The sequence below is a fragment of the Micropterus salmoides genome, unplaced genomic scaffold, assembly GCF_014851395.1.
Source record: "Micropterus salmoides isolate LMB-PRFRI ecotype aquatic unplaced genomic scaffold, ASM1485139v1 Ms_hic_scaffold_9, whole genome shotgun sequence".
NCBI classification, from domain to species: Eukaryota; Metazoa; Chordata; class Actinopteri; order Centrarchiformes; family Centrarchidae; genus Micropterus; species Micropterus salmoides.
The window spans coordinates 19588268-19727991 of NW_024044681.1; the positions used below are offsets into that span (position 1 = coordinate 19588268).

Consider the following 139724-nt stretch of genomic DNA (forward strand, 5'->3'; position numbering starts at 1 on the left):
TCTACTTTTTGAAACATGCAGTTAAAAGGGTCAGTTCACCCATATCACAACCACAATGCAATGGCATTTGGCACTGAGAACTAACATTTGACAAATCAACAGCCATGTTTTTACATTGGGACTATTCCATAACTGGTGTTGGGCAGTACTGTAATATTATTACTTTTCCCAGTAACTAGTAGTGTAAGGGATTACTTTTTCCAAGACAGCAATAATATTGCAGGTAACAATCCAAGTAACGCTGCGTTACTGCGTTACCAGAACACCACTTGTTTTGTTGTCACTGACATGACTGCGTGGCAGTTCAGGAGCAATTCAAGTAGAGAAGCCAGACCATGTGTAGTTCAAGTTGGCTGCTAGCCAAAAAGCTAAAGGAAGAATAAAGAACGAGGGAGATACTGTAGGTGTAAGTACTGTCATTATTGTGTCAAAGTCTAAGATGCAAAAAACATTGTCGTCTATTGTAAACTTGCAACTTGTGCAAAAACCTTTCAACCGCAAACAATTCTACATCTAATTTATCAAAGCATCTGCTAAGGCAGCACAGCGATGTGAAACCTGTAGAAAGAAACTCTGGTGCTGAGCAGGAGGCCGCTAATTCCAGTGATGCATGCACTCGTCGGGAGAGAGTGGTAAGCAACGTTTTATGTTTTGTAAAAAATATTTACATTTACATTTCCTCATTTGGCAGACACTTTTATCCAAAGCGACTTACATTTGAGGAACAACATAAAAGCATCAACAGAGCATCAAATACAGATCTACAACTGACAATACATACTAGTAAGAGCAGCAATAAATACAGTACTGGTAAGAGCTCATAGTTCATATCACATCAATGGGGTAAATACCTAGGGAAGGAAGTAAGAGTTAGCACAAAAAAGGAGGAGCGTAGTGGCCGAGAAGGAACATAAGTTTGTATTATGGAGTTTAGGTAGATGGGTGCAGACCCAGTAGTCACTCTGTATCCAAGCATTAGTGACTTGAATCTGATTCTGGAGGCCACGGGGAGCCAGTGGAGGTCACTGAGTAATGAAGTGATACGAGTCCTTTTGGGCTGATCCAAATTCTGAACCATTTGTAAGGGTGTCACCACACAAACTGGAAACTGGGTGGCATCTTGAGTGAGGTAGGGCCTGATTTTCCTTATGTTGTGTAGAGCAAAGCAGCATGACCGTGAGACAGCGGCAACATGGTCTGAAAAGGACAGCTGGTCATCAATCATGACACTCAAGTTTCTCACCACCCTGGTTGGAGTGATGGTAGAGGAGTCAATTTGTAGTTTGATGTTGTGGTGGATAGATTGCTTGGCTGGAATGACCAACAGTTCAGTCTTAGAGAGGTTTAGTTGAAGGTGGCAAGCCTTCATCCATGCAGATGTGTCCGAGAAACAGTCCGTGATCCTCGCCGAGACGGTGTGGTCGTCTGGCTGGAAGGATAGGTAGAGTTGCATGTCATCTGCGTAGCAGTGGTAAGAGAAGCCGTGAGAGCGAATGATCGGCCCCAGTGAAGTGGTATAAATTGAGCAAGGGTGTGACACGAGCCCTTTTAAAGGTTGTCGGGAAGGTTCCTGAAGCCAGAGAAGTATTTATCACAGGAGTGATTGCGGGGACCACGGTAGGAGATATGGCTTGGAGGAGATTCGTAGGAATCGGGTCCAGTGGGCATGTAGTGGGACGGCTATGGGTCAGGAAGTCTGATACTTTGCTCTCTGTGAGAGGAGTAAACGAGGAGAGTGAAGAACCATTGACCTGGGAGGAGAGGAAAAGATGTAGTAGGACTGCTACAATGGTTGAGTTTGAGTGTTTTAGAGAATTGGCTAGTTATAGCCGCCACTTTGACTGTGAAGAAGGCAGCAAAGGTATCAGCAGACAAGTTTGTGGGTGGTGGAGGTGGAGGAGGATTAAGTAGCGTTTTAAAAGTGGAAAATAATTTCCTCGAGTCAGTGGCACTGCTAATTCTGTTATTATAGAATGCCATTTTGGCAGCACTGATGCTTGTTGAGAAGGAGGATAGGAGCAATTGGTAGCCCTTAAGGTCAGCGGGGTCTTACACTTGCATTTTATATTTTGTACACTAACATGTGCCAAAGCATGTATACAAACAGAACGATACTGAAATATGCTGATGACACAGTTATTGTGAGTCTGTTAAATGATGGTGAATTTGGTCATGGTCCTATTATTGAAGAGTTTGTCTCCTGGTGTGACAAATCCTATTTGGAGTTAAATATAGAAAAAACAAAAGACATGATCATAGATTTTAGAAACAGTGCTTCTAATTATTACTCTACGGTCATCAAAGACCAGGCGGTGGATTGTGTAGAAAGCTACAAATATCTTGGGACTGTCATAGACTCTAAATTGACTTTCGAAAAAAATTGTGAGTCTGTATGTAAAAAGGGTCACCAGCGTCTGTTTTGCCTCAGAAAGTTGGTTAGGGGGTGGTGGTGTAGAGGCACACTGCCATGTTCCTTTTAGAAGTTTTAGGCCTTGGATATTTTATAATGTTCTATGCTTATTGTTTGTTTTGATGTTTTTATGTATGGATTGCCGAAAGTCTCCTGTCTGCACAAAAATTTTACCCTCGGGTACTAATAAAGACACCTTGACCTTGACACCTTGTACAGATAAACAGTAGGTTAAAAGTCGGGATTTACTTGCTTTATTTTTTATTTCAGCCAGTAACCTTAAGAAACGTTAAATTTTTTTTAAGAAACACTCTTGCTGTTGAATATGCTATTAGCTAAAAAGTCGGAAGGGACTTGCTTTGTTTTTTTAATTTTGTTAAATACTATATAGCCTATGCTGAATAGCATCATCTGGTTTGAGAGGCTGGAGTGTTTTCAATTTGGCTGATTGATGACTCCTAATGTTAATTATTGTTCCAGTAAAGTGGATTGAAATGAGCTCCTGAACAGGTTGTCTGTCACTTTTTAGGATAAGACGGGGTGGGGGGCAGTGTAAGTAATATACTAAGTAAGGCAACGAGTAACATAACTAGTTACTTTTTGATACCCAGTAATAAGTGAAGTAATATTATTACATTTCTAAGGAATAATAATTAAAGAGTAACTTATTACAATATCTGATTAACTTACCCAACACTGTCGATAACAAAGAAGCTGATAAAAACAGTTGACTGCAAGATCTGAGGAGTACTTTTATGGTTTGACACAAGTTGGAGATTTAAATTTGTTCTCATGTGTACATTAAAAATTAATAAGGAGTAAATCCTACTTCCACAGCGCCGGAAATCTTACAAACGTTTACGTCCTGTCAGTAAAAGACCTTAGGAGTTTCATCCGGTTCCCTTCCTGTGTATGTAACATAAAGCTATACTTCACATTTAGATTATATCTATGAATCTAGACTTGGTATCTGATAACAAACCTCTTTGTTACAATACAGCAACTGTGTGCAAAGTAAATATACTTTGCCAGTGCCAAATCTGTTTAGTTTCAGAAAAATCAAGTTAAATGTCAAATTGTTTGATGTCCTTCGCATTGGACGTCACGTCATGGTAATAATTCTGATATAGAGTTAATCCATATGATTACAATAATGATTACAATGATCAAAAAATATTATCAATACAATGCTCAGCTCTACTGTATGTTATATGTTTTTCTTCTGGTTAGAGTTTTGCACTCTGCACACATTCAGAGCAGTTGTTGTGGGAGTTGCTTGGACAAAAAGTCAATTGACAGACACAGTTTAATTGCAATTTGCTGACACAGCCATTTTCAAAATGAATCAGCTTCATTTGCAAAACTCTCAACATAAGCAAGCCAAAACCTAATGATCCATCTCTACATCTAACACACTGACTGATAGTTAGCTTTTTATACTATTTACTGTACTGCTCACCAGTCACACTTCATTTACAGTCACTTTTATGAAGTGATATGATGTACATGATGTGTGATAAATGAATTGAGACCGGCCAACTACAAACACCAAGTGTATTTCCCGTTTTTTAGTATTCAAATATCTTAAAATGTATCTTGTTTGCTCTTAGATGTACTATCTCATCAACGTCATGCTCAGCTCTGAGCACCTCCACTGATTTTATAAAAAAAATATATTATATAGCCGGTGAAAGTTTTAAAATCTTTTTCTAAAGTCTGAGAAAATAACCCTGGTGATGTCAGGTTACCTCCGTTTTGGATCGAGACTTTTATAACAGAAAGCTGTGGGAGTTTCTCAGACAGGTAGGTAGTAGCTATCATGTTGCATTTTGGAAAGGGTTATGGTTGGGTTGTGACCTTTACTAGGCACTAAAACTCAGGATAGCTGCTTCTCTATTGTCACATGCGGTCTAGTCTTGTTGAATTAAATAACAATAACATGATGTAAATATTGTAGTAGATCAACTGGCATTTAACCAAGGTATCCAGCCCAGGGTAACATACTGGGTTGGGATGAAATTGAAAGTAGGCTAAAACAGGATTTTTATTTGGTGTGTAGAGGTAATGAAATAGTAGAGGATTTAAACATTAAGGCCATTCAAACACAGTTCTTCAACAATGCATATGTAACTATATACTTTGACATATACCTGGCCCTATCAAAAACAAACTAAATCTACTGAAAAAATGTATGTGTAAACCTACTTGGCAATAATGATTCTGATTCTGCTTCTGTGTTAAGATTTTCCAGTAGTTTAGGTGTGATCTGATAAGTAAGAAGTTGTGAACAATGTTGCAAAGTCATGATGAGAATTTCACATGTTATGAATGAAAGATCCCTGAGGACACAACAATGGTGTTAAAAATTTTAAATATTTTAATTGCACTACTCCTACTACTATCAATTGCACCTGAAAACATATTTTATTGTAAAACTTTTACAATATATCTAAAAAAAATAATATATATTATCACTGAATTAACAGAAAAAGGGATGAGGCATGAAATCAGGTGAGTACAACTGTGGCAGTAGGCCATAAGCAACTATACGCACTAACCCTTCATTACCTGCAGATGCTGCAGACGAAGCAGTGCGGGTGGTACGTCCTCCCCAGGGCAGATACCACCTCTCCAGTGATGTACTGATCACAGCTGTCACACTGGGTCCCGTAGAGCCGCTGGTAGTCCTCTGTACAGATATACTCGCCAGAGTGGTGGAAGAAACCCGAGTGCACCAGATCACAGCCACACACTACACAGACAGAGAGAAAGAAGTGAATCAGCTCAGAAACATGAGGCAGACTGACCTAACTGAGAGGAAATGCTACTGTAAGTCATCACTGCGTGGAAGGAGTGATAGAAACTATTTCCTCACTACAACAAAGAAATGTTCTTCAAGATAAACTGTCAGGATTACCGTACACAGTTTTCATGCAAAAGTCATGTATTGATGATTATAGGCCCTCTCAGGCCTGTAATTAAACCAACACATATGATCAGGATGTACAATATTCCACAATCTGATGCTGTAACTACTATTTTAGTTGTCAGCCTGATTTGACACAAAAGGTAGTGTTAATCCTCTTATATAGAGGTTTCACCCTCTGGTTTGAAGGTTGTTAACAGTACACAGGGTCAGTATTTTGCGCACGTGTGTGTTGGTTGAGGGGGTGGGGTTGTTGAGAGTGCAATCTGTTGTCGTTTCTGACCTTTAAAGGGTTAATTCTCTAATCTGGTTTGGGGGATTAGACCAGTAACTATCTAATCTGTTAAATTATATATTATGTTATGGTTGTCTGTGAATATAAGAATCTATATGGTGTGTGTTCCTGCCTGTAACTTGATACACACACATATACTTTTATATGTATTTATGGAGGCAGTGTTGTGTGATAGATGCATGTCCAGGCAAAGAGACACGTGAGTGCACACAGATACACACATTGTGTTTACTAGAGACGCTGACAGCATGATATATGGCGTTTATTGAGCAAATGCAAAGTCCCTTCAGCCGAATGATTACTTCTGGTCCAGCTGTGCTGAGGGTGAGGAGGCATTGCTGAGCTGGTTGGTTAGACAGTTTAAAAGGAGCTGAACGATAATTTGCTCCAGTAATCAGGGAGGCATGGAGCTCACTCTTACTGTACCTTCAATCAGTTGTGTTGTGTTGTGTTGTATTGTGTTGTGTTGGTGGCTACAGCTAAGCCATATCCTCTTATAATGCCACCAGCACAAGGGTTTTTATGTGTCCTCAAAATTGATGCCGTCAGTGCCATGCTTTACCTACTCCCACACTCACTCTACACAAATCACTGTGCTTTAACCCTCTGTACAGCCGTACAGCAGTATACAGTATAGAGTAGCATCATGATACAATCTGGAAATAAATTAGACATCTGGCAGCCAACGGATCAAGATATCTGACAGTGAACTGAATGTCTAGTCTCTAATTAAGCTAATGGCTCTAAATCCAGTGGAGTGAATGGATATGATCTGATCCGAGCCAGCGTGTTAAGTGGCTCAGACACAGAGAGAGGTAGAGCCAAAGAGAGAGAGATACTGTGGAGCAAGACAAACAGTCTAGCTACCTAATTTATGTGTCTATTGGAGCCAACCTGAAGACATAAAGACAGTAAAGCAATATTCAAAAGTGAACTGTACTCCTTTTCAAAGTTTTCTTCATGTAAGTCTGGAGACAAACATATTTCGCTTTGAAAGGCTTTCAAGAAACCCAAAGAAGAAAACCATGTCATGGTAACTTTCTATTCCCTTTAAAATGCATAATATTGTAACATTATGTAGATATTAACATAGTATCACCGTTCACTGCACATTGTATGACTGCATTGCCTGCAATTGCATTATATCTGCTGACCATAAAAGCCCTTATTGGCAAGACACATACTTTTAAACAGACCAGGCAGACTGTTGCATCGCATCATGGCAAGGCATGTTTATTTGTACTGCACCTTCCAAGAACAAGTGCTTTACATAATGGCATTAAGACAGGATATAAAATGAACACATGGTATTATAAAAAGACATATAAACAGGATTTGAAAGAGTATAACAGACTACAATAGCTCAAATAAAGCCAGATTACAGTAGAATAAGGTGTAGTAGTGTAGTGGAGCAGCACAGCAGCAGATCAGTAATATATTAATAATAGTATTTTGGCCCTATGTCATTCAGTTCTTTTGGCCTATGTCGGCTGAGGCTTGGAGGTAGAGCGGATTGCCGGTTCGATAACCTGCATGTTTAAGTGTACTTGGGCAAGATACTGAACCCCAAATTGCTCCAGACGGCTGCACCGTCGGTGTGTGTGTGAATAATTAGTTCCTTACTGATAAGCAGTTGGTACCATAGCCTCTGCCATCAGTGTATGAACGTGTGTGAACTGGACTCATGTTGTCTCTTCCGGTCTTAGTGAGTACTCTAGCAGCAGCATTCTGAATCAGTTGTCTGATAGACTTTTCAGAGAACTGTAGCGTTACAGTGGTCAAGCCCACTGAAGATCAGCAAGTTTTTCTTAATCCTGTTGAGACACAAGTCCTTTAATCTTTGATATATTTTGCAGGTGACAGTTGAATGATTTTGCAATTGTCTTAATTGGCTGTTAAGATTTCAAACAAAATACTGCATAATATTTTTCTCCTCTGTCTCTGACATTGTATTCTTCTCATGGCAAAGCTGCTTTCGCACAACTTCAAAATGCCAGCCTGACCTTTATCAGTCTGCCTGAGACTAAAGCTGTTCACAGTGGAAGACTTACAGCTTCTGTATGTGCTGTACACACACACTGTATATCAATACACATGTGTATGCACTACAGTGAACCATTCTTTTGTGAACCACCAGTGGGATTGAAAAGCCAGTGTAAGTTGATGCGTATAAAGAGTAAGGATTCACCAAAGATGAAGTTATGTGATTTTCAGCCAGCTGTGACAACATGATGCATGCAAATCTACATAAATTGAACCCTTTCCCACACTTGAGGATGATTGACTTTTAAATTTTTCTCATCCTGCTGATAGCATTCACACATTCATCAGTATTTAAATCCTATCCTCCACATCTTAAAAGCTATTAAGATGTGGAGGAAAACAGGAAAGAGAGAGAGCTGTTGAGGCATGGCTTCTCTTGAGGGACATCTGTTATATTTGGACATTTGCAGCAGCTGCGTTTATTGATACCACTTCTAAAGTTAGCATTTTGCACAAAGCATGGCTTCACAGAGCTGCTAGCATGGCTGTAGACTATGCATGCTGTAAGTGCATTTTTATTAGACAATAATAATCTCACCTTCCTGTCAAAAATATTGGAATGTGTTGTTGCCTCCCAATTCAAAGCCCACCTCAATGACCTGTACAATCCATTTTAATCTGGTTTTTGCTCAAAGCACAGAAACAGCCCTCCTCAAAGTCACCAATGACCTTCTCTCTGCAGACTCTAGTCATCTCAACATTCTCATTCTCCTGGACCTTACTGCAGCTTTTGACACTATCAACCACAGCATTATTCACTTCTCCTGGCTAAGGTCATATCACACAGCCAGACAACCATGCATCAGTATCAACAACTGCACCTCTGTGTCCTAAGGCATACCCTAGGGTTCAGTGCTTGGTAATCTCCTGTTAATCCTGTAAATGCTCCCCGTTGGTAACCTCATTCAGCATCATGATCTCCACTTCCAATTCTATGCCGATGACGTCCAGCTCTACATTTCTTACATCACAACTACAACTCATTCCATTCTGACAAACTGCCTCACTGAAATCAAATCACGGATGCATGCCAACTTTCTTACACTCAACTTTGACACATCAGACTTGATCATTGTCGGTTCCAAATCATGCCCCCAAAATAACCCAAAACTACTGCCTGACTATTTACAACACCACTCTGTCCCCCTCCCCACACATCCACAGCCTCAAAGTCATTTTCTACAGCAACATCTCCTTTGAACACCACGTCAACCTGATCTACAGAACTGCCTTTTTCCACCTGAAGACATTGCTCATCTCCTTCTATCACTGTCTATCTCTGCTGCCTAAAAGCCCATCCGTGCCTTCATCACATCCAGAATTGACTACTGAAATTGCATTTTATATGGTAGTGACCACATGACCACTGTCCCCCAGAACCTCCACTGGCTCCCTGTTCCACACAGATCCAATTCAAGTCCGTCCTTCTGCTCACTCACAAAGCCCTCCACAATCAGTCCCCCTCCTACTTCATTGACCTGCTCCACCACAACACTCCTTCCTGAAGCCTCTGCTCTTCTGATGCCAACCTCCTATCTCCATCACTCAGAACCAAGCATCGGACCTAGGGTGATCCGTCCATGTTCAAATCACTAATCAAAACCCATCTATTCATCTTTTCAGAATGGCTTTAAAATACAAGCTACAATATATATATATTTTCTTTTTAGACAGAAAGTAAATGCAATTTGTCACAACTGCAAATCATGTAGTACATCAAGCAGTATGCAGACGGATATACAGAATATCTGTATGATGAGTACAAGGTCATAATTTAGATAAAATTTCCTCTCAAAACCAGTACATCAAAAGTGCATAAACTTAAATGAACTTAAACTATGTCATTAAGCTAAAGACGTTATTTTGCAGATTTACAATGTAATTAACGTATAATAGAAGCAGGAAATGCCACAGCAGAGAATTCCCAATATTTAAATGAGTATGTGACTGCCTGCTATCATCCATTATTCCATCTCTGTCACATGACATTTTAGTCTTTCAGGGACAGTCAGGACAAATCTTCTCACTGCCACTTGAACTTGCTGACTGAAGCTTAATTTTCAAGCAGGTCAGAGACTTGTCAGTTGTCAGACCTGTCAAGAAAGACCCCACGTAACCTCACCCTGACCTTTCCTGTTCCCTCACCTGTTGCCCTAAATTATGAAGGTTTTCTACAGTCTCTGTTCTGTGTGCTGAATTGGCACTAACCAGGCACTTCCTTTGGCAGCTAAACCGTCTTAGCCTTTCTGCTGGATCTGGAGGCAGAGAGAGTAACAGCATTTTGTTTATCTACAACCATCTAGAGAGTCATCCAGCATCATTTCTGTCTCATTGTGTAGTGCTGCCATGCTCCAACTGTCACAATAACCCCAGGAATCGCAGGGACCTGCAAAACATATTCTCACCAGACAAAAATAATGATCAAAATATATTTAACAGGAGATAATTCAGGCCACATCACATTCACACAATATAATGAAATTAAAGGTGCAATATGTAGTTTTCAGAGGCCACTAGCAGTGCGGTTTTTAAATTGAACTCATGAGCGAGCATAATCTGAAACACAACCGCTGTCCTTACAAAGATCCCACAATCAACACGGAAATAGCTCCATGACGGCTGCGGCTTTTCACACTGACATCTTCAGGCTGTTACTTCAACGTTCCCGGCTCATAAAACGCAGCAAGCCTGCATATTGGCACCATACTCCCGGGGGAAAAAAAGGCAGTGTGACAGCGGCTATAGTCAGACAGGGAGACATCTTCACACAACATAAATCAACACGTTGACACATTACCAGTGGCACACAGAACAGTAATGCGGGCTGCGTTAGCTGGTGAAGTAGTGTGAAAAGCTATACGGTTGCATATTGCATCAGCTAATGTTAGCAACTACTCGGCGTTAGCCGGCAAGCTAACGTGACTCTCTCCATGTTTCTTTCAGCCGTTTTCACCAACATCATCTGATTCACTCTTTAAATATGTGTCTATTAAGTCACTATCTATTGCTGAATGAGGTAACAAAATAGTGATTGATCCTATGGCCCACTGATGAAATTATTGCAATATTCATTTGCAGTTTTATGAACTGGGTGTCAGTGGGGACATTCCCAGAAAAAATGCTGTATTGAGTAACTGCTAATGAAAACCGAACATTTCCTACTGCTGCAGCTTCACATTAAAAGCTTTTAACTGGTGAAACATGAGTCAATTTTTATTATGAAGTAGTCACAGGGAATGCAATGTGCAATGTGAGCTTGACACTGACCACTGACCGATGTTCATCAAAAATGCATCTACAAAATAAGACAATGGATCAGTTTAAAATATTGTAGGAAGTAAGCCAATGAAACAAGAAGGACCTATTCGATGAAGAGCTGCAGACTACAGACTGAACACCTCTAACTTCTCAGCGAGGAAACCAACCTTTCAATTTGCTGTTCGCAGACTCATGCTATGAGCAGCAGAATATCTGATCACAGAATAATGGAAAAAGGCCAGGTACTGCATTTATTAAAACTTCTGTTTTGCTGTCCTCATAATTCTTTGACCTTAGTATTAAACTGCATTTGCTGTTACCACGAATATCACAGGAAGGTGATGCCTCTGTAATTAAATGTATTTATAAACCTGAGGTTAGGTTAGGATAGTGGTTCCCAAAGTTGGGGGCGCAGAGCTGGTGCATAGTGCTTTTTCACTGTCAAACACAGGTGTGACTAATAACATTAATAATTACTGCTTTGTATTGCAAAAATTGCTACAACTGAGACACTGTAGATGTTATTAGTTCCACCTGTGCTTCCCCTGCACAGGTGGAACTACAGTGTATGCTGTGAAAAAGATCTATGAATCTGATGAATTCAGCAACAATAAAGAAGTGTGCTGTGATGCTGGAAAGGCTTTAGTCAGAAAGCAAAATGACAAGTAAAGTCATTCAAATTCAAAATACAAAGAAGCCTTTCTTGCTCTTGAGTTTACTGTCAATATACCCAGGCAGTTAAGGAAATGTTTAACTTGTGACTAACAGAAAGTCTGATCCTTCCCTCAGGTCATCCTCTGTTCAAAACACTGAAGCACCACAGAACAAAACATCAGCTGAACGCAGCTACGCAGATCAGCTCCTGATAGCAGCTCCTGATAGCTCAGATTACATGACTTAATAATAATAATAAAAGTAGCCCTCATCTCCTCTTTGGAGACCAGACTTGATAACCCTTCCATTTTTCATTGCCCTCTCCAGGCTCACAGCAGTTGTTTAATGTTACGGTAGTTGGGTGCTGGAGGCTATACTGCTGACAGACGTGATTTATTTCTGAAACATTGTGGCAGTTCTAGCGAACGGTCCTGTCATTTCTCTCTAATTCACTACTTCTAAATATTCTCTAACATCACTTAAAGCAGCTAACACTGCTCGTTGCTAAATTAGCCACAAAGCTAATGCCATGTTTATCGGTGGAAGAGTGCTGAAATTAATGAGCGATTAAGCTATAGTGTTTAAAGTGTTCTAAATATATCTTGGCATGTCAGAAATGATTAAACCAGAGTGGACATGTAAATAAACATGAGCTGAACAAGTACCTAACATCGCTTCCTGCCTAACAAAGTTATCTACATTAGCTCTTCTTTCAAATGTGAACGTTAGTGTGAAATCTCAAACTTGCAGGTCCTCGTTGTTGACAGCCATGTAGTATTAGATTAATTCAAGGGCTGTGTTTCCTCTGTATCATAGATGGCATTTTTTAGATGGTGGTTAGCAAATGGGTTATCATAGCTTTGGATAGAATTAACAGAGTACAGGCGATAAACTAGGTAGTAAAATGTTTTCTGTAGTTTTAGACATTTGACCCTTATTTATCAAAACTTTAATATATTAATAATATATTAATATACAGAAACGCACAAAACACCAGCACACTGACCCACTGGCTCTTGCAAGGACATGCACGAAAGAGTGCTCCACAGCTGAGCTCATACAGCGGGTAATGCTTCACAGTTTGTCCTTGAAGTATCTTCTGAAGAAAGAGCCAGGCCATCCGTGACTGTCTGAGAGTACACTAATACTGATAAAATGCACTGAATCTAGCTGCTGGTATGCTTCACTTCTGAAACAAACTTGTTTCAAACCAAAGTGGGTCAGGCTTGCAGCAAGCTTTACTATGTAAGAAGAATCATTAGTCTGTTTAATATTCTGTTGAGAAGGTGAAGAACCTGCAGTTGTATAGTCCATCCAAATAAATTCACCTTTGAAGAAAAACTGAATACATTGGATTATATATTTTGTATCTATAATGAACCTTTTACCTCAAAAAGCTTTGTGAATTGTTTCCATAAGAATTTAGACTATTTGAGGTATTTGTCCTTTGTTCCAGAAAAGACTGAATTTGTTCTTTACAAAAAAAAAGAGATGCTGTAAGGTCATAGATAATATACATGGTTAAATTTGTCTGGTCAAAAAAAGGAGAGGATTATTTTAGACACATAGCTAAAACAAGATGTGGAGAAAAGAGAAGATGGGTAAAATGGGAGTCAAGGGAGAGATTAGAGGGAAAGGAAAAGAGAAAAGCATCATGTGTGAGGAGAAAAGGAAGCAGACAGCAAAGTGAGGGGATAAGGATGTGGAGGAAGAGACAGGGGAGGGACCCAGGGGAGGTATCAATGAGGCTATTGATCTGTCCATCTAGCGCACGTCCTGTCACTGTCTTCACATCTATTCGCATCATCAACATGGGATGGATTTCCTCGCTGTAGCTCCTTTGTGTGTGCATGAGTTTGATCAGGATGGATAGATGGATCAAAGGGTGAAAGAAGAAAAGGAAAAAACAGTCTGCAGTCTAACTAAGGGAGTGATCGGTATCAACAGTACATTGGTAGAAATATGTGCCATAATATGGATTTTGTTTGCACTGGTAGAGACTGGGTTTCCAGTAGTTAAGTATTCATATTTGTCAGTCTAATTGAGGAGTTATGACTGCATATTTGCATTCCAAGCAGGACACAGAGATAATATTCCAAAAACTGGCATCATTTGCTTTAAAATTAGGGTAAATTTATTAATGTATTCCATATTTTATGACAGCAGAAAGAGTTTGCAGCGCTGCATTTTCCTTTGTCTTATGAGTGATCGGCCTTTTTAAAATCTTCATTGATATGTATTCAGTTCTTTGCTCTTATTCCTCTGACAGAAACCTCAGTTTTAGTGGGAAAATCAAAGGTTTAAATTCTAAACGTGATATATCTACTTGTAGGTCCGGCTTATGGTGTTACAGTTATTTTTATGAAAAAAGACTTCCAGCTTTACATGCTTGTAGATGTAAAGCTGCTGCAGATGTCAAGGCAGTTGGGAAAAATTAACACAAAGTGAGAGGATTCTGCCATATTGTTTATATTGTGGTATCTTTTTATACCTTTCATATCCAGCTGCTGGATAAACAAAGCACATGTTCATGTCTAGTCGTCACAACAGGAGGGTTTAAACATTCTGCTGTAATTTAATGTGAAGCTTGTCCTAATATCCAAAACACTAATACTAAAATGTTAAAAAAAACAAAAATGTAGCTGCCCAGTACTTGATTAATAAGGCTAAGACACTACAGCCATGCTTGAGGTTATATTTACAACCTTAGAACACACAATGGTGCTTTGATCTAAATGCTAACATTAGCATACTAACATGTTAACAATGACAGTGCTAACATGCTAATGTTTAGTAGATAATATTTTACCATTTCAGTGAGTTAGCAGGCAAACATTAGTGGTGGTATTATGCTCATTTTCAGGTTCAAAATCCTATTTAGGGGTTGTACCAGAACAGGTTTACATGGTTTAATTTTCAGAAAAACACCATATGCACCACTGCAACACCACTGCAGCGCCTCTTTTCACCCTGTGTTGAAGGCTTCATTTAGCTATTGAGTGATACATCATGTCTCTAAATGATGCGCAGTTCCTAGTTAAGGACTACTAGCCAATCAGAAGCAGAGAAGGGCGGGTCAGTGAGAAGCAAACACGGCTTCGGTTTAGCTGTACTAGTTGCGACCAGCTTGGCAACAGAGACTGGAGCAAGAGTTCTATCTCACACAGGATCTGCCCTCTACTGGACACTATGGGTCCTACCTCCTCCAATCACATGCACGCACTTGCCCACTGAAATTTTATCGTGCACGTAGCTGACCAATAAGGCGTCATTTTCACCACCTCCACGGATGGAGTCCCCACTTCTAGAAAATTATCTTTGCACCCGGGCGAGGTGGCCCATGTCCTGCCCGGACGAGTACAGGCCCCAATGCCTGCTGCCACAATCCCCCTGTCTGGTGTTCAAGACGCCATTGTTTTACATGTGCTGCTTGTGTAAAACTATGGTAAGGCTTTTGATAATACGGAAACCATTTGAGTAAAACATGTTAATTACATTCCTCAAAGAGCTAAGTTAACTTCTCTCCTCAAAGAGCTAATGTTAACTCCTGGGGTGAGACTAAGGGTTCGCCCTGCGGCCTTGTGTTCATGAAGCCACTGTTCTAACGTGCTGCTTGTGTGTACACTGTGGTGATGCTTGTGAATGTTACACTGTTTATTAGAAACACATTACATTCTTAAAAGTGCTAATTCCCCACCACCAATCCCATCCTATTGAGCTAGCTGTGTTGAACGCGCCGCTGCGCTCACTGACGCTAAGCTAACGGTTCGCCCCGCGGCCCATGCCGCCCTCCCGGCAGAACATGGGTCTTTCGCCGTGCGGTCACAGCGCAGCTATGCTAATCCGCTATAGCCGGAGAGACAGCCAAAGTCAGGTCTCTCTTGGTATAGCGGGACGAAGGAAATCGCTCGTTGCTTCGGTTGGTTTCGTTTCCTCCACGAGGGGCTCGTAGCGCCTGTTGCAGCAGGCGAGGCTGTCTACCCTGCCGCTACTTCACATGGAAGCTGTGAGCTTGAGGCTGATGTCAACACCGGGTGACATGACAACCTATTCAAACCACTGGGACAGAAGCCCATGTCCCACGTTGCTCTCCTGGTGGCATCCGAGCGAGATGGTAGTAGGACCTGGGCTTCCTCCTTGCTAGCCGGCTGTCCGGCCCACGCAACGGGTTGCCTTCATCGCCTGGCAGCCGAATGAAGGGCAACTGCCATGACGGTGACACAATGCAGCAATGCGAGCTAACTCTGCGTTCCTCATGAACTCAAAACAGTGTCCACAAGAACACTGCTAGCTCACTGACAGTGAGTGACAGTGAGTATATTAGTATTATTAGTATCACCTGTTTGTGCTCCCGCCCTCCTCATTAGCCAGTGCTTAAATGTTTGTTGCTTCTGTTTAGCTGTTGCTGGTTCGTTGTATGTATTTTTGCTCGCTGTGTGTCTGCCTGTTTCCTGCCCGTCCCTGATCCCACTTTGCTTTCTGTTCCATGGACTTAGTATTTCTGTTGCCCGTTTGGATTGCCTGTGTTTGTGGACTACCTTTGTTGGGCTGATTAAATTCTCAGAAACGGTACCTGTTCTGCCTCTGTGTCATGCGTTTGGGTCCTAAAACCTGTTCCTGCCTGAAAACACAGCCAAGTGTGACAATGTCTCTTCCAGCGGTGTGGCCTGTGGCACTTTATCACAGTGAACAGCGGCTCATTCTCCCAGCAGCAGCTCGCTGCAGTGGAGAGGAGGATGCCCTGTCCTAAACCGGCTTCACTCGGCAGCTGTGTTGATATTGACTGCTCCACTGACGACGCGCTCACGGTGACATTGTTGCACGTTGAGCCATCATTTGCTGCGGTGCATTCAAGGACACCACGGATCAACAGACGGTGGAGTATTCAAGGACACCACAGAGCAAGCTGTGGTGCGTTCAAAGACACCTGGGAGCAACTGGTCCTGGTGCGTTCAGGGACACTATAGCCCGTTCGACGTCACCCTACCCTTGGGCTAAACTTCCTTTTATGGAAAATTTGGCGGTGGAGAGTGCCGAAGATGCGTTGTTCACGTGTACACATTTTCATGCAGAATGGCGACGCCGCTGCATGCTGACAAGCTGGGTGGACAGCATTCTGAGACGAGGCTACTCTCTTCAGTTCTGCTGCATAGCTCCAGTTTTCCTGGACATAATGGAAGCCAGTCTATCCTCTCAAAAGGAAGTGAACTTCCTGGCCGCTGAGATCCAGCAACTTCTGCTGAAGCAGGCTGTCTTAGGGCATCTCTACGCATGACATGCACAGAGGTCTTGCACCATGTGGGTCCGCAAAAAGACAAGAGGCTTCTGAGCCATTCTGGATCTCCGCCACCTGAAACAGCATAATGGACAAGAGGGCGTTTCCACATGCTGCTGATCAAGAAAATGCTGGAGCCAGTGCAGCCCGGCAACTGGTTCACCGCCATCGACCTGAAAGACGCCTATTTCATGTCGAGGTGACACAGTAACAGGGAATTTGTAGGCTTCTCCTCTCAGGGGGTAGCCTACAAATACATTAGGCCCCCCGTCAACTACTCGCTAGCCCCCCCACACACAGCAGATGTGCAACCGTTGCGCAAGAAGGGCATGAGGGTTCCTTTCTACTCACGACCTCATGGTCATGGAGAGATTGAAGCCTTGAGTGATCTCCACACAGCCCAGTTGATTTTGCACCTGGGGTTGCGATCAATTGGGAAGAGAACTCCCCCCAGCCGCTGCAGTGAGCAGAGTATCTGGGGACTGTGCTCAATTGTAACACTCCAAGAGCATATCTGTGCGCGTCGCTTGGTGGTCCACAGGCTGCAGCAGCGCTGTCAGTGATGCTGCTGTTGGGCCTCAGGGCAGTATTCCATCAGGTGGTCCCTCTGGGCTTGCTGCACATGCTACAATGTTGGTTTGCCAGCCTGCATCTGGACCTCAAGAGGCAATGGTGATGCATGGTGACCCCCCTTTCAACTCTAGTGCAGGAGGACCTGCGATTCTGGGTGTCTCTCACTGTCGAGGGCTGGCCCCCAACCGAGCGGGTGGAGACTGCACAACAATGTGGTTCAGCAGATCTGAGCTCGCTTCGGGAAAGTGGAGGTGGATCTATTTGCCAACACCCACTGCCCGCTGTGGTTCTCAATTCAACCACAGGACAGCCCATCCTTTGGGATGTACGTGATACACACACATTGCCAGGCTGCTGTTTGCGTTCCCCCCCACCCCATCTCATCCCTCCAGTTTGGTGAGGCGGGAACGGTCGTTCGTCATTCTGGTAGAAGTGATGCAGCCTACAGTGACAGAGCCCTGGCCTGTACCTATGGTCTGGGGTGCTCTGTCACAAGGGTGAGGCTTCATATGCACAATGCTGGTGTTGGACCAGCCTCTTCAGGTTTTTCCTCCTAAAATTGTGGAGAGGCAGACTCAGGCTGGTCTATCCGCTGAGGTCGCACAGACCATCCAAGCGACGGGCAGTCTCCACCACGTCTTGCTGTAAAGCTAAGTGGTTGGGCTTTCAGCGTTGATGCATTGAGAGGGAGACGGATCTGCCTACCTGTTCAGTGGGATCCATTTTCTCTTTCCTGCAAGGTCTGCTGGAGAAGGGTCTATCGCGCTACAGCTATCTCTCCTGTCACAGTCTTCACCCACTCCCTCGTGATACGCTTTCTGCAGGGTGTGAGAAGACAGCGACCGGTGTCGTGTCTCTTTGCGCCTCAGTCGGACTTGCTGCTTGTCTTGGTGGCTCTAATATCTGCACCTTATGAGCCCCTGGAGCAGTCCTCATTGAAAATGCTATCTGTTGAACAGCCCTGCACCTTGCTCTCACCTCTGTTAAGAAGGTGAGTGAGCTGTGTGCCTGTCGGTTCACCCCAGCTGCATGCTGGTTCTTGGTGTCCACAGTGCAGCCAGATTGAGACAACATACCTCCTTTGTTCTTAAGAACATAAGGAGCATGTTCAGGTCCAGGACAATAAATCTGGATGCTTTCTACCCCCCACCCCACTTAGGGTGCAGGGAGGTGAGAGTGCATCTGTTGTGTCCATGTGTGCTAGGCTAACATCCTATGTAGAGCACACAGTCCCCATTCGATGCACTGGTCAGCTGTTCATCTGTTTCAGTGATAGTGCAGTCAGTAAAACCCTGTCCAAGAAGAGTGAGTGAATCTCCCAAGCCTGGGTTAGTGTCTACGACCCTTTTTCAGCGGGGTGTGTGTTGAAGAGATCTGCACAATGGCATCTTGGCCCTTACTGTGCCCGTTTGTGCATTTCTATCTCTTGGATATGTCGGGCTCCTTCTCGGGATCCAGCTCGCAAGTGCAACCTAGGATTTGAAAAGTGAGGATCTGGTGACTACTGGGTGTAGAGGGGGAACATACACTGGCAGTGCCTGACGTTTCAGGGCAGTGCAGGTGTTAATGGTCAGTCCAAGCCCCTATCAGTCCAGCGACCTTCTCAGGGGTGTCCCACCATTCTGTCACTAGGTGATGTGGTGGTCGGGACTTTAGCTTGTCGCGGCTAGGGTGGACAGTCATCGTACTCCACCCACTGTATCCATAGAGTCCAGTAGAGGGAGATAGAACGAAGGTTACGATATGGTAACCCTAGTTTTATAAGCACAGGCAGAGCCCTCTACCGAAGATCCCTGCTGCTCTGACGCCATCTGCTGAAGAGGCGGTCGGATGCTGAGGCAGTAGGGACACTGCTATTTATACGTCACGCACGTATCGGTAGCGACATCCTATTGGTCGGCTACGTGCACGATAAAATTTCAGTGGGCAATTGCGTGCGTGTGATTGGAGGAGGTAGTACCCATAGAGTCCAGTAGAGGGCTCCGCCTGTGCTTATAGAACTAGGGTTACCATATCGTAACCTTCGTTTCAGAGAGGTGAGTCACATCTTTCATCCATAAAGTTTTAACTGAGCTCTGTCTCTATATCACAGTAACAACTTTGTCCATTGACTGCCTGGAGGGTAGCTAGTGTTTGAAAGGGAGAGGAGAGGTGTGTGCTGCAGCTCAGTGTTTTTCTACCATTATTTTTGAGGGCGTGTCGGAGTAGCTGCTTGGCGAGCGTTATATGAGGCGCATTTAGCTTGAAGAGTGAAGAGTTTTCTTTGGGACATGGGACTGCCTTTGGTGTGGACTTTGGGCATTTTTCACTTTGCAAACCTATTATATGCACAAAAAAGGAATATAACTATATAAAGGAGAGGGAAATAATAATAATAATAATAATAATACTTATTTGTAGAGCACTTTTCAAAAACAAGTTACAAAGTGCTTTAACAAGTGTAAAGAATAATACAAAAAAAACAAGATAAGAGCATGAAAAATTAATATAAAATTAGTAAAATACAATAAAATAAAAGGGATAAAATAAAGTCAAATAAGATCGGGAAAGGCTCTCCTATAAAAGTATGTTTTAAGAAGGGACTTAAAAGAGTTCACTGACTCAGCCGACCTGATTTCCTCGGGCAGGCTGGTCCAGAGCCACGGGGCCCTGACTGCAAACGCTCTGTCCCCTTAAGTTTTCAGTCGAGACTCTGGAACAGACAACAGACCTCTGCCCGAGGATCTCAAGGTACGTGCTGGTGTGTATGGGACTAAAAGTTCAGAAATATAACAAGGCGAGAGGCCATGAAGAGCTTTAAAAGTGATCAATAGAATTTTAAAGTCAATTCTAAAACATACTGGGAGCCAGTGTAATGACGCTAAAATAGGAGTAATGTGGTCATATTTCTTTGTTCTGGTTAAAAGCCTGGCAGTTCTGGACAGTCTGGAGTCGATCAATAGATTTTTGGGTTATACAGGTGAAAAGGCTGTTGCAATAATCCAGGCGTGATGAGATGAAGGCGTGTAAAATGGTCTCGGTGTCCTTAAAAGTTAACATAGATCGAATTTTTGCTATATTTCTAAGTTGATAAAAACATGATTGAACAAGCTTTGTGGTGTGCTGCTCGAAATTTAAATTACTATCAAACCAAACACCAAGGTTATTTGCCACAGGCTTAATGTGATTTACTAGGGAACCAGCAGATGGCAGTATTTGATTTGCCATCTGCTGAGACCCGATGACCAGGATTTCTGTTTTGTCTGAGTTCAGCTGGAGGAAATTATTTGACATCCATTTTTTAACTTCACAAAGGCAGTTGTTAAGTGAACTCAGCATTCCAGGGTCTGTGGATCTGACGGGCAAGTATATTTGTGTGTCATCAGCATAAATATGAAAAGAAATGCCATGTTTATGGATAATATGTCCAAGGGGAAGCTGATACAAGGAAATCAAAATGGGTCCTAAGACCGACCCCTGAGGCACACCATATTTAACTGGACAGAATGAGGAGACATAGTTGTTTACAGACACACAAAACTTCCTATTTGACAGGTAGGATGAAAACCATTCTAGGGCAGTACCAGAGATCCCCACCCAGTGCCTCAGTCTGTCTAACACGATGTTGTGATCAATGGTGTCAAAAGCAGCGCTAAGGTCCAGGAGTACAAGGACTGAGCACATACCTTCATCAGCAGACATTAAAAGGTCATTGGTGACTTTAAGCAAGGCAGTCTCAGTGCTGTGGTACTTCCTAAAACCAGACTGAAACTTTTCAAATAATTTGTTATTTTCCAGTACAGTGAGCAGCTGTTTGGACACAATTCTTTCTAGAATCTTTGCAATAAAAGGCAGTTTTGAAATTGGTCTAAAATTATGTGGGAGGGAGGGATCTAAACCAGGTTTCTTTAAAAGTGGGTTCACGCAAGCCGTTTTAAAATAATCAGGGACACAACCAGTAGATAGGGAGCTGTTGAAAACAGAGATCAAATGGGGCCCAACAGAATCTATTACTTTCAGTAAAAATTTTGTAGGTATTACATCAAGTGGGCTGGAGGACACTCTCATTTGTGATACTGTTTTTAAAAGCTCAGACAAGTCGATGGGATAAAACTGGTTAAAACTCTCTTGTTGCTGGTGAGGAACCTCTGAGTAAGAGGCAGTGGGGGTAATAGAGGCTCTGATTGACACCACCTTATTGGTAAAATAAGATAAAAACAATTCACAGTCATCATTACTTCCAGCTGAGGCACAAGGAGGGGTTGGGTTTACCAGCTGATCCACAGTCTTAAACAGAAACCTGGGATTGTGTTTATGTGTAGTAATGAGTTCAGAAAAATTGTGTGTTCTCGCATCCTTAACCATGTTATTGTAGTTAATTAATAAATCCTTCAGACTGAGGTAATGGACTTGGAGACTGGATTTTTTCCATCTGCGCTCTGCTTTCCTGCATTCCCTTTTGAGGCTGCGAATGCTGTCATTGGCCAATGCTGTCCAGGGTTGCTTACTAGCTTTAGACGTAGGCCAAACCTTTAGAGGAGCAGTAATATTTAGTGACGACAAGCAGATATGATTGAAGTGATCGACCATATTGTTGGTGTTGGAATCAGACAGGTGTTGGCTTTGGCTCTGAAAGAATGCGCAACACTTTGAAACACTTTGTTCATTAAAGATGCGAGAACACACGGAGCTTGGTGAGGCGGCATGAGTAACAGGCGAATCACAGCTAAAAACAATACATCTGTGGTCAGATATGGTCATGTCCACTAATTCCACAGAGGAAATGCTGACACCCAGGGTAAAAACCAAGTCCAGTGTATGACCACGGTTATGTGTTTGCCCTTTGACATGTTGTTTGAAGTTAAAAGAAGTGGCCATATTTAAAAAGTTAGTTGCATTAACATTGTTGGGGTCATCAACATGAATATTAAAATCGCCACAAAGAACAATTCTGTCATAATTTAAAACCAGAGTAGATAAAAATTCAGGAAGTTCTGATAAAAATCCTCCAGGTGGTTTTGGGGGGCGATAAATTATAACAAATATGATAGGTTGCAGCCCTCCAACTTTAAGAGTGAGAACTTCAAAGGAGTTAAATTCATCACAGCATACTTGATGACATTTAAAATTTTTCCTATACACGCTCACTAGCCCACCACCACGACCACTGACCCTCGGTTGACTAAAACAATCATATTGAGGCGGACACAGTTCAGCTAGCTGGCTATAGTCATTCATCTGCAACCAGGATTCAGTTAAAAACATAAAATCTAGATTTGCACACAAGATAAAATCATTTAAGATAAAAGTCTTACTTGAAAGTGATCTCACATTGAAGAGAGCCATTTTAAATTAGTTTGTTCTGGGTGCTGGAGTTGGTGCAGTTGTCCTAATCCTTAAGAGTTTACTATTATTTCTGTGTGGGATGTGCACATTTTGGTTTACTGGTCTATGCGTGATGATGACAGGAATAGAAGTCTTTGGAACAGCGCTGGGAGCAGATGGCTTTACATGCCAGCAGGTGGAGACAGTTGTTTGTGGCAGTGAGCCAGAGATCTGTTCAGTGAGCGGTGGTGCGTCCAGGTGTGCTGCATGAATGATTAGTCATTCACGTAAATCATCTGTGAACGCTAACATTTCTGAGCCCCGTTTGTTTGGGTGAAGTCCGTCTGTCTTAAAAAGAGACATTCTTTGCCAGAAAATATTAAAATTATCCACATAACACACACGATGAGCCCTGCAGGCGGACTGGAGCCAGTCGTGGAGGCCAAGGAGTCTACTGAAGCGGCCAGCACCGCGACCAACTGTGGGAATGGGACCAGAGATAAAAACAGACTTTCCAGACTGCTTTAAAAAGTTAAAAAAGACGGTTAAAATCTGATTTTGTCAGCTCAGACTGCCGAAGAGCTGTGTCATTTGTTCCGACATGGACTATCACTCTTGTGATGGAGGACGGGAGCGACAGCATCAGGTCCTGGAGTTTTTTTAAAATGTCAGCTGTAGTGGCACCGGGGAAGCAGTGAGTGGTAGCGTTAAAGAAACGGATGTTTCTGGTTATGGAGTCACCAATTATTAGTGTGGTTGGGGAGAAAAGGGGACGAGGAGATGCCGGTTGTGTGGTTCCAGAGCAGGACTGAGCAGAATCTGCTTCAACACTGCGTGCGGACTGAGGATGGAGTGTGTGAGCTGCCGAGTGTTGTGTTGGAGTAGCAGTAATAGACCTGAGAGAAGGGCTACCCGACGGTGCAGGGTAGAGACGGCCTCCGGAGCGTCTGAGCACAGCCTCCTTCAGGATCCTACGTCGGGAAGCAGAGGTTTTTGACCGGGATGACGGCCGCCGATCAGGCCCGGCGGCAGACCTGTGGCCCAGCGCGGGAGATGTAGCCGGTGAAGGAGATGCAACAGTGTCGGCAGGCACTGTGCGCCGAAAGAGATCCGTATCAGGGAGACTCGAAGCCACAGGTGCATCAGCTGGATGGACCGGAGTGTCGTTAGACAAGGCTGCATAGCGATTGGAGAGGCCGATGTGCGGAGGAGAGGCAGCCCCATCCGAGCCTCTCTTGCAGCCACGGACCACCACTTCAGCCCAGGTTGACTGATGCTTTGGAGTCGAGCAGGATGAAAGCCTGGGAAGGCTAGAGGGGTCCCAAAACACGGTGTCCTGGATGTTAGCGGTTGCGCTAAGAGAAACAATCTGTTTGGCTTGTACTGAAGCCACATCCATAAAGCCAGTAAGCAGGGAATCTTTCTCTTTGAGTTCCTCTGAAAGTCGTCAGATGTCTTCCATAAGGTCAGCAGTCTTCTTGTTCGCTTTCTTAAGGAGTGTGCAGTCCTCATGGGGCAGAGTTATTTCGGCTAGCATAGTCACCGGAGCTTTGTTGCGATCAGTAGCGTTGATCGCGTTTTTACGGTCATCTAGCTTAAAATCCATGTCGGATGGCTAAAATCCTTAACCCACGTAAAACTTAAGTTAAAAACTTAAGTTAAATAAAAAGGATATAAAAAATGTAACGAAAAAGAGTGGATTAAAACTGGATAAGAGTTAGGTTTAAGACGGAGCTTCCGACAGGTGGCTACAGACGCCAACGCATGCGCAGAGTGCAGATTACGTCAGCAAAAAGCCAAAAAGCATAATACCACCTCTTTAAGACAAAGTAAAGTTGAGGTAGATGGGGATGTCATTAGTTTTGCAGGTGGTCAAAAACAAAGTTGAAAGAAAAAGATTAGACCTGATGATGGTGTTAGATGAAAAGTTAAATAGTGATCACCAATGTTATTTTAAACAATTCACCCCAACGGAGACCTGAACATTCAAACCCACAAATGTGAACCTCAAGGTGGCATCAGAGGAAAAGTAAGGGATCATCAAAGTCAGTATGATTCATCCTCTGGGGATTAGGAATGTTTGTAAAAAATTTCATGGCAATCCATTCAATAATTCTTGACATATTTCAGTCTTGACCAAAGTGGTGGACCAACCGACTGACCGCTAACGTGGCTTAAAATAACCTTATAGTTCATTGTCATTGAATAGTACCCATAACATGGTCTTCAATACATTTAAAACATGTTTCAATAAAATAATTACGAGAAGAAAGTTTATGCATCAAGTATAGCTCTGAACATTTTAGGCATTACCACCTAGATCTCAAATAGACACAGCCACAATAACAGAAGATTACCAAACAAAGATGCATTGTAACTCACAGCTACAAACAAAGAATGTGAGACAAGAGATTGACAGAGAAGAGGAAAAAAAATAATATGCAGAAGATTTTAAAAAAGGGTCGCCAGTGTACTGAAAGCTGACCATTTGATTCTTGTCCACTTCATCAGCTGATGTCTACTCAGCCTACGTTCCTTTAGCTACAAGTCATTAAGCTTACTCCGCAAGATCAGTTGTATATAATAATAAATGCTTTAATATCAAAGAGGAGAACATGCCTGTCAATAAATCTAGCTTGTGTCCTGTAGAGGGAATGAGTGCTTTGAGTGAGCAAACAATCAGTCAGTTAGACAATGTTCAACCAAACAAACAATCAAAGCAGTTATTTCAGCACAGGTTATTTATAAGATCTGCATGATGCGTTTTGTGGCTGAGTGCATTCAGGCGATGTTACTGGGATCAAACGAGAAAGCAGGGTTGTGTTGCAGCACACTTTGGGACTGTGTGGGTCTCTGCCTGTTAAAGCAGGTTAGCTGGTTGGACTACAGGCTGAAAACATGCTGACTGCACTGCTAAGCTAGCTGCTGACTCCAGACCTCTATTTGTGCCTTCTGTCCCACCTGCTCACTGGTGGAGCTCAAACATCCAAAGACACACACACAGCAGAGACACACATACTGACATACTGTATGTATGGTAAAATGCAATTATGAGTTGTGTTTTCCTAGTGTTAAGATCTCCTGTTTATTTTTATATGGAACATTAACAGTTGCACGTTTGACACACACACACACACTTTTGTCACATAAAAATATACTAAATCATAAAAATAACTGCGGAAATGCCGGAACTTTTCAAATATCGAAATGTTTTAACGCTTTGTTATGTGCTACATTTGGATAGAAACCTAACTGCTGAGATGCATCACTATGAAAACTAAAAACTACAAAAGAAACACAGTTGAAACAAGTGAAAAGTGTCTGCGATGCTTTATAAAATGTTTTATAAAAACCCTCTCACTCTTTTAACTTCATATTTGAATAGTACATTTGAAGTTGGTGTTTCGCCTCTGCTTTTGTTGCCAGAATAGACACTGTGGGACAAAATTCTACTACTGCACTCATTGCTGACTTGTATGATTTATTGTACAGCAGCTTAAGACTCCCTCACCTGTCAAGCCATGTGTGCGTTCTTGTTCATGTGTCTGTGTTCCCACCCTCATAAATAGGCATATCACTGTAGGAAAAGCACGGGTGGAAATAATAAAATGAATGGCAGCTGAATTAATTTGACTTTCTCTGTTTCAGGGTACTGGTATTATTCATGCTGACTTGCTGTCGCACTGTCTTTTCTTACTCGGACAGAACAGGTAATGTTTTTAGCAACACTTGCGCTTTTGCTGTGTTGCTGTGTTGATCTATAAGTCAGAATGTCTGCTGTGAAAAAGGCCCAGAGTGCTGAAGGTTGGACACCACAAGACTTTACTTGTCATTTGGGTTTCAAACTGAATCAATACATTAAGTTACACTAGATGCGAATGAAAACTGCAATGATTCTGGACATGTCAATGGGATGCCCCTAAATGGACTCCTCTGTCTATTTCCTTACAGGTACAATGCCAGCAGACAACTTGTGGTCAGAAATAAAGTACAGTGCACCATCATTTTAACAAAACACTGCAGCAAACTGATTTGTAGCTGTGTATGTGTTAGCCTCTCGTGTCATAACTGTGCTCATGTTTGAGAATTTTACCTATAATAACATTTGAGTCAAAATTACAAGCCACAGAAATCTAGTAAAACAATAAGACATGGAAGATCATTTTACCAGATAAAGTATTATTGATGTTTTATGTCATTATTTTATGTTACTATGATGAATTTCTAACAAAATCTTTTGGTTAAAATTCATTTTAGTCTCCTTGCACATTCATCAATATTTAGAACATTTCATTGTGTTTTTTATTTATCTTTAATAATATAGTTTGATTGGGAACATAGCTCTACTAAACTAAACTAAGCTCTATGGTGAAGTAGATTTTTGAGCAGTTTCACAAGCTGTGAAATTCTAAATTGCATAACTGTACACCAAAAGAAACATTTACCGTAGTAGCTAGGCCTTGAAGGAATAGTTCAACATTTTGGGAAATATGCCAGTTTGCTTTCTTGCAACAGTAAGGTGAGAAAACGCTTATGTATATACACTAAATATGAAGCTATAGAGCAAGCAGCCGATTAACTTAGCAAACAAGATTTAACATGTTAATTAGTCAAATTTAGAGACAGATTTTGTTTATTTTGGGCAGAGCCAGTGGACTTCCATAATTGTGGCAGCTGGGATATTCAGACAAAACTACAATGCCTCTAATGTCAGAAAGATCAAGGATCTCTCCACCTTCTGTTCACTGTGAAGATGTCCTTTTGTTTCTGGTGACAATTACTGATGTGTCTGTGTCACAGAATGTTTTTCTTATATTTAGTTTGTGATTGACTTCGATCTTGGTGGAGTCATAGTTCAGTTTCCATGTCACTGATTCTATTGTGCTGGTTCCTTCTTGTCTGATTACTGGTAATTATTTAATATTTAATTATGCACAATGATGTGGGTGGAATCCACATCATTGAGGAAACACATGCAATCGTCCAAGATTGAAAAAATAAATGAATACGAAACATTGTGTGTGAATGGAGAATGGAAGCGGAGATGAGTGTGTGTACACACAGTGTGTGTACACACAGTATGTGTGCATGTGAGGAGGTGTTAAAGTGCACTGAATATATGGATGCATGTTTGTGTGCGTAGGTGCGTGGTTTTTCTTCTCTTCTTTTTTTTTTTTACCTTGGCAGGTGAAGCAGTGAACATGGAAGTGTGTGTTTTTGACGCGCACCACCTCCCCGCGACAAACCTCCCCACAGCGCTCACACGCGATAGCCGGGTTTCCACGGCTGGAGAGAGGACTGCTGCTGTTGTTGTTGTTTCCTCCATAAAGACCTGACTGGTACTGAACTGCTGGGAGGAGAAGAGAGAAGAGGAGAGGATCAAAAACATGTCACTTATTGTCATTTTGAGGCCCTTGCTTTTGTCTTCCTTTCAACTGAATTCAAATATCTGATCAAAGTGTGATAAAAATGTGGAACAACTGTCACACTGATCCATTTTCATCTTATTCATCATTGCAGGAAAATGTGATTGTTAAACACAAGCTTTATTGTATAATGAATTTGAAAACAGTTGCTCAGGTTTGTCACATCAGATTTCGACTTCATGGTATGGATAGTATAGAGTATGGATGTTGATTTGTTCTCCTGCTCAAACAACACATTTGGCCTTTATTCGACACTCTTCTTTAATGTCACAAAAATACTGCAGCAACCAATCCTAGTGGACGTATAAAACAAAAACAACACACAAAGAGATTGTACAAAGTTAAACAAAAACTGAGGCAGATACACACTAACATAATCACATACACACTCGACTGAAGGTTTAGAGGAGATGAAGAAGGCTTAGTGACTGACTTAGTAACTAGTAGTGGCTCCTGGAAAGTCTGTTACTTTGCAGGGAGATCAGCTTGACTTAAAACCATTCATCACAAGCTATTGACTTAAGAAAGAGAGAAAGAGACACAGACAGGTGTAGATACAGACATACACTAAATGACTGGGACATTTCAAACTGCTGGTGGTTAAGTATCTAATACACAGGTGCTTATATACAGGATTACACATCTAAAAGTGCTCTACAAGTGTGTTATATTGTAGCAATGGTACAGATTCACACAAATGTGCATTAATGTAGCACACTGTACATTTTTACACTTATTTATTACTATACTTTACTTCCTTCTTCAGTTTTGCTCTGCAGTTCTTTCTCTATTGGTCATCAGAGAGGATAGCACACTAAGAACCACATTGCACATTGCAACTTGTGAATATGACAATAAACATGCACAACATGACACACACACACACACACACACACACACACTGTGAGAGACAAAAAAGGGCACTGTGCCTTTTGGGATTATACCCCTTTCATCCTCGCTTATGAAACTGGTCAAATCCCTCTTAGGGAAACAAGTTCTTGCTTCACACACACACACACACACACACACACACACACACACACACACACACACACACACAGCTCTGTCTGTCTCTGAATAGATTCCATTGACTGGCATCATATCTGTATATGGTCAATATCACTCAACTGCACTCTGCCAATTGTGCAACAATTCTACTGTATTCTACTCAATTCAGTTACATTACAGTTAATACTGCTGCATCCCAGAGTATTATGCAATCACAGAACACACACACACACACAACATGCCGGCAGGTTAAGCTGATGACAGCAGTAGAGAGAAGGAGAGAGTTGTGGATCTATAAATGCTTTCAGGAAGGGGAAAAAGGTAAAACTGGGACAAAAATGTTTCCTAACAAAGTGTAGTGTATCAGTATATGTGTGTGTGAGAGTCTGTAAGTGTGTGTGTGTACCACAGAAGCTGGCACTGGATCTGTAGCCAGATGGCAACACAAGGACTGGAACCACAAACATAGAAAGATCTAAGCCACCTGTGTGTGTGTGTGTGTGTGTGTGTGTGTGTGTGTGTGTGTGTGTGTGTGTGTGTGTGTGTGTGTGTGTGTGTGTTTGGTAGGGGGGGGGGTTCTATGTACATGTACCTTATGTGCTGTATGAGCTTTAGTTATGGACTTCAAGATGTAAAATTAACAGTAATTAGAAAATGATTCTGAGAAAAAGTTGGGGCAGCAGGACTATATTTTTTCTGCTTTGCAAAGCTGGTAAATCTTGTTTTGACTTCATCTGTGCATCCATTGTCATTCTTTTTGGATGCTATTTTGTGCCGTTTTGACTAAACTTTGGTGAATGCTGCTACATGTCATTATGTTGCCCATCAGCTAAAAGATAATCCTCTTCTTTTCTGTGGGAGATTTTTGGGGGTTACAGTAACTCAGCCAGGGCCCCTCTGCCATGCTGACATGGTCATAATTGTAATAATTCAGTGTTAGTTAAAGGTTAGGGTTAAATATCTCCCTGAGGTGAGAGGTATACAGCTGTGGCTGCTACAGTAGCAGCTACAGTAGCAGCTGCTTGATGTTTTGAAAGCATGATGCTGTGTCATGTCTGTAGAGCCGCTTTGTTTTTCAAAATAGATTTTGGGATTTAGTGGTTTCACATTAATAAAAACCTGCTTTATGCTGTTCTATGTTTAGATACTGGGACATTTTAATACGTGCCTACGACACTGTAGACCAAAGATGTGCTCTGTTGTCTTCTGGCTGTCAAAGAGCAGCAGGGCGTCCTTTCTTCTCTCCATAATATCTGAGTAGCTGTCACAGGCTTTTCTGACTCTCTTATGTGACTATTGTTGATTGTAATAAGTCCTGAACATTTTCTGCCACAAAAAAGCACAAAAGGCTAGATGAACAAGTATACATTTGTTAAATAAAATGAAATGATGGATAAATTGATTGGGTCCTGTGACTGTGAGAATTTCTTCTGTGGAGGAATCACTGGTTGTTACACAGAAATCTATATTAATCACCGCTTACAAAATGACAATGATGAAAATACTGATGAAGGCTGTCAGCTATCAATACACAATATCAGCCTCTGTTTTTAACCTTCACTGACAGAGAGCTGGCCAATGACATGATGAAATACAGTGTCAATAAGTGAGTCACTGATCAATAACCTCAATGAAGGGCTGTTTATGACTACTTCAGGTTAAACCCTCTCAGGACTCTATCCTGTATTGATTAGGCAGAAGCAAACACACACATGAATATCCTCACACACATAGACTACACATGTGCACCTTAAACTCACCTAACACACTTATACATATGACACACACACACACACACACACACACACACACACACACACACACTTACCATTTGTCGGTCCACTCATGATGTGAAATGGTCCAACAGCTTGAATGATAGTCTTTCTCAGAGTATGTATCAGTCAGTTCAATTAAGAATCCAGCAGCAGGACAAAAAGCTCCAGATATGACCAAGCACTCATGTCAACTGTCTCTATCCCTGTCCGAATAAACTCTCCCTCCCTCTCTTTGTCTCAGCCTGGAGAGGGCTTTCCCCGCTCCTCCCGGCAAGCGGATTACTGACTACTGTAACCCTCCACCATGCGTAAAGGAAGCCGGTTGAGGAATTAAATCGAAACTGACTGGTACCATCCTTCTCCTCACGCCTCCAGAGTTTGCCTCTCCCACCCAGCAAGCCGCAGCGATCCTCAGGTCCGGTGCAGAGGCGTCCATCCCTCCCCGTACAGTCAGTGCGCTCCGGCGGACGCCTGCGTGCCTGTGCGCTCCGGTGGTGAAGGCTGAAATGCTGGATGGTGAGATTCTGAGGGCTTTTCACCGACTCACAGGGCATGACGAGCTCCTTTCACGGAGGGAGAGCGCCGAATAGCGCCGAGCCACGAAACAACACCAGACTAATGGCAGTCATCATGGCTCTCTTCCAATCCAACTTGCTTGAGGGAGATGTGAGTAACATAAAATAGATGAAGAACATAAGAATTTTTTCCCCCCAGTAGAATGTTTCAATATTTTATTGCCAGCTTAAACGTAGCTTCAGGGAGAGCAATCGCCAAAATAACAAACCAAAAGAGACCTCAGTAAAAATAAAACCACAATACTAAATGAACCTAAAATCATTATTTAACTCTCCATCAATCAAAGATCCAAAAAAGGGAATAGAGTAAGTGAGAGTGACATTTAACCTCTCCTCAACATCTTTATACCCCCCAGATGGACTGTGATTGGCTGCAGGTCCCAGATTAACCATGCAATAGAGCGGATTAGGACCTACGGCGTGAGGAGCAACATATTACACATTAACACATCCATTACACATACCCCTACAAGGGACTTTTACAGGCTCCAGATGGGGGGTTAATTGCCAGTGGCTCTCTTTGGGGATTTTACATGACACATGCTTTATTTTAAATTTGGTATTTTGTCAGGCCTATGTGGCATCAGTGTAATAGTCACGTACTGTTCCAATCAGGGAAGTGTGTCAATGACTCTCAATAGTCAGGCATGGTGGCCTGATTGTGGGCCACTTTCTTCTTATATGGTATTTTTATCTCATTGCGTGTCACTTTAATAATGATATAATAATCCTAGAGAGAGTTCATAAAGGAAAAGGAGTATTGAGACTTGAATTGATGAACTTGAATTCTGGTTCATTGTTCTCCCAACATGAGTCATGGTGACTATTTACCATATAGATAATATACAGTATGTAGGCCTGCAGCTAAAATTATTCTTTTAATAGGGTTTTTTCACTGCAGACAGTTTTAGTTTTCATAGAAGGAAAAATGTTCACAATTTTCATATGATATGATTTATGGATAGATGGCTAGGTGGGTAAATAGATGATTGAACAGATCAGAGTTAAACAAAGTCAGCCACAGTGGTTATAGAGTACATTATGTGTAGCTACAAAAAAACACCAAAAGGTGGCAGTACAAGTTAAGACATTATCCATGGAAACTAAGTGGAGGTATGCTATTGTGTCCCATTAGTGAAACATCAAAAATAGCACAGTAATGAGATAAGGAAACATTTATGCAGTGTTTACTGGCCATCCATCATTTGCTGTATGAGATGCATTCTGTGTAATGTAGTGGTGTCACTAGCATTAGAAGTCTTTACCAGAACTGTAATCCACTGGAATATTTAAATTTAATATTTCATAAAATATATATTTTTCTATACGTCCTAACAGTACACCCTTTTTTAAAGAACAAATTGAAATCATCTTGATTTCTTTATCTTTTATTTTTCTTTTAAAAAAGTATTCCAGTTTGAACACTGATGTGAGATTCGTTCTTTCTTGGATACAGCAGCCCTCCAACACAAAAACATGTTTATGCAAGTACTTTCAGTCTGTCCTGGCTTACTTCCTAGTGATTTAAAACAATGTGCAAGATACTTCCTGCAAACACTGGTAAACCAGTGGTCTTAAACCAGTGACGATTCCTAACGCCTCCTGATGAGGTTTCTGCACAAGAAGGGAAGAGGGTTTGCTGGAAATTGAAATACGCAATTACTAATAAAGTTGTGGAACAGAATCTGTCAAAATGCAGCTAACTGAACACAGGTCTGTGGTGTGTTTCATGGCTGGCATCCTTTTCTTGTAAACATCCGCTAGTTTTAATTTCTTCAGGGAGAAAGTTTTGCCAGCAGTATTTCCATGGCCTTTCTGCCTCTCACATGTTCTTTCAATCGGAAGTTGACTGGGGTCAGAAAAACAATATGTCACCTGTAGTATCACACCCAGTTTCTGTCTATCGAGACATTCAGGTGTGATTAATGACCTATTGTCAAGTCAGTCTGCTTATTTAAAAGCATTTGGAACACAATGGCGAGTTCCTTCAAAGGAACACTGTCTGGCGACTGCACTGTGTAGGCTGTGTGTGTGTGTGTGTGTGTGTGTGTGGTGGTGGTGGGGGGGGGTCATATGTGTGTTTGTTTGCTTCTGCCTAATCAATAAGATAGAGTCCTGGTATTTAATTTTTTTTAGTGCAAAACCCCAGGACAGAAACAGATTGTTTTAAATCACATAGGATGTCATTGAAATTTGACATACTCCCTAAAATTGCAGCCAGCTGACTAGTGATATTGATTTTCTACCATTTAAAAGCCTTTGTGTTACAGTATTACAGTCTTATTCTGTTCTAAAAGAGGAAATAGAGGCATTGCTGTTGGTCAGACCAGATGCAGCTAATGGGGAAGTTGAAAAAGATAGCACTAAAGATAGAATGCTTTAGCAAACTGTTGAATGACAATAGTTTATATACAAACATTATGCTAAATAATGTTTCAAGAATGATAAAATAACAGCAGCAACCACATACTGTACTTCATCTGATGAAGTGTGGGTAAATAAAGAAAGAGAAATGCTGCTGAGAATTTAGTAAAACTATCAGTAAACAATTTGCACAATACATTTGAGATGTTTATATAGTGGATTATCAGACTGGGAACCTCCATGTGTCTCTGTGCCATTGTGTGCTACCAGGTAAGATGTCCCAGTTAACCAGCTGGGTTGCTTTGCAACACTAATACACTATGGCACTACCATAAAGAGGGTGCTGCTGTTCCAGTGCAAACAGGTAAATCTTTGTGTTTACAGTATAAAAGAACTCATGGGGGTGGAAGGGCGGACAGGGAAATTAAAACAGATAAAACAAACACACTTGGTGAGGTGCCTGAGACAGGAACAAGTAGCCACATCCCCTTGGACAGGAAGACACAGGTTTCATAGGAAATGTGGCATAATGTGGCCAGCCTTAAATAGCACTGCAGTGAGATGGAGCCTACAGTCGCCTTGACCAGGGTTTTATTTGCTTATTGTGATGATAAAAATAATAAACCTCCATTAGAAAATTAATCCATTGATTTGCCAAATGGGGGCAGGAAAGAAACTGTAAACACAGCGGTGACATATTATTACATTAAATTTATTTTTTAAACCTCCAGCAATTACGAAGCAACATTAGCATCATTTGAAGTCGGGTTTCTGACTACCTGGTGAACACTGTAAGTCCAATAATTACTCTCACATAGCTCTGTTTTTGGTCTCCACCAACTCCTGAGGGAAATCCATCCATCCATCGTCAACCGCTTATCCTGCGTACCGAGTCGCGGGGGGGCTGGGGCCTATCCCAGCTGACACTGGGCGAATGGAAGGCCTGGACAGGTCGCCAGTCCATCGCAGGGCCTCCTGAGGGAAATATCTGTCTCTTTATCTGCTAAATGCTCCATTATGTTCACCAGCTAGTCGCTTAGTTGGACTGTGTGTTGTTTGTGCTGAAAAGGTAAGTGTACAGTGGGTGTTTTTAGCTTTTTTGCTAAAAATAGCTGCATGCTGCTGGAAACAACACAGATAAAAGCAATGGGCCAGAAAACCAAAACATTGAGTTAATAAACACTAAAAGTCCCTGTAGAGCTGAGGGGAATTGCAAATTCAGGTAGTAATTCTGTATGAGTTTGTCACTCTGAGAAACTCCTTTCACATTGCATGTGGTAATTTGATCCATTGTTGATGAGAAATGATCTATTACAGCAACTATTGATGGCTAAATGCATGCTTCACCTTTTACCGTGTAGAAATCTACATTTACTGAAAAGGACACATTAATTCATTCATCACTGCTCGGGGTAAGGTTGCAATAATCATTCATTCCCTCAATTTCAAGTGTCTGTCTTATTGAAGACATGTCAGAAAAAAATACAGCACTCTTATATTTGCAGTTTGCACCCATCAATCAACTTTCAACACAATCAGTCATATAGCATGTGTAACGGACAGTATTGGACAGATGGACAACGATCAATCCACCGACCTCCATGACATCATGGGGTGAGTAGTGTGTGTGTCCTGGGTTATGTGTGTTTGTGGGTTTGTCAGTCAGGAAATTGGACAAGGCGATGGAGAGGCCATTGTGTGCTTGTGTGTGTGTGTATCTGAGTATGATCACTGATCCACCTCCACCTCTGCAATGATTAAGTCATAAGTATGTCTTAATATGTCAGGGTCCTGCTCTTTACAATGAGATTTATTGTAGATAAATCAGTAAATAGAGGTCAAAGGTCCCTGTACACACCCCAAAAACGTTAGATTTATAGCTGTAGGAGGTGAAACTACAGCTGATAAATCAAAACAGAGCCATGTTCTATCTTTAAATAAAAGATAAACCATACCTCATGTCCATATATGAAAAGACATTCCTATGGTGGTGCTTTGTAGTTTAATGTCTCCCACAAAACGTCATGGTAAAATATCAGGGCTTTCTCTTAGTGTGCGTTTTTTGATCAGATGGTGATTATCTTAACTATCTGTCAGCCTCTCTCAGACACATTGTTGTGTGTTATTCCACTGTACCGTCGGTGTCATCTTTCACATGGAGGACATAAAATAATCTCTGTCAGCAATTTTGGACTGTGATAACAATGTAAGGATTACATACAAACATTTATCTGCAAAAGGAACAGGGGACACTTCAACTCAGGATAGCTGAGAGACGTGTGTCTCTTACAACTCAGAATACTATGCTGAAACACATCAGCGTTATGGCGCTGAAGTTTGCTGTTAGACTCGTAGTCCTCAACATCTTGGCTGGCTGCTGCTTCTCTCTCTTTCACATCCTTCAAACCTGAACCTGGTGTGGAGCCAGTTTTTTCACAGCTCTGGATCTAATCCAAAGTCGTTGGAGCAGCTGTATTTGGACAGACAGGAATTCTCTAAGCCTTCAGGGTCCAGTAAAATAGCAGAACAGTACTGTGAATGACGTATTTCTGTCCAAAATTACAATTTGTCTGAGCTGAAACAATGGGTCGTTTCATTGATTTGTTGACCGACTAAAAAGAAATCAACAACTATTTTGATCAATTAAGTGTCATAAAAACCATTTATCAAACAGCAAACAGACCAAACCTTCGCTGGTTCCAGTGTCACGAATGAGAGGATTTGCTCATTTTCTCTGTTTGTATAATTGTAAATGTAATATGTTTTGGACTGTTGGTCTGACAAGGCCAGATGTCCACCACTTTTAGGGAACTACCATAATCACCACTTTAATATTAAAACAACATACAGTTTTGAGTTACCAGTCAAATGAACATGATGATTGATGAGAGTGTGTATGATGTACAAATGTGAATCTTCCCTGAAATCCTGTCATTCATAAACATCAGCTACATCAATCATAATTTAAGGATTGTTGGGGTTTTTTAAAATCTATGCAGGCTATTGTGAATAAAATTTATACATATATATATGTATATATATATATATATATATATATATATATATATATATATATATATATATATATATACACACACACATATATATATATATACATATATATATTCACAGAATGAATTTATCTCAGGGTAATACAGCCCCTTCCAATGCTGTTGAAATGCTTAATGGTGTAATTGAAGAACACTTGATGCATCTGCTGATCCTGCAGAGGCAACAACTGCTGAGGATTGTTTGCAAACGGTACTTCAAAGGGGATGACAAATGAAACAAGTGGGAAAAAGGGACGTGGGTGAAAACGCAGGCCAAGGAAGGAAAATGAGGAAAGATGAAAGATGAGCTGCAGAGTACAAGAGTTACACAAGGGGCAGACAGCAAAAGAAAGAATACAGAGAGAGTGATGAGAGAGGAGGCAGAGGGCGAGTTATGAACGAGAAGGGAGAGGAGATGAAACAGAAAAGAGCGATGAAGGAAAACAGAAAGAGCGACAGAGAAAATGAGAGACTGAGTGAGTGATGGAAAGAGTAGGGGAGATGATGAGAGAGAGTTTAAAAAAAGGAGAGAGAAGGGAAGGAGAGGTGCTGAGTGGCAGAAAAAGTGTTTATCTTTCTGCTCACATGCCTCATTCCTGATCAGTAAGAAGCAGACCTTTCATTTCACCTCTCCTCACCTGTCAACACACACAAAAACACCCATGTACAAGAACTCACGCACAGATAGAATATCATATCAAAAGTCATTTGTGTGACAACTGAAAAATGATCGAAATAAGGTCAACTTGTTTGACCCGTCCACTCATCACATCTGTCAAAACAGCTGCCTCAGCCAGGCAGAGGTGACATTGGGGCTGTAAAAGTATAGAAACATGGTGTAAGAGGAGCGAGTAGAAGCACAGTAGAAATCTGTGACTGAGCAATGGATTCTGCATCATCACAGTTTCCCTTCCCTATTTCATCTACATGTATGCATTTTACAGCTACACATTCCAACAGATTCGTTGGTAGAACATGCCACAGGTATTAAATCGACTTTGATCTTATTTGTGTCAAGATAATCACCAAATGTTGCACTTTTTTAAATTAAGATTAATCCTGCTCATATCAGAACACTGAAGTTCATGTAGCCATTGTCTGATGTTGGTACAGGAAAGGTCTCAGTCTAGTTAGTAGCAGGAAACAGTATGGTCTCAGTGGTCCAGATGCACATTATGTACAGGATATACTGTGCAGGGAGAGGGCCTCTCTTGGAACAAATAAGCTGCTTCAAATATCTGGCAATGAGTTTTTTTTCTTATGGACATGCGTCAAATGCTTTCAACCAACGCAGACAAATTGTGTAAGGTAAAACAAACATGGCTTTACAGATCATTTGTTCTGCTCTGCAGCATGTTCTAGTGATAACATCTCGTGTAAAAAAAATTTTATGCTGTAAAATTGCTGCTACAAAATACATCTTATCATGCTGAATATCAGTGCATTTCAGCCACTCGCTTCTTGTGGGAATCTCTCACATTATAGATAGGTCCCACCACTTCAGGAAGCCACTCGATACAGAACTTTTTAGTTTTACCAGATATTGGATTCAGTGGGAAATAACAGAGATGATGAGAGGAGGAAATCCACACAAAAAAGACCTTGAGACAGACTCAAACTGGCAAGCTAAGAGGATGTGTCATGCACATTAGCCTACCAAACCTTAGTGTGCTCTCACAGTACCCGTGACTGATAATCAAACACTTTGATGTGAAACATATTGTAGCTTTGCTTGTGTAATAGGATCCATTCAAGTGGAACTCATGACGTTTTATATTTTAAGTGGTTTAAGTCATGTTTAAGTGCAATATAGAAACACTGTTGCTAGGTGACTGACAACAAAAGACAATAAAGTCTTGTTCTCTTTTCAAGGATTTCATGTTTTTCATTTTTAGTAACATGACAAATAGACAAAAAAGAAACTGCTAATTAAAAAAAAGTGTAACCCATTTCCTCAAGAAATTACTTTCTATTCTGCTGATTTGTTGTTTGCCAGTAATGTTTTGACAGAAACATGATGGCTGCCAGGATTATGGACAGTGGGATTTAACACTACTATTTGATCAAGACCACGTTCTTTTATAACCACGCTGTAGTATCTAGAAGCAGATATTGTATTGCAATAACTGATACTGTGGAGAAAACAAATGAAAGACATTGTCAGAGCATGTTTTGCAGATCTATTCAGTATGAATATTTTGCGACTTGGATGAACAAGTTTTTTTTTATGATTAAAAATATTTCTTAATTATGTTGCTCGAAATTTAACTCAGAAATCATTATAATTTTTCTCAAATTTCTCATTTGGTGTTGCAAATAAGTAGAATATTACTGATGTATGCCACAACTCTGTGGGTATTCAAAACTGTCAACATATAAAGTCATGAATACATCAAATAGACAAACAGGTGAGAGCAGAAAATAACAGTTGAGAAGGAGCGGCTTTGAGACAGAAGAGTAGAGGAAAAAATATAGACTTTGAAGAATCAGCTCTTTCATAGGGAGCAGAACTGTGATATCAAGGGATACTTAGTAGTTAAAAGGTGTGACAGGGAGAGGAGGATGTGGAGAGAGAGTGAGAGGAAGGGATAGGACAAGGACAGGAAGAGGTGCGGAGAGGAATGTGTTGGGGCTAGACAGACAGGAGGATATGGCCATACTAACTGTCTCTTTTCCCAGAGGAAGACCTGTTATAGTGAGAACATATAAAGTAGAAAGAGATTGGATCAAGATACATGACACTTTTTGCTTATGTTATTTCACAAGTCATGCCACCACTTGGTTTTTGCTTTTTATGGTATTAGCAGTGGTTTCATCTGCAAAGCGGAAAACCCTTCCAGAGAACTGTTTGCTGGCTCCTCTGGATCATGGCAGCTTGCACTTGCCCTGGCTGACTGTTCCACCGCTAGAATAATCACTTCATATCAGCTGGGTGGTCGAAACATAATTGACTTAGGCAGTGAAGATGAATCACACTGTTCAAATGGTCACACAGAGTGTATCACTAATCAATCCCTTTGGCCACATGGATGCTGTTCTGGGCCTCTTGACAAACATGCACTAAAAGATCTCATGAAAAAAAAAGATTATTTAAGAGAGATAAATAAAGACATTGAAAGAAAGTGAAGACAATGTGAAACTGTGGTGTTTCCTGTTTCCCGTTTCCCATACCAGGACACGAAGTGGGCTGACATCAACAGAAACAAACAAAAAAACTAAACCAATTGCCTTGAAAACATGAAAAAACATTCTTAACACGGATACTCACTAAAACAAGTCAGTTGGACAGTCACATTTGGAAAAGAGGATAAACTTACTGGCAGGTTGTATTCTGTGGAAATATACCATTATTAACTCAGAACTCAGAGTTAAGCTAAGTTTTGCTTGTTCTTGTTTGTGAATTTATGTTGAACTCAACACATTTGACATCATTAATACAGAAGCATATTGATCAGGCAGCATGAATGACTTAGTTGTTGTGGGTTGTTCAGATGCTGTTAAAACTGCTGACAAGCTGCTCACATCTCATTTGAAAGTGTTTCAACTGTGCCGCATGTGGTGTGTGTGTGGGCGGATTTTGTTGGGTGTGTGTGGGTTATCATCTGCATAAAGCAGACAGAACACTGTGTTCAATGACGCATGGAACATACTCAGATGGTTTAACCTGAACATTTAGCCTGGTACATTCTATGGTTTAACAAGTTGTCTTGTGTTACAAATTGTTGTAATGCAAGTTAAAGACTTAAAGCCAATATGTTTTGAATTAGACACTTTGCACAATGGCTTACTATAAGTTCATTCAGCTTCAGTGGGGAGTTCAGTTCAGTGATATGGTGGCCAGCTGTCCAGAGGCAGTGCAGCACAGTGGTCAAGCCGGAGTGTAAGGTTTGGCCACGGCTCTGACGTAGAATGGTGCTTCACTGCCCTGTAAGCTAGCACCAGGGACAAGAATAGCTGGGTTTCAACATGGGGCCTAGAACTGATCCTTGTGGAATCCCTATTGGTCACCAAGTTTAAACACAGCAGACAGGTCCAGCTTAATGAGAAGAGAGAGAGTTCATTCTAGCTTTGTGGAATTCCTCATTGAAAGGACAGCGTTTACTAAGGATTCATTAGAGTGGCCTGCCTTAAACTGACGATGGTGTGGGTCTAGGGGGTTTGTCCTATAATTATAACATCTTCTAAATTATGCAGGCTTCCTCCTTCCTGTAGAAAAATGGCCTAAAGTCCCAATGCACATTGGTGCATTGTTGCCATTCAACTCTGTGTCCTAACAGTTGTCTACTGCAGTGTTTAAAAAAATAAAATAAATACACATAGTCTACACATAGTGGCATGGCAGTGATAACCCTTAAATACCTCCTTAAAGATTCCTGAAATTGCACATCCCCCCTCCCCCTTGATAAAGCTGAAATGCATGCACTGTTCATTTCATTTTATGCATTTTATGGGGTGACGAAGTCCCATCAAAATGTCACTATGAAAAGACATGTTTTCTTGCTTGTATTGTTGTCTTTTTGGTATTGTATTGTTTTCTTTGCACTTGTTGAAGCACTTTGTAACTTGTTTTTGTGATTGTTTGTCTTGAGCATTAAGTGGCTACAAATAAAGATTATTATTATTATTATTATTATTATTATTATTATTATTATTATTCAGTGTTGGCAGTTAAACTAAGCTAATGTAAAACTGTAGGTAGTAGGCAAGTAGCTATTTAATGGTGACTTTGTGCCGGAACTTCTTCTTATATTAACTACCAACCTGATCCAAAAGCAATTCTTATTGCACTTATTAATCACATAAGCAAGAGGCAGAACTCATATTACTGAACTCACTGTGTCTTGCACTCTGAATATGTGCCCTCAGCCCCTTTAACCTGTATTCAACATACAATGTGAAGTATTTGTTGTTACTTGTATTAGCTGTGGTGTTTGTAGTGGTGGTGATAAGATGTTTTCTTATCTGACTCATACCACAACCTCAATCCATCCTTAGCTTTGTTGTTTTAGTTAAGATAGTCTAAGTGATATAAGGCATGTAATAATACAGTATAGTAGGGCATTTAGGTTAAAGATTGTTGTTGTCATGTTTTAAACTGCTCAAATGCAGCTGTACAGCTACCTAGCAGCCAAAATATGTGGTTTTGAAGAGTGGCTTCCATGTGTGAATGTGAAGTAGGGTGGTGCTGACAAAGAGCTCAGAACCTGCCTTGAATAAATAGAGGTTAAAAAACTAATGTTTCCCAGAGGGCACTGGGTGCTGTCGAGCTGTCAGTACACTGCAGACATTCGATATACACTAAAAGCCATTCCTTGTCTTCTGATAGGCTGCTGCCCTGCTGTGATGTCATGGGGGCTTGCTTATAAAACGGGTGACGGACTCAGCTGCTTCAAAAGGGCAAGTGTGGTTGAGGGCTGAAAGAGTGTGTTTATACATGAGTGTGTACTGGAAAGAGAGAGAGCGGGGCAGAGTGTGTGTATGCGTTTCACACACAAAACCAGATATACATAACTCAGCAGAAGAGGAACAGAGACCAAAAGCTGCTGACAAACACATTATAATGATACTTTGTATTTTGTATTTAAAAGCGTCTGGATTATCAAATCACTGGATTGTAAAGCAGAGGACGGAGCCTGGAGGTAAGAAAAATTAACTGCACCAAGTCTAGTTTACATACATATGCATGTCGCATGCACAGTGCTCTATGCTATGAGTGCAGGCATATAGTCATATATTACAGAAACATCTACTTGTGATGGCACCGTGGCTATATAAGTGTCTTCTGGTTCACATATCAGAATTAATAAAACCTTGAAAGGATTTTAGTGTTAAATTAAATGGTTAGGTTCTAGCTCAGTGCCACATGGGGAGTTACTTAACCATTTCATGTAGTTTTTTACACAGTAAAAGGCTCTGCTTTTCATTAATTTTAACAGTCTTATGGTAGATAAAAGTCCATGTTGATTTAAGTTATATGTGAGCTCTAAGGACAAATTTAAAGCTTTTCTATCATATGATCAGAGTCAATTTTGCAAATACATCCACTGCTTAATTTTAAAACTCTTAAGTCTGAAATATTTTAAAAGCATCCATTTCCTTCTCATTTCGTTATTCTAACAGCTGCCACATGAGTAATACCTCTCATCAAACCTAATGTATCAGAAAGAAGTATTTTTTCTGGTGTGAGGGTACTTTTTAGATTCAGTGAATCCAAACTAGCTTTCCTTTAACATATATGGTTTATTTTATCTGAACAGCAAAATGCTTTATGACACAGTTGTTATTCCAGAATTTGTGCTCTAATAACAACAAAGTTTGGTCTACTATCATCAGTGCATTCGACTGAGCACTGCAAAAGCTGTTACGTGTGCATGTGTATTTTTGTGTTTGCACGTGCACTTGCACCCGTGTGTTTGTGTGTGTACTATGGTGCACATTTTTGTGTTCAAGAACTCAGCATGATTACCGCTAAGCTATTTCTGCCTAAATATTAGGAAAATTATGTCTCAGTAAATCTTGTGTTTGACTATTGGCCTGAGAAAGCTGGTCAAGTATCTTGGTGTGTGTGTATGCATGGTTATGTGTGTGTGTGCAGCTCAGGGACGTCCACAGAACTTTTGAGGGGCTGTTGCTCTAACCTGAAGAAAGCCCCCCTCCTCCAACTTGATTTTAGGTGTCACCAAACAGTATGTACATGAATGGTGTAAAACATGGTCATTTAACTAAGCACATATCAATTTTCAAACGGCACACTGTGTCCATAGCTAATTTCCCCGTCCCCTAACAAATTTAGGACATGCCCTCTTGGAGTGATAGGTGGGTGCCCTCTAAGGTGGCTAGCCATGAAGTAGTTTTAGCAAGCAGGCTTCATACAGCCTGCTTCAGCTTCACCTTCACCTCTTTGCCCAGTTTTGGATCAGCCTGAGTCAAGGACTACCAAGATAGCAACGGCCAGAGCCGCCCATGGTGACCTTCACAATGTCTCTTTAGAGACCTTTGGGAGATGTCACAGAGAATACGTCAGTCTTTTATACAGTCTATGGTTTCAACATGGTACAATGGTCCTTCATTTAATTACTTGTTATTGACAGCAGAATTTATGTAGAGCAATGAAACAAGTGAAACCAAAAAAGTGAAAACCACATAATTGAAACTTCAAACGTAAACTCTTCGATCTCAGATGATTATGAGTTGATATTTTATACACCATGTAAAGTAAAAATTTTAAAGTAGATTATGCAAATTTGACCACTGGAAATTTAACAAACCTCACGGTATTATCCAAGACCAAGTTTTGATTGTACTCATACCTCCATGAATGAGCCACCAAGGGATGTCTGGATTTCCATAATAAACATTCCTGTCTATGAAATTTCCAGAGACACGACAGTGCCAAGCAAAATGCTATCATTACTTTCAATCCAATTTCATCCATGGAGCGTTTTAACAAAGCTTTTTAACAAAGACACTTTTAAGACATACATACAGTTTAGAATCGTAAAGAATACCATTGTCCACACCATCTTTCTAAGCCCACTCTTACTGGTATGGCCCTACAGTAACTCTCTCCCACTCAGCCATTACCATGCTCATTACCTCATTGTCTGGTCTGGAGCCTGGTTGCGCCTCATGTTAAAGTGAATTATAAGAATCATTATTAAGAATACCATTGTCCACAGCATTTCCATTTCTTGGGTACGGTATAAACACTATTTAAAGGACTTTATGAACACTTTGCTGAATTAATGTACAACCAAATCATCAACTTCATCACTCACTCAAAAAATGCACTAAGACAACTTAACATTTTGGTGTAGCCAGTTGAATTTTCATAGACCTGATGTTGACAGCGGATTGACTCAATGCTTCCTGGTTAAGCCCAGGAATTAGACTATATCTAGTTTTGTGTGTAAGAAAATGTATTAGAATACAAAATAATTACAAAATGTCATATATGATTTCATTTTCTGGCCTTACCATCCCATATTTCACTATTGCTGTAAGAAATATTATATATTATATATATATTTACTTGATCACCGTGCTCTTCACTGTTCTCAGAACTAGAGCTTGTGCACGTCCTTGGTGTAGCTGTTTAAATAGCTCAGGCAGGGAGAAGAGCAGATTGAGCAGAATGTCTTACACAAACTTGACTATGTGTTAGTGCAGGTAACCGCCTACATTATTGATCTTCCCAATAGGTGCATTAAACAGTCACAAGGATTCTAGGATCAGACCTTTAGGAGGGCTCAGCCCCTAATAACAATGTGACCTGCTTGCAGTGCCTTGCAAAGGTCATTAACCCCCCTGCACACACAGTATTTATGATGTATATGCAATCAATGTGGGCAAAACAGTAGCTGACTTGGCATTTTAACCATGCGATCTTGACCACCTGTCCTCTTTCTCAACTGGTTCTTGGTGTCTCTCTCTCTTCCTCTGTGCCTACTCCACCCTACTCTCTCTCCTTCTCTCCTTCTAAGTCATCCTTTCGACATCGGTGTGCTGTCAACCAAAAGGCAAACATAACAACCAAACAGAATATTTTTAATGCAATAAGAAGAAAGAAGGGGGAGAATCTATAGTGCTACAGTGCTCCCACTATAATCCTCCCTCCTTCAAAACAGTTATTGGCTCCAACTGCCGGTTTAAGAATAGGTAGACCTCAGAATGAGGTGCAAGCAAACAATATTTATTAAATAAGTAGTTTCTATAGAATCTTAAGATAAGTGAATATTAACATTAACACAAATAGGACATTGTAGAAAATGTAACAAGTAGAAAAGCTTTATGTCTCAAAATAGTAAAACTAAGCTAAACACACTAATGCTGTGTGAATAGCTTTTGCCCCATAACGCTTACTTCTCATATCATGAAATGTTTTGAAAGGGTTATCCTAGGTCACTTGTCTAAACATGTTTCGACTTTTCAAGATCCTTTACAATTTGCATATAGGAAGGGTGTAGGAGTTGACGATTTTATGAATTTTTATGCTGCATAAAATTTATAGTCACCTTGAATCAATGGCCAGTTCAGTCAGAATTAAGTTTTTTGATTTTTCTAGTGCTTTTAACACTATTCAAACACACATTTTAGCCCCAAAATGTATTAATTTTAAACTACACAACACCACTATTGTTTGGATTTTAGATTACCTCTTGTTACGTCCCCAGTTTGTCAGATTTGATAAAAAAAATATCTGACACTATTTTAACTAAAACAGGAGCACCACAGGGCACAGTTTTTCCCCCTTTTTTATTCACACTCTACACTGCTGACTGCAGGCATGGTCAGGCATCTTGCCACATTCAGAAATTTTCGGATGACACTGCCCTTGTTGGTCTTCTTAATCGTGGTGATGACCAGGCCTATAAAAATGAAATTGCCTCCATTGTGAATTTGTGTGAGTCAACCTTTTTACACCTGAATGTTGGGAAAACTAAAGAGCTGATTATTGACTTTAGGAGGAAGAAGGAGGAGGTTCTTCCTGTGATCATCAAAAATCAGCAAATCAAATTTGTCTCGTCATATAAATATCTCGGTGTTTGCCTGGACAGCAAATTAAACTGGGGGAAAAAAACACAGACATTGTTTTTAAGAAGGCCCAGTCAAGGCTATTTTTCCTAAGGAAATTAAGATCCTTTGATGTGAGCAGAAATCTGCTTTATACCTTTTATCAAGGAACTATTGCCAGTGTTCTTTTTTATTCTGTGCTTTGCTGGGGAGTCAGCATTATTGTAGAGGATAAAAATAGGATCAATAAGTTGATTAAAAAGGCTGGCTCTGTGATCGGCCTTCTCCCTAAGTCACTCGAGGTCATTTTAGAAAAGAGAAGAAGTGCCAAACTGAAGAATATCATGGATCTTGTGGACCATCAACTCCACAGTGTCCTTAAGACACTTTAGTGGCCAACTTAAGATGCCTCGGTGTTCTACTAAACGGCTTAGAAGGTATTTTATCCCAACAGCAATTAGATTTTTTAATGAATACGTCTGATTTTTGTTTTCAAGCCCTTCAGCTGGTCACATTTTTAAAAACCTGTCAGCTCTAATCAGGGTTCTAAAAGCTTTAAATAGGTGCATTATTTTTTTTGGTTTTGTTTGTACATGCTGATTGTCCTTTCTGTTTATACTATATGTTGTGTGATGTAAGCTAGTGGGAATTGAGTTTCCCCATTGGGGATTAATAAAGTTTTTCTATTCTATTCTATTCTATTCTATTCTAATGGCCATACAATGTACACATAAGGCTATAGGATTTCATGGTTCCAGAAGTAGATTGGACGCTACAGGCAGGTTTCAGGAATTTATTCACAAAACAGAAACGTAGAGCAGGTTGAGGCTGACGGGGCTGAGGCTATAGGCTATATATATAACTGCCAAACTGGCAGATGGGCAGGAAAATCCGATCCAGCAGTTCTCCTCAAGAATGAGTTCCAATCCCGTGTTGGTCTGGTTGGAGTACCTGGACACAGAGAACACAGGTCAGAAACAGGCAGACAAAACGGGCAGACAAACCCAGATTCTTTGGGTAGGTTCCAGTGAGCTGGCTGTAAAGACATAGGAAACAAGTACAACTTAATGATCTGGCGGGGACAGGATGTGTGACTTAAATAAACTAAAAAAAAAAATAAAAATAAGGCTGGAACCCAAGGGAGCGTGGATCAGGTGAGGCAAATTGGATGAGATGCAGTCAGTGTGCGCAGTCAGCTCCCACGGCAACAGTCACGCCCCCCCAAGTTCCCTGCAGTCCAGGAGATGGGGAAAGAGAAACCAAAACACAACAGCCACACCACATACATACAAAAGCGAAAATCAGCAATAAAAAGCACTTTCACAAATGCATCCTGTGTCACAACTAAGTTGCAGGGGAACATCTTACAAACATGAGTAAAAGATTAAATCATTCCATTTGTTATATACAGTCTAGTACTGAATTGTGCATATCATCTGTCAGTGGCAAACCGTGCTGTGCTTCATAATTCATGAAACACCCTTCTAAGCATCAGTAATGAAAGATTGATTTTTAAAATAAGTCTGCAGTTAACTTTCCAGCCTATCCATAATTTGTCCCACACTCTGGCACGTCTTTATTCTCTAAAAGTGTTGCGGTGGAGACATTTTAGCAACACTTGCCGTACGCTTGCAGGTCAGATCATAGAAGCCAAATGTAAACTCTATCATCAACATCATTGCAAGACTCAGGACACAATACTGATATCACATGTATGTCAATGGGGGAGAAAGACTCAAAGGCATGCAGACCAACCGATACAGAGGAGACATCTAACTTGCTCTGTGAAAGAGCACACGTTTTCACCTTGCTTTATTCATCTAAATAATGCTCCAGTTCCAGTAGATGCAGTTCAACATGTTCGGCATTAAGACACCCCTACTACTAGAAAGGTATTCTGTCTGACCACATCTAAAAGTTGTAGCTCATCCTGACACTGAGGGAGTAAAGAAAGACTAAAGAAGCCTGAACTGGACCTTACACTTGAGCTATCTAGATCTCTTCATCCATTATGAATGAATCTGTGTTGTTCTGCTTGTTGTGATTATAGATCATGGAACCTGTGAGTCTGGTCTCAGCACTGGCTAACCAGACAGGGCACAGCAACTCTACCCTGGAGTCTGATTGGTCAACAAGATCTTCGGAGTACAGTGATGCAGAGCTTGTGCTGCTAGGTGTTGCAATGGCTATTCTGGTTCTGGCCATAGTTTTTGGTAAGTTACGCATCATTTCACCATTTAAATTAGTTGATGGTTTGTTGTATTTATTGATTGGATGCCTCTTATTTTAATGTATCTTTTCTACTATCTAGGTAACGTGCTGGTGATTACAGCCATCCTGCGGTTCCCGCGGCTCCAGACAGTCACCAACCTCTTCATTGCCTCACTGGCTATTGCTGACCTTATCATGGGTTTGGTTGTGGTCCCCTTTGGTTCCAGCTACATCATGCTGGGAGCCTGGCAGTTTGGAAACTTCATGTGTGAATTCTGGACAGCAACTGACGTGCTGTGTGTGACGGCTAGTATCGAAACCCTGTGTGTGATTGCTCTGGACCGCTACCTCGCCATCACCTCTCCGCTCCGCTACCCAACACTACTCACCAGGTATTGCCAAGACATATCAGTCTGGCTTTGTGGGGGTTGAAGTAGAATAATTATTAAAGTTAAGAAAAATTCAATCAGAATAGATTTTTACTAAATATGAAGTAGCACAAAATCAAATAAGCTTTCACAGTTTTTGTCCTGGGTTGCTAAATGAATTCAACCTTTAATGACTCTTGTAGGAATACCGCTGCTGGACCATGTTGCATGTTGTACATCTAGCCACACCTCAACCAGTCATGTCACACAGGTGTTTTCCATCAATTGTCAAAGGCAAAACCTTTTGTGACATCACTTTTTGGGATGTGGCCATAATCCATACAGCAGTGCAACAGTTACTTTCCGCCCTATTTATCAGCCTGATAATATCTTTCCTCCTTCAGATTTGGTCCCCTAAAATATTGGTCCCAAATTAGGATCAACTTATTTTTATCTGCATTTTGGAAAGGACCTGTTCCAGTAGACTCTATTAAATCTATCAAAATCTGTCTTGGGGAGTACTACTGCAAAAGCTGTATAAAAAGGATTTTGTATCTCAGTGGGAGAATTGCAAAATCTGATAAATTGCCTTGAATGATGTCACTTGAGTCAGCATTTGTCGGAGCTGAGGACTACATATTTGAAAAGAAAAAAATCTGAGGGTGGAGATAGAAAGATGTGAGCTTACCAGACCTCTGTAGCACATTCCTCATCTCTGCACGAGGCTAGTAGCTTGAGGCTAAATTATTCACTACTAACATAGCACCTGAACTTCCAACTGAACCATTATTGAATGCATATCTCTCACCTGTCTGTGTTTTATATATATATATATATATATATATATATTGTTTACAATATTCTTCACCTGTCTGCGCTCTCCTGTCTCCCTCTGCTGACCAGAGGCCGGGCCTTTGCGGTGGTCCTTGGGGTTTGGGCAGTGGCCTCCCTCATCTCCTTCCTGCCCATCCATCTGAAATTGTGGGTGTCAGATAATGCGGAGGCTCTTCAGTGCTTGGCCGACGAATACTGCTGTGATTTCAACACCAATGCAGCGTACGCTGTGTCTTCCTCAATTGTCTCATTCTACTTGCCACTGGTGGTGATGATTTTCCTGTACACCCGCGTCTTCCAGGAGGCTCAGAAACAGCTGGAGAAGATCAGAGGGAGGGAGAGACACTTCTATAACTTGCATTACATTGCACAGCTGACTGATCCCGATGATAGTCTTGCAATGAACAAACACAGGGCAGGAACTGAGGCAGGGGAGGACAGACTAAACATGCAGAAAACAGGAAGAATAGACACTGGTAAGGAGGAAAGGTTAGGAGAGAGCAAAGCAAGGACAGAAAAAGGAGAAGGAAAATACTCTGCCACAAAGCGTCTTAAGTTCTGTCTTAAGGAGCACAAGGCTGTGAAAACTCTGGGGATTATCATGGGAACCTTCACATTGTGTTGGCTTCCCTTCTTCATCCTCAACATCCTCATGACCTTCCTCAACTTGGGCAACATTAAGCTGCTCTTCAGACTCCTCAACTGGCTAGGGTACTCCAACTCAGCCTTCAACCCACTCATCTACTGCCGCAGCCCCGACTTCAGGCATGCCTTTCAGGAGATACTCTGTTTGAGGGGCAAAGGGGGGAGCTGCAGAGGTAGGAGAGGATTGGGATGGTGCAGGGAGAGAGATTGTTACTCCAAGCCTCCAGGTAGGATGAATGGGAACTCAGACCTGCATGGTGTTAGGGGGCTGGACGTTCAGCAGAGGTCAGGGTGGAAGGGCAGTTTGGCAATTCGAGACAACTCACTAACTCCTTCAAAGTCTTGCTGTGAGCAGGTTTTAGAAGTAGCTCCTGGTTCCCCAACAAACTGGCAGGCTAACAGTTCTGCTAATGAGAGCTGCAAGGACAGTCTGGCTTCTATTGCTTGACCAATTAGGATATTAGACTTTACATTCTGTGTGCATAGCTGTGCAGTAAACAGCAGTTTGATGAAGCTCAAAACATTTGTTTTTTGTGGAGATTGACTCCAGGCTGTAGCTTATAGTGTCGTTAACTAATATTCCATTAGTTGTGTTTTGGTCAATGTTACTGAGGTTTTACTTGTGATCACCTCTTTGCTGCTGCAGCTTTCCTAATAACAATGTAAATCACAAAGGCAGCTACATAAGTAAACCATGTTCAGCAGTGAGCTTTGAAAGAGGGCCGACTTAAACCTCTAATTGAAATTTTAAGGCATCATAATGTCACTTTTTGAGAAATGAGGAATGAGGCGGATTTACAACAACACAATGCAAAAGTCGCTGCCTCAAAAATAATGATAATCAAACAACAGACACAGAAAAACCGCTTTAATAAAATGAAACCAAACATTATGATCTTCACCAAACTGGTCCTTACAACAGAGCTCAGATCATTGGAAGATGTTTCTGTTATTCTGTCCACCCCGCTGATTATACCAACTGGATAACAGAAAGGTGATGTTATAATGTACTGTATATGATGCTACTGAGATACATGACAAAAAGAAGTTAATCATTAAAGGACATTACTGCTATTACATGTGTCACAGTAAGTAAGTGGAACGGTTTTAATGACTGCTTGATAATAAAATATTGTACATGGTCATGCATACCAAAATGATCCTTTTATTAAAAGCAGTCAAAAAGTTGCTGTTGTTTAGAAGTGTAGAAAAATGAGCCATTGGCCAGAAGGTTGCTGGTTCAAATTCCTGAAAATTATGCACCTCGTCTCCTCACAACTACAGTTAAAGTGCCATTACTCAAAGATGTCACAGCGCAAAGTGCTTCACATCTACTGGACTGGAGGTGCTGTGAATGTGTAGCTGTTCAAAAATACTATTTTACAATTAGAAAAGTATGGATTATAACTCCTTGTGTATTCAGATCAGTTTTCATGACTGAAATTCACATGAGAAAATCTCCTGCATTTTCTTAAAGCCTCTGAAAACTAGTTTTTCAAGTATTTCTCTACAATATAAAGTATTCATGACCTAATAAGCAACAGTCAAAGGACTGTGTGGGTGTGCTTTGATCATATTTGATTGACAGTGATGGTAAAAGCCCGTCAAATGTCATCAGATTCATAATCAAATGTTGATACATTCTCAATGGTGCATGAAAGTATGTGGCATCACCTTTTTCTAACTAAGCCCCGCCCACTTCAAAACCAATAAGAAGAGCAGAGAAAATATTCACAAATTCAGAGACTGTCCTCCCCCAAAATACAGCTGTATAAGGTGTCTATGCAAGCAGCTAATTACGACCCATATTTACGGTTTACCAGCCGTTTCACAACGTTAACCACATGTTTATTATTGTTACAAAGACGCAGTACACCTGTGACTGGTTTTCTCCACATACGTCATTTTTAGAGTGACTGGCAAACAACCTGTTCCGTCGTTTAGGTATGAGGACGTGTTGGAAATCTATCTTGTGAAATAACCAATGAACTGTTCTATCTTTGGCAGAAGTGTTCTTGCAGGATCCCATCCTTCATAGTAAGAAGTTTTCAGATCCTTTAAGATGAATTTTAAAGAACAACTAGATATAATCTTGCAATACTTCATCAATACAACAACTTCCTATGGCCAAGCTACCACATTATTGAATATTTTTATATCAGGTATTTTCTACTTAAACCCTCAAGGCAGGAAGCATAAGTAGCCAACCTTGTCTGCCAATGCAAGCATCCAGAACCTCCATGAAGCAGCAGAGATTAAACTTTTTGTTTGCCCTATGGCTAAAAGTCTTATTTGAAACAAAGGGTCTCATTTGAGGCTTACTTGCAAAAACCTCCTCAGATTATCAACAGCCCACTTGTTTTTCATTCCTTCCTGATAAACCTCATAGCTGGTCCAAAATCATTTACTGACATATATTTGTGCATCAGATAAACATCTAAGACCCAAACTTGTGACTATCATTACTCCTTGCTTTCTTTCATCACATATGCACTGGAACTATTTTCCCTCACTCTCTCTCCTCCACATCAACATCTAGCCACTCTTTCCTTCCATCCTGTCGGCTTTAGCTCTGTTATACAAAGAACATTGTCAGACAGAGCTGGGGAGATAATTTTCATGCAGTGGGACTGTTTCCATAACAGTGTCTGTTACACTCACTGTAAAAACACAGCAGTCATATTAGACATATTTCATGTACTTTTTACATCACTCAGAAACTTGATTGAAGCGAAACTGTGTTTGGATTAGTTTTATTATTTATTATTTATCATTATTTTCCAAATTCAAAGTGATGATGATAAAGTAGCCCACACTCAGTATATCTATAAATACTCCAAGTGGACAAATTAAAATCTGAAAATGATCTCCCCAGCCCTGCAATTTATATGTTGTGTTAAAATTACAACTGAACAAGGTATTGAGGGTCAATAATTGGCAATGGTATTGTAAATGTGTGTGTGTGTGTGTGTGTGTGTGTGTGTGTGTGTGTGTATGTATGTATCGATCTGTATGTTTGTTCTGTGTACTTGTGATGTGATTAGTGCTGTTTGTGTATTTTAAAGCTTGAAACATGCCATTTGATATTTTTACTGTAATGTGTAATATGTATGGATGAGACTTGTATGAGCTAACAGTTGAAAAATACTGTACTAAAATACTTTTGTGTATTTTTTTTTTTTCAAATTCAGTAATTTATCTGGTCAGAAAAGAACAATGCTAGGAGTTGTTTTGTATCATGTCAGTTAATATATGTGGACATTTGATCACAGAGTTTAAGCAGCACTGAGACATGAGTCTACACTCAAAAAAAGTGATTTGTTATTTTACAAGATAAATCTGAAACTGAAACAAAATGTTAGTTTTCAGAAGTTCAGCTTTTCACCAGAGGAATGCATTCTATTTTCTACCTCCATCAGAGTCACATGAATGTCATCTCATCTCTGTACATGTTTTTGCCTTGTTTTTGTGAGTGAAAGAATTACATTTGACTTGGTGATGTGCTTATCAATAGAATTACACTACTTCTTAAGTTACTAGTAAATCCAAGTGTTCATTGTCGCTTGGCACGTTAGTGCTACTTGTTGTTGTAATGAGCCAAAGTCTGTCGACTGTTGTTGGTCAACTGTTGTTGGCATTTTCACAAGGCCAAATGTGAGCACTTGTTTCTCTGAGAAACTATCTCTCAACAGAGGAGGAGGTCTGCGACAACAGTTATTCCCAACCCTGTCCCTGTCCTTTCATTCCTTCCTAGGAGATTGAACTAACTCACATTTTGGGCTCATGTGTCAGTGACAATGCCAAATACAGACTTGGCTTTTGGTGACTCCAGCGAGCATAACAACTGTCGTTACAACAGCTAAGAGCAGTAACGAACCAAGTTGTATGTGTAGGTACCAAACCTGGGCTGCCTGCCGGATCTCTACCTGCACATGTGCAAAAGTGGTGGTCTGTCAAAGAAGGTTACCACAAATGTGCTGGTTCATAATTACTCGTGGGTTGTTGTCTGTTCTAATCTCAGGGCGTCAAATACTGACGCTTTCAGAAAGGCATTATTTGATGCAAAAGGTACCCTTCAGCGTCCGTATGAGATGCCCCTTGGCGTGTCTGTATCAGACGCCCTGTTTAGACTGGAAGCGCTAGTAGCTAGCTAGGTAGCTAGCTATGTTAGTATAAAAGGTGTTGACAGCTTTCCAAAACCCCTTACTCTTACCCTAACCATCACAGGGGTGTGTGCCTAAACGGATCCGGCAGGCAGTACGGATTTGGCACTGACAGTATCCACCACCTTGTGGGGTCGTTCCCCACAGATGTTAAAAACCTGGGATTCCCTGCCAGTCAGCCAGAAATGAAGAAGCCTCTTGGATATTTGCCACAAAATGCTCTTAGTCAACAAATAACATGAGATGGGGAAATGTGAATCTCCACACACTGCAACTTTAACCTTTTTAACTAAACCCGTGGGACTGAGGCTGTTTGTGTTTATTTAGTTATCCAAGTTATTCATGAAGACTCAACTTGTCTGTTTGTATTAAAGTTAAAGTGTGCGTGTGAGTGCGAGGCATGACATACAGCGACAGGTGCAGGCTGTCACAGCAGCTACGGTATCAGCTGCCACAGAGGAAATACAATCAGCTATACTGCCTCAATACACACATACAGCTTTACAGTTTGACATGAAAACTCACTGTGTGTGTGTGTGTGTGTGTGTGTGTGTGTGTGTGTGTGTGTGTGTGCGTGTGTGTGTATGTGTGTTTGTGTGTGTGCGTGCGTACGTGCATGTGTGTGAATGTGACCTGTTTCCATGGAACACTTTAGTTATGTTAAGGTAAATGCACACTATGATGCAAGCCTTTTTGTTGTGTGTCCTGTATGTTAGCTGTATCTGTTACTGTCGTGGTTACTGTCTGTTTTTTCATGTGTGTTTGTTTTTAGTATTAAAACATGCAATCTGATGGTACTGGAAGGTTTACAAGTGCTGTTGATTTGGACTTTTGTTAACTTTGCTAAAACCTAGCAGTTTTACTGACCTCTATTGGTGAAAATACTGTTGCACATGTAACCACACCTAATAGCGTACCTAATACATGCCGAAGAAACTTCTACATCACTGCAACAAGATCAACCACTGGATGTCCATGAAAACAACATTTTCATAAAATAGTCTTACTCTTTAAATTTGTTTTAAATGTTTTATTTAACACCTAAAAATGCCCAGCTCAAGTCACATTGCTCTAACCTCGACTTTAGAGAGGTTTATGTGAGAAAAAAATAGTTTACATGAAATGATTACATGAAATAGTTCATTCCTATTACTTCAGTAATCGTTTAATTTGAGGAAATGTTTCCTCTGAAAACAGATTAAATACAATAATGAGAACCTTTTACTGAATCTCATTGGTAATGTTCTAATGTTTGTTTGACTTACAGGCTTGATGAAGTCAGATCTTAACACACGGATATTAATAGCAGTTAACACCTTTTCTACTGTTTCTCTTCACACATCTCTTCTCTGTGTGTATCTCTGTATCCCTGAACCTTTAGCTTAATTTAACCTGCATAACCTGTGTTATGCACATTTTTGCATTATGAAACCAAATGGATAGAGGCATGCTTTACAAGTTTCACATCCTCTCACCTTCCTTTTCCACACGTGAGTGTCTGCCCTCACTTCCCTGTCAAACATTTGTCAGGGTGTGTCTGTGTTTTATCCTGTTACAAGGTGTTAAATAGCATTATAGAGCTGACAACAGACAATCACGTATATGCTGTGTAATCCCTCACCCACAAAGACTCAAGCATTTACATGGACGATTACAGACACGCTCACACCCCTGTTGACAAGCAGATGAAGTTTAATCCATGTAGATCAAAACAGACACCCTCTGAGCTGTAACCCAGGCCTGTTTGTAGTACACAGGGCTGGAGGTATGCCCTCTAGATAAACACACACACATACACACACACACATACTTTCTTTGTCTCTCTATCTCTTGAATATATATTGTATATGTACCTGTAACAAGGCATAGCCTTGCAGTTATACAGTATATCCGCAAATGCACGCATATGCAAAAGTGCATGCATGCACAAATGCTCACTCATGTAACATGTGTATACACACATGGAATCATACATTGCCATACCCACACACATGTACAAACTGGCTTTGCAGAATATGCAGGATATACATACACAGATACACAATGTCCTGAATGTGTGTGTCTTACAGAGAGAGAGATCTGCCAAGTGTATCTTATGATCACAGAGAGTTTATAGACGGTGAGTGTGTGTGACTGCCTGAACTGAAGTCGACCCAACATCTCCTGCCAAAAAGGGAGAAAGACAGAGAGAACAAACAGACATTCTTTCTGTGTGTTTGTCCGTCTGTCACGTACAAACACGCCACATTTCTCAGAAAGTAGTGTGAAACTCAAAGGCTGTAATGTGCAGGGTATGATGTGGGGCTGCGCAACGCCTAACCACACAGATCCTTCCTTTCAAATGTCGACAATCTGCGCAGGATCTCCAGTGGCAATACATGCATAAATATTAATTCTTCTTCAGTTGGACAGTCAGTTTAACCTTTACACACTGGAGTTGCATATATATATATTTATATACGGGAGCAGACAAGCCAAAGCAAATGTGAAGTTTGAGCTCATGTGATGATCAAACACAGCACTTGAGCTTTGGTTTGACACTAAATATAGAAAGGTATGAACATTTCTAAGGCGGCTTTCCTCCTATTTCCTCCTTTTAAAACATGTATGCATGGGTGTGTATGGTATGCATCTGTTTGTGTGTGTGTGTGTGTGTTTGTGTGTGTGTGTGTGTGTGTGTGTGTGTGTGTATGTACGCATTGCCCGGGTGGCTGCTCTTCTACAGTGGACTGCTGTTTGCACAGAGACATTACATAATGTTTGTCTGTCCTTGGGTACTCGGGTGGAGGCATCTGAGAGTCACTCGACACAAGTGTCCTCCGTGAACTGAGGCAAAAAATGACAGCGACTGAGGTAAGAAGAGTTAAAGGGAGACACAAGGTTTTGACCTCAGAATAAATTAAGGGAAATATAATGCATAAACTATTTCTACAGAGCAAAGAATTGAAACAGGACACACAGACTAGGTCTCAGTTGTGAAGCAGAGTTCCTGTGGCTCAGGTCCTACAGTATCTGTTTGGCAAGACCTGAAGTTGCTTAAGGTCCTCTCAGATCCTTTCTCCAAATATGTTTACAATAGGCTATATTTAATTTTGTCATCCTAACTGTCTATACTGTCATTTTAAGCACTGCCGTCAGTCAGTGCTGAAAGGAAAAACTAGTTTCCACAAACTTATACCGCTGTTGCACGCGTTGTGTTTTGACTGACAACTCAAAGTTTTCACATCTAGCAACAGCCTCACATTATAACTTGCATTATTCCTCCTTTTGCCAGTAAAAAACAGGCATTACAACCAAATCACAACACACATTAGTTATGGGAACAAACACAACTCTGTGTCCAACCCCAACATGACTCAACACTACACTGATCAGTTCTGGTAGCTTTGGTCTATAAATAAGGACTCTATCTTACTCACACGTCATTCTGCAGTGACACTGGCCAAGCTACTGACTGTAAATGAGACCCTTGATCTGGGTTTGGATCACAGCCCTGATAACTCGTTGGAGGGGGTTTTGTGTAAGTTTCCCCCTAAAAAGATTTTATATACATTGGTGATACTAATAATTACTAATAATAAGATTTTGTGAAAACTTAAGAAAAAAAAACATACATTTGCAGCCTAAAATGGTGGGTACTTTTATTTTACACTTTAGGTTTTGTACAGATTTAACAAGATATAACATGTTGATAAATGGTCTTTAGAGGTGCTGGTAGGTAGATTTTTTACCTTTTAAGTGACCCAGACAAGCTGTCTCCACCTGCAGTCTCCTTTAACTTCTCATCTAACCCTTAGCTAGAAAGTGAGTTTAAGTGCAGAACCATTCTAAGACAGTCATGATAGATGGTAAACATGGAGAACATTGGAGGTGAAGCATGTTAAGTGACACTTATGCTGGGCTGCGCAATATATTACTCAGTATATGTTGTCTCAGCAGCAGCTTTGGTGCTCATGCAGGTTGTGCGAGAGCGAGATGTGGCGCACTCCAGCTGTCATACACTGACCAAACACAGACAAAGCCAGCAAATGCTCAAAGCTGTTCCAAAGTTGAGATGAAACTCCAAGAAGTCCTCATACTCCACAAAACTCTAACATCAACCATCAAACTAAGAGGAGCCGACTCAACCTGTGGATGGTATTTGAGGCATTGGTGGTATTCTGGGAGTTGAAAATCAAACAGGCCTTGGCTCAGGGTGCAGAGCTTCCTTTACCTTCTGTACCGTCTGTATAGATTTACTTGACAGATCCATATGTTACTGAGGTGAACAGGCGACCACAGTGAGATTTACCAGGTTAGTGAGGAGAATTTTTATGTGACATTATTTTAATTATGTAACTTTACATTTTATATTTCTTGCATAGGTGTTTGTAAATATATTTATGGAGGGCCCAAAGTACCAAAAGATATTTTTTTAGAGTCATATGTATTTTTTTAATACATGTTCAAGGGAGCAGCACAAGTAGCTTAGCTGGTAGCTACATTAATCGACAGATAGAAGCTGTTGGATATATTAATAGTAATCAATTTGTTCCAGTGTCTAACTGTCATACTGTAACAAAAAAAGCCCCAAAAACATTTTCCCCATAGACCCCATTATAAAAGACATGTCTGTAAACTTTTGACAGGGCATCTGACAGTGGGAGAAAAGTGAGCAATTTTCATTACTAAATGTGTGCCATCTTTGGAATCCAGTATGTAGTTATCCATGTGATAGCCACACAGGTGTTTTTGCCAAACTAGCAGCATAGGTCCAGGGCTGTCCATGTCTGTCTGTCGGACAGTCCATCACTTTGTTCAAGACTAAAATATCTCAACAACTGTTTTGAAATGTTGAAAAGGACATTCATGTATCCAAGAGTGTTTCTATTAATGACTTTGGTGCCATCAGCAGGTTGACATTTGTGGTTTTGAGTAAAATGTCAAACAACTGGATGGATTGGCAATAAATTTGGTACTGACATTTATGTTCCCTCAGGATGAATTGTAACAACTCTGATCTTCTGATTTTTCACATCACGACATCAGCTGGCCAAAACACCAAGAGCGTGTGAGGAAATCAAAAATCATAACATGGAGATAACATGAGTGGTAGTCCTCACAAAGTAAATATGGCGACATGCACAAGTGTTATTTTCACAGTAGCCTACACAATGTTTGAATAAAAATACCAAAACATAAGCACTCAGTAGCATTGTGTTTTTGCTTGGCATAACTGATTTCCTGAAGTCCTCCGTTTTCAACTTTCCGAAACTAAAAAATACTAGCGTGGATGATGTTTGTAAATAGCACATGAAGTCCTCTTTTGAGTAACTTTGATTTTTAATTAATTGTCACTGATCCATCCCAGACCTTAAAGATCATTTAAAAAGAATATTTAGTGATTTAATAGAAAACATGTGTTATCTATTATATCTAAAACATGTTTAGATGTTGTGATAAACATGAGCATTGTGGAAGCAGAACACTGTTTACAGAACAGTATAAGCATGATGCAACGGCTTAATATTGTGGGTTTTAATGGCTTAATCACATTCTAGGTGCCACTTCTGTTCACCTTTCAGGAAATAACACATTGTTGAAGAGTGTGTGTGTGTGTGTGTGTGTGTGTGTGTGTGTGTGTGTGTGAGAGAGAGATTTGTACTTCCCTATTGTTGAAACAATACCTGCTGTACTAAACTATAAGTGTTCTTGTAGTTTCAGACAGGTTTGTGGCTTCTCGACTGAACACTTGTTGGTGCTGCCAATGCTCCAACTAATGGTGTATACATATATATATATATATATGTGTGTGTGTGCAACCATTCTGACTGTGTGCACATTTGTGGCCTGTGACTACGAATGTGTCTGTGTAACCCACTGTGTGTCTATGGTACAGTTCCAGGAAGTTAAATATTCCTGATTGTCCTGCTGTTGTCTACATCCCATTTGGCAAGCACTGTTGGCAGGCCGTGTGTTGTCCACTATCCAACAGAGATCTGACCTGTAAGCAAAAGATGAACTTCATACAGAGTTTAAATGCAATAACGTTTTGTGCAAATACTTGATCAAATACTTGAGTTTAGTGCCATCTCCATCCACTCACTTTAGATACAAGGTTCACTTAATTTCTGTCACTACAAACTAAATGATTCAAACATACTTTTATTTAATGTTTACAATAATTTATGACTTCCTGACGCCACCTCTGAAGGGAGCGCAACCAAATCTTAACCACCAGGGTTTGCGCTAACATTTTCATCAGTTCTCAGATTCAGACTGAGGAGACAAAACACCAAACTCACCAAATTGGACAATATTCTTGTGTAATGTTAACATAACACAAAGTGCCACTGGGGTTTACAAGTCAGGAGTCTCCTGTCACCATTCTAAGAAATCCAATCACTGCACGTTAACAGCATTAGATTAAATTACATCAGACCTGATTAGATCTAATTAGATTAGGATTAGATCATCACTTAGACATCTTCTTAGCCAGGCAGAGAGAGCTCCATGCCGTCAAAGAGAGGCGAGAGCCAGGCCCTTTAATTCACGCTGGTTGTCTGAGGCTGCCGTTACTCCTGTCGTTTCATTGTGACTTTTATTATCCAATTATGCCAGGACACATTAGGAGACAAAAATCTAATTTGACTCACACTGCTACCGAATAATCCACATAAGACATGGAGGTGTCTGAGGATCACTTTGTGATCACATTTCTGTGTTGCCTGGAGGCCATCCAGCTGTGACGCACACGATGGCAATGTAAGCATACATACTGAGAGATTTGGTATTGTAGCCTTGCATGCATCATAGCCACTTTCAGGCTTTGTGTGAACCAGGGCTGGTATTTCTCAAGCTTCTCAAAGTGCCATTTTAGTCTTAAGTGCAGAGAAATTGTGAAATGTAGGCTACTCCTACTTTCAAACTTAAGTATAAAAGCAAATTATCAAATTTTTTTAAGCAAAGAATCACGCTAACTCTCCCAGTTATTTAAGATAGCTCCAGAGGTCTCTCAAGTGGTTAGGAGTTCTCAGTAGGGGCTTGTGATGGCACTGTGGAGACAGAGACATGAGCGAACATTTCAGGAGAGGAAGAATGTTTCTGAATTATTTGACAACGTGCACTTAATTAGACTGGGTCGGACAGGCATAATTTTTGTCAGCGAGTTGAAGGTTGTGATGACACTATGTTTATTTGCCACAGGAAAAATGTAGCAATGCTGATGATTTTGGCCCGTCATAACCATCAATAAGCCAGATTGTTATGGAAACAATTATGGCACTTACAGCTCCACACATTGTCACGTGTTTCATCGACTTCCCAACAACAACCCCGTAGTCAAAGCAAGCAAAAATAATTCATGCAAATAGCCAGCTTGCCAGGAGCAGTAGTTACAATTGATGGTGCTCATATAAAGATCAACTTTTTTATCTTTCATTTCCAATGTGTACGTAGCCTTTTGTACATAATGTATTCTCTTAAAATTTCTTAATTGTCAAATGTCTGTTGAACATAAACTCCTCTTAGGAATTTCACCATAAAATTGGGGATGACAATTGCATTTTGATTGCTGACTTTTCATAGAAAGAAAAAATAACATGAGTTTCACGACTGACTAGGTGTGTTGCACAAATGCCCTGTGTAAATTCCCTGTATTCACAAATGCAAATAGTGCTATCCCCTCTCCTTCCAGACCAATTTCCTTCCTTTTCATTTGACGGAACAAAATTCATGAAATGTTTGAGAATGCTCAAAAGTCATCAAGATGTGCAATATTAGTTTGTGCTATGAAAACATACAAGCCTTCTCTCTGTCTTCCCGCGGGTAGTCCCTGAAGCTTTGCTGATCATGATGGAATCTCTTCCGATCATGTGGGTATTTGCTGTAAAAGCTGAGCACCCACAGAAACAAATGACTACAGTAAATGTCTATGTGTGGTGTTGAATAGCCAAACCATAATTACCACTGTGTCCTTGTAAAACCTTATTTACCCTCCACAGCATATCTCAACATGGACTGTTGGATCCACATTTCACACTTTAGCCTTTGAGGTTTTTCATGCATTAACGTTTATCTGACAAATGGAAAGAACACGAAAAGCCTAACGCAGTAAAAAATTAAATAATCAATTGCATTTTCAATTCATAGTCATGGAGATAATCGTATAAATGTCCTTTTCTTACAGCAATATTGCTTCAAACTGAGGTATTGCTATTATGGAAACTTTTCCTTTCAAAAAGTAGTGAAATGCTGAATATTTGACACAACAGCAGCCCCATTTTTGAAAAATGGTAAATGGTAAAATGGTAAAACATAATGAGGGTGCAGTTTATACTGAGCCTACAGGTCTAATTAGGTTCCAGTGTGCTGCGAGTTTATATTCTCCTCCTGCAGTTGCTGTCAGATAACCAAGTCTGTCTCGATCAGATGTTTGTTCAGTTTTACATGGTTAATTGTATTCACCTTTGTCATTTTACTGAGGGAGTCATTCTTCTGGGATTGGGACACGACACAAATTGTTGTTTTACGCTGTCATGGGATTGAGATGGGACATGAGTATTTTAGTGCGAGCGGGATGGGACCAGAGTTAAAATCTACTTCCATGTCGCTCTCTAATTTGCACTGAACACAAAATACAGCTGAGGCTGATGGGAATGTTATTGGATCTTTGGTTGGGTTTTTTGGCCTTTTTCTATTTATTTAGGTACAGTGTCGATCATGAGCAAGGTCAGGGTGACGTTTAAGTCCCTTTTTGTTCACAAATGTTGTGGAAGAAAACAAGAATCAGCAAAAAAACAGATTAGATTAGCCACTTCACTGTTGAGGTCACTCCTTGAAATACTCCCCTGTCCTAAATCGCAAGCCAGAACAGTGACTTAGACATCAGTGACATACCGGTTGTGAAGAAGCATGTATAGTAGTGTAATGTATTGAGTTTGAAGGTTTACATCAAGAGAGATTATCGCTGTTTATAGAGCAAATGGAGTATATACAGTAGGCGGTGTGAGACTGAAAAATCTCCATATAGCTGAGCTTTACCATAACAAGTCAGATCTGTGTGTGGGCTTTGCTTTGTGTGTGACGCACACACAAACACACACACACACACACACACACACACACACACACACACACAGACAGACAATAAGAGTGAGCGAGACAGACTCTGGAATGATAAAATATACGAAGCCACCGCAGCAGTCATGCCCAAAATTAGTAAGAGGAGGTCAGCTCCACCATCTCCCACCATTTCTCTTTCTCTCTCACCAGTGGTGGCCGAAGTATTTCGATCCTTTACTTAGTTAAGTAAGTACGGCTACATCTAGGTAAATGAAACTGATGATTATTTTCATTGTAGATTCATCTGCTGATTATTCCTCCATTATTCGATTGATTGTTTGGTTTGTAAATATTCTAAAATTTGATGCGTCACAGTGCAGAGCCCAAAGTGATACCATCACAATGCTTGTTTGGTCCAATCAACAGTCCAAACCTCAAAATTATTTAAAAAAGAAATTAAAATAATTTAAAGGAATAGCAGAAAATCTTTACATTTGTGAAGCTGGAACTATTATGTTTTACATCACTTTAAATACATATATAATTTTCTGTCAACCGACTAATTGATTATTCGACCAATAGTTTCAGCTGTACTTAAACTGTTGAGTAGTTTAATTTATAACAAAAGTACAAGTAAATTAGTTATGTCAACCACTGTCTCTCACACAAGCCTATGCAGCTCAAGTAATTATGGCAATTTTACGGTTTAAGTATGGTTGTGTTGATGTATTAGTACTGGGGTTTGCCAAACTCGATGTCTGTTATTGTCTCATGACTAAGGGCTACTGTCTTTGTTGATATTAAAATTGATAATATATAGAGTAAGACTCTAATACAGCATCCATTACATTAAATTAAATCACAGACAGAAAGACTAGAGCAAACCCTTGAATTCTTCTGCATTTTGTGGTGCTGCAGGGTGAGTTCAAAATGGATTAACGTTCAGATTTCTGACAGAATTGATAACAAAGCTGAAATGTATGTCCTATTATTCTTTACAGGTTTGTCCCAATTTAAAAGAGGCTCAGTGAACAGCTCATCATCTCAACACATATATTTACAAAGGCACTCAAATCTGGACTTGGACTTAAGAACTTTTAACATTCTTGTTCAGAAGCATTGTCCTGTCAGACAATAGTCATTATGCCTCTGTAAACTTAAAATCGATTAGATGGTGATTTCAGCTACACATACTAGCAATTTTTTTCTCTGGGGAGTATTTAACAAACTACAGATTTTTACCTCATTACCTCTCAGAGTTAGTCACATGTGGTTTTGCATATAACCAACATCTCCCAATCAGAGTTATTAGTCTCCTCTCTGGCCAAGGCCTCTCTTGCCCAAACCAGCTTTAATCTCGGTAGTTCTGTATGCTTTTTTCATCTTTAATGATACAGGCATCTGTGGTCTTGTTAAGTCCAAACAGTTCATATTGGTATTTTACCATAAAACAGCATGTGCCAGAGAACAAAACAGACGACTAAATCTGTACACAAATGCTAGGAATTAGCTAAGAAAAGGCCCCATGGACAGGAGGTGAGTTGTGATCACTGAGTTGGGATTAATAGCTAGCATTTTAGGCACAATTCTGGTGCTACCCTGTTCACTTCAAACTTTCACCAGTATTCCAATCCATTTGGTTTTGTTTGATCAAGCAGAAACTAGACATGTGTCTTACTGCTTCTTCTAAATGGCCTTTCCGGTGTTGTGAACATTGTTTGTAATTTTATAGATTTCAGCAAAACAGTGTCAAAACCTGAGCATGTACAGTATGTGTGCATACTTGGGGGCCACAAAGGGGACTGACAAAAAGCATTTTAACCACCTAAAAAGTGGCTATAGACAGACAAATTTACATTTCTTTGTAGCCAGTACATTCACATAACTTATGGTGCTAAAACAGTGACATTACATTTTAGCATAAAAAATAAAAATTAGCATTGAAAACAAAACCTGAAAAAGGAAACAGCAGAATTGAAACATTTGCATTGCAAGTTGTATTGTCACTGAAAAAATTAGTGTCACTGAATTCCCCGACAAATAAAACACAGACACAATCATTTTATTTTGAAATTCTTTTTCATTCTGAAGTGTTTACAGTCTTCAGATTTTTTCAGTGATAGTTTTACACCAGTATCACTGGTTTACAGTTTCGACTGTCACTGTTTTAGCTTAGAGAGGAGGAAAGGGGCAAGCAGAATGTCATTGTTAAAGTCAACTTTAACCCCGCCCGTTGTTTGGATTTGGATCCACATCTGTTCATGCAGTTGCAGTACCTGTGCTTGGAGCAGCCAAATAGGACAAAAAAAGACTCAAGCACTTTCAGCAATCATTTCCGACTTTGTGTGTGGTTGCCACAAACACATGAAGTCCGGCCAGAATAATGGCCAGGGCATAAACTCCTGGTGAGTGTCAATATGCATGCCAACTACGCATAATGTACATTTCCATCACTTTCATTTTTGAGCGAATCAGAGGGGGTCACGGTTGGCTCTGACAGAGCAGGAAATAGTAAATCAATGAAAGGACAACCAACTCTGTGCCGTCTGTCAGCATCCAATGCCGTTAATGATTTCAGCAGCTTCAAGCAGCCCAGTATTTGTTGTTAGCATCAAATACACTCTGTGGTTATAGGTCCATGCTGTGGGGGTAGCGCTTGACAGACCGTAACCGTAAATCAATAGATCAACTGGCAGCCTTCAACAAAGATGGGGCAGTTGAACATAAAATGGCAAAACAATTGGAACCACAGCATCAGATAGATAATAGGGCAGATGCTGCAGACTTTGGGCCAATGCAAAAGACGTGCAGTTAAGAAAAAATCAATGACAAACCTATTAACCTCTGTGTCAGCTGTTCTGTTGACTCGATGGAAGAGGTGGAAGCAAGACAGACTGATTAAAAAAGCAATACAAATAGGAGAAGCAAGGGTGCAGAAAGTGAAAGAAGCTACAGAGATGGAGATTTGAGAAATGACAGATAAAGAAGAGTAAATTTCAGAAGTCTGGAAAGCAAACACTGCTGGTCAATGTCTAAAAAAGTATGGCCCTTTGTTTCTAACATGAAAACAGAGGCCTCCTGTATGGTTGTTTGCCTGCAGAGGAGACAGACAGATGAGCAATTACTGCCTGTGAAAAACTGTGGCTTCTTTCTAAATGGCTAATTTTCTGCTTTCTTGTTTTGTAGCCCACATGCCATATTTTCCACCAGATGCATCATCCGCATTTTTTTTTGTGGGTAGTGTTACCAAATATATCAACAGAAATGTTGTCGTATATTGTCAACATCAGACATGATGACTAACAATTATGTGCTGTCAGGATGCCATAATGTGCACTATAGCGCTATAACAGGTGTAATGTTTTACAGTCTTTAATTACACTAAATGTTCAGAACACGGATGCTTCTGACCTTTTAGTCTCCAAAAGGAAGGTGAGTCCCTACAATGTGATTGTGTAAAGTAATACATGCTCAAACACACACACACACACACACACACACACACACACACACACACACACAGTATATTGGACAGCATAACTCAGTCTGCAGCTCAGACTCTCCAGCTCTATCTACTGACTGAACCATGTATAAGCAGAAGACTTTATTTCATTATTCTTTTGTATTGCTGCACATATCAATCAATCAACAACTGACTGATATGACACTTTAAAAATTGCATCAAAAAACACACAAACGCAGCAAAATTGGTCATATTCTTGATCCTACCAGTCAAGGAAATCTGCAAGTGTCCATGCAATCTGAAAGTGCACACCTTTTATTTGCTTAGTTAGGGATCCTCTTTACTTGGACGTATGCATACCGATTGATCTGACGTGATTGTATTTTAACTGTCATCAAGTGTTTCCGCTGACAAAATGCTTTACTTGTGTGTTATGGACATAATTCTCCTGCAGGATACAACAAAGTCACTAGAGGTCACTACAGTTCTCAGAAAATTAATTTATCACCCTTTCTATGTCTGTTTAGTCAACAGCCTGTTCTTGCGGGTTATATTCCACAGTTTACTGAGGCGTCTAATGATGCTGCAGTGAACAAACAGCCCTAAGTCCAGGATTTAATTGGAATCATAAAACCCAGCAGTTTTTACACATTTAAAATATGAACCTTTTTTGGACATGTCCATAAAAATGTAGATTTGAGATTCTGTAAAGTGTAAAAGCCTATATATGAACTCATTACTTGGTCCCTAAAAGAGCAACATTCCCAACTAAACTAAACTCACTTTCCTCAGGCAACACATATTACAACCTCTAGAACAAAACATCCTGATATAAAAGGTGATGTTCAATCCTTTGCATCATCAAAGGCAGTGCAGAAGAAACTTCTAAATTTCCAGCTGTGACCTTGATCACAAAGTATGCAGCGACATGTCAAGTGTATTATCAGTAACCTGTTACACCATATTACGTCATTCAGACCATCAGAAAAGGGTTTCCAAGTAAGCTGTCTCCTGTACAAACACAACACACACAACTTCTTTCAGTTCCTGGCAATAGGAAATACTTGTAATTCCAGACAGCTTTGTTGTAAAATTACCCTTGCTATCCTGTTGCTATTGTATGTTTGTGTGTGTGTGTGTGTGTGTGTGTGTGTGTGTGTGTGTGTGTGTGTGTGTGTGTGTGTGTGTGTGTGTGACTGAGAGTGTCAGTGTGTCAAATTACACTCAAGTATCTTTAGGACAGTCCTAAAGATAGTGACCAGGCAGGGGTGTGTTCATGTGGTATTACATTGCAGCTCTCGGACGCAGAAATTGAGTGAGTACAAGAGAAGAGAAAAGTAGAAAGTAAAATACGATAGAACAAGAACTTCATTTCACTCCGGGTTGTAAAATCTGATCAGCCTATGAAACAAATGTGTGTGTGTTAAAACCTATAAACTATTAATAGTATATTAAAAGAAAACTTTTAATAACCTCTGCAAGAAGAAGAGTGGAAGACAATAGAAAAAAGTAGCACCACATTTTCACTAATTGTTAAATCTGATTTTATCTGAAATAAACAAATCTAAATTGTGTGTTTGTGTGGATCAGCCACTGAAAACAGACTAAGCGTGACAGAATAGCCTAGAACAACAACACCTTTTCACTCTACATGAGCAACAAATTAAAAGTGTGTTTTGAAACCTAAAAACTGCCTTACAATGCAAGAAAGAATAATAGAACAGAATAGAATAGATGACCAAGCCCACTGTTTAACATGAATAACATGAATCAATCACTGAGGCCAACAGCAGGCTAACAGCAGGAATGCTTCCTTGAAATTCAATAATAGGCTACAAGGATAAGCAATTTGATGTGTCTACTCCAGGACAGCAACAAAACGACAAACATACATATGTCTGAATACATTATCATAAACATAAAAAAACAAACATATGCTGCCCCAAAGAAGACGGCATCTTTTTTTTCAGTGTTCTCCTTTGTTCTCTTCCTCTCCTTCATTCCTCTGTCGGTCACCTTGTAACGATGAGAGCCGCTCTGTCTTTCTCTCTCCGCCCTCACTAGAGAAGATGACGCCCGAGTCTGCGCCCCGTCGATGCTGAGAGGCAGAGGGGAGGGAGGGGAAGGACGGAGTAAAGGCAGAACGGGAGGAAACGAGGCGAGAGGAAAGGAAGGAAGGGAAGAAGGGAAGTGGAGGGGGGAAGAGCGAAAGACGGGAGAGGGGGTGAGTGGATGTAGCTCTAGCTGTGGGCCGGGGGGAGAGCTACCTAGCCCGGGCTGCTCTGCCGAAACATCCATGGGTGGCTGTGTCGGGAGCCACCACGACTCCTCGGGCAGCTTAAACGAGAACTCTGACGGCACTGGAGGTAACTTACAAGGCTTATTGATGTAACGTTATTTTAGTGCCCACAAGCCTGGCTTGTTTTTATGGGGGGGGGGGCTTCCTCTACGCTTTTTTTGCATGTTATCCTGGCTGGAGGTCTCCTTCCCTTCCTTTATATCCGAGCCAGACAGAGCCGAAGACAGACACAGCAGCCCTGCTGGGTATCTCGCTCCACGCAGCGGGTACTGAAGCGAGAAATGACGGCTCGTCGCAAACCGTTCTTTACAAACTGAGAATAATTACTGTGCGACGCTGCCTCCCTTTGTTCTTTGGTGTTGACTGCGCTAGCCGGCTAAAAAACGTAGCCTAGTTAGCTTGCTAGCTTTTCTGCATAACAAATATGGGTCACATACGGCAGTGGCATGCAAGGAAACGCACTGGAGTGATACAGCCTGATTTCAATTATACCTTGACTCCCTGGGTACTTAAGTTACTGTTAGCTTCATGCAACCTGCACTTATTATTTGTTTTTATTTACTGTTTTTGTACAAGCAAGGTGTTAGGGCATTACTGCCTGAAAGAAGAGGAGGTGTCTCAACTGGTTGAAGGGTGCTTCACCTTTTATAATAAAGGAAGTGTGTGTGTGTGTGTGTGTGTGTGTGTGTGTGTGTGTGTGTGTGTGTTTAACAGGGGAACTGTAGACTGCGTTATTTGGTGAGCAAGGCCTGAGAGCAGTTAAGCACCAACCAAGCGGTCTGCTGTGAGCAGAACAGAGAAGACTGCAACAGATTCGGTTTATTATATTTTTTGAGCAATAGACAGAAATGCATGTAATGCCTGAAGTTATGGGGCAAGATAACAAAGCAGTGTCATTTTTAAGTGTGCCTTTGTGGATTAGAATATGATAAAACTTATTTTCTGGTGATGCTACACCTTTTGCGACTTGCATGATGGTTAAAACAATAAAGAAGTGTTGCATGAATTTTGGGGGGTGTGAGCTGTGCACCTTCATTAGTTAGTTTACAGAGGAGGTTTTCTGACTGTGTGTGCATGATGAAAAGAGAGAGGGCCATGATATTAGGTCTTTATCAGACTGAGGTGCTGTAGACAACTTTATAGTTTCTTGGTTGTCTGGTCTGAGGAGGGGTGCCACTACTGACCAGTGAGTTATTTTAATCGCTGATTGGCAGATAGAGCTGGGCTCTGGGGAATGGGACTGTGCACTTAGAGATGCTGATATAGCCTGGTTTCCTTAATTTGCTCCCAGTCTACCTACCTTTCTAGAAGTAATAGGTTTCAGAGATTTTTATCTTTATCTAAAGTTTGTTTGGTATCATGAAGCCACATGGTGTTAAAACAGATGCAGATAAACAGCTGAATAATGACAGAAGCAAAGCAGTTAGACCCGAAAACATATATATCTGTTTTCAACAAAGCAGATGTTAGATCAAGGTAACTAAGTCAAGCGTCTTACACAAAATGGCCTACATACATCCGGAAGGATTTCTGGAAAGGACTGAAAGACAAGCAAGTAGACTAGTGTTCAGAGGTAAATTAGCAAATTATGTGCAGACTGATGAGCTGGAAAGTACGCTAATGTAGAAGTACGAACACACTGCCAAGCTGTCAAGTTGACCATATCGCACAAGAACAAAGGATTCAGGCAGGTATTTACATTTATTCATTTAGCTGACACTTTTATCCAAAGCAACATACTAGCTATATATGTCAGAGTTTGCACGCCTCTGGAGTAACTAGGAGTGTGTCTCACAGATTACTATTACTGAACTGCATTCTGTATTTCAAAATGCTCAAATTTATATATTTTTAATGTAAATATTCTGTTTTTGTTTGAGTCAGTATTTAAATATCTGTTATACAACCTTATATTAAATGATAAATAAACTACTTTGTACCTTTTGTACTATGAGCTGCTGCTGATGTTTTACATAACCATGTAATTCCAAACCCATTCATTAACATGTGTTATTATCTGTTTGAGTTACAACATCTAAATTTTCCCCACAGGAACCACTAAAGTTTCATGCTTTCTTATTTTGTCAACCAAAGACCTTGTTTACCCTCCGGCTCTGGATTAAGTAACATAATCAGGTGGCTTGATGAGCCACTTTTTAAAAGAGAACGCTCTTTTTAACAGTACACTGTGGCATAATAAACAACCAAATAGGAGAAAAAGACAAAGTAACTGTAAACAGTCTGTCAGTTAGAGGTGTTATTTACTACAAACAGTCAGTTGAAGGGTTAGTGTTATCGGACTATGCCATGTGATCATCAGAGTACATGTGTACCAGCAACAGGTGTAACTCAACACCTTGATCCACCATCCTCCTCTCTCCTCTCCTCTGTCTCTGTGTTGCGCGCACACACACACACACACACACACACACACACACACACACATACACACATATAAACACAGACTGCTGTACCTGTCGTCCCCTTCGGTGTTGATCCAGATGATGTTATTCAGCAGCCATTCTGCTGCAGGTGGAGCAATGTTAGATGCTATAACCGTAACCGTTTAACTGGGTTTAGTAACACAATACTTCTAGCTTCACTTCTGCTTAGTCTGCGTGTGGGTAAATATCATGTGATAGTGTAGGCCCATGTTTAATCTGTCATCTGAGTTTAGTGGTGATCTTGAGTAATCTTAAAAGACTGATGCTTTGTTTCAGATAAATCCTAACTCTTATTATTATCCCTTTCTCCTTTCACTCTACATCCCTACTTCTCATTTTTATCCTCTGTGCATTCCCCCACCTTCTCTCACTCCTGACTCTTCCACTTAACGTCGGCCTACTTTTTCTTCCCTAAATGCCCATTTGTTCCTGTTTTTCTTATTTCTTTATCTTGGTTATCCCTTCTTCTCCGCCTCCTCTCTGTTGGGTCCTCTATCCATCCCCTTTTTTCTTTCTTTTCTCACATCCTTTTACCCCACCCTCACTCTCATTCTGTGTGTTGTTTTTTTTTCAACCGTTCCTTTCTGGTTCCACTCCTTCATCTCCCATCCCACCCTCCTCCCTTCCTCTATCTGTCTTTTCTCTCCATCTCTCCTTTCCTCTCTCATCCTCTCTCAACCAGTGGCTCTAGGGCGTAACCAGCCCCTGAAGAGAGAGCGGCCTAAATGGAAAAGTGACTACCCAATGACTGAAGGCCAGCTGCGCAGCAAGAGAGATGAGTTCTGGGATACGGCGCCAGCATTCGAAGGCCGGAAGGAGATCTGGGATGCGCTGAGGGCTGCAGCCAGCGCCTTTGAGAGCAATGACCACCTGCTGGCTCAGGCCATCCTTGATGGGGCCAGCATCACACTGCCACACGGTAACACACATTTCCATAGTGGTAGAGATAGCAGATACCTCATAGTGTTTGTTTAAATACTGTGGATGGACTTTATGTAGGACATTGCAGTTGATGGTTACCACATCACAAATTTCAACTCCCTCTTCCCATCTTCTCTAGAGCAACTGGAACTCTGCTGAAGTGAATTAATTTACAATTGAAGGGTCTACTAAACGCTTGATTTTTCAGTGTGCCGTTGATGTAGAGCTGCAATGATTATTTGATTAATGAAGGCTAGTTGATCAACGGAAAATTAATCTACAACTATTTTGATTATTAGGTTATTGTTGAATTAAAATTGAATATTTAAAAATTACACATGTATACCAGCTTCTTAAAAGTCAGGATAGATGCTTTTCTTTTTCATATAGTAAACTAGATATCTTTAGGTTTTGGACTGTTGGTCAGACAAAACAAAACAGACATGGCAATGGGCTCTAGGATTTACCCGAAAACACGGACAAAATCGTGGAATTTTATCATAAGAATGGAATCAACTGTAAAATGCATAACATCATGTAATCTGCCAAAAGGTCAATGCATTTTATAAAGATCCGGTCTTTTTTCACAGTACCTAAGCCAAACGAACAGAAAAAAACTATACTGCTATGTTTTGGTGTCATTAATGGATGTTGCTTCTGTCCTCTGCTTTGTCTATGAAGATTCTCAGTCATCCAGGTCATAGTTATCCAACGAAGGTTAAAGTCAAGGGCAACTGGACTTGGTTGAAGATACTGGAAGACGTTTCGTCCCTCATCCAAAGGACTTCTTCAGTTCTGACTGACTGGCAGGGAAACTCAGCTATTTAACCTCAGTGGGGTCGTTATCCCGGGTCATCGATACCGCTGGTTCGTTAGTGTTCCTGGTTGCTGTAATGACAGTCGTTAAGACTGAACGACCCAAACCCAAGAACACACTAAGACAGATACTGGTACACCCCAACGGCCGCACACCCAAACACAAGAAAAGCAATCTAGTGTATGCGGTCCAATGCACTGAGGAATACGCAGACCTGTATATTGGGGAGACTAAACAACCACTACACAAACGCATGGCTCAACACAGAAGGGCCAACTCCTCAGGTCAAGACTCTGCAGTCTACTTTCATCTGAAGGACAGAGGACACTCGTTTGAGGACCACCAGGTGCACATTTTAGACAGAGAAGATGGATGGCTTGAAAGAGGTGTCAAGGAAGAACAGGGGAGGGGGTCTACGCCACTACTTATCCCCCACTTACAATGCTGTCCTTTCATCACTTCCCAGGAAATTCAACAAACATAACCTATTGGCCTCAGGTGAAGATGCCAACAATGGTCGTTCAGTCTTGGCCTCGGGTAGTCCTAACGACTATAATGACTGTCGGTACAGCAACCAGGAACACTAACGAACCAGCAGTATCTACAATCCCGGCAAACGACCCCACTGAGGTTAAATAGCTGAGTTTCCCTGCCAGTCAGTCAGAACTGAAGAAGTCCTTTGGATGAGGGACGAAACGTCTTCCAGTATCTTCAACCAAGTCCAGTTGCCCTTGACTTTAACCTTCGTTGGATGTCCTCTGCTTTCTGTTTCACTGAGGACGGGGCTCAGTACCACACATGCCATCATCTTCTGGTTGAATTGTTCAAATTGTATTCATCTGCCACATGATTATACATTATTTGTGCTGAAAAATTGTGCTTAAACTGAGTTACGTATGTAACTACGGTTCTATGAATTCTGGCTGTTACACAGAATTTGGGAAAAAAGAAAACGGAATTCATAGAGACCTACTTTAGGAAAATAAACTGGAGTCTTTCACTTTTTTTCTGACATTTTAATGACAAAATTATCAATTGAGAAAATAATTAAAAGATGAATCGATGATGAAAACAATATGTTTTCGAATATTATAACGAAATGAAGGAGCTACTCACAGCTGGAAAAAAATAACAGCAAATTGTGGATGGTGGTAAAAATGCTCCAGAAACGCCTCTAAAGGAGAAAAGAATAGCAATTAAATCCTTGAAACATGGAAGGAAACCCCATGACAACGCAGAAAGTTTAGGAAGGTGTAGGAAGGGTTCATATTTCTTTCTGGGTGATGGGTCAATCAGCTATTGTACAGGCCATATTGTAATGAATAAGTATTTGACCCCTTGCTGATTTTGCAGGTTTGCCCACTTACAAAGAATGCAACAATCTACAATTTTAATCATATGTACATTCTAACAGTGAAAGACAGAATCCCAAAGAAAATTCCAGAAAATCACATCATATGAATTTATAAAAATTGATAACCATCTGATGAGGAAAAACAAGTATTTGACCCCCTGGACAAACAGCATGTTAATATTTTGTAGAAAAGCCATTATTGGCCAGCACAGATGTCAAACGGTTTTTATAGTTGGTGACAAGGTTTGTGCACATTTCGGCAGGGATGTTGGCCCACTCCTCCCTGCAGACAGCCTCCAAATCATTCAGGTTCCGAGGTTGTCGCCTGGCAACTCGAATTTTAAGCTCCCTCCAAAGATTTTCAATTGGATTCAGGTCTGGAGACTGGCTAGGCCACTCCAGAACCTTGATGTGCTTCTTCTTCAGCCACTCTTTTGTTGCTTTGGCGGTGTGCTTAGGGTTGTTGTCGTGCTGAAACACCCATCCTCGACCCATCTTCAGCTCTCTCACTGAGGGAAGGAGATGTTGGTCCAGAATTCCACGATACATGGCCCCGTCCATCCTCCCCTCAATACGATGGAGTTGTCCCGTCCCCTTGGCTGAAAAGCACCCCCAAAGCATGATGTTGCCACCACCATGCTTGACGGTGGGGATGGTGTTCTTTGGGTTGTACTCTGTGTTCTTTGCCCTCCAAACACGACGAGTTGAGTTGAGGCCAGAAAGTTCTATTTTGGTCTCATCTGACCACATCACCTTCTTCCAGGCCTCTTCTGAGTCGTCCAGGTGGTGAATGGCGAACTTCATGCGGGCCTGTACATGTTTCTTCTTGAGCAGGGGGACCTTGCGTGCGCTGCAGGATTTCAATCCATGACGGCGTAGTGTGTTACCAACCGTTTCTTTTGTAACTGTGGTCCCAGCTGCCTTCAGTTGATTCATCAGTTCCCCCCTTGTGGTTTTGGGATGATTCCTCACCGTTCGCATGATCAGGGACACCCCACGAGGCGAGATCTTGTGTGGAGGCCCAGACCAAGGGAGGTTGGGTGGTGTGGTGCTTCTTCCATTTCCTGATAACTGCACCGACAGTTGATCTTTACCTCCAAGTTGCGTTCCGATTCTCTTGTAGCCCATCCCAGCCTTGTGCAGATCAACAATCTTGTCCCTGATGTCCGTAGAAAGCTCTTTGGTCTTGCCCATGGTGGTGATGTTGGATGCTGGTTGTTTGGGTGTTGACAGGTGTCTTTTATACAGGTAACAAGGTGAGGCAAGTGTATTTGATGTAGATAATTGGTTGGGATTGGGGCTGTGTCTTAAAGAAAGACTAACTGGCTTGTAGGAGCCAGAATACTTGCTGTTTGGTAGGGGGTCATATACTTGTTTTTCCTCATCAGATGGTTATCAATTTTTATAAATTCATATGATGTGATTTTCTGGAATTTTCTTTGGGATTCTGTCTTTCACTGTTAGAATGTACATATGATTAAAATTGTAGATTGTTGCATTCTTTGTAAGTGGGCAAACCTGCAAAATCAGCAAGGGGTCAAATACTTATTTCCCCCACTGTAAATGCTCCATATTTTTATAGCACATTTCTAGTCTTTTCGACCACTCAAAGTGCTTTTACACTATATCTGCATTCACTCACTCAAACAGAAACTAACAGCCGCCAGGGGCAACAACAGGGGCAATTCAGGGTTCAGTATCTTGCCCAAGGACACTTTGACATGCAGCCCGGGGGAGCCGGGATTGAACCGCCGACCTTCCGATTAACGGCCAACCCACTCTACCTCCTGAGCCACAGCCACCCTAATAAGAAAATAAGAAAAGCAAAAATTATGAGGTGGCTTTGCCAGACCATAACATACATTCCTGCCACCAGACAGCCACCCTTAATGCTGGGGGGAATATCAGCTCTCAGATATTAACAGGTTACATCAACAGAGTTGAGAAGCTAAATTATGTAGTACAGCTTCCCCAGGAAGTCTCGTATACTTCCTCTTGTAATTTCAAGTGTCATCTGGTGTAGTTTGATAAACAGGAAGTAAACGTTGCCATACATGACTATTCGTTTTTGTTTGGGTGAGGGGCCTCTCTGCTTTCCTTTTATATCTGGCTTACACAATCATTGAGTGTTTAGACAATATGGACCTGATTCCAAGCAATTCCAAGTGTTTACGGCATTCAGCCTGAAGTTAAATGGAGTTAAAGATGCTCAACCTCTAAGTGTATCCCAATGACCGCATTTTAGAGTTGCTGAACTTGGTCTTCTGAAAGAAGGAATTAATGAAATCATCACTCGCCTAAGTATAGCAAAGAGGCATCTTCAAAAAAAACACTGGAAAGCATCCATATAGAACAAATCAATATTATTGACATGGCTCAGATTCAGGAAGCCCAACAACTCCACACAGTAATTTATTATCAGCTACTTGAGCAGGCTTTCTATTTTTGGATGTGCGTCATTCTCTTGATTCCTAATTCATATAAACTCAGAGTCACGTTACCTTAACCGAGGGAAAGGAAAGGGTTAACCCTATTGTTTTTCAAAATGTTGTTGTGGTGAATTTCGGACAGTGACGTATTCTGTCCCGATGGTGGCCTTCTTGGTTTCACCTGTCTCTTCAGACTTTCAAGAGTCTAGAAGTGTGTTTTCTATGTAATCAGTGAAAGTAAACGTCATAAGCTTGATACTTATTCTCATTATATCAAAACGGGCTGAAATTGTCCATGTAAGTATGGAATGCCATTTAAGTCAATATTAAATAAATAAATATGCCTGTGAAATAAATCCTGAAATAAATAAATATTTTAATAAATATATAAATGGGGTAATATAGTTTTTAGTAACTAAATAAATAGATTTAGGTTGAAAAAAGGACATTTTCAAAGGACTAGGATACATTTATTTAGTTCAGAGGAATATTTAATCTATTCTATTCAAGCGAATGGGACGTGGTTATCTCACAGATTCAGACCAAAGCAGCAAGACCGAACACAACCTCTGAGACGGACGGAGGCCAGTTTGACGACAGGGAATACGGTACCTGGGTGGTTTTCTTTGGTTGACTCGTTGATTTGTCATTGTTTACACCTCTGGCACAGGAGCTTTAGACCGCCGGCAGGAGGTGGTTTTAAGGCCCGGGGATGGGTTGGGGACCCAGCAGGGAATGGTGGGGAGCAGTGCAGGAATAGGAACCAGGACATGTGCAACGGAAGTGGGCTCAACAGCACGGCTAACTGAGCTGACTAGCTTAAGAAACAGCTAACAGCAGTTAGCCGTTAACTTAGCAGCAAGTAAAGCTATCTGTCCATCAGGAAAGTCTGTAAATCACTGAGCACAGCTGTCAAGAAAACCAACTCTGTATCTTTTTAAATAAAAACCTATATGTATTGATTGAACTATATTGACTAATTTATATATTTATTTATATTTTTATTGCCTCATAAATTTATTTCAGGATTTATTTCATAGGCATATTGATTTATTTATTAATTTAATATTGGCTTAAATGGTATTCCATATATTGTCCTGTTGTTGTCCCTTACCACACTGGCGCAGCTTCAGGTGTATTGTATATTTGGATAAATAACGTTGTAAGCAGAACATTACCTTAGATTATAATTTTTCTCCCTGTTTACCAGAGGCAGTTTATTTATGAGGGGCTAGCTGGGAATGTTTTTCATACTTCTTTTTTGTAGGTGAATTATTCTATTAGTAGGCCAACGGAGATCTTAAGGTTTCAAAGATTAAAAAAACAGCACTACCTTAGTATGATTTGTGTAGAGAAGTTACCAACAGAAAGGAAATTCTTGCATGTAAACTTAGTTGGTGTCCTTTCTTTCTAGTAGTTTGTCCAGGTCAGATCAGATCCTGCTGGGCTGCAGCTGTGGATTCCCCAGGACTGACATCACATTTCACTCATCCAGCACTCCAAAACAAAGAGCAGCCAGATGACTTAAAAAGTTTTACCACTCACAACTTTATGCCTTTCTGTTTTCCTGTTTCACCATTCCGGTTTCAGTTGATGGTTTGACCTTTGCCCTGTTCCTTAGCCAAAAGAACAGGGGTGTAGGCAGCTCACACTAACAGTTTCCACCTGTGCAGAATTGGAAGATATTTCATTCAGCATTTACCAATTATATTTATATATGAAAATATAGTTTAACACACAATAATAAAGCTATTATTAGGGTTATATGCCATTCTGTTAAAGCTTATATTGTTGTGTGTGGTTTTTGTAACTGTACAGTAAATGAAGGAAACGTAGTTATTCTAGTGGACAGAGCTTATAATGAATTTTAATTTTCAAGTCAGTAGCATTCATCATCTGGGGACAGTGAATGTCTGTCTAAAGTTTCATGGCAGTCCATGTGATAGTTGTTGATATTTCAGTCTGGATCAAATTGGCTGACTGATCGACCATCACTGCCATCCCTAGACACTAGCATGCAAGCATGGCAAAAAATGTAAGGTCACTGTGGGACTAGTTGGTTAACCAGCGGCTTTTTAGAAGCAGTCACTGATTCTCCAAAATCTTATAAAAGCTTGAATTACCTCCATTACTCTGCTAAAATACATTATATAGTGCACACTTTGTTATTGCCATTCAGGAAATGGAACTGAGTTTTTAAGGTTTCTTAAAACCCCATTGCATTCATAATGGAGACTTTTAAACCATTAGAGATGCATCAGTTGATGGGCCCATTTTTCATTGCATGTAATTAAATTAGACACCAACTTGATCTGTGGTCATCGAAAGTGACCCTGTGAAGCAGAAAATGGGAGCCATTTGCATCAGCTATTGATCAACATGTTGGCTTCCATCCAACCTGCAGCAAATGAAAACGTCATGTTCACTGATTCACATCATTGTATGCCTTATGTTTATGTCAAAATACGTTTTAGGTGGCCTTGCAAAACAGCACTGCAGCAACAAAGTATTTTTCATGTAAACAAATATTATCTTGCTTTGATCATAACATTTAATCTCTGTGTGATGCAAATCGCTGATTCTGCACTCTTGTTTTTTAATGAAATCACAGCATTAGCACCACCTGGAAACTGTTAGCATTTTGCAGCTGAAGGATAAACACTATGGTGGAGCCAGCTGGAGAAGAAAAAGCAAGTGAGCTTTAAAGACATAGAGATTCAAATCCAAATCATGTTTATACATTGTCAGTGAACTATGTCTTGTAATTCATATTAGCCTTTTGTAACATTGGCTATGCCAGCTTACACACATTTAGCTGGCCATGTATGGAAGATTTTATTGGACTTTATTTGTAACCCACAGAAAACAATCCACAAATGTGTACTTTGATGTGCAAATATTTCACTATCTACAAATGTGTATTTTTACATTTGGGATGTGTAAAATCATATCCACAAAAATACAGAGTGACTTATACACACAAAACAGTTTTTGCACATTTGCAGATTGCTTTCTGTCAATTTGTGGGTCATGTTACATTTGTTACTTCCTTTTTACACATTTGTGGAATTTTGTCCAATGTGTACTGCGGAGATCTGTAAAAACAATATACACAAATATCTGACTACCCAAAACATGTATTTTTACATTGGTGTTGTGCAAAATCATATCCACAAAAATACAGTGCAAATTGCAAATATGTACAATTTACTCTGTACACACATATTTTAATTTCACATACAAAGTGTTATTTACACATTTGTGGATCTATTTTTACACACAAAATAGTGTTTGCACATTTGCGAATCATTTCCTGTCAATTTGCAGGTCGCCTTACATTTGTGACTTCCTTTTTACGCATTTGTGGAATTTTGTCCACTCTGTACCACAGAGATCTGTAAACAGAGATCTGTAAATGTGAGAGCAGCTTATTAGCTACACCAGCAGGTGGTGGTAGCGACATTGCCTCTCATGAGTTGTAAGAATATCCATTGCAGTACCCAGGGTCATCTGTAGGAGACAACAACTTCTGCTTCTGCTGGACCACTGGACTCTACTCAGTCTAAATTTTTCTGTACAATTGTATATAGTTTACTATTGAATACTTTATCACTGTATTTTTTGTAAGGCTCATGAGTAGGGTTTACATGACACCTCAATACTGGAGATCTATCTTGGGGTGCCGTTCCCAACCAACCCAAGACTGACATTACTGGGGGACCTCTTAGACAAGATGAGGGGCAATGTTCACTTTATCAGACTAGCCCTATTGCAGCTAAGAAATGAATAGCCATTTGCTGGACCACCAGGGGTCCTTAAGAGTAATAAATAATTAAAATATGTGTGTACAGAGTAAATTAATAATAATAATTATATTTAATATTGTTGAAAGCTTTTTCACAAAATGGAATGAAGGATGTTCTTATAGGGTTGAAATAACTTATATAGATCTTTTCACACCAAGTGGTTTTTGGTGAGTGCTGTAATAAGATGCTGTAAATGTGTCACTACATATTTCAATTTTAGTCAAGCTCTCCCTTTAAACCCCTCATGTTCTCACTTTCACTCTGGTAGACCTTGTCAAGGCTTTACATAAAACATAAAAGCAACAGGGAAATATAAAAAAGTTTAAAAGCAACATAGGGAAATTGAAAAAATACACATTAAAAAAATAATAAAAGTTACAGTACAATGTAAAATCAGGATTAAAAGAGTTAAATGGAAAATAAAAACAGGCTGAGGGGTTGAGCAAATAACTGAGTTACAATTATTCTGAAAAGAGAATAAACAGAGAAGTACACTTAATCTTCTCTCTCTGGCTAGTCTGTACACGGGTCCATAGGAATCTTTGGGTCCACTGAAACTCCAAAAACCCTCGGACACTACAGAGAAACCAGGACATGTCTGTCCGCAGGCCACTTTGATCCTGTTATACTCTGGACCCACCTGCGCGTTTACAGCTAGACAGAGGTTCCTGCAAATCAATCAGGTGCGACATTTAAGACCACTTCCTTCACTGTGTTCAATGTCACTCTCATTATCTTTTCACTCAATTACCTACTCATTTCTCACCGTGTAAATATTTAATTAAAAGCAATGGTAAAACAAAAGAAAAAAAAACAAAGAAAAAGAAAACAAGACAGTAAAAGTTACAGTGCAGTGTAAGTTATCAGTCTACTAGTTAAAGGCAGTGGTAAAAAGAAAAATCTTAAAAATTTAATTAAAAGCAATTGTAAAAAGAAAAGTCTTCAGTCTTAATTTAAAAGAACTGACAGTTTCAGCAGACCTGCAGTTAAACTGGAAGTTTGTTCCAGATATACGGAGCATAATAACTGAAGAACTGTCAAGAGCTTAGCGTTGCCTTAATGTCCTCCCCTTGACCACAGTAGCCATCATCTAGAGAGCAGAGAGCAGCAACCTCTGGGCTTCTGCTGACTCATCTCAGTCTCTTAATACCTCAACTCATTGTCGCTCTTAAGTCATAAAACAACACAAGAGCGGTGAAGGGACCTTTTAAAACGTTTATTAAAAAGTCTGTGGAGAGGTGTTCTTGCTTTTGTTGCAAGAGTTATTTATTTCATTGGTATTTTTAGAAAGTCTGCAGGGCAACATCGTTACCATCATTTCATAACTATTAAAAGGACAAAACGTTGGCGACGAATTGGCTGTTTTTGGATTTTATTCATATCTTACTCTTAAAACTAAGGCAGGCAAAACTAAAGATCAAAACACGCATTACCACAATAAAAATTACTTGGTGTTTTCATGAAAAGTAGTGACATTAAACTATTGTGCAGTTGGACCTATCTGAAATCCCCTTGAGGGTCTCTCCCCTGTGAATACCACTGTATTAAGTTTCTGTTTGGTGAATTATATGGTGTCTTCACTGCATTTTATATCCCACTCCCTCCCCCCCAACACACACACACAGATGGTCAAAGGTGACATAGTGCCTTTTAATGTAGTACTCCATCGAACACATGACATTCCCTTTTCTCCTGCTTTCACTTTATCTTTTATCACAGTCTTTGTTTTCAATGGAGTCTGACTCTCATTTCTCCATTTTATCTTACTACAGTGAAATTTGAACGGGAGTTCAGGTTTTGGATTTGTTAGTTGGAAAAATGATGTGGGCATTAGACTTTCAGTTTATGAATGCAATAATTCGACGACACAAAATAACACACTTATTAAAATGCATACTTATCGAAAAAATGTGACTGTTCTCTGAGATTAAAATAGCAAATTTACAAGAAACAAACGCTTTTGTTACTAAATGCTCTGTGGTCTATTAAAACAAGGGTATACAGATGTCAATAACAGCCATCACACATAAGCTACATTCACCAACCGGTATTATGAGCTACATCCTTCTGTAGCATAAAAAGCATAAAAAACTGCAGACAATTTAAAATGACTAAGATGTGACACATGCTTTCAAGTGGCTTTGCTGCAGTCTCATCTTGTCTCTTATGTCCGCACTTACTCTCGTCTTGACTCTATAATGACAGGAAAAAAACTTTGTTCTCCTAAATTTACTACTTAATTTTACTCTTAATATCCTTGTTTTTTTTTTTCTCAGAAATGTATGACTTTTTGTATGAGTTCTTTCTCGGAATATTACTCTCCTCCCAGCTGACCTGTAATTTATTTTGTATTTTTATCTAAAATGGCCACAGTACCCCATCGTATATATATTTTATAACTGACCATTCATTTGAAAGTGAGGAATTGAGGGAAAAGTTGAGGGATTACCGTAAATGTTCACTTTAGTTGTTAATTGCTTTGTATTGGAACTTCACAGTTAATCATTTACTTAGTGTAATGAACATGTGTCATTTGTATACAGGTGTTTTAATGTGTCTCCTGTTCTTCCAGGAGCTCTGACTGAATGTTATGATGAACTGGGGAATCGTTACCAGCTGCCAGTTTACTGCCTCTCTCCTCCCGTCAACATGATTGAAGAGCACTCTGAGGAGCCTGACGGTTCAGATCCAGACTCCGGGGCCGCAGACCCATCTACGGGCAGCGGCAGCGACCCTGGCTCAGGAGGAGAGTGCCAGCTTCGGCTCCGGCTCTCCACAGGTCGTGACCTCCGGCTATTGGTCCGTTCCACAGACACAGTGGGCATGATGAAGCGGCGTCTGCAAAGTCACGAGGGCGTGCCTGCCACAACCCAACGCTGGTTTTTCTCAGGTCGGCCACTGACAGACAGGCTGCGCTTGGACCAACTCAACATCTCCAGGGACTATGTAGTGCAGGTCATCCTCAGCCAGCCGCCAGAGCCGGTATCAATACCAGGACACACACAAGATGCCTCTGGGCCAGTGGCAGTGGAAGGAGTGGCTGCACTGCCACAAGAGCCTGTGGAGAACTAACTCCCCCCCAACCTGGCAGCCTGGAAGTGGGCGTACCAGCAGGCTAACAGCATAAAGGAGGATAACAAGGGAGAAAAAAGAATGAAATTCTCTTCCCTTCTCTTCTCTTCTGTTCTCTTCTGTAGTTGTTTTTGCTGGGAAGGGCTTTGTTTGGGCAGAAGATGTCTGTCGGAGCAAAAGGATTCTTAAATTGAGAAAAGACTCTTCCTTTTGATTTTACATGTCGAAATTTTGACCTTTTTGAAGTCTTTTTAACTGTTCCTATGGAAACCAAACAACAAAAGAGGACTTTGTCAGATGGCATAAAGGGTTTTCTTGGCAACACTGATGTTCAAATGTTTATGTGTTTCAGTTTCCATTCAAGTTCTACTCGCTGGCAAAGCTGGGTCAGCAGAATTCTGTTATGAGGCTACAGGGTTATACATTTATCATTTTGTTCAAAACAGCAGTTAGAGAGAAAGGAATACACATAGTTTAACAATCGTGACAGTTATTCAGGCAATTATTCTTAATTATATGTGAATCAAATCAAGAACATTTCCTCACTTGGAGATTAAGTCAGTATGCTAAGAGCTGTAAACAGTAAAGAGGTTGGAGTTAGGGGGCATGACAATGTTTTACCAAGCTGCCACTGGATTAGATGCTTTATTTCACTCTGCTTCACAGAACAATCAGAGCAATCATGTAATAAATATTAAGTAGTCTGTGTGTGTGTGTGTGTTTGTGTGAGAGAGAGAATAAGCGTGTGTGCGTGGATGTCCATAAATGTTTAAGATACAACCACACTTATTCATGTGGCAAAAGGATGGAACATCAGAAACACAGTTGCGTATTTTGATTAAAAATAGAATGTTTTTAATTAAAATTGATCATTGTTTCTATGTCTTGGTCTATTTTTTGCTTTGAATATTTGGTCAAAACAGAATGGCAGTAATTTACCATATGATCTCTTGCGATATACATTGAGATTTACTTTCTCTTGCAGTCTTTAAATGCCAGTTTAAAAACTGTAATTTCACCTCAGCAAAGAGAAACAAGGGACCTTATAATGCAGCGGATGATGTTATTTATACCACCAGTTGAAACATTATTGTCCTATTTTTAGGACAGATTTACCTTTTCCCTTACAAATATCAGGAAGTACTTTAAGTTGATTTTCTTGCAATAGCACACATTGCATGATGACCATTTCCTTGATACCATTATTATCTTGGGGTATTGTGTTTGATATTTTAACCACTTCCTCTCTGCGACTGGTGGACAGGCAGTTTAATTCCTTCCTCATTCCATCACTGGCTGAGTGACGTTTGATTAATTGTTCTCAAGCTGGGAATGCCAGTTGGCAGCACTCCTTTCAAACACAAGGCTTATCGTGGCTCCTCTTATGTAGAAGGCCTCTTTGCATCATAGTGTTTTTCCAGGAATTTTCCATGTTCTGTCTGGCTGGAATGAGTCGATTTAATAGAAGGAAGTTAAAATACAGAAAGAATAATTAGTGAGTGTAAGGCTTATCTCTGATTCTGGTCTTTATGCTAAGAAATGTAGCCGTTGGCTAAAGATTCATATTTAGCACATAGACATGACAGGATCATTCTCCTTATCAAACTCTTGGCAAGAAAGGGAATAAGTGTATTTCCCTAAATGTCAAACTATTCCTTTAATGTGCTGTAGTAAGAGATAATCTTGTCTCTCCTGTGGTTTGATCCTGCACACAATATGGATGGGAATTACAGAGTGAGTTAATAACTACTTTGTTGGCTAGTTTAATCTACAGCAATTCATCATATTTTATAAGATCATCGTGTGTTTGTAGCGTTGCTGTCCTCTGACAACCACGTATAAAAAGTCAACTTTTCATGAGCTCAGAAAAATAGCTTTGTGACGATTCCAGCTTATCCAAGGTTTTTTTAAATTTGTTTTTAGCAGTAGGATACTTTACTCAACCCATAAAGGTTGATGCTTCAGTTTATCAAAAACATTCAGAATTCAGAATCACCAAATTCAGAATCACCAAACATGGAGTTACATGGTTTTCACTGGACAGGAAGAGAATGAACAATTGTAATCTGAAAAGTAAATGTAGTGGAGTAAAAACTACAATATTTGCCTCTGAGATGTCAAATTAGTACTTAAGCACAGTACACGATTAAATATATTTAGTTACATTCCACCACAGAGTGTGTTAGGTTGGTGTGTTGAAGTTTTCGTTTTTGTGGTTTGTGGTAAGTGTATAGTATCAAAGTAAAAGAGCCACATACTAATGACAATGATGATTCAATACAAAGGTGATTTAGTTTGAAACCACAACTCACACCAATCTTGATCGTCATCTGTCACCTTTTTTTCAAATGCACATAGCAATGTTGAATCAAAAGCAACATTTATTGTAATTAGGTTAGTGGTGTACTTATAGGAAATGGTCTACTGGCTATCATGAAAGATACAGCACTACCATAGGTAAATGTTAGCTATGAGCTGAATGGAAACTCCTCCAAATCATAGCATAATAATAGGTACAGGTAACTTCCCAAATGTGTTATTTACACATATTTCCTTTATAACTAGAGAACAAAGTGTACACAAAACTAATACATGGTGTGCTTTTCTTTAGTTATGAAAGCTTTTCTCTTTTTTTTCATCCCAGTGACTCTATTCTCTTTTCCACTTCAATGGATGTGTCATCACTGACACTTTTGCTTTCTTGTTCTTCTTCCTGAGAACTCTCATGACCATTTTCCAGGGAACCTGTTCAGTTTTCAGTGTCACCATCCAACACTGTCATGTGCACTTGAGCTTTTCCAGTTCCCTCTCCCAGATGTTTGTCTCTTGTGCTGTTCCTGATTTCATCACGGTGGTCAGTGTGGTAATTGTGCACACAATTTCACAACAGAATATGGTATTGTATAAATAGTACTTCTGTCCTCAATGTGATGTCTGGGTAAACCAAGCTGAACAAAAGGTAACTGAGTCAGTAAATTAAATAACCCTGATCTGTTCCTCTGCTTTATGATGAATTGAAATTGACCTTTGGTGTTTCCAACAGATGAATGAGATCATGATCTCATATCATCATACACTCAGGTAATAACACACACACACACTCACACACACACACACACAAATTTGAAGTGGCAGTTCCTCTTCATGTTGGGAGTTTTCAACCTTCTGCTTCTGGCATACATAAATGCAGCTGCAGCATGCTGAGTTCATGCAGACAAACTAAACACACACTCAGAACAGTCATCACCTCACCTCTATTTTATGCTTAATAGATCAGTCCAGTCCACTTGTCAAGGTAAGATCTACTATACTTGCTCATTTTCTGTTTTCTCTGGGTTTTATTCAGTAGATGTTTATTGTAACATGTTGAGATGAACATCTGTTTCTAACACTATCTTCGGATACTTTTTTCAGTTGAAATTTCTTTCAATTTGATTGTTGGTTTGGAAAAAACAAACATTCTCAAAAATCCAGGTGATCTCTACGAAGGCAGCTGAATTTGATCATTGTCTCATTCAACTGGAAGTCATTTCCTCGCCGCATCATCTGAAATACTTTTACTTTAAGTCAACAAGTTAACTTAAACACTCTTTAAAGGTTGCTTTACTTCAGTAGTTGACAAAGATAAAAGATAAATCTGAAGGGGTCAGGACATGCTTAAAGGTTAAGTGTGTGAGATTTAGTGGCATCTAGAAGGGAGATTGCAAATTGCAACCAACTACTAGTCTACCCAAGTCTAAAAATTCTCCTGATGTGGGATCAAACACGAAACCTTCTAAGCCAGGGTCTTACGCTTTACTAATTGAGCTAACCAAACAGTGACATTCAGTTTAAATATAATGTCTTATGTTCCCACCGCCATCTAATAGATAAAACAATCTGCTCCAATGCAAAACTTTTTTGCCGACCCCTGCTGTGTATTATTACTTGTTGTTCTTCATCAAACATTCGTATTCAATGTAGTGATAAGCGTCGATATTGCCAGACTTCTACATGAAGAAACAGAACGTAGTGACGAAACGCACTTTGTAGAGCAGTTTGTCCGTTTTGAGCTATTGTAGAAACATGGCAGCGCAACATGGTGATGTCCGTGTAAGGGGGGGACCCTAAGGTAATAGAAACATAATGGTTCATTATGTAAGGTCTTTATACACCACTGAAAACATAGTTATGGATCTTATATTGCATTTCTGTCAATAAATCCTCAGAAATAATACACACTGGACCTTTAAAAGGAGAGGAAAGCAGATATAACATCATTCTGCTACACAAAAGTTATGCCTTTTTTTGTACTGGTTTTGTTGCTTTTTTATTGTAATTGTTAATTATTGTAATTTTACTTTTTCTTCGTACTAAAGAATATTCAAATAAAACAATGTCAAAAAATACATACAGGCAACAAGAGGTCAAAGGCAAAAATGTTGGGAACTACTGCTTTACTTCAATTTTGGGAGACTTTAAACTATACATTTCAGAGAAAACTATTGTACTCTCTACCCGACCACATTTATTTTAGGATGGTAGTTACATGTTACTTTTTCAGATGAAGTCTTTACTTTTAGCTTTAGAATGCAAACTTTTCAGCAACAATGAAAAATACAGTCATCATCAGTCAATGTTTCAGAAAATATACCTTCCTCTGTTTTATGTACAAGCCCCAAATGAATACCTGGTTATAAATGGATTACACAAGTTTGGTTCTAGTCCCTTTTTACTTATTATATGAACTTATTGTCCTTTCTTCCAGATGCATGCATTGTTCCTTATGGTCCTGTGTGCTGCACTGTCCTGTGCCAGCTCTGACAGCAACCAAGACAACATACAGACTCTAATGGATAATGGTTGGTACCTCCTCCTTTCTCTACTGAACATTCCTCTTCCTTCTACATTTGTCGCCTCACCTCACATGCAGTAAATGTTGATTAAAGCCGGTCTGTGTGTATGTGTGTTTGTTTCTTGTCCATTATTAAACTAGTTCTGGTCCTGAGGGTGCCTTATGGTCAGGGTACCAGGGTGTATGTTCCTCTGACCTGTGGAGAAGCTTATCAAGACCAGTCGGTGTTTTGGAAGAAAAATGGTAATACAACTCTTACTACTACTATTGATACTATTTCTACTACCACTAACACCTGTGCTAATGTGCTAGGTGCAATACAATATGATACGATACTACACAATGCTAATAAAAAAAGATTGCATTTTCTGCAAAAAAGTGAGTTTTTCTTTAGTCAGATGGCAAATTGAAGCACTGACGTTGTTGTTACTTTGACCTCCGTCCCTGTCTCAGGCGAGTCTCAGCCAGCTCTGCAAGGGAACCAAGTCAATGTCCTGGTAGAGGAGATGGATGGAGGGAACTACACTTGTCACCTCGGCCCAGACGGAGAATACCTCAACCACACCGTAATCATGATCCAACTAGACCCAGACAACAGGACTGTTATACTGGAAAAGAAATCCCCTGAAGAAGGTAAGATAAGAAAGATGGAAGGAGGATGAGGATGCAGGGAAAAAACAAAGGACAGAAACATATACAGAAAAGACAAACAGACAGAGATAAAGATTTGTCGGGTAATTTTGCCTGGCAAGAATTATTTTATATTATTTATTTTATTACTCGAAGAGACATAGGATAGATGTAAGTGGATAGCTGATATAAGAAAGATGGTTTGAGAGGTAGATAAGATGGGGAAAAAATTTGACAGAGGCTGTGCCCAAAAGCAGACAGCATTGAAAAGATAAGATGAAGGGAGGAGGAATTGGATAAAAGGAAGACCAGAGTAATGATGGGAATGGAAGACGCAATTGGACAGAAAGCAGGAACAATGAACGCAACAACATAATGATTACAAGAAAGGTACCAAAGGGGAGGAAAAAATTAAAAATCAAACAAACCACACAGAGGTTGGCACAATGTGCAGGCTTTGTGTCACACTCATCATGTTATTTGTACTGTACTGTTCTTAGACTTTTCTCTTTTGAAAAAAAAGGATTTAAACATCTTATCATAGATAATTTGCCACCTTTCACAAATTGCAACCTGTGAAAGTTCTAAAAGCTTCTGCATTGTTTATACTGAAAAACCATCATCCTTTCTCCCGTTTTGTTGCCATAAGGCAATGTTGTTGTTTTTATCCAAATGCTCCGTACTTGTATAGCGCCTTTCTAGTCTTTTCGACCACTCAAAGCGCTTTTACACTACATCTGCATTCACCAGTCACACACATTCATACACTGAGCCTAAGTGCTCAAACGGAAACTAACATTCACACTCACTCATACACTGGCGGAACAGCCGCCAGGGGCAATTCAGGGTTCAGTATCTTGCCCAAGGACACTTCGACACGCAACCAGGGGGAGCCAGGGATTGAACCGCCGACCGATTAACGGCCAACCCGCTCTACATCCTGAGCCACAGCCGCCCCATTATGTGCCTGATTTGATGGAATATAGTGAAGAGGTTTCGTTGAATCTTCTCCTCCACTTTCTGGCTTGTTTACAGTAATTATGATCCTGAAATGAATCTTACAATGATATATCATTGTTTAAAGGCTGGGACCTTCACAAGAAGGGCTCTGAAACACAAAAGAGAGAGACAGAAATTGTACACAAGAACACAAAGGAAGGGAGAGACCTAGAGTGCTGACAGCGTCTCTGTTCTTCCAGGTCACATCCACTGTTCAGCACTTAACTATAAAGGCTCCTTCCATTGCACCTGGACAAAAACAAAGTCCAGATCCAACGCCGCTGTGCTCCTGGTGAAGGCAGAACGGTAAGGACAAAACATAATTTCTCACACAGCACTCATCTTACTCATGTAAAGTAGATCATGCATTCTGTGTCTAGATAGCATTGTACCAACCGGTTTGTCTTCAATCTAGTTATTTGGAAAAGATTCCCTGTGAGCTGAATGCCGATGGATCAGGGGTTCACTGCCAGGATGCCAACTGCCCCTACAAAGAGGAACAACACCGCATCTCCCTCACCATTTACATACATATCGACTCTCGCCTTGAGGCCTACACGAAGACTTTCTACCTTAGAGAGATTGGTAAGTCGTAGTATTTTAACGTCTCTGTCAAAAAAGAGCCAATATGTCTTGTGGTTTGTTTTGGAATACTTTGATTTACCATGGGAGGAGCAACAAACAAGGAAACCTTAAACATATTTCAGCGTTTATTTTAGAAAGAACAGAACTGAACTGCTCTTCTGATACATTCTGTAACTACGTTTTGACCTGCGTGTGATGCAAATACTTAAGCGTGGTGTGGTCATATTTTCATCCATGCACCCTTATTCCCTTCAGTCTATGCTTGCAAATCACATTCCTGTCACATCTTCCTCACTGTACCGTTTCCTTCCCTCTCCCCATCCTTTCTCACCTCATTCCTCTTCCTTATCACCCGATCTAGTGAGGCCGGCAAAACTACCTAACCTGCGCATCAGTGATGGGACGGTGTTCAGCTGGAACTACCCTGAATCATGGGAGAAGCCCTGCTCTTTCTTTGGCCTGCAGTTCCAGGTCAAAGTGGTCAAGGCGGTCGAAGACCCAAAACATCCCTGTAACAGTGAAGGGCACATAATGGTATTCATGACATTCCTGATGTTTATCAAGTGGCACTACTGTAAAAATGAATTTGCTGACCAATTTAATCACATTGTCTTGATTGTGTCTCATCTTCTCTTGTTCAGGGTAACATCACTGAAACTAAGTACGAGGTTAATGTCAAAACCAAGAAGTATGTTTTCTGTGTGCGAGCTCAGGACAAGCACACCAGTGGGCCATTTGGCCACTGGAGCCATTGCATGTAAGTATTTTACTTGGACGAGTGTGTTTTGACTGGGTTTGTTACCAAATATTTAATTTGCATGACAGCTTATGATTTATCCAAATAACATACAAGTTATGCCATGCCAACATTGACCTGATCCATACTGTTTCATTCCAACACGTCCTGTCTCCAGAGTGAATAAAGATGTTGTGACCTGCTAGCTTCTTTTACTGGACTGCAGCCATAAACGAAGGAAGACCACAAGGATGGAAGAAAAACTTGCAATGCACAAAAAGTGGTGCTGTGCTTCAGGAGTGAATGTATACCTGTACAGTATTTATTGATCACTCATTCAAAAGTTGTCTTCAATTTTTTAAAAACATTTTTTTAATATGATTTAAATTATTTACTAAATTTGCCCTTTGTAACTCTTATATATATAACAATCCTTGCAGAATAGTTGTTAATATTTTTCTTAACATTTCATAATAAATGCATGAACATCTCAACAAAGGGTCTCAAATCTATTTCAAATATAATGGTGATTACTTGTTAAATATTGTCAAGAGATGTCCATATTCTGTTACTACCCACTTTAAATGACAATACAGGCAAATTTAGGTACCAAAAAAAGTTTATTGTCATATTTACAGCCAGGATGTCAGGGATGTGATGAGAAAAACACAAAAAGGCAGCTCTAAAGAAATTGTCCCAAGAAATGAGAAGGAGTTGAATGTCAAAGAGAGCTGTAAACCTGACAAAATCTGAAAATCACATCCCTAATATTTCCAAGAGCTGCAGGTGCAACTTGTTCATACGGCAGAGTACATCTTCCCCTTCCCCCAACATGTCCCTTTCTTCATCCATAACTTAAAATAAACATTGACAATAAGTGCAGACACATTCATTTCAATAACAAAGAAGGAACCCCCCCCCCAAAAATGTAAAATGCACGTTTTGTGCTGTCAGTTTCTTGCACTCCCTTCATCATTCCTCATCCTCACTTTTCATTTATCAACATTTGGTTTCACCAAAACTGTTCAAAAAAAGCTCTAAACAAAACACAAACTAATGAAATCTGCATTTAAAAAGTGTGTGCGTCAGTGTTGCAACAAGTGGAAATGCACAGAAAAACACATACATTTCTAGGCATATATGCACACACACACTGCTGTCCACTGATGGAAACCTGACACGTCCATGTGCCTACAGTACTTGTGTATAAAGTATACATGTACGACATCCTCCAACCCACAGTCCTGTGTCCAGAGACCCCTGCATACAAGTAGCAAGTTCCATCAAAACATGCACATGACAGTGCATTGTTTTGATGAAATTTTTTTTGCTACGATCAGTTTCAATTTCAACAGCTGGTAATGTCACAGTAGCTTTGAGGATTATTGCATATGATTACATGTCAAATTGTGTAGGCTGCAGGCATCACTTTGATTTTAACCATTGCTCTCAACACATTCTGTCATTCCAATGTTTCATTTGAATTCTTGACCATATTTTGCAGAGTGCCGTTGCCAGATCTTCTGCAGTAAAAATCATATAAATTAAACGGTTGATATATCCTCAGTTCTTGACATCACTTATTGACCTTACTGTAGTGAAATTAATTTGTTTTTACTTGCTTGGTATTAGCAAAGATTCTTGATAGTTACAGCAAAGTATGCCTACTTAAAGTAGTAGTGAAGTTGTGAAAGCAACTTCACACTACCTATAATGCAAAAATGCTGTAAATACCACCAATCTGAAAGACCAAGCAGTTTTAAAAGGTCGCATATATATTTTAGGGTACTACTGAACTGTGAACTTCAAGATGCATTTTTGCCACCTGACTGAAGTAGGTATGCAGACGTTTGTGGGTCAGAGTGGCTCGTGGAATGCGGCCTCAAACCTATGAGTAGTTTTTTTAACCCGCCCAGGTGTATTTTACGATTATCACACCGACCATCATTATTACTGTAATAAATGAAAACAATATTTGGGAAAATAAATGTGTGAGATTTGGGAGAGACGGAGAACATGCAAATATATAAATGGGGAAGCCCATCTCAATCCTGAGTGTTGGCAGCTGCAGGGTTAGCGTAGGATCTGTTGTAAGGTTTGAAATGAAGGACTTGTGATACTCAAGTTTGTATGTGTATGAGAATTTAATGATGGGATGGTAGCATCCAGCCCGAGTCTTTGCAGAGGATGCGGGCCCTCCTCAGTGGTGCTGCTTCTTGGATAGGTACCTACACACACACACACATTCAGCACATATAATACTTATATATATATCTTTTTTAGATTTTAGGTATGTTAGCGTATTTGTTTTGCACATGGCAGTTCTAACATGTGCTACAAGCACGTTTTATGTCACTAATACTAAGCAATTTTGTTTAGCGTGCGTGTGCTTACCTCTCCCAGTGTTTGTGGTTGAGTCCGCTGAAGTCATCAAGCTTGGCGATCTCTTTGAGGTACTGAGCCAGTTTATACAGCTCCCTGTCCTTCTCCCTGTTAAGATGGGCCTTCATGAAGGGTCGGATCTAACACACACACACACAGAAAATACATTTCAGCAAAACATGTGCATAATGCTGATTACAATGAGACAAAAGAGAGGGTCAAAATAATGACAATGGCTGCCTACCTTTAATCCGTTCTGTGGGTTCATGAGGAAGTTTCGTCCAATGTCATCAAACATAATAGTGTTCTTTCTGTTGTAAAATTCTCCATACTTCCCCCATATCACACCCAGGGGCTTCACCTGGATAAGTGCATGCCATAAAACACACTATATAAGTGCTCTCACCTTTCTCTAAAGCCACAGTAAAACGGCAGCGTGTATTTATGATCAGGTGTGTGTACCAACCTCCACAACCCCTCTCTTAGGGGTATGTACTGTGATCATTGCTGCACTGTCCAACATGAACGTAATCTTGTAGTTAGGGTTGTCAGTCACTCCCAGCTCCTATACACACACACACACACACACACACACACACACACAAACACACACACACACAAACACACACACACACACACACAGCAGCATTATCTTTGGTTCCCCTCTAAAGCCAAATGCTTAAGGTTAAATTGATTAACACTGCCACCTTTTGGCAAAAAAGGGTACAGTACAGTAATGGTAACAGTCTGTTGATACCATGTTTTGCAAAAACAAAAACACCCTGTACGCAGGATAAGCGGTTGACAATGGATGGATGGATGGGACAAAAACTAACACAACAAGTAGAATAACTTACTTTCATTTTGGCATCAATCCACTTCATACTTGTAGCAGCTAAAGAGAGAAAGCACATGTGTAAGATGTATAGTCCACAAGCAGATATTGATACAGAAGAAATCAAAAAACAGCAAATGGCCATCAAATATGATAATAATAATAAATATAAAAACAACTGTTAACTGCTTAGTGACACTGTAAGCTGCCCAATAAATACAACTTTTGTACAGAAAATGTACAAAAGAGAAAAGAGAAGACAGGACACGTACACCAGATGACAATGTCATAGTCCTCGTAGGCTGATGTCAGAAACTCGTGAAGATATGGTCTCATCAGCTCCTGACCCGTTTCTGCACATGACTTGTGATCTAAACATACATAGGATGAAGATATTAATGCACAGTGTCCTATCCTATTAAAATAGGAACTGATTGGCTGGCTTACAGTGATGTATTTCTATTTTGCAAAGTGTTCCGTTCTACTGACCAACATTAAAGAAGGTGCCAGCAAAATACAGATTTTTGTATCAATCTGTCAAAGTTTTACAGTTGCTCATAACAATGTCAACTTTATGAAACTCTCTAAGATTGCACCCATAAAAAATATGCACAGATGAAAAGAAGAGAACAGTGGAGACACCGTATTAAAGCATGCTATGATTTAACAAGTCAGTGGTTTCCTGGTGTTAGTGTCACTGTAACTCACCGAACAGCGTATAGTCCACATCCAGTACCAGAAGCCTCTTTCCTTCTCTGGGAGGGTTCAGCTCCTCCACCTTATAGTCTTTGACTCTGCGGGCTATTTTAGCCAGGTTCTCCTCTCTAGAGACATACAACAACATTTGTTTCTGAGATGCACACAGATTTATTTCCCCGCGCTCTCTTGTAATATTCATCTTGCTTCTATACAGCCACAGACACATAAAGACATCAAACCTGTTCTCCACTTCAACGACCTCCTCCTCGATGTCAAAATCATTGACCACGTCATCGTTCTCTGGGGGTGGGGCTAAAACCTCTTCCTTCACAAAAAACAAAAACACATGCAAGTATACCAGTCAGCCAAGGGGCACCTTTAACGCAACACAGTAAATAAGGCTAGTTAAGCAACATGTGAGCCCACGAAAATGACAACATTTATCAACAGCTAGCAGGATCATTACCTAAACAACCACTTATTGACCAGTTGAACAAAGCACTTTTACCAATGTCTGGTAAAAGTGCATATTAGCCAGTCACTCAGGCACATATCCACTTAACTGAGCAACTAGTCTTTTAGTCATAGTCCCAGCCCACTAATCTCTGGAGTCAGTTAATTCCTCTATCATCCCGCCACCTACCAGACTCTCCTCTCTGGTACCCATCATCATGATCTTAGTGTTAGGCTTCAGCTTCAGAGATCCCAGCTTCACCTCATCCTCTGCAGGTTTACCTGTAGGCAGGAATGCAAGAGAGAAGGAATGGAAGGATATGTGGAGAGATTAATTTAGCTCAAAACATGCCCAAAGCCTGGGGACATGTAGGGGTGGATTTATTTGATCAGAAGTTTATTCCATTCAGGAGAGAAGTTTCATACATAAAGTTAACCATACTGCAAAAGCAAAAAAGGGATGGATATCATATGGTATTTTTTACACTAGCTCCCCCTGGTATAACACACTTGTGATCCCTGATGTGCTCTCACCTTTGACCTTGAGCCCAAGTAGTTTCTGTCTCTCTGGCAGCACCCCCGTCAAGGTCTTAATGGACTGTTTCAGGTCCATCACTGTGTCCTCTTCAGACAGAGAACTGATGGAGTACTCCTGACCTCCCCACTTTATGATCACCGATACTGACATGGCTCTTCACACACATACACACACACACACACACTCTGCTGCAGCTGGAGTTGGGTATGCACAAGCCCAGACAAGTGCACACGCTTTCAAGCAAATACTTCCAGCTACAGTAACAAACGTGCACACATACACCTTGCAAATAGAGGGAAATAGACAAAGTAACAGCAGAGATGTCAGGATGCCACACTGTAATTGACAGAAGCTCGAGCAAAATACAGAAAGTGGCTAATAATGAAACACAAAGAACAAAACATGGCATCACTTTTGTTAAACACCTGTTGTTTTGACTGGCTGCTTCAAGACCCTACGGCCAAATGCCACATAATCAGAGTAGACACTGCCAGTCCCTGATGTTGATATTTTTAGCATGAGACGGCTAACACGAGTAGCAGAAATGTAAACACCCGGGGTAACCAGCCAACTAGCTAGCATTAGCTAACCAAGCTATACGGTTTAGGTATCCTTACCTGGAAGAACAAGCTAACGCGTAATGCTAGGCAAACACTGTACAATTTGGTCGAAACGCTGAATGAGTGAATGAAGTTTGCCGTTATGTTTCATTCATCGAGAGGCGCACACTCTGTTCTTCCTGGCGTCCCGTCACGCCGGTAGTGACGTAGAGAAAAAAGCTTTGTTACCATAGTGACCATTTCTCAATAGATTGATACAAAATCGTTTGATGAGTAGTGTTTGATAGTTTTCACTTACTTCTTTCTTACATTTCATTTAATAGAGACAAGACAAAAATAAAAAGGAAAGAAAAGAAAACGTTTTAGACATTTTTTGTCTAATTATTTTTTAGTTTGTTTTTAATATGTACCCAGGACTCTGTGGAAAGTATCGATGCTGGGTATATCCTATAGACTGTAAAAAAAAAAAAAAAAAAAAAAAAAAAAAATATATATATATATATATATATATATATATAATATACCGGTAGTCTTGTGAAATAAAGTAATTTAGATTGTGATTGTTGTTTAAACATACATAATTTAAAGATGTATGTGGTCACTTTAAAGATACATCCTCTGCAGTTCATGAGTGGGGTTGTATTTTACGTGCCTGGCATGTCATAGTTTCTTCTTCTAGACTGCTTTAACGTTACAGGAGAACATCCTACCTGCTTATAAAGAAAGCCTTTGACTATATATTTTTTCTAATTTGTATTGTTTATTTAGATTCCCGTTAATATTACTCCTAATCGTCCCGTGTTACTTATTAAAGGACCTAGTATAATGAACAAATATTTACACATACAGGCTACCTGAACATAACTCTGTATCACTATATTATATATATATATATATATATATATATATAATATCACTACAGTTCAGTGACTGACCTCCACCCTTCCATCCCAACTGTAAACCTGATCACATTCACAATTCACAGAAGCAAAGACTAGCTAAATATCCAGCTCTAATACGGACAACATCTTCCCATGAAGGTAAGTTTACGTTAACAACTAGCTTCACTTTCCATTATTGGTGTAACAAGTACGGGACCATAATATTTAATGGGACGGCCTATTGCGCATGCACAGTCCGTCCTCTGTACTTAGGGGATCGGCCTAATGGCTGCTAGGTGAGATGAGCGGATCGGCCGCATCCTTTAAGTGTGAGGCGCTTCCATCAAGAAGACCGTTAACTCGGGCGCTGCCGAGTTAAAATGGTCGATATCCGACCCGAAAAGCATCCCGAAACCGTTGTACATATTGCGAACATCGTCCTTGTAGTGTAAGTTCTCTTTTTTTTTCTTATTAATCTCTGGGCGTCAAAGCTAACTTGCTAAGGATGTCTACCACTCTCTTGCTAGCTAAGCTACAGTTGGACTATGCGGAGCAGTTTGTGTTAATCTTCAAATGGTTTAGGCTAACACTAACGTTATTTGCTTGTTTGTGAAAATGTGTGTCCGTGGTAGAGTCGGAGCAAGGCTAACAAGTCGGGCGTGTTTTTATTTACATTTGTGTTGAAGTGAGCTTGATTGTTGACAGTACGTTAGCTAACATAAATGACAGCGATGCTAGCTAACTAGCTACGTTAGCTTGAATTGTTGGCTCTGTGCCTGCTGCCTGCAGCTCATCATCTCAGCACGTACACCGTTATAACTATACTACCAACTTGAAACATCACGCACGGAGAAACCGTTTATTTGGTTTGTGTATCCTATATTAAACTGCAACATACAAACCGGTCTAGTTAGTGAACTGTTGCAGTCTTTTGCGGGGTAACGTTAACAATTTTTTTTTCTTCTTTCGCCGAGACAGTGGGGTTACTAGAGTTCATGGCGTAACGTTATCACAATCGATGCCGCACTCACTCATCCATAACGTCTGTAGCGCCGATGTTTCAGTTAACTTAAGGGTATAAATGCAGCTATTTAGACTAGGTCTAACCACAACATGCCCTGTACCTGGGCTTACGACAGATAAAAATACAGTGGTAGACGAACGCGTTAAGTTATATAAGATCGGACTCTGCGAAGTGATCTCTCTCTGGCCAGTGATAGTCGTGGTGAATTCAGAGTTATGTAAGTTATCAAGGTCCTGTCCTGGGATGCAGGGACATTAATGTATAGAAAGTCTGCTATTGTCGACTTTGAAGCAGTCTCGGGCATTATAAAGTATAAATGTGTTATTTAAGCTTGAGGTGGAATGACTAAATTGTGAATCAATGCGTGTTGAGCAACTAGTTTATGAAGTTGCCGTTTGCTGTACCTACATTGCAGGTTTGTAAACAGATTCCCGAAAAGACTGCAGGAGCTTATCTCTTTTAAGTCAGATTATGCTTCCTAGCATTATGTTTTTCTGTGAGATACAGTGAATTTACCCATTGCTGCTGGTGCAAGCCTGGTTGGCAATGATTGATTGATTGATTGGATTAAGTCTTCCTAAACAGGACAAAGCAGGTTTGTCATGGATATTTCAAACAATAAAGTTGCAGCAGAAACATACTCAAAATAGCTTTCAAGTAGCTGTTGATCAACAAGTGTGATCTAAACATGATTTTATTTATTAGTTATTATGCATGAGATGAAACTATTTTAATTAAGTGATTTTTGAGATGATTGGGGGGGAATTTGTGTTGCAGCAGCGCCTGTGAAAGTATTCAGGGGAAAGGAAATAAAACAAATGCAATCTTTAGTATAACGATAAGCAATACAATATCTAAATTATTGAGCAGGTATGTTAATGTTGCCCAGGTAGATTGTAAAATTGGGAAGTAACAGGAGTTCACATACAGGTGGCACTAAATTTTGATCGATAAATATGGATCATGTCACTTACTGTCACATGGATGTAAGTCGTATAAGTAAATGTATGTTTCATGTATAAACAGGGTTGTGGTTTAGAGAGAAGATAGGTTCATTTATCTCTGGGGGGAAATTTTCATGTCACAGCAGCAATATACTAACAAACCACACAGTACAAAGAGTAGTGCTTAAACAAATATCAAATTCAAGTACTAACAAAAGTAAAAACCTGTGCTAATTGCATTTAAAAGATGTATTGCACTGTGCCATAAGTAAAGGACAGTGTAATTGTAGTCCAATTAGCGAGTCCACTAAGAATCTCAGCAGTCTCCGAGTCCACTAATGTCCACACTGCGAAAATGTATACAATGAGATAACAGCAATGTTAGCTATCAGAGATTTTGCCATACCATTTACTTACTAAGGTATGTACCCCTCTAATATCTGATTGTATTAGGCCGCTGCGTAAGGGCAATGTTACAAATCAATGAGCAGGACAGTTTTACAGCAATATTGGGTTTACAAGATTTTTCCATCAATATGATGAAGTACCTCAGTACAGATTTTTTTTTAGATGTTTGATTCACAGACATCCAATATCTGTTTTTGTTAACTAATGTTAACGTAATTAAATTTATGAAAATGTACTTATGTATTAATATTGTGATATAAAAACTCACATACTGACATACAAACAATTAACCCACATTGCCCACCACTAGACATCGTAAAACAGAAAATAAAGAAAATGCTACTAAATGTATGCTGCAACTATAAATGGAACAGTGTGTGAAAGACTGAGGAGGCGCATATGTGAATAAGCTGATTTTGCAAGTATACCTAATTTGTCAAGTTTGCTTTCACAGTTGCTCATGTTAAGTCCTGTGCAGTTGGTTAGTGTGTGGAAGCAAACAGAAAAGCTTGGATTAATTTGCATGTACTCAATTCTGGATTAATTATTGACCGATAGATTTACCTATGCAAATCATACGATGAAGCAGTTCTTCATATACAATCCCCTCCAAAAGTATTGGAAATTCCTTTGTTTTTATTGTTCACTGAAGACAAGAGTCAAGAGTATGAGACAAGAGTTCAGAACTTCAGCTCACATTTCCTGGTATTCACATCTAGATGTGTTAAACAAGTCAGGACATATCACTGTTTGTATTAGACCACAGCATTCTTAGTTGAGCAAAAGTAATGGAACAAATAATCTTAAAGTAAATAACATTTAATGTTTGGTGGCATAACCCTTGCTTGCAGTAATTGCCGCAAGCCGGCAACCCATCGACATCACCAAACTGTTGCATTCTTCATTTGTGATGCTATTCCAGGCTTTTACCGCAGCTTCTTTCAGTTGTTGTTTGTTTCGAGGTGTTTCTCCCTTCAGTCTCCTCTCAGGAGGTGAAATGCATGCTCTATTGGGTTAAGGTCAGGTGATTGACTTGGCCAGTCTAAAACCTTCTACTTTTCCCCCTGATGAAGTCCATTGTTTTGTTGGCAGTGTGTTTTGGGTCATTGTCCTGCTGCATGATAAACTTCCTCCCGATTAGTTTCAATGTATTTCTCTGTAAATTGGCAGACAAAATATTTCTGTACACTTCTGAATTCATTCTGCTGCTACTATCATCAGTTACATCATCAATAAATATTAATGAGTGTGTTCCAGAAGCAGCCGTGCACGCCCAAGCCATGACATCATCTCCACCATGCTTCACAGATGAGCTTGTATGCTTCGGATCATAAGCAGTTCCTTTCTTTCTCCACACTTTGGTAGAGTTTAATCTTGGTCTCATCAGTCCATAAGAATGTGTTCCACAACTTTTGCGGCTCATCTCTGTACTTCTTTGCAAATTTCACTCTGGCCTTCCGATTCTTCCTGCTGATGAGTGGTTTGCGTCTTGTGGTGTGGCCTCTATATTTCTGCTCTCTGAGTCTTCTTCGAACAGTGGATTGTGATACCTTCACCCCTACACTGTGGAGGTCGTTGCTGATGTCACTTACTGATGTTTTGGGGGTTTTCTTCACAGCTCTCACGATATTTCTGTCATCAACTACTGTTGTTTTCCTTGGCCGACCTGTTCGACCTCTATCTGCTCAGTACACCAGTAGTTTCTTTCTTTTTCAGGACATTCCAAATGTTTGTGCCCAATGATTTTCCTTCTTTTCTCAGCTTGACAATGGCTTGCTTTTCTCCCATAGACATCTCTCTGGTCTTCATGTTGGTTTATCCTCTTTAACAGGAAATGCAGTCTTTATAGGTTTGAACCAAGGATGAAAACTTAGACTAGTCATGCAGAGCTATTTATGTTTGGACTATCAAGCTAAAAGGCAACACGAAACATCTGTCAGTCACATGTTCCAATAGTTTTGCTCACTTGAAAAATTGGTGGGTTCAACCAAAGGGTGGTATGTCCTGAGTTGTTTAACACATCTAGATGTGAATACCAGGAAATAAAAGCTGAAATTCTGAACTCTTGTCTCATACTCATCTTTTGATCTTAAACCCAAATGTTGTCAGTGAACAACAAAAACAAAGGAATTTGCCTTACAGTTCCAATACTTTTGGAGGGGACTGTACACTTCTTGTGTTAACAAGCCTTTGTTTTAATGTACTGTACTGATCTCACTTTTGGAACTGGAACAACCTTGTGGTATTCCTGTGGAATCTCTTCAGTTATATCCTTTTCCAGACTAGCAGTTTTTCCAGGATTGTGTTTCCATTCCTAAATGAGTAGCAGAGAGGAACTTGACCCTCACAAGTTGTATCTGGCACTAGTGTTTGGTTTTGTTGACTGTCCCAGCTGCTCCACCTTGCACACAAATATTTGGGAAGCAGCAAGGCCTCACTTTGTGAATTAGTTGCAACTAATCATTTCAAAAGCATACTTAACTGAACACTGTTTGACAAACCTTTTATCTTACATGAGTGTATTGGTTTGAGTGGTTTAGGTGAGAAAATGCTCATGTGTAGTTTTTTCCACATTACCTTCAGGGTGTAACTATCACCAGATCACTTCTTGAAACATATTTCTGATGTCATTAACAGCATATAAGCACTTGCGTGTCTTCTTATACTAGTGTTCCCTGGCAGTCATTTTTCTATTCACTCTTTATAAAGCTGTTTCTCACAGTGTTTCAACAGGTATCTTTTGTTAGTGTTGTTTTGATAATATAAATGGGATATTAGTATAAAGCCTTTGATGAAGCAAGTGTAACAGTATGGTTTGGCTCTCCCATATAATGCTAACATTTATCCATGACTTTGATAAATGTTTAAACTATCTGCTAAATATATTAATAGGTTCAGGCTCATTAAATGGGATGCATAATCGTTGTTGTAAGGGCTGGAGTTTAAAACCACCTACCTGCCAAATGCAGTAAAATGTAAGCTGTTGCTGGGAAGTTTACATTTACTGCAAGTGACAATAAAATGTCCTATTAGGAAAATAAATATTTTGGGTCAAAGAAAAGTTAGCATTTGGTGTGTTTTACATGCAATTCTCACTATAGCCTCTGGATGAAAAGGCCCATTTCTCTCCTGCTTCCTTTTGCAGCTCCTTAATCTGTCTCTCTCCACCTTATCATGAACTCCCTTCACTCTCCACCTTGTTGGTCCTCCTTTCCTGCTGGTTGCCTTTCATCTTTTTCCTCAATTCTTGCTCTCACCCTCTGTAACTGCTTCTTATTTCTATTATTATTTACTTTATTTATTACTTTTTGTGCATTGTGTCTTTCTCTGCAGTGCACCCGCTGTCAACATCCCATCTTAGTGGTCAGTTCTGCCTGCCAATCAGAGGTTAAGCTGAGGCCATGGCAGTGAAGGACCGTGTAGAGGCGGTGCTCAATGTGGGTCTGCGTGTTCCCAGCATCATGTTGCTGGATGTCCTGTACCGCTGGGACGTCAGCTCCTTCTTCCAGAAGATCCAGCGCTCCAGCCTCTCCAACAACCCCCTGTTCCAGTACAAATACCTGGCACTCTATCTGCACTACGTAGGTTAGTGTTGGTGTCTCTCTCACTCTCACACACACACACACACACACACACACTTACATATGTTATGTTCCAGTACAAATACGTTCCCCCGTGTTAACACTTCTTAGTTTAAAACAAACAAACTTAGTATAAAACAAACACATTATAGAAATGCTTTGCTCTTTCTGCTCTGTATAACATTTTGCACATTTGATAATGCAACACATGTATAAAGAGCTGTAGCCTTTGGTATGTCAGTGTTGTCAGTTGGGTTATCATGATCTGCAGTAGGTGTTTTATTTGTTTGACTAGCGATAGAAGACTAACTAGTGGATAAAGTGGCTCCTGTTCTGCTCGCGTTATCGCGTTATATTTACCTCTCTTGGTTGGATTTGCATGCTTCTCTTTTTTTCCATTCAGCAAGGGCAGCCCTCTGTAGCCAACTCTATAAGTTTCAATCTGCTCACACATGGTGACAGGCAGTAAGCCATGAGGCTGCGCTTTGTAGTGATTTCAGGACAGTCAGGAGGGATTGTTTGGCATGACGACAAGTGGAGTTTGACCAAAACTATCTGATTTACTCGATGGTAAAATAACAAAGATGGGTGCTGCCTGAAACCAGTTTTCCTCCTCTAGCTGTGTGGTTCTTGGCTCAGCAGTGGCATGTAGACAGTGGCAGTCAGCTGTGCCAGTCAGTTAGAGACGAGTGTCAAGTAGTAGGGCTGTATCGAATGCCATTTTTTAAAAATATATAAATTCAAAGTGTATGTCATCACCCTTAAAAAAAGCAAACCCTAGGACAAAATCCTCATTTGAATGAAGTGATTCATTGGATGAAACATGTTAGTCTTTTTTGTAAGTACAGGCAGAATGAGGGGCGGCTGTGGCTCAGGAGGTGGCTCGGAACCTCAGCGGTTCAATTCCCGGCCCCTCCAGGCTGCATGTCGTAGTGTCCTTGGGCAAGTTACTGAACCAAATTGCCCCTGGTGGCTGTTCCACCAGTGTATGAATGTGTATGAATGTTGGTTTCTGTTTGAGCACTTAGGCTCAGTGTATGGATGTGTGTGAATGTGATATAGTGTAAAAGCGCTATGAGCGGTCGAAAAGACTAGAAAGGCGCTATACAAATACGGAGCATTTACATGAGTAGCATTTGTCAGTTGCTGATTGTAAACACATGATTCAAAGTTGGCAAATGCAGAGAGAATTCCCCGCAAAATCTTGCAGGAAAAAGCCACATTGCCGGATTTTGTGTGAACGCATGCAGCTGAAGCCACGGTTCACCCTGTGGCAGCTGTGCTTGAGTGTGTGTGAGTGTGTAGCTCAGCTGCCCTCAATCAAACAGACACACTCACTTTTACAGAGAGCAGAGGAGATAAACGTGGTTACCATGGTTTTATAGAGTCCCGACCTTACACACTGCACACTCAGATACAGATTGAATAGACATGAGAAAGATGATACTGTGACTAGGGCTGGGCGGTATATCGGTATAATGAGGTATACCGATATAATTTCAAAAGAGATATGAAATTAGACAATACCGTTTATACTGATATAGTTTGATGTTGAGTTAATTAATGTTTCTGTAAAGTCCTACCAGCGTTTGCTCCTCTCTCTCCCTCACTGCGAAGCGCCTCCCCTCCCTCTGCGTCTGCAGGCAGCCGTCTGCTCACAAACTCTCAACAAAATGGAGGGAGACACAGACCTGGCTTGTAAAAAGAAAAACATGGTCCATTCAGTGTTTCCCACAAATACACTTTACTTCGGCGACACATTGTAGCAGTTATCAGAGAAACACGGTGATGACGTTACAAGTCGCGACACTGTGGATATTTTACAAGAGCGACAGTGAACACACCAGTCAGACATGTTATTCGTTAGCTAAGTCGTCAACACGCCTCCTTAACGTGCAGCTCTGCGGCTGCGAACAGAATCACCGAAGGAGAAGTCCAGAAGACAAGTTTTATTTTTTTCTGTGACTTTATACAGCCTAGCCTACTACTGATGGAGAAAGTCACCGAAGTGGACATGCAGGGAGAGGGAGACGCCACTGCACGGTATCAGCTCGACTCACCTCGACTCTACTCGCCTTTTTTTGGTTTTCCATTGCATAAAACTTGTACCTGCTACCAGGCACTTTTTTCGTATCACCTCTGTCTTATCTGTCTTTACATTCTGAGTAATGTTGAAACGTTTTAACTTAAATCAAGAGACAGCTGTGTGGGTCCCTGGTGTGTGTGTCGCATTGAACATTACATCGTGGCATTTGTGTGTGGTGTCACTATGACGACCAGCTACATTGAGGGGTGCTATCTCTGGGTACTATCTGCAATGGAAAACTGAGGACGGCCAAACCGAGTTGAGTCGAGGCGAGTCGAGCTGGTACCGGGAATGGAAAAACGGCATAAGAAGTGGGGAACGCTGACGTGTTTGCAGCAGAGGTACGTTAGGTCTGAGAGTGTGAAGAGAACTGAAGGAGGCAAATTCAATAAGTGAGTGATACTTCAAATGTAGAATGAAGTATAATTAAAACGGTGAAATAAGAAACAAGCTAGTTACTAAAAATAGTAAAAACATGCTGTTAACAAGAAAACAGAAAAATAACAAACACAATGGCTCTCAGAGTGCCAACCTTCATCAACACTGACCTCTTTATGCACAAATTATTAAAAAGATTATCTAGGTTTTAAGATTTGTTTTATTCCTTAAAATTATGTTAAAATACAAATCCATTTACATTTTTACAAACTTCTGTTGGAATAGTATGTTTTTTTTTTTAATGTCATGTGGTATTTAAGCTCAATTATTGTAAATAAATAAAATAAAACACTCATGGTTTGTATTTATAATCATGGTGGTATTTATTACTGTAGTTACATGTGTGTGTGGAAACCCAGTAGCATATTGTTATCCCTGAATCATCTGTTTTATAACATATCAACATCCAAAATGTAACTGATTATATAGTTCTAATTAAAACTGATTTCTTTACAGATGAGAACAATACTAATTCTTATTGTGTTGGAAGGGCCACAAAGCAGTCAAATGTTGCCATTTAATGCTGTAATATATACCATTACATTGTTATTTAATGTCTATATATTTACTAGCAGGTTACAGAAATCAGACTTAATGCAATCTTACTCGACTGTTGCATAACATCCACATACGTGGACAGTTGGTTTTTGGTGTATAAAAACTACATTTTACTCTGAATTTTAATTTATAAAACATAAACCTGTTAATAATACTTTTCTGTACATACTGCTATTTCTTTTTACCTCAACTGACCTTGAATAAAAGTTTTTCACAGACATGCCTGAGGCATTTAGCACATGGCCATCACTGTTGGCCATCTTGGATTGATGGGGTCATCAATAAATATTTGGAATACAAGATAGCAACATTATAATAGTGGTTACTATCAATCAACTGACACTGTCGTCAAGTGGCTTGGAGAATATAATTATATATTAACACAAAATGTGTGAAAAATTACTGTCCACAAATATGGACACCATACATGAAAGGGTTAAGTTGACCAGTTCCCCATTAACATTTGGTTTCACCTCCTAGTGAAAAGCGTCACAAGGAGAAAATAATGCGAGTTCCCCCTGGATACATAGTAGCAAGAATGGAGTGACAAGGACATTATCCCTTGGTGACTTACCCCCTACCTACACTAACCAGAGCAAGTGAAATTGACTTCTTCAATCATGAGTCTTTGTCTCTTAGCAGTATAGTTAAGCTAGAATACACAAGTCTTGCAATAGTGGCAAAGTGCATTCATAAACCCAATTTCACAGAAATCCATCACTGATTTACACATTCTGCTGACAGTTAGACAGACAAGCTGGCAAAAATATAACCTCAGTGGTGAGGGCAGTGAAGTAATAACAACACATGGCTTTAAAGTCCTAACTTTGTCCCTGGATTGAACCTTAACTGGATAGTTGCCAGTTTCTACTTAAATGTCCATGTCATGACAGGAAGCCTGTCAGGTGAAACACTGAAAGACAGTAACAGGGATGTTAGGCTAAAGTTGACACAGCAAAGTCTGATGGGCAGACTGTGGTTTGAGCTGAATGAAAACATCTATTTAAAAAAAATAACGCTTGCTCAGATCAGACGAGCACAGTGGTGAGTTTTCTGTGCTTGTTTTAATATGTCTGTGTTTGCGCGTGTGTGTGCTGTCAGGCTTGGGTGCAGTTGGTTAATTAGTCAATAGGCTTGGTATGTGGTATGTGCTGATGAGCACTGTGGGTGGACAGAAAGAATAAAAGGGGACAGAGGCTGTAAAACCAAAGTAACTGTTGCTATGTGCTGAGGAGTTTTTTTGACTGTTTTAGGTTGTAGACTGTTGCACTGTAAGCCTATTGGAAACAGTGACTGTTGAATTACATAAGAAACATCATACATTGTTGTTTAATCTGTTTAATACTGACTTAGTTGTTTGGTCTATAAAATGTGAAAGTTTTGTTTATTGTCATAGAAAAGTAAAATAACTAGGGGAAAAAATATATTAATTGATTGTCAAAATAGTTGCCGATTTAATATAATATTTGACAACTAATCGGTTCATCTTTGTAGCTCTAAATACATGTATTGTCACTTTTTGCTTTTACTTGTTTTTTTTGTTGATTGTCTCATACCGGCTGCATGTGTGACTACCTCACAGGTTACATCCTGAGCTTGGTGCTCCTGACTCTGCCTCGTCAGCACCTGGTTAAACTTTACCTATATGTCCTCACGGCTCTGTTGCTGTATGCTGGTCACCAAGTCTCAAGGTATGAACAAACACACACGCATAGATGAGACATCCACTAGTGGACATGATAAGATGCATCTGTTCTCCTACTCTGGTGAATGATACAGAATATTGGTTATGGCACGTGTTGCCCATATTATTTCTGAATCTGATATACACTCACCTAAAGGATTATTAGGAACACCTGTTCAATTTCTCATTAATGTAATTATCTAATCAACCAATCACATGGCAGTTGCTTCAATGCATTTAGGGGTGTGGTCCTGGTCAAGACAATCTCCTGAACTCCAAACTGAATGTCAGAATGGGAAAGAAAGGTGATTTAAGCAATTTTGAGCGTGGCATGGTTGTTGGTGCCAGACGGGCCAGTCTGAGTATTTCGCAATCTGCTCAGTTACTGGGATTTTCACGCACAACCATTTCTAGGGTTTACAAAGAATGGTGTGAAAAGGGAAAAACATCCAGTATGCGGCAGTCCTGTGGGCGAAAATGCATTGTTGATGCTAGAGGTCAGAGGAGAATGGGCCGACCGATTCAAGCTGATAGAAGAGCAACTTTGACTGAAATAACCACTCGTTACAACCGAGGTATGCAGCAAAGCATTTGTGAAGCCACAACACGCACAACCTTGAGGCGGATGGGCTTCAACAGCAGAAGACCCCACCGGGTACCACTCATCTCCACTACAAATAGCAAAAAGAGGCTACAATTTGCAAGAGCTCACCAAAATTGGACAGTTGAAGACTGGAAAAATGTCGCCTGGTCTGATGAGTCTCGATTTCTGTTGAGACATTCAGATGGTTGAGTCAGAATTTGGCGTAAACAGAATGAGAACATGGATCCATCATGCCTTGTTACCACTGTGCAGGCTGGTGGTGGTGGTGTAATGGTGTGGGGGATGTTTTCTTGGCACACTTTAGGCCCCTTAGTACCAATTGGGCATCGTTTAAATGCCACGGCCTACCTGAGCATTGTTTCTGACCATGTCCATCCCTTTATGGCCACCATGTACCCATCCTCTGATGGCTACTTCCAGCAGGATAATGCACCATGTCACAAAGCTCGAATCATTTCAAATTGGTTTCTTGAACATGACAATGAGTTCACGGTACTAGATCTCAACCCAATAGAGTATCTTTGGGATGTGGTGGAACGGGAGCTTCGTGCCCTGGATGTGCATCCCACAAATCTCCATCAACTGCAAGATGCTATCCTATCAATATGGGCCAACATTTCTAAAGAATGCTTTCAGCACCTTGTTGAATCAGTGCCACGTAGAATTAAGGCAGTTCTGAAGGCGAAAGGGGGTCAAACACAGTATTAGTATGGTGTTCCTAATAATCCTTTAGGTGAGTGTATAGACTACTTGTAACAGTGACATTTCAGGAATAGGTGATTGTATTCTGTCAGATAAGCCACATTTATTTATCCCATACTGTCAGTTAAATGCCTTGTTGTTGTTGTTGATTTGCAAGGGCACCATAGCCTTTCATGAGCATTCACTGTACAGTATAATGTACTGTATCTTTTTCAGGATTTGCCGTTAAATACATCAATAGCTTGTTTGATATGATTTGATTTATACATATTAAGTCACAAAAGATTTCTCTGTCAATTAAGCATTTTGATCTGTCTTTGTTAGGGATTATGTCCGCAGTGAACTGGAGTCTGGCCATGAGGGACCTGTCTACCTAGAACCTCTCTCAATGAACAGATTCACCACTGCACTCATAGGTATAATATTGCATGTGAATACAGGAAGACACGCTCACAGTACACAGGACAAACCCAAACATAGGCAGGTGGATACAGCTCCTTTCTGAGCGCACTGAATACTAGATACGCACTGGTAGATAAAGAAAAGCATCTTTAGGGGTTCAGGGAGTATTTCTTGCATTTAAGCTTCCCTTAAGGTCAAATCATCTGCCCACCTCTGGCATAAATCTTACTGATACTACTACCCCTAGAACTGTGAAAGCTGGTCCATGTTGAAATAGGAAATGTTAAAATGAGTTGCTATGTTCCTGGGTCCATAGGACCTGGTTTCATCTTTCTAGATATGGAGTCTCCTGTGCTAAAAATAGACTGTACTGAGTGCTGATTCCGCTGCACACTGAAAGCCTGAGAAAGATAAAATAACATGGTTATCGTGACAAAGATATACGGCTGTAGAGAGAGGGGGGAGATTAAAGGTACTAAATATGAAAGTGGCCTCACAAAATGATTTCTTCTTAAATGTTGGCTTTTGTAGTCACCACACCCAAATAAATTAAAAACTCTTAACTAGACAAAAAATTACCGACAATGCATCAGCAAAACTGTTCCAAAATCACATTTGCAACAGTGATGTGTGCACATCTTTAAGTTTCGTGATCTCTCCTTTTCTTTCAGGTCAGCTGGTGGTGTGTACGCTATGTTCCTGTGTAATGCAGACTAAGAGGATTTGGCTTTTCTCTGCTCACCTCCTCCCTCTGGTGGCCAGACTGTGTCTTGTCCCAATGGAGACCATCGTTTTCATCAATAAGTTTTCCATGATCTTTACAGGCCTGGAGGTCATTTACTTCCTGGCTTCTAACTTGTTGGTACCATACAACCTGGCCAAGACAGCCTACAGAGAGCTGGCTCAGGTTTGTGTTTTGTGGCCTAGTGTTGCAAGCTTTTTTCAGTTTTCATTACAGGATTTCAGCTATTGGAGTCCTAAGAGATTTCCTCACATATATTATTTATGTTATTCTGCCTTTGTCCCAATTATTTCAATCTCACCTCTTCTCCATCTCTGTACCCCCCCCCCCCCCCAGGTGGTGGAAGTGTACGGGCTGCTAGCTTTAGGCATGTCTCTATGGAACCAGCTGGTCCTTCCAGTTCTCTTCATGTGTTTCTGGTTAGTGCTGTTCGCTTTGCAGATCTACTCCTACTTCAGCACCAGAGACCAGCCTACCTCAAGGGAGAGGCTCCTGTTCCTATTTCTTACCAGGTAAGACCATAGCACTGGTCAGACTGTGTGAGACATCATAGATTGTAGATCACAGACTCTCTAGAGTGTCTTTTGTAGATTTATTGGGTATAAATATCATGTACCAAACTACTGTATAAAAAATTCTAAACTGGGATATAGAAATCATGGGTATCATTTATTTAATCTTTATGAAAGTGGACATAATTATGTAACACAAAATACAGAAACATACAATAGTAGTAAAAGTCATATTACACATTTCATTAAAAACTATTAGTTAGTTAGTTTTTGAGATACTTTGTCATGGATCATAGGGTTGGTCATAAGGAAATTTCCCCTCATTGCGTCACTAGACAAAGGCGAGTGTGAATATCCATAGCAAATTTCATGCAAGCTGACCAGTAATTGTGGAGATGCCTTATTTTGGGACAATGATGATGATAAAATACTCATAGCAGTTCTACCTTGAACGTACCTGTACCAGGTAGAGATGGGCATGTCAAGCAAAAATGCTGTTGTATAGTTGCTGATCAGCTGATTGCTGTGTTTTGTCATAAATTTGTGAAGTGTGTTGCCAACCTGGAAGTTTCAGAGTGCCCTCTGTTGCACAACCTATGCAGTGACCACACTCATAACACGATTGAAGGATCCATCTTCCATCTCTTTGTTTCTTTTTTAATTGTCATTTATCAGCTGTTATAAACACAGATACAAATTTATCTGCAATTAGTTCAGATTGGCCCATAATATCGGCACACCGATTTATCGGTCAGGCTCTTTGTACTTGTGAACAGAAATAGATGACAACATATATTACCTGTCAAATCTTAGTGCTCTTCCATCAACATATTAAGGAATTGCAGGTTGAGTTAACTTGGAATGGAAAATAACTTTTCTGTTTTTGTTGTTAACTCTTTCTTCTTTCTCCTCACCTACCATGCTCTCTCCTCCCTCTTTGTCCTCAGTATTGCAGAATGTTGTAGTACACCATACTCCCTGCTGGGTTTGGTGTTCACCGTCTCCTTCATTGCTCTGGGAGTTCTCACACTCTGCAAGTTTTACCTGCAAGGTTACAGAGCCTTTATGAATGACAACACCATGCACAGGTCAGTCAGCACAGATGTCTGTGTGGGTTTGTTAAGGGTGTCTATTGGTGTGTAGGTACAGTTTTAATCATGTTACATGTTTGTTTCCTGCCTGTCTGCAGGGGAATGACAGAAGGCATCACCCTGCTGATTCTTGCTGTCCAGACTGGCCTTATCGAGCTTCAGGTCATCCACCGAGCCTTCCTCCTCTCCATCATTCTCTTCATTGTTGTTGCTTCAATCCTGCAGTCCATGCTGGAGATTGCTGACCCCATAGTCCTGGCCCTGGGTGCATCCAGAGACAAGTAAGATACATTTACCATGCATCTTGTTTTTAACTGAGAACAAGTCTTTTTTGTTGTTTATTTTAGTTGGTTTAGTTGTCTATAATCCTCAATCTTAAACAAATGGAATGCCACATGTCTATCAAAAATGGACTTCTGCTGAGAAAACGGTTCCATTTCTTAGTATTTTTGGCATTTCAGCAATACACTTAAAGGTCAAAACTAGCTGACACATGTTTATTTATACCTTTAACGGACAGGAAATGCTTTGGAAAACAATAAAGGTACCCTGGCAGAATGTGTGTAAGCAAAATGCCCATGTTGGTACAGATTAAGCTGACTGTCTTCTCTTTTGCTCCCTCCGCTGTCTGTCTTTTAGGAGTTTGTGGAAGCACTTCAGAGCAGTGTCTCTGTGTCTGTTCCTGCTCATCTTTCCAGCCTACATGGCTTATATGATCTGTCAGTTCTTCCACATGGACTTCTGGCTTCTCATCATCATCTCCTCATCTATCCTCACCTCACTGCAGGTAACACACAAGCACCTCACACACACAGACTATAAACATACATATAAAGAAATACTTTTATGATAAATTTTATTGAATTATATCAAAATGCTAAGACAATCTCCTGTGTCATACCAGGTCCTCGGCACTCTGCTGATCTACATTCTCTTCATGGTGGAGGAGTTTCGTAAGGCTCCAGTAGAGAACATGGATGAAGTTATCTACTGTGTCAACGGTACCTACAGATTGCTTGAATTCCTGGTGAGTGTCACACATGCACACACATTATACAGTACTGTAACAGGGTTTCTGCTGGGTCTTAAAAAGTCTTATATTTACTGAAGTTTGTGTTCTAGGTCTTAAATAATTTTAAACAGGTCTTAATTTTCCAACTTCCATGTAACTCTACCTCTAATGCACATTGAAATGCTCCCGCAGTGCTCAAGTATGTTTTTTCCTCCCGTGGTGTAGTTTTTCTTTTGCTAGTCCACGCATAATTGGCTGTGTTACGACTACAAAGACCAACATGTAGCTGTCGTATTATTGCCGCGAGTCTCTTTCGGATTTTACCCCACATGTAAAACGGATTTATTTTTCAGCTATGGGGAAGTGCAACCTTAGCGACTCTTGTCTGAAAGAAACAGAACTTAGGACTTGGTTAAACCCAGTTGCTAGAAACATATGTGAAGCTGCTTAATGAATGAGCACAGTTACTAAAATTTCACACGATCATTAATGATTTTCAGTAAGCTACGGTAACACTCAATGCATGGCTATCTCCCTCTCCTCGTTCTTCAAAGAACGAGTGAATGTGAGGGAGAGAGGGGCAGACGCTAACGGTGAAAGTTAGCGGAGGATAAGATCAGCATTAAGTTTTCAGGTTACAGCTCTGTCCTGTACTCTACATCTTGATAGTTAAATTAAATTAGAAAGAAAGGATGGTGTTAACCAAGGAGGAGCTGAGGTTAGTAACATTAAAGCAAATTAGGGATACAAACTAGTCCTTTTAAGCTAATGAGGAGATTATTCTTTTGGATTTTGATGTACAAATGAATTGCTTGTAATTATACAGGAGGGAGGTGGTTCTCATGTTGCCAATTTTGTTAATTTCTACAAATTTACAAAGCAGTAAATGAAGACACAAAAAGCAAACATGAATAATCCTATCTGTAATAATTCTGGGGTCATGTTATAAGGTGGTGAGGCTAAAAACAGCTTGGTGCTGCGCCATGAATGTAAAATCATTACGGAGAGCATCAAAACTAACCACATGCATTTTCCCAGATCTAATGGTTATAATTCAAAGCCAGTAGACTTCTTTAGCAAGTTTAGCTGAGCTAACGATGATTTTAGTATTCGAACCTTCGATAGATTATTTCAATGATTCATTGATGCGTCGTTTAAGAAGTACTTTTGCTTTGCGCCGGCGGTGGCAGACATGGATTAAACGAAGCATCGATGCAAAGAATTTTTGTCGAAGCATTTTGTTAATTGATTTTATCGATTTAATCGATAAATCGTTTCAGCCCTAAATTTTAGCTTTTGGGGTGTAGTTTATTCAAAATCTGTTTTAGATTTTCCTACTTATTATTCACAGATGTGGTAATAACAGTGTTCCAAAATTATGTGGAAATTCTTTATTGGAAAAGTTTTCTTGGGGCTTGACCACCAAACCCCCAACAAAAAAATACCATCTTAATTTTTTACATTATGCCGCCCTGTGAAAGCATGTTTTAATCCCCATGATCCCCATCTCTGCACTCACTCACACACACCTTTACCTCTGGTCTCTCACTGAAAACACATCGGCTTTCCCTGCCTCTCTCCCTGTCTACTCCCCTGAGTTTCTCCATCAGCAGTAGGTTGTGTTTTATAAAGTCTCCGAAAAGACACAGAACTCGTCATTTTTCTGAATTTTTTCATCTGTGATCCTTTTTAATGGCAGCAGGTGCGCTGAATGCCAGCCTGTTAATTACGTAGCTATTCAGTTTCATCATCCATCCTGGTGTTTCATTGTTGACATCGTCTGATGCCAGTTTTGTGGACATGACCCAACCCTAATTTGAATACATTTATTTACTTAGCAAGTAATTTTGTGACTGAATTTTCTTTGTACATTTTTTTTTTTTTGATGTCTTAAAAAGGTCTTAAAAAGTCTTAAATTTGACTTTGTGAAACCTGCAGAAACCCTGTGTAAGGGAGCACAAACGAAAAATCAGCATCTGACGAAAGGCAGTAGCATTGTTGATATACAGTATCGCATCTATGTCATTGAGGCATCTTCTACCTCACTGTCGCTGATTTCCTCCCCTGACAGGTTGCGGTGTGTGTGGTGTGCTATGGGGTGTCGGAGACGGTGTTCGGGGAGTGGAGTGTGATGGGCAGCACCATCATCCTGGTCCACTCGTACTATAATGTCTGGCTCAGAGCCCAGCTAGGCTGGCAGAGCTTCCTGCTCAGGAGGGATGCTGTAAACAAGATCAAAAGCCTCCCCACGGCTAGCAACACACAGCTGGAACAGTACAACGACATCTGTGCTATCTGCTACCAGGTATGCACTGGTTTGTGTTTATCTAAAGACAGTACATGGCCAAGAATTCATTAAAGCTAGGCTAATGTGAAATTTGATTTGATACATGTTTACATAGACCAGAGTGGTTTTGAAACAAATTAAACGTCAAAGGAAACCTAACAACACAGCCTGTTTTTGTGCTCATTCCCTCCAGGACATGAACAGTGCTGTGATCACTCCGTGTAGTCATTTCTTCCACGCTGGCTGTTTGAAGAAATGGCTTTATGTCCAGGAGACATGTCCCCTCTGCCACTCACAACTCAAGAGCCAATCACCAACCAGCACTGTCTCGAATCAAGACACCCCCGCAGCCAATCAGAACCCTGCAGGGCAGGAAGAAGCCACAGCAAATAAGAACCAGAAAGATGGTGCTCTTCCAGATGATAGGAAGGAGGAGGGAACAGTAGAGCAGGAGGGAGCTAATGGATCTGCCATGACAACTGGAGAATCCTCCTCCTCTTCCTCCTCCTCCTCCTCCTCCTGTGATGAGCCCTCGGCTCCCCAGAACCTGATTAAGACTCCACCATTATCTTCTTCTCCTTACCCACTGGTAACTGAATCAAAAAAACGGTCGCCCACAGATCATCCCTCATCGTCCTCCCCTCCCTCTGACACATTGGATATGCCCCCCTCTCCTGCATCTCTCTCCCCCTCCTCCACCCACACTATCACCTTCTCTCACTGCTCGTCCTCACAGCCACTGGACCAGGCAGAGGAGACCCCTGGTGAGCCTGAGCCCTCCCCTAAGCTAAACCCAGGCTTCCTACTGGACAGCCAGGAGACATCTACTGTTCCATCATCAGAGCCTGACCAGCCCACTTCCCCATCTGAGGAACAGTCTCCTCCTCCATGCAGCCTCTGAGCACCCCATTGTAAAACACGAGATGCATGCACTTGTAAACACAATCTAAATACTAGATCTGCCAATGTTCTGCCTATATTCTACTTGTCCAGCAGTTGGCGATCCCATCATGTCAGAAATTCAACTCTAAACCCTTCCATATCCGGATCTAAAATCCAAAACAATCTCTAAGCAGATATTCATCATTCACATTATAATGTGTTCATTAGGCAATTGTCTTGGAACTGTTTTCCAGAGTTTAACTTTCATGCCCACAATCATTTCATTAGGATGTGTATAACTATTTCCATGGGTTTTTTTTGGGGGGGGGGATTCAAAATCAACACAAAAAGGGGAACACATGAACTCATCTCAAAAATAATTGGTACTTCCATCAAATGTGAAATCCAGAATGAAACTGAAGTATCGCATCACTCATGTTTGCTGTTTTCTAGATTTTTTACATCAATATCAGACATTAATATAGTGACATTTCTGAAATCATGCTTTTTTTGTTTCTTTTTTTTTTTTTTTATCCCTTCTCATTTCAGGCCCAGACATTTCATGCGATGTTCGCTCCCATCCTGCCTTTGTTTGTTTCTTACATTTCATGGTATTTGGGTTTTCTCTGTAGTCCTGTATGTGCCATGATGTAATGAGGAATGGGTCAGAGGATTAGAGAGCCTTGGTCGTCTAGCTATGACTGATGGTTGCATTTTAAACAGTGACAAAGTCTTAATGTTTCATAAACATTTCTCCATCGGTTTTGATAAAGAGTCTTTGGTTTTCACTGTTGGATGACAGTGGTTTATGTGTATTAGTGAATCCACTAAGCATTAACAGACTGAATGTTGATCTTGAGGCCATCACATGACCTGAAGCCTGGTGCTAAGCACAGGATACATGGTGTGGTCTAGTTAAGTGTTGCAGTGTGAAGAAATCAGTGGTTTACATGGAGTAACCCGAATTTATTTAGTCTATCATACCACTTCAATATTTGAATCAAACTTGTTTGGCTGGTCCCAGCAAAAGCAGTTGTACTCCTCATCGCCAAACTTTTGTATTACTGTTAAAGAGATGTTATTTTTAAGATAATTTTTACATTACTCCTTTATTGGACAGCATAAAGTGCAGATGGACTGAAAACAATGCAGGGATAGAAAGAAGAGGGAGTTGACCTGCAACAGAGGCCACAGTTTGTATTTGAATCTTCAGCATTGTGAGAATGTGTGAGTGTAAATTAGCCCACAGAGCCGCCTAGGAGCCCAGACTTTGTGTTCTTAAGCTTTACTTCATTCATGGTACTCATCCGCACTCATCGTCCCAGACTCTGCTGATTTACAAACACATTCAACCAGTCCATCCAAAGTTTCAATTCCGCAATTGTTGACACGTTTTTTTAAAAGGCAGGAGCCAATCACCTGGCTTCATCCAGCTCCTTTATAAACCAATTGCATCAAAGCACCCTATGTTTTCTAAGATGATCATTATCCTCCAGCTGCTCAGTCACTTCACTCCATTAAATGTTACTACCAGCAGATTTAGCCGTTAGATTGTTGGCATTGTTTTGTTTTTCCCCCACATACACTCGCTTGCATGCGCGCTCACATACACACACACTCTCAGTTGGCTCCTGCGCTTAGTAAGAGACGCAGGGCTGTGAAAAGTGTGTAGAAAAGTCTGAGTGTTTAATAGAAAGACTTCAGAATGCTGAGTCCTGATGCACGCTTACATGTAGAGCTTGCACGCTACCAGTTACCATAGCATTGTTTTTGTCCCCAATGTGCTCTAACCTTGCTACCAATGTTTTTCTGCCATTTGTCTATTTTTTTTATTTCCTTTTTTTTGGGTTGCATTTGCACTAATGTCATTTATACTAGCAACGCTCCAAAGCCGTTCTGTGGCTGTAAGCCACCAAATACCCTCTGATGTGTTTGTGTACGAGGAAACAGCCCAATCTGTTAGTGTGTAATGTATATAAATGTTGCTCTGTATGGCATCTATATTAAACTAGAGGAGTGGTGATGTATAAATTAGATCCGGGCTTGACTTCTCCAAAGCTTCCTAGTGGTTTGATCTTCTTTGTTGCTTTACATGCCTGTAAACAAAGACAAACTTTTGTCTAAGAAGCTTTCGGGAAACGAGGCCTTGAGATCTGTGAGACCAGCCAGTGTTGTTGCATCTCCGGTCTGTATGACGCGACCTTAAGCTGGTGTGATCACTCTGGTGCCCTCTACTGTTAGGAGTGGGATCAGCATGGCGCAGACGGGCTGGAGATGCACTAGTTAACCCTCAACAGTATTACTTACTACCACTATTACTAAAGGTCTTATTACTATGAATGACTTTATTGTTGACATTGGAAAGTGTTGGCTGCAGGTCTGAGAATGAATACATAGTCAGTGTAGGATCCAACCTGGCCAATACTGTTTAACTGTTTGTCTTTTTGTTTGTTTTTTAAAGAGATGACATGTAGAGTTTGATGTATTTTGCACATGTTCCTCTGAAAGGTGAACATAAGGACTTTCTGTATTCTTGAAACGGTCACAAAAATTACTGCTTCATACACACTTGGTTTTCATTGTGGAGCATTTGAACTGTGTCATGCAGAGAGATCACCTGCGGGATAAAATGTCCCATGCTCCACAAGGTGATAGATGTCATTGGCAACTGTGTATGAATTTGCATTGCAGGATTAAATGATAACTGGCAGAGAAGCCTTCCAGCTGTTTATTCCAGATATATTTGCTCTGTTGATACTCCATGTTGGAGAAATGGCAGTTGTTGCAGTTACTCTACAGACAACAAATTTTTTTTTTCATAATGTCTGGGGCAGTTTTACATCAAATGTTTTAAAGGCAATCTAAGCTCAATATTTGACTATGTAACCTATTCATCTGACACCTGTAGAAAGCTTATGGACATTAAGCTTTTCTATCTTTATTTGCATTCCAGTGCATCTCTGAGATTTCCGGTGTGGAACTGACTTCATGCATCAAAATGCATCAGTGACTATTTAGGCTATTTGTGAACCAAACAAATGCACCAACCCTTCACTGCTGCTCCTTGCAGTGAGTGACATCACAGTAGCTCTTCCTGTCAGGAGCGTTAGTGTGTGTTAATATTGTAAAACGGTACCTTTGCCATCAATCCATGCACTGTACATGTCAGTTGACGTCAGATCAAATTATATTATTGCTCTTTATTGATAACACTGTAAGCCAATGTGTCAGTTTCCCAATATGATTGTATTATTTACTATTGAAATAGTTAAAAACTACTAGTGATGTATATTAATTTAAAATTGCCTCCTTTAACTTTGATTGAGTAACCAAGAGGAATATGAATATCTGCAGCTAGTATGATGGTCCCTGAAGTCAATGTCCCATCTGAAATCCAGGTGTTTCTGAGACTCTGAGTTTATCATAGTACATAAAATCATTTCAATATAACCTTGAAATTGTAAGCAAATATAATAATGGAATCTGTAGCTGCCACAGAGCTCTCTGCCCACATATTTCTTTACTGAATGCATTTTTAATGATTGTTTTGGAAAAGAAAACAGCACTGCTGTCCATTGCAGTTGCCTCTGACTAACACATGTCAGTTGATGTTCAGGGAAGCTCTGACTGAGACTCCCTACAGATCTTTGTTTGATTTTTTTTTTTTTTTTGACCTTTTTTTTTGTCTGATTACTTTTTCCTAAACACACACATTTAGGACCTGCTCTGTAAAACTCTGAATGCCAGTTGTATTCTGTTAAAATGCTCCATGGCTGGTTTTGGACTTTAGGCCTGGCATTGCCTTGGTTATTTTACAGAAATTGAATGTCAGAAATAAAATCAACCATCCACTCTGGACACAGCCTTTATTTTCTTTTAAATGCATGGATTTGCAATATATTTTGTAATTGTATGTATATACAGTGGTGCAGTGGTGTAGCACTTTTGTAGACATGTGAAGTGGTAATCAGTAATATATTAGTAGTAGTAGGCTTAGTGTTAAAATTTAGACTTCAAAAATAATACAGTAAAATATGACATATTATGCACTATACTATTAATACAATAAACCGTTCAGGACACACACACTGTAAATTTGATTCAAAATTTGAAGAAGTTAGAAGCATTCAGATAATATCTAGCAGCATTTTTGCACCGCATTAATAGGAGGGAGAACCTGGTGGCGAGATCGTTTATCAACATTCACGTAAAGAGAGACTCATTTAAATGAGAATAACCTATGAATATGTCAATGCATATATCTGACTTTGTTTATGGTGCAATCGATTCTATTTGCAACAGATTTGGTCTTGTTGTGCGTTCGTGCCCGTGTAGTGCGACGGGTCAGACACATGATGGCGCTGTTGAATTGTTTTTAGACTGAGTGGAAGTTGACCCGCCGCTGGAGACACAGGCCGAGGACCGTTTCTGCCACAGTACTGCAGGGACTCGTGCACAGGACTGAGTTTATACTGTTTTTTTGTGTGTTTTTTATTAATCTGTCATGTTGTTCCTGTTCTTTGTTGGGCGTGCATGTTTCTGTATTATTAGAGACCTTAATTATGCATTACTTTCTTCTTATTAGTTCTTTAATCCTGCTTTTGAAATCTCCAATATAACACTTCAATATTCATGTAGATGTTAGATGGCTCAAAGATGTGATGCTCAATCCAACTTCAACGTGACCTTTTTACACTAATGGCATGTGTCAAATGTAATTATTCTTACAGCCTCTTAAAATGAAAAAAACTCCTTTAGGATCTTAGATACATCTTCAGTGAGTCTGATCAAACTTAAATGAACACATCTGAAATAAATCGATAATATTCTCTAACAGATTAGTAATTCTAAAATAGGAGGCTTTTATTTTTGCAAGAAAATTCATTGACACCATGCAATTTCATGTCATTTGCGCAAATTTTAAGAATTACATTTAGGCTAACTGTATATGAGCTGGTATGCAGAGATAAATATCTTACTTCATATTTTTGAATAAACTAACACACGTGCTTTTATCAGATCGATCCAAACACCAGAGCCTCTCAACACTCATTCACATAGGACTATTTCTTTTCCTCAGCTGTGAACACGCTTGAATCCTATATGGGCTGACCCGCCGCGGTCTCTCTCTCCCTCTATAAGCAGGAAACTGGAGCATAAAAGACTCTTATTCTCCATAATCAAGGTCAAGAGCGTTTTTCAATAACCTTTGGGAATTAAACCCTGGATCGGCGCCAGTTCGCCCTGCCAATCATTTTCACAGCCAGTTGAATAACACAAAAGTTGCTGACCTTTTGCACTTCAGCAGATCAATACGCTGTAGATTTATTAAAAGGCTTCCACGGCATTATCTATTAATATTTGTATTTTGTTTTAGAGTCCCTCCCGGCGGCGTGATAAATAGTTTCAAATAACAGATGGTGCTAGAAGGAGAGACAAAGCAGCGAAATCTGGTAGCAATTATCCTCAATTATGTTCATTGTTATTTTGAGCTAATTATTGTTATTGTCACTTTTGTTTGGGAGTCTTGCGGCACTAGCCTGCAATAAGCGGGCCTACGGAAGACAATGGAGTAACATGGATATGTTGTGATGCTGAAATATGGCTTTTATAATTGAGCCCAACCAGTTGGTCTAAATAAAACTTAGATCTAAATGTAAAGGCTGAGGGTTCATAATTCATCATGTGTCTGCAGCTGAAATGAGTAATGGTCCTGGACTGTTTGATACGCAGAGATATCAGTTGTTCGTTCTTTAAATCGTAGTTTTAGAGGCAGTAAAACCTTCTTTGTGAGGCTCTAAGACCAAGATTTAATTTAGTTAATACGGTCGATTTTTTTTGCTGTGAGAAAGCTTTGAATAACCATTTGAAATACACATATAAGTTTTTATCTTGTCTTAAAATTTCCAACCAAAGGCTACAAAATTTAGACGTGTCTTTTTTGTTTCCTTATTTAATATTTCCATGATAATCTTAAAACACTGTGATAGCACTAGTGCCGCGCGTAAAAAGTAGATTTTTAAGATAATTAAGTCGTGATTGCCCTGCAGCCGAGAAATGTCCACTTCTTCCAGCATCATGGGCGCCAGTCTGCCGCCGACTCTGCTCTGCAAAAAGGAACTTTCTATTCGATTTCCAGTGTTGTGACGCTGCGCAAGAATTAAAAGTCCACATTTAATGGGAAGAGACGTTTTTGCAAAAGGACAGAGAGGGTTCCCGGACCGGGCAGGGGAGGATAGAGGGACCGAGGAGAGGAGCACTGTGGCCGCTGCATGTGGCGGACCTGACTCCACTCCCTCCTTTGTTTGGGGGCGTCTCCTCTCTTCTCCTCTCCTCCGGTCCTGTCCCCTCCCCTATCCTCCGGTCGCCTCCCCTCTCTCCTTTCCCATCTTAGCTCCCTCTCTCTCCCCCCGGGGCGGGAGAAGCCCGTGTTTGGTTCTCAAAGAGCGTCCTTTGGGAAGAGTCACAAAGCGTTTTTACCTCAGAGAGGGAGCGGCGTGGAGAGAGCTCGAGAGTTATCCGCAGGAAGCAGCGCTGCTCTGGACACCACAGACCCGGACCACAGGGCGGAGGGAGAAGAAGAGAAAGCAAAGAGCGAAAAGAGGAAGAAAGAAGTGTCAGATAGTGATGACATCCGATCTGGGTGATATTTGATCTCTCTTTTTTGTCTGACAGCTTGACCCGTGCATCTCCAGGCGCACCAGGAGTGACTTTAAACACCTTTTCGCACTGGGTCAGTCTGCGTCCTGCCGTCCTTCTGGCGTTCTAAATCCGTGTTTTAGGGGTTTGGGCATTTTGGGTCCTGCTGTTACGCTATGATTTACCCTCTGTTTTAGCACACATTCCTTCCTCGGGACTAGAATTGGAGTAATAAACATCCAACTGTTTGATTTCCAGCGAAGCGCACGCAGCAGCCGCAGCAAACAGCACACGCACGCTGCTCCTCTTGAATAAGAGTGAAGGATCTACAGGAGAACAAGTGCACAGCCAAGCGGGGAGAGACTGAGAAACAGAAGGACAGTCATCGAGCTTCGGAGGTTTGTTAATGTTTGGGATCCAGGAGAGCATCCAGAGAAGCGGCAGCAGCCTGAAGGAGGAGCCGCTGGGAGGCATGAACACTGTCCGGAGCTGGATGCAGGGGGGCGGCGTGCTGGACGCCAACACGGCCGCCCAAAGGTGAGCTCTACTCGGATGAAGGAGACACGCTACCGCCCTCCTTCATTTACAAAGAAACAACGAGGGTCCTAGCAGAGTTTTTCTGCCAGGACCCTGTAAAAGCCAGTGCAGGCCAAGCTGTGTTGATAGGAGATAAGCAGGCGAAGCTGCTGCCCTGAGGAAGAGTTTGGAATTTAACTGTTGCTAAAATAATTTGGCAAATTAAGATTCTTGTGCAGGATAGGCTATAATTTCCACACACAATGGATACCCTGTCAATTTTAAGACAACGTGCTAAACAGTTAATGGCAATATTTTTACGCCCATGAAACGTGCGCCTTCTGTCCGTAGTTGGCTGAGCATTAACGCAAAAGGATAAATAAATAAATCTCGTCCTATGCTTAGAGTTTAAAATAAGGGGGGGAAACTGCACGCCTTCCATCTTTTCTAAACATATTCATGGCTGTATTCGAGGGTAACAAAATTCCCCGCTTGGCCCACAGAGCCAGAGATTTAATGGATAATTCATGACGCCCAACATAAACAACTTTGATTATATTTTCAGAAAATAGAGGATTTTGGATTTATTTTTCATAAAATCGCCTCTTCTTGAAAAACAATGAGCAACAAAAGTCAGATCGAGAAAATAAAAATAATAAAATTATAATATTTTATATAATAAATAAAATTGTCCACATACTTATAGGTCCTCGTATATCTTTTTAATAAGTTACCTTTAAAAACTTTATAGCCTTTAACACTTTCTAACACCGACTCACCCACGCCTCTGTGTCCGCAGTGGAGTGGGTCTGGCCCGGGCTCACTTTGAGAAGCAGCCGCCCTCCAACCTGCGGAAGTCCAACTTCTTCCACTTCGTCCTGGCTCTGTACGACCGGCAGGGTCAGCCGGTGGAGATCGAGAGGACCAACTTCGTGGGCTTCATCGAGAAGGAGAAGGTCGGTGCACAAACTCACGGTGGTCTGATCATTGTTGAGATTATTATGCTGAGAGATTTACAATTTTGATTTTGTAAAGGCCTGATGATTCCACTGTGGTGTCTGAGATTACTGATATTAATGTTTAATGTCACATTTTAAACATATAGCCTATACACTAACTAATCAATACATTATTATTGTAATTGTTATTATTTTTGTATTATTATTATTGCTATAATAATAACAACCATCCTATTTTTATTTTTATTATTATTATGTAAAATATTTTAAATAAATTGGACACAGATGAAACGCCTAACCTAGGCCCCTATATGAATATATAGTTAACACATACTATTAAAACTCAAAAACGTTCTTCGATCTATTTCGTGCATTTGACAAATAGCCACCGTTTAAATAAGTTTTAATTTACAGCTGGATTCAAGACAACCACTTGTTCTATATAAACAGCGGCGGGGCAACCGTCTCCTCATCAATTATGACACCGTTTAAATGAGATGAAATGTAGCCGGAGAATTTAGTGTTGGCTTTTTTTTTGCCCTCCAAACATAACCAGTAATTACAGAGGAATTAAAAAGCCACAATAACACCATGATTACATGTGCAGAAATTACAGGGCAGCCCGCTTTAATATGTCCGCTGTGAACATAAATCACAAGTTTATGTGTGTTGGTGTGAAGTATTCAATAACTTGGATACCTATATACATGGGCTACTACCATACTGTATATTTATACACATTTACACACACACACACACACACACACACACTCTCTCTCTCTCTCTCTCTCTCTCTCTCTCTCTCTCTCTCTCTCTCCAGACATACATTTGTCCTAAAAATTTCAATAAACTTGAGTGTTTGTTGTGTGTGTTAAGGAGACAAGTGGAGAGAAGACCAATAACGGGATTCATTACCGGCTGCAGCTTCTTTACAGTAATGGTGAGCAAGGAGCCTGGCACACACACACACACACATACATACACGCTCATACACTTAGTCATAATACATTTCAAATCAGCTTGATTGCCTGTTGTCTCCTGTTTGTGCACACAGAAAGCAGCTGATATTTTCAGAAATTTGAGGTGGAAAAATGTGTACCAGAGGGCCATCAGGCTGCCAGAGTGCGTCCATGTCACATAAACTGCAGTGTAGAGTTTCACAGTTGTGTAATTTGACCAATTTCTGCATAAATGTCACCATTTCAGAGCAGCTGTTGTGGTGTATTTCCACCAGCTTTATGGCTTCATCACTGTCACTGTCCGTTTGTCCGGTCTGAAGTGGGCTCTGTGACAGTTTGATCTGTAGTCTGCTGGTTGCATGTTTTTGTGGTAGCTGTGGATTGTGGTACTGAGGTCTATAAGCATTCAGCACAATCTACAGCTGGGAGGGAAATGACATAAACTGACACAGAACCTCTGAGATGAAGACATGCGGTCATAATAGCTACTATTTGTAAACTGTAATTTTTGATTTTAATATAATTTGCATGTGGAAATGGACATACCAAACCATTTATCAGTGATATTGACTTTAAGGTGTAGACATTTAACATCAGTATGAACCATTAATGGGTGTCTAATGGGTTCTGGGTGTATGAATCCCAGTTTTATGGAACAGAGGTTCGAGGGTGTGTTGTACGAACTGTAAAGCCCTTTGAGGCAAATTTATGATTTTGGGATATCTAAATAAAATTGACTTGAGTCAGTTTATAGTAAAAACACCCAGATGTTGAGACACATTTATTTATGCTATAAGAGCTGGTAATCTGCACCACACACACACACACGCACACACACACATACACATTTGTTGTTCTTGCATGTGTGAGCAGTTCAGCACCAAAGCATGATTATTCCCACTCGGATTGTTTTACTTGACATTTTTCAAGGCCTAAAGAGATGCAGTTATTCAAGATTTTTCACAAGAAAAAAGTCTGACAAAATGCATTTCATTTTGTGTATCAGAAATACGTATTTAATTTTCTTGTGGCCCCTAATATTCGGGGAAGCTTCCTGTTGTGTGTCTATCACTTATGTTTACTTAATTTGACATATTTTTTTATGCAGTTTTGTATGTTGTTCTGCTTGTCTATGTAAAGTTTATGATGTTTCCCTTTTCTTCTGCATCCCAACAGGCATCAGAACAGAGCAGGACTTTTATGTTCGACTCATAGACTCCATGACTAAACAGGTAAACATGCATTTTAATACACACACACACACACACACACATACACACACACACACACTCTTTCTCACAGAGGTCTGTCACCTCTCCTGTTACGTCTCTAACAATGAGCTGCTCCACTGATCCGCCTGTACTCCGCCGCCCTCCTCTATCTGCAGGCACTTGCACACACCAAAATGTGCCTTTATATGTGTGTGTGTGTGTTCTGTGGGTGGGTGTTTCCGCTCTGTGTATGTGTGTGTGTGTGTGGGTGGGGGCACACACACACTGCATGGCTCCAGGCGTTTTTGCCTGTACTTCTCTTGCTGTGATTAGAGCGAGGAGGTAGCGAGCGGGTGTTGAGGAACAGGGGCGTAATTCTGCTGCTCACAGTTGGAAGTGGAAAGATGTAACAGCACCTCTGGGATTTGGTCTGCCGAGTAGCAAGCATTTCCTGATCAGATCCAATTTTTCTGTTAATGTTTGTGTTTTTGTTTGTATGTACCTTTGAGTGAGAGAGAGACAGAGAGCAGCAGGATGAGTTAGAAGTGAGAGAGGCAGACTGAACTACAGATAGAAGACAGACGGACACTTTTAGTGTTTGTGCTCAGTGTTTCTCAGGTAAACAGTTAGAATGAGGGAGCATTGTTATGTTTTTGCATAAGAAACAGAGAGCTTTCTATCTGATGTAATGCAGTGTGTGTGTGTGTGTATGTGTGTGGTTAGCAAGATATGAGGAGCCAAGATGTCATGCTATCCACATTTTGGGTGTGTGTTTGTGTGTGCGTGTGTGTCTGGCAGGCCTAAGGGACCACACTGTTTCCTAATAACACTGTTTAGCTTGAGCTTGGTGGGGTGACAGCCAGCTACACACACACACACACACACACACACGCATACGCTCTGTTAGCCCTTGCAGTGGAAGTTCAGAGAACAGAGAGGGAATTCTGACCTCCCTAACACACACACTTACACACAATTTCATGCTCGGCATTTTTTTAGCCAACATAAAAAGATTTGTAGTTTGAAAAGGTAAAGTCATTTTTCCTCAAGACCCTGATGCCGGCAGGTGTGTGCTGCACCTGTGGGCATCTGCCTGTGTGAGGGCTGGTGTGGGTGGGTGTGTGTGGGTATGAAAGTCTGTGTGGTAGTGGAGGGTTTATAGGTGAGTGAGAGGGGAGAGATGAACAAATGGGAAGCAGCGGAGGTATTTAGTGCTGTAAATGTATATGTATAGGCACTTAGGCAAAACTGCACATAGAGCAATAAAGCATGCTCAGCTGTGTGTGTGTGTGCGCGTGCGTGTGTGTGTGTGTGTGGTTCCCAGTGGTAGAGGGAATCGAAATACTAACAGGTGGTCAAACCAAAACAGCCGTGTGGCTGGCTTAGTTGGTCTGTGATGTCATGGCCACTGTCTGTCCAACCCCAACCACGCACGCACGCACGCACGCACGCACGCACGCACACTGCTGGTGTTCCACTCATTCTTTGTCATTGTTGTCTTACTAAAAAGCTACTCCACACTAAAGACTTTGCATTGGTGTCTATCTAATATTACGTTTTAGGTATTTTAATACATAACCAACAACCAAGCTTTTAATGTTTTCAGATGCTGGTGTTTTTGTTTGTTTTTTTTTAACTAAAACAATCCTATAGAGAGTTAAAGTGAAACTGGAACATCATCTTCTGATTCAGAAGTAAGAAAACGTTTACATTGGTAATAATAATTATTTCATATTTCTGGTGTTAGCAGCCTTTAACGAACACCATTTCCTACCAGCCAAATGCTGTCAAGGGTTTAATGTCACCAGCTTGACACACCAAGGCCGGTCAAGCAGCTGTGACTGTGAGAATGGTCTATAATTGCTGGCAACAATAGCATAACTTTGACCTATTTTGAAGAAAATCCTCAAAACACAGAAAGAGGTAGAGGTAAGGATAAGGATGAAACAGTTTAGATGATGTATCCTACGCTTTCTGCTGTGCTGGATATCCTCCGTGGATCATGATGGATTCAGATACTAATAGCAAGTGCTGAAAGTTCTCTTAGGACATAGATAGTGAACCCCAAGAATACATTTCACATTTTCATAAAGACCAATTCATTTCTGTCTACATGTGGCTCCATTTTAGATGGTCAAAAATTACAGATGGTACCTTTAAAGTGCAGACTTTCAGCTTAGGTTGTTTATCAATGTTGTTAAAGCTTGAAAATGCGTATTGGTACTCCTTTATTAAGCTCATATCAGGTTCTGTTTAGTTCACAGTTTAAAAAGGAAAGTAAAGCATGGCACCTAAAGCTGGTACTTATTTCTGTTGCCTTGCTGTTTCTATATGTCTTACTTTTTTGTGTGTGCGCTGAGAGGGCCAGCACTGGTTGTGTTTAATAAAGGAGGAGAGCGCCTCGGAGTCTTCAGAAGCAGCGGTTTTATCACGACTCCGTCCCGGAGAAGAAAGCATCTGTTACTGTGGCCCCGTCGGATCACTGGTTCACTAGTCGACCTGACACTGACGCAGGAGGAAGTGTGTTCCCCTTCCTTGTTTACACGCCACGCATGTCACGCTACTTTAAATGTGGAGGAGAGAGCAGCAGAGATGCTGTATGAAAGGCCTTATAAGGCGGAGAAAGGGAGGAGACAGAGGAGGGAAAAGGCAGATGAAAGACAAGAGCAGAGCAAGCGAGGTAGTGCTATGAAGAAGAAGCTGAGACAAACGTGGGCCAGAAGGGTAGAAGAAGTTACACACTCATGCAGGAGCCTGTCGCAGAAGGTGGAGGAAATATTATTTACAATTTATTCTCTGTGACCTCAGTTTAGTCACATGTTTCTGTGATTGGCAGCTTTTGATGATCCACAGTATTTGAGTCATCATGATGCAGTGAAGGACACCCCTCTTCATGTCCAAATAGGGTCAAAACAAGGCAAGGATTGTTAGACGCTGATTTTCAGAAATTCCTCTATATTTTTTGTTTTGAAAAAAAAAACAGTATGGTAGACTAAATAAGGATGTATTCACCTGGCCTGTGTGTGTGTGTGTGTGTGTGTGTGTGTGTGTGTGTGTGTGTGTGAGAGAGAGATAGATAGAGAGAGAGAGAGAACAAAGAGCAAAAGTGCAAAAAAGAGAGAGAAGACGAGAGAGGTTGACATTGATACATGTTTGTCCAGGGTAGGAAACAAGTTCAGAGGATGTTGCCTGACCCACTCTTTTCCCATGGCACAATGAGCAGGTCTTATCACAGGCAGAACTATAAACTTATAAAGTACATTTCCTCTTCAAATTCTCTCTGCTCCATCTTTTCCTACAGTTCCCACACTCACATTTGCTTTCATTAAGCCACAATCAAAGGAAAATATTACAGTTAGAGAAGCAGTTTCCAATGTTGTGGCTCTTGGATCAACCTCAGTGGTGTGTGAACGGGAGCTTCTTTGCTTTGGCCGTGGTCAGTTCAAATGTTCTCAGCATGGATATGTGTTTATTTTGCTCACTGGATAGATGCATTTGCCATCATGTCCTTCACCTTGAATAGCTTCTTCTGTAGAGCTGGCTCTTTTGGAAATGTTATCTTAGCGCTGTCTACCTGTAGCTCCACATTCTACTTTGAGATTAGACTAGTTTTGTTTCATATTACACACCTCACGCCTGCGATGACTGGCTGTGCACAACCCCAGTGTCCTGGACCACTTTAGGCTCCAGATTCATGTGTCGATACATTTTTTGCAGAGGTTTTACAACTGGAATGTATGCACATGCATGGAAAATTATAACTGACAGGGGCCCCGGGCCCTGAAACAAATGGGGGCTCCAATTCCAGAAAGCACAGAGGGTCCTGGTCCTGGAGACAGCTAGCTATTAGTATGAAATGCTTTAGGCTACAACAGTATTGTAATGGGGCCCTCAGACTCTACTGAGGACTATGTAGGGCTGTAGTCTCTACAAATGAGGGGCTCAGTCTACAGTCTCAGGTCATGCTGGGGCCCCATATGGAACATGCTCGCCCTGGGGCCCCTGGTGGGACAGTCCAAGCTCACACATGTGTGAGATTTTTTACAATATTATTCTTTAAAAAGGCCTCTCCTTTTTCATTTCTATTTAGTTTTTCACAAAACCTCTGTCAGTTCTTTGAGGCCAATTTTTTACAAATGTCAGACTTCTCCACTGTAATGCAAAGCTATATTGAGCCTTACTGAGTCTTGCAATTGAATGAATGGGATAAGATATAGATAACCTTCACCTGTGTTTTGTTTTTTTGTGTGAGGGATTTGTAAAAATGCTGTAGACCTAAAATGTAAAAGAGAAGAATCACAGGGGAAATGAAGCCAGTGATTCAAAGAGTTTTGCTTTTTCTGAGGTTTCCATGACCATCACAGGTCAGTTAGGTTTTCCCCATATGGCACCGGCACAAGTTGTTGCATGTTGTTAGAATTGTTCAGCTTTCCCTCGGCTGAATTACCTTCATTTACAACGTTCACTTGATAGCAACAGGGAGTCTGAACCCCAGCTGAAGACTATTAGACAGGACGGTGAAACTTCTTCACCGCTCCCTGAGAAAAGTGAGCTTGTCACTCGGTGAAACTTGCTGGAGCTCGGAACGACAGATCAAACAGACTGGAATAGACCAAAGACAGACAGGGCGTGTGTATTGATTGATAGATAGCTTAGTGGTGTGTGACTTGTGCGTTCACTTTATTCTGAGCTTCCTTACCAGAACCAGGGGTATTGTACAGTGGAAGCAGGTAGTAGCCTCAGCTGAAATGCTGTTTGAGGAGCAGAAACAGTGGCCAATGCTCTGTGAATACACAACTTTATTCTTTTTAAAGGGACAGCTCAGGTTTTTTGAAGTGTGGTTCTATGAGGTATTGATAGTCAGTGTATTTACCTGCAGTAGGTGGTGGTTGTGTAAACTGTATGCAGCAGTAGTACATCACTTAGCTTCCATGCCAGCACAACTTTCTGCTTATTCAAACTGGGGCCGTGCCGACTGCTGTCTACTGCAGCCACTATGCCTTAAACATTAGACTTCAGATTCACATGATCAGCATGTGAGCAGATGAGATGCAGTTGTTATTTTTTGATCTGAAACAACATGTGTGAACAAGGTGTGTGCAAGGTGATGACAGAGACAATGGGTGTGAGTGTGTTTATGTGAAGTGGAGGTGTTACTGCTGAACTACGTGTTGTTTGAAGTGAAGTGGGAATTAACCTGTTACCCTAACAACACCCTGCCAGTGCCATAACCTGATGGAAGAAAATAAATGTACACTACAGTATTTCTACCGGTTTGACATCACCGTTGTGTTTTCCCACAATCTAGTGCTGCAAAATATGGTCATCTCCTCTCACCAGTTTGGTAGTGCAGTGGTCTGGAAACATGCAAAATACGTTTTTATACATACGATGACTGGCATCTATCAGAGGGTCTGTTTGGCTGTTTTGTTGCCTCTTATGCAATTATGAACAACCTGCTTATGCTCAATCTGAATTCAAAAAAAGATGATTTAATGTTAGATATTATCTATCACAACTAATTTCCAGAAATGTTCCTGTAATCGGAGGACAAGGCTGGCGAAATTCTGTATTTCGGTCATTGTCAAGAAATTCTATGAAAAGCCACTTATTGTTACCTCCATTGTTGTGCTAAAAGTAACACATCAATGAGCCGCACTGCTCTGGGTGACATGTTGCTTCATTATGATAAGCACGGGCATGAGGTTATGAGTTCATCCCACATACACAATGTCCATGTGCCATAAATACTCACTTAGAGTGCCAAATGCATATTCATTCGCAGTTAAAAAGTCCTGTTTGAGGAACATCCGCTAAAAACGTCCAGCTCTTTTAGGGAATTACTTCAGGTATTTTGTTTTTACAAAACTATGTATTGCGCACAAATTTTGAAAAATGTACATTTTCACAGGGGTGTCCTGGTGGATAAGCCTTTAGAATTGAAGAACAGGATGACAACAATATATTCTGTTATTTTTTCTCCTCTTTATAATTGTATCACATTAATGTTGGCCTTTAAATAACAAAAACATCAAGACTTGTATATATCACACATCAAGTTGTTAAATTGCTAATAACACAGTGATCCTAAATCGAATAACTAACATACTTAATTTTGTTACCATAGCTGAAACCTTCTGAAGCACACTTGACCAGGATTTAGTGCTGTGCGTATTCTGTTTTGCTGTTGATGTGCTAACAATATACTTTCTTTTCCTTCCTACCTCTTGCTCTCTCACTTTACAGGCGATTGTTTATGAAGGCCAAGACAAGAACCCAGAGATGTGCCGAGTCCTGTTAACTCATGAGATCATGTGCAGGTGAGAATGGGTGCATCTATTTCCTCTTCCCAAATCTTCCTCCTGTCCTCTCTGTCTTCAGTCGTTCCAGCTTCTACTTTTCCTTCTACACCTACTCCTCTCCTCTCCTCTCCTCTCCTCTTTTCTTTTACAACATGCTTTGTTTGTCTGCAAAAAGTTCTCAGCAATCATGCTTCTGTACTCAGTACATTTCTTATTTTGTCACCCTCATTAACCCCCCCCCACACATACGCACCCAGACGCTTACATACGCATACACATGAAGCTATATCTGTTGAGGAAGATGAGTTTTAGCTATCAGAGTAGTTGCTTTAATTATAATCTAAAGATGAATTTCTTCGGAAGTAGGTTGGGAGGAAAGTTCTATTTATAGAGGCATTTCACAAACCTATCCTATACAATAGAAAATGTGTGTGTGTGGATGCATGCGGGGTGTGTGTGTGTGTGTGTGTGTGTGTGTGTGTGTGTGTGTGTGTGTGTGTGTCTGTGTGTGTGTGTGTGTCTGTGACGCCTGGTTAATTAGGACACAGAGAAACTCATTAGTCAATCTGAACCCTCCTGTTGTTTCATGGCTAACAAATGGGCCTTCCTTCACAATCTGACTATAAAATATAGGCAGGGTCTCACACACACAGACACACACACACACACACACACACACACACAAGACAAGACACAAAGAAGTATGCATATGCACGTTCACTCCACACACCACAGTTATAAAAATTCAAATTTAGCACATGAATTAAGTTGTTCTTATTCCCTGACCTTGTCACTGAACAACTTTAACTGTAACAATATAAATTGGGGTTCATCTATATGCACAAGCAGGGATTTTAGCTGTGAAATCAGGCACACTAATATTTTATTCTATAGCTCTCTGAATAATCTGGCAGTTCAGCTGCAGAGGTTTATAGAACAACCCATTGAAATTCTGATGTGACTTACAAGGAATTTATAAATAAATTGAATTTGGCAACAGATTTTATCGTAACTTATTGTTGTTTATCATGTGGGGAATGCATTCCATGTACAGTATAGATGAGCCTTTGATATTCAAACATTTCCTCTGTGGGAGCAACAGTGCAGCATCGGAGCAGAAAGTACGACTTCTGCAATGAGTGTAAACACTCGCTTGTCTGCAGCAGCAGCTGAGGTCAAAGTTACGGCTGTTGCCTCATGTTCTCACATGCTGATTCTGCAGCGGGGGCCTCACACACAACACGCAACGCAGAACAAAGAGCTCAGGGCGTCCATTAATCAGTGTGGCTCATTGTCATCGTGGGGCTATTAGCCATATGCTCCCAGCCAATCTGCCACCGCACAGACCTACATCGCAAACCACGAGCACATGAAAGGTTTTTCTCTAGAATGGATGATCGAGGCTACTGAACTGTTAGTATCGTCTGTTGAGTACAAATGTTGGCTTTAATGCATCTATCTGTATTTAACAAACAGTTGTTTTCTTTCCACTTAAGAATAAGAATAAGAATTAGAATATTAATAAAATCGATTTATATAGCGCTTTTCTACTAACAGTAGTTTCTGTATCAGCTTGTTCCAGTTCTTTATTGAAGCTAAATGATGTTAACACTGAGTGAAATATCCACATGGTTTTCCGTTCTGTCAAATGGAAGTATTTGAGGTGTTTTGTGCATTATTTTAAATCCCTTCAGCCTGACATATTTGGTTTCTTTGGAAACTTTTGGATCTCCAATACAATTTTAAATAAAGTTCTATGAGTTCGAACAATGTTTGGGTGCACACATTTGTAATGACTGACCAGCAGTGGATGAAGGGATTTAAAAATGTAGATGAGAAATGATGGAGCAAATATTTTACTTGCAGCTAGTGCTTCTTGAAAATGTGGACTACTTTCATATTGAAATGCTGGATATCTCATTAGGGAATGATACTCAAAGATAGACTAATTTATTATAGTTTTTTTATGAAATGACAACACAACTTATGAACAAATGCAGATGAAAATTTAAGCTCAAATAAGGGAACCTTTACTGGCCTTGACCGAGAGAGTCAAACATCCAGGCAAGACAGCTAACTACTAACGATTATGTTCATTATCGATTAATCTGTCTATTTTGATGATTAATCAATTAACCATGCGGCCTACTCAAATTTAGATGCTGGAATCTGTGAATTTTTGTCATTTTCCCTTGATAAATGATGTGAATGATTGATTTTTCTATTGATTAATTACAACAAAATAATAAATTCCATTGTTTATTACTTATTTTCACATAAAGAACAGGTGAAAATGACACCTCCACTTCATACTATTGAGACGCTGCTGTTTAAAAGTGTGTGTGTGTGCGTGTGTGCGTGCGTGCGTGCGTGCGTGCATGAGTTGGGAGGAGGGGAGGCAGGAGGAGACCAGATGATTAGATCACCAGGATCCAGAGCAATACGTGCTACATTACCCCATCCCGCCCCTCGTTTTCCTTCCCACTACCCCTCCATTTATAACATCTTCCACTCTGCTCTCTTCTCCTCCTCCTCTGCTGTCCTCCCTTAATCTCCTCTCCTCATTTACCCGCCCCCCACACCCTCACCCATCCTTCCCTCCCTCCCTCCTCTGGCTTATAGCTTTCCTCTTTTCCCGTGCTCCCCATTTTCCCATTCTTTTATCTCCCCTTTTCCTCCTCTGCTCTGTTCTCCAACCGGGACCACGAAGTGACCCAGTTCATAGAGCAGCAGAAAGAGAGGCAGTGCTGCAGATAGTGGAGACAATGTGTAAGGTGTAACGTATCAGCCTCTTTCTTTCCACCTCTGCCATCTGTGACGATGGGAAACCTGAGACGTCTCCCCTTCCTCTTCTTCCCACCCTCTTGTTTTAGCTTTCCCTCCCACGCTCACCCTTTCACTCTTCCCCACCGGCTTTATCCTTCCACTCCTGCTCTCACATTTATTCATAATTGATGCACGCAAAAAAGGTTTGACAGACTTGTTGTACATATGTGTGAATTTTGGTGTGCATGCCAGGTATTTTTTTTACTTACTCGTGTGTGAGTGTGTATCCCACCCACTCCTCTTCTGAGCCTCCGGCCTCCAATCCTCTCCACCCTCCACCTCACCTGTTCATCAGTAAAATTAGAAGAGAGTGAAAGTTGTCATGTATTGTGCATGGCAAGTATTCTCGCAACTAGACTGAGTCTTTAGGAATTCAGAACTATAGAATGTGTTGCTGCAGATCTAAAACAAGTACACACCGTTTCCAGGAAGATTGTCCTGTTGGTCATCTTATTCATGAGGCAATGAGAACATAACATTAAAATGATCTCTGTGTCTGTTATTCACTGTTATTTATGACATTATTTCCAAGCAAATTGTTTAACGCTTAAGGGACAGTTAACTGATTTAGTATTACACTTACATAAAGTCGGAGGACTAACAAGAGACATGTTATATAAAGAATGTTTCTTATATGGATTAAGATTCATAAATGTTGTATCCTACATGTCCCAAAATGCAACTTCCATGAGACACTCCCTGCTTGGTAAATTCCTTTGCCTATCAAACTCCACTTCCCATACTTTTAAACACAAGGCATCGGCTCCAAGTCTCCAAGCACAATGTCAAATGACCCTAATGACATCACTATGACATCATCAGGTGGCTATTTTCTCCGATGTTACAAAGCTGCTGTAGAGCCACAGAAGATGTTTTGTTGACCCATCTGTCCACCCTCCTCCCTCAGTCATAATTATGACTACAGGGCAAGAAATGCTGTTTTGGGGCACTTGCTGAAACAACTAATTGTGTCGTTTCACTTTGGACGACAGTGTGACTGCACAAGCAACACTTTGATTGATTATTGGTCGGGGCCATTTGGGCAAAGGAGGGTTGGGATCTGGGGTGCACCTGACGCTGGCCGGTGTGAACATCCAAGGGCCCATGGACGTGTTAATGATATATTTGTTTTAAAATGTAAGAAAGAGCCAGTCAACTCACTATCAGTGTTTCATCACAAATGGCTCCCCTAAAAAGTGTATTTAATGTCATATAAGTCTGATTTTGTCCATGCTGTTAGTGTAGACAGATTTGAATAATTTTTATATCAGTGTAGACAAAACACACAATTTGCTCCAACACTTTGAACTTTTATGTTCCCTGTGTCTTACTCTTTTTCAACTTTGTCTTCTTCTTCTATTGTCTTTCCTTCTCATAGTCGGTGCTGTGACAAGAAGAGCTGCGGAAACCGTAATGAGACGCCCTCAGACCCTGTTATCATCGACAGGTACTGTCTATCACTTCTCCTCTATCTTTCTCTCTCCTACGCGCACACACACACACACACACACACACACACTGGATGAAGGACTGTGTTGACCAGTTTGAATGGCAGTGCGTGGCGGGATGTTTGTGTGTTTCGATGATCTCCTGTCACTCCTTAAATAGATGCTCCCTAGATAGGATCGATGGCTTCTGATGAAGACAGAGTGAAGCATTTTGAGACGGAATCATAGCATTTATGAGTCAAACAGCAGGACTCATAAATGTGTTTTGAATTGCTGAAAGTAGCAGCAATTCAACTAAAGCACCACACACAAACACACACGTTTCATTTACACGCGCACTTCAGTAATGTATTCATTGACCTGTGCAGAGGGGACATAAATGCACATCAGCCGCTCAGTTACTACCTCATATCTGGCAGATTCAGGCACATGCACACACACACACACACACACACTGATGCACATCTTCAGACTTGAGTGAACAAACAGTGCACAGATGAGTGTGTGTTTCCTCTACTTAATGCAAAACACAGAGCTGTTGACTAGCAGAAGCTGTCTGCCGTTTTTGCTGCCACTTTTTTCCCTACCTGTCTCTCTCTTTCTTTCTTCTTCCTGTCTCTCTGTCGAAGTAGAGGACTGAAGTTATCCCTCCCTTACCCACCCCTCCACCCCCCCACCCCTTCTCTCCTGCAGCAGCAGAGAAAAATGGGTCATGAGTAAAGAAAAAAGTGACAGAGAAAAACTGAAATGAGATCCAACCTCATTTTAATCTGATTTCTTCCTGGCATTTGTTTTAACCCTCTGTGAGCAGGTTTTTCTGCGTGCACGTCTGCGTGTGTTTGGAAGAGCAATTCACAGAGAGTGCAGTCAACGTGTGTCGAACTTTCACGACATTATTAGAAAACCTCGTAATATCTTTTTTGTAAACCAGAAGAAGGTAAAACCCACCATAACTCACTTTGCAAAATATAGAATTATGGAAACATAAGTAAAATTTTAATGAGATTACATCAAATATCACACAGTATGACCTAATATAGGGTAAAAATTGATGATCATGTGAAACTATTTAGTAATATAGAAAATAATCACATCACTTTGGGAGTGAAAACCTTTTCTTCACGACTACTACAAACTATGTACGTACCTGTCCAATACTCTGGTATTTTTAGTGACTCTCATGGTTATCAAATCTAGCCTTAGCATAGCTAGTTTTGAGGATATATGCTTTTCACTTCAATTCAATGATTACACATTTTGGACTATGAGTAAAGATGTTTTTTTGACTTCTTACAAACTCCATTTAACAAATTACATTGTTACCAAGATATAAAAGTCTATTATCAGTTTCTGATTCGTGGCGTTTTGGTGGGGAGGTGTAAGGTTTTAACATCAAAGCAATTATTTAGGACTGTTTTGACAGTTGAGACAGCCTTTAGAAGTATTCTTACTTTGACT

General features: G+C 40.5%; 7 protein-coding genes and 1 long non-coding RNA gene across 14 annotated transcripts in view; 5 read left to right on the top strand and 3 right to left on the bottom strand.

The window, feature by feature from the left end:
• Positions 1-31451, bottom strand: part of LOC119895959 (actin-binding LIM protein 3-like) — a 63970-nt gene extending 32519 nt beyond the window's left edge. Inside the window, exons 1-3 of one of the 2 annotated variants that reach the window (XM_038709393.1) lie at positions 31001-31451; positions 27918-28085; positions 4979-5162 (exon numbers count right to left, since the gene is read on the bottom strand). In XM_038709393.1, the coding sequence (XP_038565321.1) occupies positions 4979-5162; positions 27918-28085; positions 31001-31019 (371 nt within the window). In that variant the 5' untranslated portion in view covers positions 31020-31451. Of the gene's footprint in view, positions 1-4978; positions 5163-27917; positions 28089-31000 lie in introns of both variants that reach the window. The other variant, XM_038709392.1, reaches the window with a different exon arrangement.
• Positions 31452-42343: 10892 nt separating this feature from the next.
• Positions 42344-55467, top strand: LOC119895154 (beta-2 adrenergic receptor-like). Its single transcript, XM_038708056.1, has 4 exons — positions 42344-42575; positions 48500-48662; positions 48761-49052; positions 49932-55467. Exons 2-4 carry the CDS (start codon positions 48503-48505, stop codon positions 50953-50955), a joined length of 1476 nt encoding a protein of 491 aa, XP_038563984.1. The 5' UTR covers positions 42344-42575; positions 48500-48502; the 3' UTR covers positions 50956-55467.
• On the bottom strand, positions 47229-72039 carry LOC119895158. The gene is made up of 3 exons (XR_005443038.1): positions 71949-72039; positions 49897-50178; positions 47229-47400 (listed from the first exon to the last, which is right to left on the bottom strand). It is a non-coding gene; the product is annotated as an uncharacterized LOC119895158 (long non-coding RNA).
• Positions 69364-85198, top strand: ubtd2 (ubiquitin domain containing 2). Its single transcript, XM_038708057.1, has 3 exons — positions 69364-69541; positions 72601-72837; positions 83818-85198. Exons 1-3 carry the CDS (start codon positions 69472-69474, stop codon positions 84315-84317), a joined length of 807 nt encoding a protein of 268 aa, XP_038563985.1. The 5' UTR covers positions 69364-69471; the 3' UTR covers positions 84318-85198.
• A 2182-nt stretch (positions 85199-87380) lies between these two features.
• On the top strand, positions 87381-92708 carry il12bb (interleukin 12B, b). Its single transcript, XM_038708060.1, has 9 exons — positions 87381-87612; positions 89065-89158; positions 89293-89394; positions 89605-89784; positions 90981-91086; positions 91196-91365; positions 91727-91899; positions 92007-92122; positions 92280-92708. The coding sequence occupies exons 2-9, from the start codon at positions 89065-89067 to the stop codon at positions 92305-92307; spliced, it is 969 nt and encodes a 322-aa protein (XP_038563988.1). The 5' UTR covers positions 87381-87612; the 3' UTR covers positions 92308-92708.
• ublcp1 (ubiquitin-like domain containing CTD phosphatase 1) lies at positions 92703-97784 on the bottom strand. Of its 2 annotated transcripts, none has more exons than XM_038708059.1 (11): positions 97626-97784; positions 97005-97290; positions 96661-96752; positions 96257-96342; positions 96027-96142; positions 95591-95689; positions 95341-95378; positions 94950-95048; positions 94728-94844; positions 94496-94623; positions 92703-94329 (listed from the first exon to the last, which is right to left on the bottom strand). In XM_038708059.1, exons 2-11 carry the CDS (start codon positions 97156-97158, stop codon positions 94302-94304), a joined length of 957 nt encoding a protein of 318 aa, XP_038563987.1. In that variant the 5' UTR covers positions 97159-97290; positions 97626-97784; the 3' UTR covers positions 92703-94301. The 2 variants fall into 2 exon arrangements, with proteins under 2 accessions (XP_038563987.1, XP_038563986.1); XM_038708058.1 differs by having other exon boundaries at positions 94728-94871.
• A 930-nt stretch (positions 97785-98714) lies between these two features.
• On the top strand, positions 98715-121264 carry LOC119895174 (RING finger protein 145-like). The gene is made up of 12 exons (XM_038708082.1): positions 98715-98897; positions 104159-104410; positions 109071-109179; positions 110803-110894; positions 111552-111787; positions 111959-112134; positions 113082-113222; positions 113324-113506; positions 113865-114012; positions 114130-114252; positions 116309-116542; positions 116718-121264. The coding sequence occupies exons 2-12, from the start codon at positions 104227-104229 to the stop codon at positions 117423-117425; spliced, it is 2334 nt and encodes a 777-aa protein (XP_038564010.1). The 5' UTR covers positions 98715-98897; positions 104159-104226; the 3' UTR covers positions 117426-121264.
• Positions 121265-123782: 2518 nt separating this feature from the next.
• The window catches only part of LOC119895379 (transcription factor COE1-A-like), an 86766-nt gene continuing 70824 nt past the window's right edge, over positions 123783-139724 (top strand). For 2 of the 5 annotated variants that reach the window (XM_038708473.1, XM_038708477.1), the window contains exons 1-6: positions 123786-124582; positions 125361-125517; positions 126397-126460; positions 127656-127711; positions 133937-134010; positions 138197-138265. In XM_038708473.1, the coding sequence (XP_038564401.1) occupies positions 124452-124582; positions 125361-125517; positions 126397-126460; positions 127656-127711; positions 133937-134010; positions 138197-138265 (551 nt within the window). In that variant the 5' untranslated portion in view covers positions 123786-124451. Of the gene's footprint in view, positions 124583-125360; positions 125518-126396; positions 126461-127655; positions 127712-133936; positions 134011-138196; positions 138266-139724 lie in introns of all 5 variants that reach the window. The other 3 variants (XM_038708474.1, XM_038708478.1, XM_038708476.1) reach the window with 3 other exon arrangements.

Coding starts and splice junctions, on each gene's coding strand:
- LOC119895174 (XM_038708082.1), top strand. CDS start 104,227: ATGGCAGTGAAGGACCGTGTAGAGGCGGTGCTCAATGTGGGTCTGCGT. Junction 109,180..110,802: donor GCTGGTCACCAAGTCTCAAG/GTATGAACAAAC, acceptor TGTCTTTGTTAG/GGATTATGTCCGCAGTGAAC. Junction 113,223..113,323: donor AATGACAACACCATGCACAG/GTCAGTCAGCAC, acceptor GCCTGTCTGCAG/GGGAATGACAGAAGGCATCA.
- ubtd2 (XM_038708057.1), top strand. CDS start 69,472: ATGGGTGGCTGTGTCGGGAGCCACCACGACTCCTCGGGCAGCTTAAAC. Junction 69,542..72,600: donor GAACTCTGACGGCACTGGAG/GTAACTTACAAG, acceptor TCTCTCAACCAG/TGGCTCTAGGGCGTAACCAG. Junction 72,838..83,817: donor CAGCATCACACTGCCACACG/GTAACACACATT, acceptor CTGTTCTTCCAG/GAGCTCTGACTGAATGTTAT.
- il12bb (XM_038708060.1), top strand. CDS start 89,065: ATGCATGCATTGTTCCTTATGGTCCTGTGTGCTGCACTGTCCTGTGCC. Junction 89,159..89,292: donor ACAGACTCTAATGGATAATG/GTTGGTACCTCC, acceptor TTATTAAACTAG/TTCTGGTCCTGAGGGTGCCT. Junction 92,123..92,279: donor GGCCACTGGAGCCATTGCAT/GTAAGTATTTTA, acceptor TCCTGTCTCCAG/AGTGAATAAAGATGTTGTGA.
- LOC119895154 (XM_038708056.1), top strand. CDS start 48,503: ATGGAACCTGTGAGTCTGGTCTCAGCACTGGCTAACCAGACAGGGCAC. Junction 48,663..48,760: donor GGTTCTGGCCATAGTTTTTG/GTAAGTTACGCA, acceptor TCTACTATCTAG/GTAACGTGCTGGTGATTACA. Junction 49,053..49,931: donor TACCCAACACTACTCACCAG/GTATTGCCAAGA, acceptor TCTGCTGACCAG/AGGCCGGGCCTTTGCGGTGG.
- ublcp1 (XM_038708058.1), bottom strand. CDS start 97,158: ATGTCAGTATCGGTGATCATAAAGTGGGGAGGTCAGGAGTACTCCATC. Junction 95,379..95,590: donor CTATGACATTGTCATCTGGT/GTACGTGTCCTG, acceptor TTCTCTCTTTAG/CTGCTACAAGTATGAAGTGG. Junction 95,049..95,340: donor GGATTGATGCCAAAATGAAA/GTAAGTTATTCT, acceptor GTGTGTGTATAG/GAGCTGGGAGTGACTGACAA.